The sequence below is a fragment of the Thalassophryne amazonica genome, chromosome 1 (genome assembly GCF_902500255.1).
Source record: "Thalassophryne amazonica chromosome 1, fThaAma1.1, whole genome shotgun sequence".
NCBI lineage: Eukaryota > Metazoa > Chordata > Actinopteri > Batrachoidiformes > Batrachoididae > Thalassophryne > Thalassophryne amazonica.
The window spans coordinates 152,583,174-152,717,010 of NC_047103.1; the positions used below are offsets into that span (position 1 = coordinate 152,583,174).

General features: G+C 41.5%; 1 protein-coding gene and 1 pseudogene across 1 annotated transcript; both read right to left on the reverse strand.

Moving 5' to 3' along the window:
• Window positions 1-8,600, reverse strand: part of LOC117516908 — a 13,367-nt pseudogene extending 4,767 nt beyond the window's left edge.
• A 24,621-nt stretch (window positions 8,601-33,221) lies between these two features.
• Window positions 33,222-121,497, reverse strand: LOC117515755 (collagen alpha-1(XXVIII) chain-like). The gene is given in 37 exon segments (XM_034176465.1): window positions 33,222-33,808; window positions 41,919-42,113; window positions 43,729-43,969; window positions 45,701-45,813; window positions 45,816-45,980; window positions 49,497-50,054; window positions 50,200-50,236; window positions 50,327-50,362; window positions 54,867-54,947; window positions 55,035-55,103; window positions 56,754-56,822; window positions 58,431-58,499; window positions 60,049-60,117; window positions 61,441-61,509; window positions 61,970-62,028; window positions 62,031-62,046; window positions 66,227-66,295; window positions 66,433-66,504; window positions 66,610-66,678; window positions 66,765-66,836; window positions 66,935-67,003; window positions 75,993-76,061; window positions 77,549-77,617; window positions 79,716-79,784; window positions 97,775-97,843; window positions 100,394-100,462; window positions 100,553-100,621; window positions 101,715-101,768; window positions 107,405-107,449; window positions 107,695-107,739; window positions 108,155-108,181; window positions 114,486-114,530; window positions 114,644-114,697; window positions 115,478-115,540; window positions 115,624-115,644; window positions 120,022-120,596; window positions 121,318-121,497. Coding segments are annotated over 37 exon segments (3,699 nt in total). The 5' UTR covers window positions 121,469-121,497; the 3' UTR covers window positions 33,222-33,800.
• Window positions 121,498-133,837: the final 12,340 nt, after the last annotated feature.

A 133,837-nucleotide genomic window follows, 5' to 3' on the forward strand; every position in this document is an offset into this window, starting at 1 on the left:
CAATATGCATCACCAAATTCCAGAATCATTGAGCAAGCTGCATGTGAAAACAGTCAAACAAGAAGGGCACTGATCAGCGTGCATGCTGTCATATGGCCAATTATCCGTCCATCCATCTATTTTCTAGATCTGCTTACTCCAGTTAAGGGTCATGGAGGAGTTAAAGGGTCATGTTAAAAATACTTTATTAAGTATCCTGCCTTTATTTTAATCCTTCAACATATTTCAGTTCAATATATTTTATTTATAAAGCACCAAATCACGGCTGCACGGTGGATTAGTGGTTAGCACTGTTGCCTCACAGTGAGAAGGTCATAGGTTTGATTCCCGCCTGGGGCTTTTCTGTGTGGAGTTTGCGTGTTCTCCCTGTGTTTGCGTCAGGTTTCTCCGGGTGCTCCGGCTTCCTCCCACATCCAAAAACATGCAGGGTAGGTGGATGGTGTGTGTGTGTGTGTATATATGCGGGTGTGCATGTGTTTGTTTGTCTATATGTGGCCCTGCGACAGACCTGGCGTCCTGTCCAGCGCTCTATGACTGCTGGGATAGGCTCCAGCCCCCGCAACCCTTAATTGGGGTAAGTGGTTGAAGATGAGCATGTGTTTGTGTGTGTGTGAGCACCAAATCACAACAATGTACCCCATTTCTAGGAGAGCCTGCGTCTAAGCATAACTTGTGCCAAAAGATACAATCATCAAGATATGATTTAACCTCAGTAGACCAACCTAGTCCACATGGTCTACCATCTTTAACTCTAGGCAGTACTCTGTCAGAACTACAACAACACTGTATGAGGTCGTGACATCAAAAGTCTATCTGATTTCTGTGGTTCTCGCTTACACAACTGGCATCATTGCAGTGCATAACATCATATATACTCATTCTGTCTAAATACTGGTCCTGACACATCTGGTCAGCTATTATAATCATAATTTGTACCCTTGTACCAATCTACATCCCTTTTGTGAATGCTGTTACCATCAGATAGATTTACTCTCTCTAAGATTATCATTACTGGACTGTGATAAGATGGATTAAGAGGATCATAACAAGCATTTTGCTCCCTAAATTAACCCATGCTGGATTTACTAACAGTAAAATTATCTATACACGTGACACAATCTTTAACTAGATTTATACGTGTAACTTATCTCACAGCCTGGTAAATCATGGGCATAAGTACGATCAGTACGGTCACACCACTCTTTATAATACACATCATGTGTATTATATTTGAATACATCAAAATTCATCTCACCACCAACAATAATGTGCTTACTATGACATCCATGTACAAACAACTCTACAGAATCCAGTACATCAAGAAATTCTTCCCTATAACACAAGATTACCTGATGAAATTTCTAGTGCACATGATCTACTTGTAGCAGGATTTCAACAAATTGCTGATAGATTTGTGCCACAGGATAGCTATTAGGGCTGTTCATGTTATATAGTGAAAAAACAAAAGTTCTGAGAGACTTCGGGCCACATGTTTTTGTTCCACTTGGGGTTTTATAGGTGCAGACCAAATTTGAGCTCAATCAGATAAGATTTAGAGGTCCCCCAGAGTGACACATTTTCATCTCCCTCCATTGGCAAGGCAACGTCACCCTAATGGGAGAATCCAATCAAATCAAATCAACTTTATTTATAAAGCACTTTAAAAATCAGCTGCAGCTGAAACAAAGTGCTGTACACAAGGGGACATATAAAAGGTAACAAACCACAAAGTACAAATAAAAAACAAGCCCCCCCCCCCCCCCCCCCCCAATAAAAATTAAACTAAAACAAGTAAAAACAGTTAAAACAGCCAAAACAGATCGAGAATCTCATTCTGGGTTAAAAGCCAGTACATAAAAGTGGGTTTTAAGATTATTTTTTAAAACAGAAAGTGAAGAGGCCTGCCTGATGTGGAGCGGTAACTCGTTCCACATCTTTGGAGCCACAACAGAAAAAGCTCGGTCCCCTCTGAGCATACGCTTGCACCTCGGCACCTCCAGGAGGAGCTGATCAGCTGACCGGAGGTGGCGAGCAGGGGCGTAACAATGAAGCAGCTCAGAGAGGTAGGGCGGGGCAAGGCCATTTAAAGATTTAAAAACAAATAAAAGAATCTTAAAATGAATTCTAAAATGCACAGGCAGCCAGTAGACGGAGGCCAGGATAGGTGTAATGTGCTCCCTCTTACGTGCACCAGTTAGCAGACGGGCGGCAGCATTCTGAACTAGCTGGAGACAGCAAGGGAGGACCGGCTAATTCCATAATAAAGTGCAATACAGTAATCCAGCCGGGAGGTAATAAAAGCATGGACTGCTGTTTCAAAGTGCTGATGTGCAAGAAAAGGCTTAACCTTAGCAAGCTGCCTTAAGTGAAAGAAACTCGATCTGACTACTGCACTGATTTGGTGGTCCAGTTTAAGATCGTTGTCCATCTTAAAACCCAAGTTTGTGACAGTAGATTTCGAAAAGGCTGACAAAGGCCCCAGATCAACAGGTGAGGAAGAAGAGGAGCTGCTAGGGCCAAAAACAATCACCTCTGTTTTCTTTTCATTAAAATTAAGAAAATTCAATGCCATCCAGGCTTTAACATCCTCAAGACAGGACAAAAGGGGCTGAAGAGAAGAGGCATCATTTTTCTTTAGGGGGACATATAGCTGGCTGTCATCAGCATAGCAGTGGAAGCTGATGCCATGCTTTCTGAGAATGGACCCCAGGGGAAGCAAATACAGGGAGAAGAGTAGGGGTCCAAGAATTGAACCCTGTGGGACCCCATATAAAAGTGGAGCGGAGGAGGACTCACAAACCCAGAGGCCAATGCACATAGTCCTACCAGTTAAGTAGGACCTGAACCAGTCCAGGACACTACCACCGATGCCCATAAGCTGCTGCAAACGATTTATTAGTATGTTGTGGTCAATTGTTTCAAAAGCAGCAGTCAGGTCAAGCAGGACAAGAATGACATGGTTACCATTATCATTTGCCATTAAAATGTCATTATAAACCTTTAAAAGGGCAGTTTCTGTGCTATGCAACATTTTAAAATCAGACTGAAAAACCTCTGAAATGTTATGTTCATGTTCAAAGTTGTGCATAGACAATTTTCTCCAGGATCTTGGAGACAAATGGCAACTTGGAGATAGGCCTAAAGTTTGATAGTTCAGTGTTGTCGAGGTCAGGCTTCTTCAACAAAGGACGAGCAACGAACGACTGCGTTTTTAAAACTAACAGGGACAACACCGGAGGATAGGCTGCTGTTTATAATGGTCAGAGCAGACTGCCCTAAGGTATGAAAACGTTCTTTAAAAAAGCGGGGGGACCACATCACAAGGGGAACCCAATGGTTTCAAATGAGCCACCACATCCTCTAACTGTGACAGAGTCGCAGGTTCAAATCTGTTAAAAAACGCAGGGCAGGGAGCAAAGGCAGAGGGGTCAAAGGTGGGTGGAGAAATGAGAGCTCTTGCAGAAGCAACCTTGTCAATAAAAAAAAAAAGTAGAAAACTGTTACATAAGTCAGTGGATGTTTCCAGACATACAGGCCGTGGTACATTCAGGACAGAGTCAATTGTTCTGAACAATACACGGGGGTTCTTGTAATTTTCCGTTACAATGTGTGACAAATACTCTCTTTTGGACTCTTTGACAGTGTTTTGATAGTGGCCCCAACGGTTCTTTAAAATTAGAAATGAAACCCACAGGTTGTCCTTCTTCCACCTGCGTTCAGCTCTGCGACATTCCCGTGTGGCAGCACGGGGTCTCTCATTAAGCCAGGGTTCAGATCTAGACTTAGACCGCCCTGGATTTTAGAGGAGCCACAGAGTCATTATAGAAAGGCAGGAGGAGTTAAACCGACAGCACAGCTCCTCCGTATCAGCCGCGGGTGAAACGGGAGCCCAGAAGCAGCAGAGAAGACAGCAGAAAAACGTTTGGCAGTGAGGGGGTTAAAAGCCCGACAGAGTCTGACAGCATGGCAGCATTTCTCAGGTACACAAGAGAGTTCAACCACTAAAAAAGACTGGTGCATGATCAGAAAAAACAAAGTCACGATTCTAAGTTTGACACAAGCAGACCATGGGAAAAAAAAAACAAGTCTAATGTATGTCCATGTTGGGTGTGTGGGGCCAGACACTCACTGCTTCAAATTAAAAGAACCCACTAAGTTTAAAAAAATCCTCCACCGTGGGCTTTGTCAGGGCAGCAGACATGGATATTAAAATCGCAACAAGAAGAAGACGATCATAGTTGGGCAACAGTCCTGCAAGGAAGTTTGAAAACTCATTATAAATCCTTGTTGTATTGTGGAGGCCGGTAGATGACGGCGCAGAGCACCGGGTCTTTGCGACCAACCTCAAAAAACAGTCCAGTTCAAAACTGGAGAAGGAAGCAGGACACTATTTGCAGGTAAAAGAACTTTTAAAACAGTCAACGTTCCTCCACCCGGCCCAGTGTCCGTGGAGAGTTAAAAAGGAGCAATCGGCCGGTAAAAGTTCCACGACAGGGCTGTACTCACCGGCTTTCATCCATGTCTCCATAACGCAAAGGAAATCCAGATCAGTGTATGGAATAAGTCCCTGAGAATAAAACTTTTGTTTGCCAATGATCTGGCATTCACAAGGTAATTCTGGTAGGAACTGGAGCTTGTAGCCCAGCAGATCGCTGAACACAGAGCGGCGTCTCAGGTACGGCGATGGCATCAGAGAGACTCTGATGCCATTATTTTTCTTTACAGGTACATGTGATGGCTTATAATCGCAAAAAGTGGTCGTTGATTGGTCACCAGGAGGAGAACATTACTGGAATTACTGAATTATTACTTACTTGTTGGGGGAGAATTCTTGCTTTGTGGGGACCCCATAAACAATGTCGATTACAATAAAAATTTGGCACAGATCTTTTATTTAATTAGTGGAACAAGAACTAACATGTGGGCCCAAAAGATTTTGTAACATTTGACATTTGAACAGGCCTAATAGCTAAGCCACCTTAGGTCAACCAACTAAAATTTCACCATCATGATCAGCTGCAATACTGCTATCCAGATGATCAGGGCTCCTCCCCTTAAGAACATTCAGTCTGGAATCAATTAACCAAGATTCCTGTATAAACATAACATCAGGTCTCTAATGAAGTCTATCTTTTCGAGGGCCACCAGCCACTGTTATATGATAAGACTTTTAGTTAAAATCCATTATTAAAATACAGTTAAACTCTATTGCCAGAACATCAGTCTATTATTGATTTCTAAGTCTGATTCTTCCTGGCAGAGAACCATCACTTACGAAAATACCAGCAGGCCAGAACTCTGGTGACGTCACAAGCCTTCAAATGTTCCGATCCCAGTGGTCACCACATAGCACTTGTGTCACACCCATCCAATGTCTTGTCCTCCACATGGATGGTTGTGAAATTGTGACGTTACCTTCACCTACAGTCTGCACATAGTTCGTAATATCATCTAGTCTGACTGTTGACATTAATGAGCTCCACGTAAATGTGGTAGATCCTGCTTGAAGAGCCTCACTCCGACTCATACCCAGATCTTAGGTGCACTAGTCCACTTAACACCACAGGGACACCCACTGTTGGAGCCTTCTTGGGATGCATCCCAGCTGGTTTGAGAGCAGAATCATCAATTGGGACCCTGAAGAAGCCTAGCATACAAAGTTCCTTGCTTCTCATCACCACCCATAAAAGGATTAGCTATCACTGCCACATTGCTGCCCATCACCCCACCAATCTGCTGCCCATCCAAATAAAAGGGTTGAGTTGTTCTCTAAAAAACTGTTGAGGTCTAAGGTCCTAAAAACATTCAGGACTCGCATGCCATTCCAACTCATTATAGAAACTTGGTGGAATTTATTACCACCCTTGAAAAACGTCAGCTACCGTGGCTCCCCAGGACAACGCGCTAGTATATCTATAATGTCCATGAATGATTTGCAGACAGTGTCAGGAGTCTTGTTTACATGAAATCTAATAATAATAACACATTATTCTAGTTTCATAATGCTTGAAACATGACTTGAAACTTTCAAAATGATAACTGAGCCAATTTCTTAAATTATTCTATTTAGAAATTATGCCATAACACAAAATGAGACAATTACATCTTAAAACTGATTCTGTTTTTAAAAGTCTTAAATGATTAATGAACCACTTGCTTCAGAAAATTATTGTCTTTGATGAAATATAGTTGCTTCAGAAATGATTCCATTTTAAATGCTCACGATGCTAAATGAAGCAATTGCTTCATAAACTGATTATATTTGGAAATTGTCAAATGCTAAATGAGCCAATAGCTTCAGAAAATGGTTGTCTTTCACAAAACATGAAACTACTAAATTAATACTTATTCAGTTTTGATATGCTCAAAACACTAAATGAATCAATTACTTCATAAACTGATCCATTTTGAAAATCTCAAAATGATAAATGAATTAATTGCTTCAGAAAAAGGATTTCCATGAAACTTTAAAAACAACCTATATAATTGCTTCAAGAAAAATTTCATATGGAAAACAAATTAAGTCATTCATATGATTTTTTATTTTTAAAGGCTTGAAACACAAAATTAAGTGATTTCTTCATAAAGTGATTCTGTTTTAAAAGTCTCATATTGAAAAGTGAACCAATTGCTTCAGAAAATAATTCTCTTTTTTATGAACATTCAAAAACTGTTAAATGAAGAAAACTGTTCTGTTCTGAATGCTTAAAACTAAATGAAACAATTACACTGTACATACCTTTTTATAATCACTTGAACCTATTTTTTTTTTAATATTGTGAACTGGACAATACAGTGAATTAGCATCTGTCACTTTTTTCCATTATAAATAATTTTACATTATGTAAAATTCCGTAAAAGTTCTCCAAACTGGACGCATGTCAGAGGAGAATTGTTTGAATTTCCATTAATTTCCATTGACTGGTTGAGTAACCTGTCCTGCTCCCCACCCCCCTCTCCTCTACCATCTCTTCCACCAGTCCACCAATGAGTATACAAGGTTCAGAGGAATGATTTGCTGTTCAAACAATCAACAAATATTAAATATTATTTCTTCAGAAAATGATTATTTTAAAAGTTTCAAAATATTAAATCAAGCAATGCATCAGAAAATGATTTACTGTGTTGAAACATTTGAAAACTGATTCCTGAAGTGATTCCTTCAGGAAGATTCTCCACATTGAAACACACAAAATGCTACATTTCCCTCAAATATCAGTTTAACACGTGAAAGACTCATGCTTAAAAAAAAAAAGAACTATTGTTTGAGAAAGCTTGAAACATTGATGGCAACATCGAACAGACAGTTGGACTCCCTTAAATTGAATTCCTGGTACGGACCAATCATTTCCATGAGTTTTGTGACAGCCATCTCGTGAGCTTACCAAATAGACGTAGCACTGCAGGGGCATCTCCTTGTTCTCCTCATCCACAAACAGTCCTCCAATGACGTAGAGCTGGTTTTTCTGTGATGCCAAGCTGACATGGTTTCGTGGCAGCTGCTCCGACATGGCCGCCAGGAAGCACTCGTTCTCGTTTGACATCATATGCCACTGCCGCCGTGTCGTTGATCATCAGGATGAAGTCTCGAGTGTACATGCCATGCCTGCGGTTATCGTTCAGGAAGCCGGGGAAGGGGCTGTTCTCCTCCTCGCAGTCTTCATTCTCTGCCCCCCTCCTGCTTCTTGGGTTTCTCGGGTAGTTTCCCCTTGAAAGCATTCTTGATGACCTGCATCTTTTTCTGGAGCTCTGGGTTGGCCTTGATGATGTCATCGGTCTCCACTTTATCATGGAAGTACTTTTCTGGCAGCAGGCGGAAGCGTACGCAGTCGAATGCATCTCCCAGCACTTTGATGCGCTTCTCCTTGTCATGAGGACCCAGGCCATGACCCCTTCGAACACCAGCTCCTCTTTCTCCACATTCAGAGAGTCTCCACCAATGATGGCAAACAGTTCATGGGGTGCAAGCTTGAGGAACTCATCATCCTTGTAGAGGAGCTCAAAGCGATCGGCGATGTAATTGCGCGCAGCCACAGCGAGCCTAGGACAGCCGAGCACCAGGCCCATCCTGAAATGGCCATACAGTTGCTCAGGGAAATTTTCTTTTTGCAGGTAGTTGACACAGACGGTGAAGACAGAAGGGATCTGAAACCGATTAGCTACAGCAATTATATCCTGTATGTTGTCATCAGTGAGGTCAATCTCAGCCGAGTACAAATATTGGATGACCATGTCCAGGATGGAAGGGTTAACATCCTCCAAGACGACCTCCTTGGTGTTCTCTGCCTCCTTCCCATCTTCTGTGAAGAAGATCTCCCTGAAGTAAGGGCTGCAGGCAGCCATGATCAGCCGATGGCAAGGGAAGCTGCGGTCGCCTACCTTGAGGGTGCAGTCGACAAACTTATTCTCGTTCAGAAGTTCTTTCAGCCCGTCCTGGAGCAGGGTGCTCTGAAACAGGCGCAGCTCCTCCTTGATGGTGCTGGTGTCCATGGCGAATCAGGAGGGAAAACTGTCAAGAAGGGAATGCGTGGAAAAAGGAAGGAGAAAGTGGCCGCAGGTCCTGTTGGCGCTCGGTCCTGGCTGGAAAGGGCAAAGCGGAGAAAAGGTTCCCCTTCTGAAGACCCTGCAATTTAATCCCATCCCTCTCTAAATATAGCCCCCCCCGGCTACTTCATCAACACCGGAATCTGACTGAGTCCAGTCAAAGCACAAGCCTCGGCTCAAGCAGCTGCCGTCACAGACTGAAAGAAGCAACTGGCTGGAGATATGCCACCATGATTCAGCTCCAAAAGTGTCATGTGGCTGCCTGACAGACAATGCTGTCAAAGCTCTCTCGACCTCAGCTCAAGCCGAAGGTAATACTGGAGCTATTCAGATGGTTATATTCAGCTCATCCCTGTTTGTTAGCAGAGACACTCAAAGACTGTTTTTTTTTTAATCAAATTGAGAAAAAAAGCTGGATTGAGCATTAAAACCCCAAATCAGAAAAAAATAGAATGTTGTGATAAGTCCTACATTTACTTTGACTTCTATTTCATTGCAGAAGGTTTGAACCCAGGATATTTCATGTTTTTGTTCTGGTCAAATTCATTTTATTTGTTAATATGTTCATATTATATTTTGTTAACATTTCAGGCCTGCAGCATATCTAATAAATAAATAAATAAATAAATATACACAAGAGCAATCCAGATCTGGATCACCGGATCCGGATCACCTCCAAAATTCCGTGGGGTCTTCCATGCCCTGTACTCTCAAAAAGGAACTGTCTCAATGAGAAAAACTGATGTAACAATTTGCATCAATTTTAAAAGTTATTTCAACTTTCAACTGAATTAATGCTGTAAGACTTTTCTAGTTAAAATGAAATAACTTTAGTTAAAATGAAATAAATCTGTGCAAATTGCTACGTCACGTTTTCTCATTGAGACAGCTGTTCATTTTTTAGAGTATAATATGTATATGTCATGGACATGAACAAGTGAAGATCTTCAGCATCTCACCATGTCATTTAGGTCAGACTTTTTTGAGTAAATGCTTCAGGGGAGCATTAGCATGGCTAAAACCTTTCAGCTAATGGGCTGGTGGTGGGGCTCTAATTACAGCTCTCTTAACCCCCTGCCACTTTAAGCACTTTTTTAAATGTAGATGTAAATTAATATTCAAAATTTTCAGCTAGTTGGCAGTAGGGCTGTACAATATGGCCAAATTATCATATCTCAATATTGTCATAATATGATATTATGATGTGTGAAATGACTATGATTTCACACAAAGTGCAGCAACAGTGAAAATTAATCATTCTTAAACAAAACAGTAATAATACCACACCCATTTTGCACTCCTAAGGTTAGGATACAGTGCCCTCGAAAAGTATTGGAACACTTGGTATTTCACACATTTTAATTTGTCTATGCCAATTCAAATACAAGAAATGCATAAAATATAAAGAATATTTGAAATGGCATAAACAAATTAAAATGTGTGAAATGCCAAGTGTTCCAATATTTTTGTGTACAATTGAGAAACTCTCCATGGCATGTGTATTTTTAAGTGAAATGCATCATCCTGGTGTCACTCAGAGAGCAAAATTAAGAGGTTATTTAAGTCCTTCATACAGCAAAGTTAAGAGGTTATTTAATAAACAATCAATCAATCAATCAATTTTTATTTATATAGCGCCAAATCCAACAAACAGTTGCCCCAAGGCGCTTTATATTGTAAGGCAAGGCCATACATTAATTACGTTAAAAACCCCAATGGTCAAAACGACCCCAAGCACTTGGCGACAGTAGGAAGGAAAAACTCCCTTTTAACAGGAAGAAACCTCCAGCAGAACCAGGCTCAGGGAGGGGCAGTCTTCTGCTGGGACTGGTTGGGGCTGACGGAGAGAACCAGGAAAAAGACATGCTGTGGAGGGGAGCAGAGATCGATCACTAATGATTAAATGCAGAGTGGTGCATACAGAGCAAAAGAGAAAGAAGCACTCAGTGCATCATGGGAACCCCCCAGCAGTCTAAGTCTATAGCAGCATAACTAAGGGATGGTTCAGGGTCACCTGATCCAGCCCTAACTATAAGCTTTAGCAAAAAGGAAAGTTTTAAGCCTAATCTTAAAAGTAGAGAGGTGTCTGTGTTATGTGTCGACGCGGGTTGAGGAGCGGACCTGGTCTGACGGAACCCACGTGCTAAAATAACCAGAAAGTGGTTCCAATAACAAAACAATTTATTTTTCCACCCTCTGGTGCATAACAACGTGTATGAACAAAAGATGCGTCAGTCTGGTGGAGTGAAGGCTGGCACGCTCTCCAGCGCCTAAAAGGATCGAAGCCCGGCGCTTCTGGACTCACTTTTACCGCCAAACACCCCCCAGGTGGACATGACAAACCGACTCTCTGCGAAGGATAGAAAAGGTGAGGTAAGTCAGCAGCTACAACCAATATCCTTCAAAAGGCACACACTATCAGCAACACATTCAGGTTTGTATTTAAGCTTTATGTAAATGAGCAGCTTCTCACAACAGGTGGAGGATCACCAGTCCGCATGCCACGGCAGTGAGAAGCGAGCTGCACAATTCTCATCACAATTCAAATATACTGCGTAACAAAATACCAAGTTACTATCAACAATTAGTCAAACAATTAATCACCTCTGATGTGTGCTGACAGCATGTGTCCCTCACCCTTCTTCTTTCACAGGCACGATGTGTCAAACCCAGGCGCGGTCCTCAGCGTCTCACAAACGATCATCACAAGGTCGAGTTCCCGGCAATTCTGCTTGAATCACACATGGCTTAAATGCAGAACGCCATCTCATTATCTGCTTCAGCTGAAAGTCTTTAAGGTTGCACGTGAGCACCATCCACAGGTGCTGCACATAACGTTGATGAGGGTGAAGGACTCTTCTGCCAGCACCTTCTCCACAGACAATAAATCAGTTTGCATACCACCTGGAGAGCAAAGAAAAGAAAAGAACACCAAATGTCCAGCCACACTCCCCCAACACACAACAGTACCCCCCCTTTAACGGGAAGCCTCCCGGCGACCGAACAGACCAGGTCCGAGAAACAGCACCTCCCTCCGGGGGTCCTCGTCAGGAAGCAGACAGCATAACGCTCCCAAGGTCCACCACAGACAGCAGGACAGGGCACCGCAGCTGGAAGGCGGCTGGCATCAACAAAAACCCCAAAACAGTCCCTAGTACAATCCAACATACAAGAAAAAACATAAAACCCACCCAAAACCTCCCCAGGGGACCGTCCCATCCAACCCCGGGAAGAAAAGAAAAACTCCCAAACGCAAAAACCCAACACAGCCCCACAACACAATACAAACATAAATGCATAAAAGAAAAATAACAAACAACCCCCCCAGAACGACTTGCAGAGCCCAACACCCCCCAGAAGGCCTTTACCGCCGGTTCCAGGAGGAATAGCCAGAACCGGAATCCCACAAAGGTCCCCAGGTGCACATGGAGCAAACGGCGCCCCCCAGAGGACCGTACCATCAAACCCCAGGAGGCACCCTCCCCACAACCCCGGAACCCCAGACCCGGCCACACTTGGCTAGTCGGCCCCACAAGCCAATTCCCCCCCAGAGGACCGTCCCATCAATCCTGGAGGTGGAACCCGGAAGGAAACAAAATAAAATTAAATCCAACCCCTGGAGGACTACCTTAAACAACCCCGGGGGCAAATAAAACAACCGTTAAACCCTGTTACCTTCCCCGGCACCCCGAAAGACCCCAGGTCCCTCCCAGAGCCCCTCGGCGGCTCAATTTTGGTGAACGGCACAAAACATCAAGCCGGGGAAGGGAACAGGAAAAACTAACCCGGCCCCAACCCCAAGGCGCAGCGGAAAACCGGAAATACGTCCGGTGCCCCAACTCGACCATACCCCAGCCTCTCGGGAGGGGTGGAACTACCGAAATGGCGAACGGCAACAGATCGGCCCACCCCTCCGACTGAGGTATGTTCCCGCTGCACCACACCCCGGCAACACCAATGACGAACAGTACAAAGGCCCAACGAGGCTGGAGTGGAACCGGGCCCTAACCAAAACAAAAAAAACGCCCCTAACAACCCCCCCTAGGTGCAGAGGTCTTCTGAGAACGCTCAGCGTGACCAACCTGCACCATCCCACAACCCACAAGACGAACGGTCTTGGGGCGAGTGAGGTTGGGGTTAGGGAAGTAGGGAAATAAAAAACAACAAAACAAAACGACCCCAGACCCAAACAGAAAATACCTAAATACACATAAAAAAACAACGATCAAGTGAGTCCAGACGGGCTTCTAACCGCCTATCGGTCACACCACCAGACACGCCTCTAACTCCCCAAACGAATTATAACCCCTATTCAAAGAAACAAAACATTAGCCCATACAAGTTTTTTTTTTTGTGTGTGTGTGTATTATTTCGCCTGTCCCAGAACACCTGGAGATACGTCACCAGAGAACATTGCATCAAAAACGAAGCACAGGCTTCAACGTCTCCCGCATAAGGCTCCGGATGACAAATAATCGGTTCGGACGCCGAATCTCTGGGTGACGGAGTTATCTGCACCGGTATCGATGGTGCCGCAACTGAAGCAGCAGGAAGCGGAACGGCTTGCGCTGCAAGCTCCGTAACACGGGCGTCTGCCTGTCTAATTTGGCCTGCGAGACGCTGCAATTGCTCCCATATTTCCTCCAAGTGTTTTTGAACTCTTTCGGCGAATGGAACCGCCTCTACCGCTGGGTCCATTATGGAATGGCCGGGAACTACTGTTATGTGTCGACGCGGGTTTGAGGAGCGGACCTGCGTCTGACGGAACCCAGCGCTAAAATAACCAGAAAGCGGTTCCAATAACAAAACAATTTATTTTTCCACCCTCTGGTGCATAACAACGTGTATGAACAAAAGATGCATCAGTCTGGTGGAGTGAAGGCTGGCACGCTCTCCAGCGCCTAAAAGGATCGAAGCCCAGCGCTTCTGGACTCACTTTTACCACCAACACCCCCCAGGTGGACACGACAAACCGACTCTCTGCGAAGGATAGAAAAGGGAGGTAAGTCAGCAGCTACAACCAATATCCTTCAAAAGGCACACACTATCAGCAACACATTCAGGTTTGTATTTAAGCTTTATGTAAATGAGCAGCTTCTCACAACAGGTGGAGGATCACCAGTCCGCACGCCACGGCAGTGAGAAGCGAGCTGCACAATTCTCATCACAATGTTGTGTGGGCCGCTGAAGAGGAGGTACTGCTGGCCCACCACCACCAGAGGGCACCCTGCCTGGAGTGCGGGCTCCAGGCACCAGAGGGCGCTGCCACCTCACAGGAGCAGCCGGGGTGACAGCTGTCACCTACGACAGCTGTTACCAATCATCTGATCCGCAGCGGTATATCTGCAAGACGTCATCTCCACTTCTTTGCCGAGATATCGCTCTACCGAGGAGGTAACGTATCCAGCCAATCATATTGTCTTTTGACCATAAATACTTTTTTGCCTTCACGCAGAGAGTGAGTAGAACAGCAGGAGACTGTATTGGACCCCTTTTGGATAAGTACTCACATTCCTGCACTAACAGTGTTTTCTTGACGAGAGGTGGAGGTGGTTTTTCCACCATACGTGTTGCTGGGTGCAGGCGCACCCACATCTGACTGTTTCTGTTCCTCACCAGCAGTACCAGATCCGACAAGCGGAGGCAGTGGCCACCTGGGAGTTCGGGACTTGGCGGCTCCAGTATTCCCGGGGTTCGGTGGCGGAGGAAATCGTGTGGTTCCGGTTCTGCTTGGGACAGACGTCTCCTATCTTCGAGCCTGCCCACATGACACCTTTGTGATTCGACTTTATTGTCTATTGTTGTAATCGGTTGTGTTTGTTGTGCTTATTTCACAACAGTAAAAGTGCTATTTGACTTCCTCCATTGTCCGTTCATTTGCGCCCCCTGTTGTGGGTCCGTGTACCTACACTTTCCCAACACACAATTCAAATATACTGTGTAACAAAATACCAAGTTACTATCAACAATTAGTCAAACAATTAATCACCTCTGATGTGTGCTGACAGCATGTGTCCCTCACCCTTCTTCCTTCACAGGCACGATGTGTCAAACCCAGGCGCGGTCCTCAGCGTCTCACAAACGATCATCACAAGGTCGAGTTCCCGGCAATTCTGCTTGAATCACACATGGCTTAAATGCAGAAGGCCATCTCATTATCTGCTTCAGCTGAAAGTCTTTAAGGTTGCACGTGAGCACCATCCACAGGTGCTGCACATAACGTTGATGAGGGTGAAGGACTCTTCTGCCAGCACCTTCTCCACAGACAATAAATCAGTTTGCATACCACCTGGAGAGCAAAGAAAAGAAAAGAACCAGCCTCACCCCCCCCCCCCCCCCCCCCAACACACAACAGTCTGTCTCCCTGATCTGAATTGGGAGCTGGTTCCACAGGCTCTGCCTCCCATTCTACTCTTACAAACACTAGGAACTACAAGTAAGCCTGCAGTCTGAGAGCGAAGTGCTCTATTGGGGTGATATGGTATTATGAGGTCCCTAAGATAAGATGGGACCTGATTATTCAAAACCTTATAAGTAAGAAGAAGAATTTTAAATTCTATTCTAGAATTAACAGGAAGCCAATGAAGAGAGGCCAATATGGGTGAGATATGCTCGCTCCTTCTAGTCCCAGTTAGTACTCTAGCCCCAGCATTTTGAATTAACTGAAGGCTTTTCAGGGAACTTTTAGGACAACCTGATAATAATGAATTACAATAGTCCAGCCTAGAGGAAACAAATGCATGAATTAGCTTTTCAGCATCACTCTGAGACAAGACCTTTCTAATTTTAGAGATATTGCGTAAATGCAAAAAAGCAGTCCTACATATTTGTTTAATATGCGCTTTGAATGACATATCCTGATCAAAATGACTCCAAGATTTCTCACAGTATTACTAGAGGTCAGGGTAATGCCATCCAGAGTAAGGATAGGGTTAGACACCATGTTTCTAAGATTTGTGGGGCCAAGTACAATAGCTTTAGTTTTATCTGAGTTTAAAAGCAGGAAATTAGAGGTCATCCATGTCTTTATGTCTGTAAGACAATCCTGCAGTTTAGCTAATTGGTGTGTGTCCTCTGGCTTCATGGATAGATAAAGCTGGGTATCATCTGCGTAACAATGAAAATTTAAGCAATGCCGTCTAATAATACTGCCTAAGGGAAGCATGTATAAAGTGAATAAAACTGGTCCTAGCACAGAACCTTGTGGAACTCCATAATTAACCTTAGTCTGTGAAGAAGATTCCCCATTTACATGAACAAATTGTAATCTATTAGATAAATATGATTCAAACCACCAGTGCCTTTAATACCTATGGCATGCTCTAATCTCTGTAATAAAATTTTATGGTCAGCAGTATCAAAAGCAGCACTGAGGTCTAACAGAACAAGCACAGAGATGAGTCCACTGTCTGAGGCCATAAGAAGATCATTTGTAACCTTCACTAATGCTGTTCTGTACTATGATGAATTCTAAAACCTGACTGAAACTCTTCAAATAGACCATTCCTCTGCAGATGATCAGTTAGCTGTTTTACAACTACCCTTTCAAGAATTTTTGAGAGAAAAGGAAGGTTGGAGATTGGCCTATAATTAGCTAAGATAGCTGGGTCAAGTGATGGCTTTTTAAGTAATGGTTTAATTACTGCCACCTTAAAAGCCTGTGGTACATAGCCAACTAATAAAGATAGATTGATCATATTTAAGATCGAAGCATTAAATAATGGTAGGGCTTCCTTGAGCAGCCTGGTAGGAATGGGGTCTAATAGACATGTTGATGGTTTGGATGAAGTAACTAATGAAAATAACTCAGACAGAACAATCTGAGAGAAAGAGTCTAACCAAATACCGGCATCACTGAAAGCAGCCAAAGATAACGATACATCTTTGGGATGGTTATGAGTAATTTTTTCTCTAATAGTTAAAATTGTATTAGCAAAGAAAGTCATTAAGTCATTACTAGTTAAAGTTAAAGGAATACTCAGCTCAATAGAGCTCTGACTTTTTGTCAGCCTGGCTACAGTGCTGAAAAGAAACCTGGGGTTGTTCTTATTTTCTTCAATTAGTGATGAGTAGTAAGATGTCCTAGCTTTACAGAGGGCTTTTTTATAGAGCAACAGACTATTTTTCCAGGCTAAGTGAAGATCTTCTAAATTAGTGAGACGCCATTTCCTCTCCAACTTATGGGTTATCTGCTTTAAGCTGCAAGTTTGTGAGTTATACCACGGAGTCAGGCACTTCTGATTTAAAGCTCTCTTTTTCAGAGGAGCTACAGCATCCAAAGTTGTCTTCAATGAGGATGTAAAACTATTCACGAGATACTCTATCTCACTTACAGAGTTTAGGTAGCTACTCTGCACTGTGTTGGTATATGGTATTAGAGAACATAAAGAAGGAATCATATCCTTAAACCTAGTTACAGCGCTTTCTGAAAGACTTCTAGTGTAATGAAACTTATTCCCCACTGCTGGGTAGTCCATCAGAGTAAATGTAAATGTTATTAAGAAATGATCAGACAGAAGGGAGTTTTCAGGGAATACTGTTAAGTCTTCAATTCCATACCATAAGTCAGAACAAGATCTAAGATATGATTAAAGTGGTGGGTGGACTCATTTACATTTTGAGCAAAGCCAATTGAGTCTAATAATAGATTAAATGCAGTGTTGAGGCTGTCATTCTCAGCATCTGTGTGGATGTTAAAATCGCCCACTATAATTATCTTATCTGAGCTAAGCACTAAGTCAGACAAAAGGTCTGAAAATTCACAGAGAAACTCACAGTAACGACCAGGAGGACGATAGATAACAACAAATAAAACTGGTTTTTGGGACTTCCAATTTGGATGGACAAGACAAAGAGTCAAGCTTTCAAATGAATTAAAGCTCTGTCTGGGTTTTTGATTAATTAATAAGCTGGAATGGAAGATTGCTGCTAATCCTCCGCCTCGGCCCGTGCTACGAGCGTTCTGGCTGTTAGTATGACTCGGGGGTGTTGACTCATTTAAACTAACATATTCATCCTGCTGTAACCAGGTTTCTGTAAGGCAGAATAAATCAATATGTTGATCAATTATTATATCATTTACTAACAGGGACTTAGAGAGAGACCTAATGTTTAATAGACCACATTTAACTATTTTAGTCTGTGGTGCAGTTGAAGGTGCTATATTATTTTTTCTTTTTGAATTTTTATGCTTAAATAGATTTTTGCTGGTTATTGGTGGTCTGGGAGCAGGCACCGTCTCTACGGGGATGGGGTAATGAGGGGATGGCAGGGTGAGAGAAGCTGCAGAGAGGTGTGTAAGACTACAACTCTGCTTCCTGGTTCCAACCCTGGATAGTCACGGTTTGGAGGATTTAAGAAAATTGGCCAGATTTCTAGAAATGAGAGCTGCTCCATCCAAAGTGGGATGGATGCCGTCTCTCCTAGCAAGACCAGGTTTTCCCCAGAAGCTTTGTCAATTATCTCTGAAGCCCACCTCATTTTTTGGACACCACTCAGACAGCCAGCAATTCAAGGAGAACATGCGGCTAAACATGTCACTCCTGGTCCGATTGGGGAGGGGCCCAGAGAAAACTACAGAGTCCGACATTGTTTTTGCAAAGTTACACACCGATTCAATGTTAATTTTAGTGACCTCGGATTGGCGTAACCGGGTGTCATTACTGCCGACGTGAATTACAATCTTACCAAATTTACGCTTAGCCTTAGCCAGCAGTTTCAAATTTCCTTCAATGTCGCCTGCTCTGGCCCCCGGAAGACAATTGACTCTGGTTGCTGGTGTCGCTAACTTCACATTTCTCAAAACACAGTCGCCAATAACCAGAGTTTGATCCTCGGTGGGTGTGTCGTCGAGTGGGGAAAAACGGTTAGAAATGTGAACGGGTTGGCGGTGTACACGGGGCTTCTGTTTAGGGCTACGCTTCCTCCTCACAGTCACCCAGTCGGCCTGCTTTCCCGGCTGCTCGGGATCTGCCAGAGGGAAACTAACGGCGGCTAAGCTACCTTGGTCCGCACCGACTACAGGGGCCTGGCTAGCTGTAGAATTTTCCACGGTGCGGAGCCGAGTCTCCAATTCGCCCAGCCTGGCCTCCAAAGCTATGAATAAGCTACACTTATTACAAGTACCATTACTGCTAAAGGAGGCGGAGGAATAACTAAACATTTCACACCCAGAGCAGAAAAGTGCGGGAGAGACAGGAGAAGCCGCCATGCTAAACCGTCTAAGAGCTAGTAGCTGCGCTAAGCTAGCGGATTCCTAAAAACACACAAAGTGAATAATGTGTTAATAATTTAGAGGTGATTCAGCAGAGGGAGTGCTTTAGTTAAGGCACGTGAAGATTACACTGTGAAGCAAATCGTTATCTAGGTAACTAGATCAATCTAACTGCGCAGATTTAACAGATACAGCAAAACACCGCTGTGCTCCGGAACAGGAAGTGATACAGCTGCCTGCTCGTGTAAAAATGACTGGTCACACATGCATATACAGTATAAGGCAACTCGAATTAATGGAGAAATGCTGCTTTTTACAACCTGGACCTCATTTCTGGCCAGTAGTCCATGGTTCAAATGACGTGTTCAGTTCAAATCTGAGGCAAACATTTTTCGGCTTCTAATAAGGTGGATTACAACTTTTGTGGTACACAGCATCATCTACTGATGTGACTTACTGATTTTCAAAATGCAGCTGTTTTCAACCAGATGTGCGGTGCCGTGACATGTCAATCATCTGTGTCCAATCAGATTTCAGGGGAGTCAAGCGCAACCCTGGCCTCCGCTCTAGCTCCACCCATGCCAGGAAGTGTTCAACATTTACCATGTCCTGTTTCACTGTGGACTCAAAATTTGACACTTCCTGTTTCCATGGGACCTTGTCTGTCAATCCAGGAAGTTTTTGACATTTGACAATTCCTGTTTCACTGTGGACTCAAAATTTGGCACTACCTGTTTGGGACTCCCTGTACCATGAGTGAGCTTTGCACTGCTGCGTGGCACTTGCTCGTAATATCTATCTGTGGTGCAAATTTGGTGAGAATCCTTGAAGTAGTTTTGACATAATCCTTCAAAGCCTATATAAAGTGAAATCTTGATCCAGAATCCAGATCCGGATAACCTCCAAAATTCAGTGGAGTCTTCCATACCCTAATAAATAAACGCCAATGATTTTATTACATCCTTGGCGGACGTAACAAATGATCACAAGTCAAATATTTTGGCCCAGGAATATTTTGAATGACAGTTCTTTGCAGCTGGGTAAAGATATACCCATTGTTACTATGAAACACTAATATAAAGTCATATATGTCTCTTCTGTTGGTCGCATGACCTTTAATTTTGGCTGCCATTGAAATGTCAAACTCACTCCACTGAATCTTGGAGGTGAGCCAGATCCGTGCCCTAATATCTACAGTGGTATGTAAAAGTTTGGGCACCCCTGATGATTTCCATGATTTTCCTTTATAAATCTTTGGTTGTCTGGATCACAAATTTCAGTTAAATATATCATATAGCAGACGAACACACTGATTTTGAGAAGTGAAATTAAGTTCCTAGTATTTACAGAAAGTGTGCAATAATTATTTAAACGAAATTAGGCAGGTGCATAAATTTGGTTACCCTTGTCATTTTATTGATTTGAATAAAATTAGCACTAATTATTGGAACACAAAATTGGTTTGGTAAGCTTGCTGACCCTTGACCTCGCACAGGTGAATCCAATCATGAGAAAACGTATTTAAGGTGGCCATTTGCAAATGTTTCTCCTCTTTGCAGCTCTTCTAATGAGTGGCAACATGGGAACCTCTAAATAACTCTCAAATGACCTGAAAACAAAGACTGTTCAACATCATGGTTTAGGGGAAGGATAGAAAAAGCTATCTCAGAGATTTCAGCTGTCAGTTTCCACTGTGAGGAACACAGTGAGGAAATGGAAGACCACAGGCACAGCACTAGTTAAGACCTGAAGTGGCAGGCCAAGAAAAATCTCAGATAAGCTGAAGCGAAGGATGGTGAGAACAGTCATAGTCAACCCACAGACCTGCTCCAAAGACTACAACGTGATCTTGCTGCAGATAGTGTCTCTGTGCATTGTTCAACTATACAGTGCACTTTGCACAAGGAGATACTGTAATGCAGAGGACGCCGTTTCTGCATACACACCACAAACAGAGTCGCTTGAGGTATGCTAAAGCACATTTGGACAAGCCAGCTTCATTTTGGAATAGGGTGCTGTGGACTGATGAAACTAAAATTGAGTTATTTGGACATAACAAGGGGTGGTATGCATGGCTCAAAAAGAACACAGCATTCCAAGAAAAACACTTTTACCTACAGTAAAATTTGGAGGTGGTTCCATCATGCTGTGGGGCTGTGTGGCCAGTGCAGGTACTGGGAATCTTGTTAAAGTTGAGGGTCACATGGATTACAGTCAATATCAGCAGATTGTTGATAACACTGTTCAAGAAACAGGGACAAAGTTGAAGTTGTGCCAGGGCTGGATCTTTCAACAAGACAATAACCCTAAACACTGCTCAAAATCTGCTAAGGCATTCATGCAGAGGAACAAGTACAATGTTCTGGAATGGCCATCTCAGTCCCCAGACCTGAATATTATTGAAAATCTGTGGTGTGATTTTAAGCAGGCTGTCCATGCTCGGAAACCAACAAACCTGACTGACCTGGAAATGTTTTATAAAGAAGAATGGTCCAAAATACCTTCAACCAGAATCCAGACTCTCATTGGAAGCTATAGGAAGTGTTTACAGGGTGTTATTTCTGCAAAAGGACGATCTACTAAATATCGATGTATTTTTTTTTCTTTTGGGGTGCCCAAATTTATGCACCTGCCTAATTTTGTTTAAAGAATTATTGCACACTTTCTGTAAATCCTATAAACTTTATTTCACTTCTCAAATATTGCTGTGTTTGTCTGCTATATGATTTTTTAACTGCTGAGCCAAACAACCAATGATTTATAAAAGAAAATCATGGAAATCATAAGGGCTGCCTAAACTTTTACATACCACTTTATCTTTGGTGCAAATTTGATAAGAATCCGTGAAGTAGTTTTGACGTTATCCTTCAAAGCCTATATAAAGTGAAATCTTGATCCAGAATCTGGATCTGGATCACCTCCAAATTTTTTGGAGTTTTCCATGGCCTAATATTTATCTGTGGTGAAAACTTTGTCAAAATCTGTGCAGTAGTTTTGACGTAATCCTGCTAACAGACAGACAAATAAATAAATGCCAATGATGTTGTTACGTCCTTGGCAGACATAATAAATAAATAAAAGTTGAGATATGACAGACTGGCATCCTGTCCAGGGCTGAAGATGAGTAAGTGTGAGTGAGTGAAGTTGAGATGTTAAACCATTTACTGCTTTGCTATTCTTTCCCAATACACTTAATGGACATTTTAGCATTGAAGTGTTCGAGCAGTGAAGTGTGTCAGGTGTTATCTTGTTACATTCATCCTGAAAGTACATCTTATGGTGTGCAACAGCATGGGTTTCTCATCATTTTCATTGAATATTAATTCATCTGACTACAATGCATGTTTCCACTGTGTGATGACCCGACCTAGATGCCTTTGAGCCCACAGCAATTGACTATGTTTCTGGGCAAGGTGAACATAAGGCTTCTTTTTTGCACATCAAGGTTTTAGGCACTTGTAAATATAATTCCATGTTATAGTGCTTGACAAAGGTTTCCCAAAGTAATCCTTTGCGTATGTGATTATGTCAACTATTGATGAATAGTGGTTCTTGATGCAATGCCATTTGAGGGATCAGAGATCATGGTGTTCACCTTAATCCTGCTCAGCTCACCCTTTATGCACTGAAATTCTTCCAGAGTCCTGAAATCATTAAATGATATTACGCACTTTATAGGGAGAAATACACAAATCCCTGACAACCATTATTTGAGGAACATTGTTTGTAAATATTCCAATAATTTTCCCATGCATTTGTTGGCAAATTAGAGATTCTCTGCAAATGTTCAATGCCTCAGCTTTCTATGGACAATGTTTTGCACCAAATCATGATTACTGTAGCAGGATGGAGGTCCTGGGTCCTGATTGAAAAGATGTTCCAGCTAGCTTGGTTAACTGGGAGTTCCCCTTTGGCTGACCTGGTAGAGGAATGGTCTTTAGTGCAAGCCGTCCCGGTTTGATCCCACCGCTGTCCCGGCCACAAAGGTCTTACGGTCAGAATTGGCATTGTCGGCAGGATGTGGGTAGTCACATCCATCCATCCATCCATCCATTTTCTTCCACTTTATCCAGAGTCAGGTCACGGGGGCAGCAGCTCAAGCAAAGCCGTCCAGACCTCCCGATCCACACACACCTCCCCCAGCTCCTCCGGGGGAACCCCAAGGTGTTCCCAAGCCAGCCGAGAGATGTAATCCTTCCAGCGTGTCCTGGGTCTTCCCCGGGGCCTCCTCCCAATGGGACATGCCCGGAACACCTCTCCAGTGAGGCGTCCAGGGGGCATCCAGAAAAGATGCCCAAGCCACCTCAACTGACTCCTTTCGACGTGGAGGAGCAGCGGCTCGACTCCGAGCTCCTCCCGAGTGACCGAGCTCCTCACCCTATCTCTAAAGGAGCGCCCAGCCACCCTGCGGAGGAAACTCATTTCGGCCGCTTGTACCCGCGATCTCGTTCTTTCGGTCATGAGCCAAATCTCATGACCATAGGTGAGGATCGGAACGTAGATCGATTGGTAAATCGAGAGCTTTGCCCCCCTACTCAGCTGTCTCTTCACCACGACGGTCCGATACAGCGACCGCATTACTGCAGACGCTGCACCGATCCGTCTATCAAGCTCACGCTCCATCCGTCCCTCACTCGTGAACAAGACCCCGAGATACTTAAACTCCTCCACTTGAGGCAAGGACACTCCACCGACCTGAAGAGGGCAAAGCACCTTTTTCCAGTCGAGAACCATGGCCTCGGATTTGGAGGTGCTGATCTTCATCCCGGACGCCTCACACTCGGCTGCAAACCGCCCCAGTGCATGCTGAAGGTCCTGATTTGACGAAGCCAACAGAACCACATCGTCCGCAAACAGCAGAGATGAGATTCTGTGGTTCCCAAACCAGACCCCCTCTACACCCTGGCTGCGCCTAGAAATTCTGTCCATAAAAATAATGAACAGAACCGGTGACAAAGGGCAGCCCTGGGGGAGGCCAACGTGCACTGGAAACAGGTTTTACTTACTACCGGCAATGTGAACCAAGCTCCTGCTGCGGTCGTACAGGGACCGGATAGCCCTTAGCAAAGGACCCCGGACCCCGTACTCCCCACAGGGTGCCCCGAGGTACACGGTCGATGTGTCCGTGTCCCTGGGTAGTCACAGAACATGCTTAAATGCACCTGTGACTTTGGGACGAAGTCAAAAATGGTGTAGCAGGATGAAGGTCCTGGGTCCTGATTGAAAAGATGTTCCAGCTAGCTTGACTAACAGGGAATTTCCCTTTGGCTGACCTGGTAGAGGAATGGTCTTTAGAGCAAGCCGTCCGGGGTTCGATCCCACCACCGTCCCAGCCACAAAGGTCCTACGGTCACGTTAAAATCACCTATTGATGTCATTTGTTTGAAATAACATTATTTATTTATTATTATATATTTATTGTTCATTAGTAGCCCTAAACTGCCCCATCCCAACTTTTTTGGGATGGGGCAATGACATTTTGTTATCAAACCCTTATGGCAAGGAAATGTAATTGAGGCTTTATGTTTTATAGTTTAAACATGAACTTTATTATATATAATGTCCAATATAATCAACTCTGATTGGCAGCTGCTGTGTTGCATTGCTCTGCATTTGCATAAAACAGTTTTCTTGTCTATTTTGGCCATGCCCAGCTCGCGACATCATGAGTGCCTCTTGTCACTGTAAAATATCTTATCTGCTTGAAAATGAATGGCAGCTGGTTGCATTCCCTCTGTCTCTTGTAACGAATATGACCAAGGGATGATGGGGTTCCAGCCATGCTTGACAGCAATGTAATCAACTACTGGTATGCCCTCTGCTAAACAGGCTATGTAATAACACCACTTCCAACACAGAAAGTGTTTTTCTGCATTGTTTATTCAGTAAAAGTATTCACATTGGCAAAAATAATCCCAGTATTATCTGCAAAGTGATATATTGGTCAGACTCCACTTTATACTGTATGCAGTGAAATAGAAGTAAGAATGTAAGAGTAACTGCAGGGGTTTTTTGAGGGGGGGGGGGTGTAAATGTTGACCTTTACCCCAATTACCTTGACCCCGATGGTTGACCTTTGGTAAATTTGATGTAGCCTGGGCAATTTCAGAACTCACTCTTATATGTATATACCATGTTTGGTAGACATCAGAGTGGAGGCAAAAAAAAAAAATTGACATTTGACCCTGTTGACCTTGGCCTGACCAAAAGTGAAACCTTTATTGGCAATTCTGTGGTCAACTGTTGTGTGGGGCGCTGAAGAGGAGGTACTGCTGGCCCACCACCACCAGATGGCGCCCTGCTTGGAGTGCGGGCTCCAAGCACGAGAGGGCGTCGGAGCCACTGGAGGTGACAGCTGTCACCTATCAACACCAGCTGTCACCCATCACCACCACTACAAAGACCGGACTGCAACTCCACCTCCTCGCCGAGAAATCTTCTACCATACAGGTAATATTCTCTGCTGTACTTAACACTGACTAATAGTCTGAACTTCTTTGCAGCCGTTTTCCTGTGGGTGTTGCCTTATCTGTGGGATTGGCGTTTGGTGTGATCAGCGACGGCTTCGCTTCACACCCCAACCAGATAAGTGGTTAGACAGGAGCTGCACGAGTGTGTGATTGGAGGTGGAGGTTCTCCCTCCTTACTGAACACAGACTGTGGGATTACTGAGTGTGCGAACTCACACTCATCCAGAACTGTTTCTGTTTTTTGCCAGCAGTACTGGGTCTGACTGCTGAAGACAGTGGCCACCTGGGGCGCAGGGCTTGGTGGCTCCGGTGTTCTTCAGGTCCGTTGGTGGTGGGGGCTGTGTGGGATCCGGCTCTTCTCGCACTGGACATCTCCTATCTTCGAGCCTGCCACACGTCACCTTTTGTCGGATTGATATAACGCATATTTGTATCTGTCTGTATTACGTTGTGCATCTTCACAACATTAAATTGTTACTTTTTGGCTATTCCATTGTCCCTTCATTAACGCCCCCTGTTGTGGGTCCGTGTCACGACACTTCTCCAACAGTCAACCTTCATCCACATGCCAACTTTGGTGGAAATCAGCCAAAGGATGTGGGAGCAGTAGGGGAACAAGCAGGCAAGATTTCTCCAACTTAATTTAAACTAAATTATTCATTTTTCAAAGATCAGACATGCAACTTTTGCTGCATCGAAGTGAGTGGAACAACTTATCGTATCTGGCAGCAACTGCAGCATGGCTTCATTAAACAAGACTGGATGGTTTATGCTAAAAATGGACCAGAAAATAGCAGCAGCTGCACAAACAGGTGAAAGACACACGCAAGACGAGCAGTCGTGTCCACTGGTCAGAGTGTAATTCTGCTGTGTGAGTGGGACTGTGGGACTACACCACTCTGCACAGGAACACTTAAGAAAATAAATAACATCACATTGCATGACGATAAACCGTGCCACGCCTGCACGGTTTGGCACCAATCGGCTGTTAAACGAGGCTGTTTCTGATGTAGCTGATCAGATCTTATGGGGCTCAGGTCTGAGAAAATGTAAGGACTGGGCAGAGTTAGGTAACATCTCTCCGTGGGCAGCACTAAAGATAGACTACGCCACTCATGCAGGAGTATCAAACGTGTAATGTAAGTAGAAGGGGAGTGCAGGTTTGTGCGTAAGAAGGCTTCCTAAAGTCACAGCACACCCGTCACGGTGAATCTGCCAAACGGGCTGCAGCAGCATGACGTTATACGGTTTGTGCAAGTTCAGTTTGAAGATTTATTAAAGATGTTCAACATTTGACATTCAAGTTATTCAACAGCTAAAATGACATGGGCAGTGAAAGGAACAGTTAGCCAGTAGGGGGCAGTGTGTGCAAGCCAGACCTGAACACTGACGTCTGCAATGTAAACACAAAACATATTTTCATAGAGGCAATCACAGAATATGAAGAAAAACAAATGCACAACATTGTTTGCTGGTGTTACACAGCAGCTGACATTTAATGAAATTGAGCACACACTTTTCAAAAGAAAGGGTGTGCACACTGATTTTAAAAAACCTGAAAGGAACAATAAGCGATGTTTAAGTTCTCTGATTAAAGACTGTAATCATAACGAGTTACAGATTATGTCAGTCTAAAAGGTGGGTGCTGTAGCTCAGTCAAGGGTTGAGGTAAGGACAATTTTTAAAAGGTCAAGTATACATTTTTTCCTGCAAGACACCACATACTTTAGGTTTTGTGCTCAAATTTACATGACAGAACCATTCTGAACAATGGTGATAATAACTGACATGTTCCAAAGTGAGTGCTTCACCTTATTGCCACAGATTTTAATCCTGGTGCTTCACTGTGGCATTCTAGTTCTTTGCTCCTGTTGACTATGTTTTGTCTCAACCTCAATGTTGGTGTTGTGTACTTTTACAGTAAGCTAAAACTTTGATGTTAAAGCTGGTTGCTGAAAATGGTTGATCAACTAGCCTCAAAACCAATTAGCCCCCTGGTTGCCAATCTGGGCTCCTTGACCACTCAAGAGATCTCCAAAACTCACAGCGTAGGTTAGTATGCTCAGAGGTTGTCAAAAAGATAAGTGCATATCTTACATAAAGTCATAGTGACTCACTTAGTGGATAATCAGTGTTACTGAAAAAGATCACTGTTTCTTTTGATGAATGAGAGAAAAGGTAGAAATGCTATCATTCAAACATTTATGTATTATATGCTATGTACAGTGGGGAAAATAAGTATTTGACCCCCTGTCAGTTTTGCAGGTTTTCCCACCTAAAAGAATGAAGAGGTCTGTAATTTTTATCATAGGCACACGTCAACTGTGAGAGACAGAATCTAAAAACAAAAACCAGAAAATCACATTGTATGATTTTTAAATAATTAATTTGCATTTTTGTTAAAAAAAAAAGCAAATTTTTTTACTTTTTTTAGGTAAAAAAAAAAAAAAAAAAAAAAATCACACAAATAACCAAAAATTGTAGTGTGTGTGTTTGTGTGCATGCACATGTATGCATTTGTACAGGCATTTACATGGGCATTTGCAGGGTCTGGGACGTCCATGGCCTTTCTGAGATACACAAAGGGGAGTTTCCAAGGAAAAAGGATGGGAACCACTGCGTCATCATAAACTATCCCCGTCATAAACTAGTCCCTCTGCCAACTAGCCAAACTGGCAATTAGTCCCATCACAAACTAGCCCCATTATCAACTAGACCCATCACAAACTGGCACCATTGTAAACTAGCCCCAACACCAACTAGCCTCATCATTGTTAACTAGCCAAATCACAAACTAGTCCCGCTGTCAACTAGCACCATCATCAACCTCCCCTATCACAAACTAGCCCCATCATAAACTAGTCTTATTGTCAACTAGCCCCATCACCAACTTGTCCCATCTTAGACTGGCCCCATCTTAAACTACTCTAATCATAAACTAATCCCATCACCAACTAAAGTTCCTGTAATGGCCACTTGGGGATAGCTCCAAAAGCAAGTCAATCCCCATAGAAGCCCATGTTATGTCCAACTTTACAGCATTAATAAATGAAGAGTTCAGGCGCAAAACCCGTAAACGCCACTCCCACGGAAAATGAACTAACCATTGCCAAATGAAAGCTTACCGAAGCTCTTATCCGATAACAAAATCAGTTCTGCTACAACACCCCATAAATCCTGTGGTAAATGCAAGTAAAGATGTGGTTTGTATGCAGAACCTCATAAGTGCCATCCCAGTTTGTGTGCAAAACCACATAGTGAACAGTGCACCACTCACTAGCGTGATTCTCTGTCACGTGACGCAAAGATTGCGGCGCAAACGAGAGCTTCTCTGATGCTGCGTTTACACATAACGACGGCACATCAAGAATGCCACCAAGTATACATTCTTGGCTGCTGATCATGAATGTGATGATTTGAGGCAGAGGCGTCAGGTGTCCTCAGGAACTGCTGCAACCAGTTACCACGCGTTATGTTTAATGTAATGTGTTGGTGGAGCATTATCAGGAACCATTACGCACAGTCAAGAATAATGTTCCATGCATTGTTAAGTTCTGTCATGTTGTGAATGAGGCAAATTGTCTCCACACACACCCGTATTCATCCGTCAGTTGCTGAACAATTCAGATTGCTCCAGTTTGCTCCTCCACACCAGAAGAACTTTGTGACTGCATGCTTAGTTGGGCTCTGTCTCTCCAATTGCATTGGAGTGATGCAGAGAGGAGCAGGAGATGGAGAGAGCCAGATGTGTGGCTCCACGCGATTCTCGTCTCGCTTGTTTTCCCAAACATCAGGCGCAGCAGCAGGTGGAACACTTGCAGTAGCGCCCTGAGGAGCATTGTAATGAAACTTTTAGCTGACGTGGCATCTCTGTCCTTCTTCAGCATACTGCAGCAATGAAACTGAATGCGGTGTAGCAGGGTTTAATTGTGCGCACGTCAGAGAAGAACGCTGTCACGCTCTATTATGGATCCTCACTAATCAAGACGGATCAGCACGCTCAGTTGTGACCTCCAAGACATGAGGCGAAATGAGGGTGGTGCGTGACATTCGTGGAAGATTTTTTTGACAGCCAAAAACATGTCCACAAAAATCACAAAAATCACGCACAAACACGCACTATTAAGAAACCTATTCAGATGTGTTAAGTCACATTAAGAATGTCAGGAATGTGCCAGGAATGACGCAAATATGACATTGATAATGCGTACTGCCTATGAGTAAACACAGCATTAGTGTACATTAAAGTGATGTACCTCCTGAGTTTTGCAAACAAACTGAAGGTGGAAGTTCAGTTTGTTTTGCAGCAAACTAGGTTTTGCAGCCAAATCTATTAAAGGTTGCTAATGAACACATTTCTGAATAAAGGTTGATTTTTGAGATTCTGCTATTTTGTTCAGTGCGCCATTACCATATCATAACAAGAAAGAATGATTCATGGAGATGTACAACTTCCATCAGGTAAATATCATTATTTAAAACAAGAGTGGTCTGGTGGAGATACAGGGTTTTGCGCCTGAACTCTTCAAATATGTTTATGGTCTAGTTAAAAAAAAGGATTTTGATCCATATAGATAGTCTCCATGCTGATGACAGCTTTATGACAGTTGACTTTTCATATAATTCCTCAGATAAAATCTTTACATTATGCATTATTAAGGGTGTAGTTCAGGGCCATATATAGGAATGTGAAAGGGGGGGTTCAAATCCTTGAGTTGGGGGTCCAGTGGGCTGCAGGGCCCGCAGTGGGGTCGACGGGCAATGCCCTCGTGGGGGGTTCAGGTGGGCGAAGGATTTCGAGGGGTAAAAAGCTACATAAATTTCATTTGAAACCCAAAATGTATCATTTTAGGAAATACATTTTTATATACAAATAGTCCTTGCTTGGGATTGGATCAGTTGCTATAAGAACCACCCAGGAAGAACCAAGATAACATTAATGCAAACTTTATACCTGCCTGTCGGTTGCGAATGACGCAACCGACAGGCGTGAAAAAATTCACGCATGTGCACGAAGGTTCAAGCTTGGCTGATGCAAGCGCACATGATTCAAATCCATATAGTTTTTGCAAAAAATTAAAAGGTTGGATAGTTTTCTAACAGACCTTGTATTTAGTGGTATTAATATTCACGTTTACATTATGAATATGTATGTATATGTACGTTATGTATTAAAATAGCTGTATTTAATTTGGCGACCGTGTTTAACTCATGAAGTTCGCATAATAAATCCCACGCGAATATTTGCACCTTTACAGTATTTGCAACAGGAAGGAGAAGCTCCCTTTTATTTCTCAGCTTATACATACAAACATTTTTACAAACCAGACAAGTGTAATTGTGTGTCTACATGGGTATTTACAAGCCTATTAATCTGTTTGATATCAGAGGAGGACAGGGACCAGGGAGCAAAAATTCTCAACCCCCATGGGAAAAGTTTATCTAGCAGTTTCCCCTTTCATCACTTAAGGGATTACTCTGGCAGAGGAAATTGAAACTTGAGGGTGTGTGATAATAGCTGTGTAACAGTTAGTGCTTGTTGCTTATTATCAATGAAAAGAAAATACAGAACGTTGATACCCAGATCAGAAAAAAATCAGCAGAAAAAAATCAGCAGAATTCTTGGGGGGTTCGGTTGAACCCCCTGAACCCCCTCTATATACGGGCATGTGGTTGATTTGAGTGACAGCCATCCAGGCAGCCTGTTGCTAAAAAAGCTGTGAGCTCTTTTCTTAGCATTTTAATTCAAATATGAAAACATATGGCTTGATGTGCAGTTATTTATGCAAAAGAGCGTCTAAGAAGTCTTTGGTGCTGTGTTTTTGGTGAGTGAAACTTTAGCATTATTTAACTTGTATCTTAGTAATTTTAACTTTTTATGTTGAATTGTTCTGTGTGAGGTGCCTTGAGATGGCTTTTGTTGTGATTTGGCGCTTTATTAAAAAAAATAAATTGCAGGTATTGATAGCTAACACCCGCTACACTGATAGTACCACAGTTATTGAGGCTATATGCCAGTTATTGTTTTTAATACCCACCCCTAAGGAACCCATTATGAAAACATACCATCCAATCTCTGAAAGTATAATATACAACCTCAGTAACCTAGCTTGTTAGCCTTACCCAGATTTGCAACACTGAGAGAGGTGGGCATGTTCAGGTTCATTCATCCAGCTCAGGTCATGCCGTTTTACTCATGCTCCACGTCTACCCATTTACAGGTTGACCGGGAGTTAAGTGGGTACAGGGACTGCCAAGACAGTGACGTTGAGAGTTGCCACATTTGAATTTTAAACCGGGGGCCTAAAATAGCTGTTTTGGTCATAAATTTGACTTATAGAGGTGTATAGTTTCTACAGTATGTGCACAGACTTTGTGGATGTTTAACGTGAAATTTCAGCTATTTAGCTCTAGAAGGGAAATGTACGTAAATAATACTGCAGAATATGACCCCTTTAAGGTTGTAGGGTTAAAGTAGGTTTGCCATGAATTTGTTATATATAGCACCCAAACTTTGACGTTTTTGCACATTGAGTCCTAACCACAGACCACTGCCGGAGGTCTGGTTCACTTTGAAAACTGTTATTACTTCACATTTGAGTTTTCCAGATGATGATCCCCAAAACATTTTTTTTCATTTTGATAATTCACCATTTGCACATGGAGTTAATTTACACACTGCTTGTTTCTTTGGCCCTTCCTTGTACATGTTGAAACAAACCTGACGGCACTTCTATGTCTTTTAAGTCTGGAATCAAGTGCACGTATTTTAAAAAAAGAACATTTTATTGATATGGGTGTCAGCGCTATATATATATATACTCAACAAAAATATAAACGCAACACTTTTGGTTTTGCTCCCATTTTGTATGAGATGAACTCAAAGACCTAAAACTTTTTCCACATACACAATATCACCATTTCCCTCAAATACTGTGCACAAACCAGTCTAAATCTGTGATAGTGAGCACTTCTCCTTTGCTGAGATAATCCATCCCACCTCACAGGTGTGCCATACCAAGATGCTGATTAGACACCATGATTACTGCACAGGTGTGCCTTAGACTGCCCACAATAAAAGGCCACTCTGAAAGGTGCAGTTTTGTTTTATTGGGGGGGATACCAGTCAGTATCTGGTGTGACCACCATTTGCCTCATGCAGTGCAACACATCTCCTTCGCATCATCCGTGAAGAGAACACCTCTCCAACGTGCCAAACGGCAGCAAATGTGAGCATTTGCCCACTCAAATCGGTTACGACGACGAACTGCAGTCGGGTCGAGACCCCGATGAGGACGACGAGCATGCAGATGAGCTTCCCTGAGACAGTTTCTGACAGTTTGTGCAGAAATTCTTTGGTTATGCAAACCGATTGTTTCAGCAGCTGTGCGAGTGGCTGGTCTCAGACGATCTTGGAGGTGAACATGCTGGATGTGGAGGTCCTGGGCTGGTGTGGTTACACGTGGTCTGCGGTTGTGAGGCTGGTTGGATGTACTGCCAAATTCTCTGAAACGCCTTTGGAGACGGCTTATGGTAGAGAAATGAACATTCAATACACGAGCAACAGTTCTGGTTGACATTCCTGCTGTCAGCATGCCAATTGCACGCTCCTTCAAAGCTTGCGACATCTGTGGCATTGTGCTGTGTGATAAAACTGCACCTTTCAGAGTGGCCTTTTATTGTGGGCAGTCTAAGGCACACCTGTGCACTAATCATGGTGTCTAATCAGCATCTTGATATGGCACACCTGTGAGGTGGGATGGATTATCTCAGCAAAGGAGAAGTGCTCACTATCACAGATTTAGAGTGGTTTGTGAACAATATTTGAGAGAAATGGTGATATTGTATATGTGGAAAAAGTTTTAGGTCTTTGAGTTCATCTCATACAAAATGGGAGCAAAACCAAAAGTGTTGCGTTTATATTTTTGTTTATATATATATATATATATATATATATATATATATATATATATATATATATATATATATATATGAACACCGGCATTGTTTCCCAGTGATAATACAGCTTCCTGTGGCTCTGAATAAAAGAAATGAGAGGTTACGCTCCACATTGCGTCTGACAAAGATGACAAACCACAGCTATTAATGGTCCTGTTGAGCAAACAGTTCATTTTTCACAATATTTGAATACACAATATGTTTCCACGCTGATCGCCAAGTCTCTCGCCAAATCCTCCGGCGAGTCAAAACATGCCGCGTGTGCTTGTCTCTATTCCTGAGTAGGAGTGATGGAACATCTCCCTTATTAGCTGCTGATGTATGTATGAGTGAAAAACAACACAAAGGAGATACAGTGCACATCAGAACGATGCCATAACTAGATGAGTACAATAAGAGGTGAAAGACGGGGCAGTGTGTCGACGTGCGTGCACCACACACAAACATAACAGCCTCTTTCTAAATTCTGAAACATCAGTGTACATGTATGTGCCATAGAATGATGTGGAAATTTATCACAGGCTGTAAAAAAATAAAAAATTAAACAAACAAACAAAAAACCCAGCTGCCCCTCCTTAAAATATCTACAGCAGATGTGCCCCACATGCCTGGACTCAGCCTCCTGGAAAAAAAAAAACAAAAAACAAAAAAAACAGTCAGTGCTGGGAAACATTCAGAAACCATTACATTGAAATGTATGGAAGCATATTACTGCCACAACAGCACAAAAACAATTGCTTAAGATCACGTTATAATGTGAAGCTTATCATGTTTTCACTTGAAACTTTACAAGGTATATTGATTTTTTCCATGTCATTACAAAATGCAGGCTGATCACGCTGTAACACGATACGCTCTGACTGTCATGTTACAACATGAAACGTTTCACGTTGTTACTATAGGCACCCCAATTTGATACTTTGGGCTGGCATTGTTGCATCAGTGGACCTCCAGTTATAAATGGAAACTTTTGATGTAATGCAATACTGATTATCCCATTAAAATGTTATAAGTAGGGGTGTGCTGATGTGATATTATGCATCAGTATCAGTCTGGCATTAGCCAGTATTTCTGGATCATCGTACAGCTAGTTATAGCATAAAACATTTCACACAATACTGATTATCACATTAAAACATGAAAAGTTCACATTATAGATAGGGGTGCAGTTATCTGATATTTAGGATGTGTTGGTCCGAAAGACACACCCCAACTATAACATGAAACATTTCACATTATTATTATAGGATCAGAACTGGTCTAATTGTGGGCCAAAATGACTGGATTGGCGATTGGCAACTCTAGTTAAAATGTGAAATTTTTGACATGATAATGCAATACTGATTATAACATGATAATCAGCATTGCATTATGTGCATGATGTGAAAAGTTTCAATTAGTTATAACTGTGGGTGTGCTGATCTGATCTATTGGATCATTATCCATCTGGCATTGACCAACATTACTGTATTCCTGTACACCTAGTTATAGCATAAAAATTTTCATGTTATAACACAACACTGATTGCCACATTAAAACATGAAAAGTTATAACTCGAGGTCCACTGATCTGATATTTAGGATGGTGTCAGTCTGATACTGGGAACGACATACCTCTAGCTATGATGTGTAAAGTTTCACGTCATAATTAGTGGATCAGAAATGGTCCCATAGTGGCCGAAATGACTGGATTGGCACCCCCTAGTTATAATGTGATTTTTTTTTTTTGACATAATAATGCAATGCTGATTATTATGTTATGATGTGAAAAGTTTCACATTGTAAGTAAGGGTGCGCTGAGTCAGTATTTTGGCTTGGTATAGGTCTGAAATTGACAGAGTTACTGAATCACTGCATCCTTAGTAATAATGTGAAAGCTGTCATGTTACATAATGTGATACTCATTATACTATTAAAATGTGAAAAGTTTCACATTTGGGGGTGGAGTTAGCCTATTTTTAGGGGTGCTATTTTTTTTAAACAGCCTATTTCAAGTTTCTGTGTAGGCTCTCAGTTGTCCAGGTGGTTTCCATAGTAGAGAAGCTTGAATCTTCGACTGGACTGGGTTGCTTGACGCGAGGACATTTCGCTTCAAATCGCAGAAGCTTCCTCAGCTAAAATTCTTGCTCTGGTGGTCTGACTTCTGTCTTGACTCTTGTAGAGAAGAATGATCCAAAGTCACAAAAGCTGGAGTTTTAAACCTAACCAGACCCCTCCTACCAAGAGGCAGACTGCTAAGGCTAGTGACTAAACAACAGCTCTAATTAGAACCAATTGTGCTCTAGTTAGCACCCTCCTAATGACAGGGTCAGCTGTGGCTCCCTTGATGACTCTGCTGATGATGTGAATGACTCATTACCATGAACAAAAGACTGAAACTGCTTTGACCTGAGTACCACATTGTAAACAGGGGATAAAGCGTGTCTCAGACCCCCTCCCTGGTTAAGGCTGGGTTTCAAACGTTTCACAAAGAATGCTTCCTTGACCCATCTATCAAACCATTTCTTCACTCTGGCTAATATTTTAACTTCCTTGTCCTCAAACATGTGATTAGTGTCTTTAAGGTGGAGATGAACAGCAGACTGAGGTCCACGTGCGCCCTCTCTGCGGTGCTGGTATAGCCTTTTGTGTAAAGGTTGCTTCGTCTCACCTATGTAGTGTTTGTTACAGTTTTCCTGACATCTGATAGAATACACTACATTGCTCTGTTTGTAACTAGGGATCATGTCCTTAGGGTGAACTAATTTCTGTCTGTAATTTCTGTGTTCACCAGTTTAAAGTAAACTGGGATTTTGTGCTGTCTGAAGATCCTCTGTAGTTTTTCCCCTACTCCTGCTAAATAAGGGAGAGACACTCCTCTTCTTCCTGTTTCTGTCTCCTGTCTATCTGGTCTCTTTGTTCTCTGGGACTTCTGCACTTTGTCCAGGGACCATCGTGGGTACCCACATACTGTGAGGGCTTTCCATACAAGTTGTTGTTCTTTAGCCCTTCCCTCTGCAGTTGTGGGCACCTGTAGGGCTCTGTGTTGAAGCATCCTGATCACAACAAGCTTGTGTTCAAGGGGGTGGTTTGAGCCAAAGAGCAGATATTGGTCAGTGTGAGTTGATTTTCTGTAAACCCCTTACAGAGCACATCAACTCGGTGGACTCCAGTATCAAGTTCACATGTGAGGATGCCAGAAACAACCATTTAGCCTTCTTGGACTGTGATGTTATGATTGGAGAGAACAGGCAGCTCCAGACAGGGGTTTACAGAAAACCTCGTATTTCTTATCCTGAACCATGGTATACTTATCCTGAACCATGGTATACTGCACATAAATGGAATTTACAAAATGAAAAAAAAAAATGAAAAAATGAAAAAAAAAAAAAATTAAATTTAAATTTTTTTTTAAATTTTTTAAAAAAATTAAGTTTTTGTTTTTTTGTTTCAACACAATATAACAGCTGAGCCTGAAATGAATTTAAATCGTTAAACTGCCGAGGTTTGTTTTGAAAAAAATTGTATTTTGTTAATGATCAAAAAAACATTAAATAAAGTTTTGTCAAATTCTTTTATAGCCTCATCAATATACAGTACAAAAATTACCATAAAAGAACAAAATTGAACCTTTTACAAAAAGGTACATAAAGTACCTTATACAAGCAGGGGTGGTGACCAAGTGGTTAATGCGCTTGGTTTGAGTGCAGAAGGTTCCGGGTTCAAATCCCACCCCTGCCACATTTCTCCATGTAATGTGGAGTTGCGTCAGGAAGGGCATCCGGCGTAAAAACCTGTGCTTTGCTGTGGCGACCCCGAGTGCAAAACAAGGGAGCAGCCGAAGGGACTTACTTACTTACATAAAGTACCTTATACAAAAAAGGTACATAATGTGTGAAAGTGGGGTACAGAATTGCCACTAACTAGGTACACAATTGTTCCTGTAAGGTACAATACACAAGGGTCCATAAATGTACCTCATATCAGGGGTACAAATTTGTCCTGGTGAGGGTCCTGCCCCAGTGACGAGCGGTTGTACCCCTAAGAGGACAAATCCGTACCTTCAGTGCATCTGTGTTCTCCATCCAGCCTTATAGTGGAGTGCTGCTGTTGCTGTGCTAAACCAGGTCCTCCTGCACAGGGCACTAGACCTCACTGATCATAACAACTGCAACTACTGTATTTTTATGACTTACAATGTGGATGTGCGCACTGCCAAAAAAAAAAATGAGACATCAATCAGTTTGTAGAATAAATAAATGAAATAAATAAATAGCCAAAACTAAAACACAATCTAAGTAATACCTACAACTGTCTAAATGTAATTGAAAAGTGATACCAGGGTGAGTGTTCTGTACTAAGTACTATGACATAATAATCTGGTAAGATGAAATAAAAAAATCTTCAATAACAATAGGCTCATAAGACTAATATTAAAAACAAGGATAATATACTGTACTCAGCCTCTGAATATTTCAGACCTGCTCCTAAGTTGCAATTACCATTTGCCCTCACCACATTAGGAGATTAAATTATTTGTTATATAAACTGCACCAGAAAGCAGGAGTTTTATGTATGGGCCGTTATCCATTGCTAATACGAGGTCTGTCCGTAAAGTATAGGTCCTTTTTGTTTTTTTCAAAAACTATATGGATTTCATTCATATGTTTTTACGTCAGACATGCTTGAACCCTCGTGCGCATGCGTGAGTTTTTCCACGCCTGTCGGTGACGTCATTCGCCTGTGAGCACTCCTTGTGGGAGGAGTCGTCCAGCCCCTCGTCGGAATTCCTTTGTCTGAGAAGTTGCTGAGAGACTGGCGCTTTGTTTGATCAAAATTTTTTCTAAACCTGTGAGACACATCGAAGTGGACATGGTTCGAAAAATTAAGCTGGTCTTCAGTGAAAATTTTAACAGCTGATGAGAGATTTTGAGGTGATACTGTCGCTTTAAGGACTTTTCACGGCAGCGTCATCAGCCTGTTTCAAGCTTAAAACCTCCACATTTCAGGCTCTGTTGATCCAGGACGTCGTGAGAGAACAGAGAAGTTTCAGAAGAAGTCGGTTTCAGCATTTTATCCGGATATTCCACTGTTAAAGGAGATTTTTTTAATGAAAGACGTGCGGGCGGATTGCAGCGTCGGCTCACAGCCGCCGCGACGCTCCGCCACAGGAAAAACACCTCTGTTGGAAGTCTTGAGGACAAGTTGGAACATCTCCAGCTGATAAACAATTTCTCATATACTCACTCCACTGAAAGCCATCAAAAGCCGCCTGGATTTTACAAATGGTTATCAACACGGAGGTGTTTTTCCTGTGCCACCGCGCCGCGTCGGCTGCGTCCTGACGCGCGGACCCGTCCGCACGTCTTTCATTAAAAAAAATCTCCTTTAACAGTGGAATATCCGGATAAAATGCTGAAACCGACTTCTTCTGAAACTTCTCTGTTCTCTCACGACGTCCTGGATCAATAGAGCCTGAAATGTGTTATGTGTCGGACGCAGCTCGGAGAACCGACCAGCGTTTGAAGGACCCAGTATGAAATAAGCAGAGCACGGTACAAAGGCTAACTGAATTTAATACATAACAGTGATCATAATAATAATAAAAGGTGCGGTCTGGCGTGGTGCGCTCCCAGCAGCGCTAATGGTCCGGAGCCAGAAGCTGTTTCGGACCCAAGGACCCCGCCGACACCCCCCAGGTGGCCGCAACAACCGAGTCTGTGAAAGAAGGAACCATTATGTGAGTCCACACTCTACACACAGAACACTTAAAGGTGTACAAACAGCAAACACTTCCTGGCTTGATTACTGATCAGCTTCCAACCTGCAGGCATGGAACATCCCGTTCACAAATCACCACAGCAGTGGAAGCTGATACATGACTAACATACAGCTCAATACAATAAGGTGTGAGGGACACCACATTTACTGACTGTATAACAGTTAGTCACAAAATCCAACGTACCTCAGGAAGTGTGCTGACGAGCGTGAGACCTCACCCTCTCCTCTTTCACAGACCGTGCATCAAACCTGGACATTCTCAGCGTCCGCTGCTGATAAGATGGCTCCCAAGACGACGATCTCACCCGTCTGGTCACAAGGTCGAGTCTCTGGCAAATGCACACTGTGCACTTCAGTCTTAAATGCCAACATACTCCAATCCCTCCAGATGCACCTCAGCTGTGAGTCCTGACGAGTCGCAGGTGATCAGGGTGAAGTCCTAACAGCCTCAGCAACACAGCCACTCAGTCCCAAATGCATGCCACCTGGGAGGAAACACAAAAGGCAAACAAACCGGCAGCCAGGCCCCCCCAGCCATACAACAAAATGTGGAGGTTTTAAGCTTGAAACAGGCTGATGACGGCGCCTGAGAGCGCTGCACGACGTCTCGCACCGTGAAAAGTCCTTAAAGCGACAGAATCACCTCAAAATCTCTCATCAGCTGTTAAAATTTTCACTGAAAACCAACTTAATTTTTCGAACCATGTCCACTTCGATGTGTCTCACAGGTTTAGAAAAAATTTTGATCAAACAAAGTGCCAGTCTCTCAGCAACTTCTCAGACAAAGGAATTCCGACGAGGGGCTGGACGACTCCTCCCACAAGGAGTCCTCACAGGCGAATGACGTCACCGACAGGCGTGGAAAAACTCACGCATGCGCATGAGGGTGCAAGCGTGTCTGACGTAAAAACATATGAATGAAATCCATATAGTTTTTGAAAAAAATAAAAAGGACCTATACTTTACGGACAGCCCTCGTATGCATTTTTTAAATCATTTTGACAATGAATGCAGCTTTTACAAGCAATGTTTTCACTGTGAAATCATGGGAAATTGTATTTCTGGACATCTAGATTTTAAAAATTTTAAAAATGTGCTAAGCACCCCTAAAACTGGAAGTCTAAAATCATCTCCGTTCACGTTGTAACGCGGGATGCACTTATCTCATTTTTTGGCCAATATCAGACCAATATTTATCAAAATTACTTGACTGGATATTAAAAAAAATGTGATCAGAGTCTTCTGTTGCACATCTGAGTCATGTTGTGGACTGTTTATGACTATGTCTGTCCTGGTTTGAGTTGATGATTTTTTAGATGGCTAAGTTATTAAAGTACATGGAGACAAATGTGTTTATTAGAAGATTAGTTGATAGGGGAAATGTACTGTATTGGTATCGGTATCCACAGATGACGAAGGTTCCAGTACTGACATTGAAAAAGACATGAAAAGGTGATATCATGCCTGCATTAGATTTAATGTGATGCTAGGCAAATAGTTTAGTTTAGTTTAGTTTATTATATTTTTACTAGTGTGGCAGCAATATGCATCCAGCTGAGGAAATAAAAAGAAGTGACACTTGACTTGATTGGTGTCCCACTCCATTTTTAAGCAACATAGATTAAAGATTTTTTTTAAAAAAGGTGTTGTTCACACACTAGTGTCTTAATATGCATATATCATCATGTCTATGTCAACACAAGGTAGACAAACACTCTGGATATGAACGTGCTAATCATTCTTGAGTTATGGTTGGTGAAATAATTAATGAAAATTAGCACTCTAATTAGCATGTTTTTATATGTTGCACTTTCTGTGTTAACAAAAATATACAGACATCAATATACAAACATTTCCCTGTTAATTTACACTCAACTACTGGCAGCTAGAGTGGTAAAAACATAGTTTTATGAGATTTCATCTGCAGTTGTGTCAACCTGATTCTGTCAAATCTCAGAGGCTAAGCAGAGTAGTTTCTGGTTAGCATGTGGATGGGAGACCTCTTGGGAAGACCAGAGGCTGTCTGTTTCTTCCAGTAAAGCTGGAGCTGTGTCAGGAAGGGCATCCGGTGTAAAACCTGTGCCAAATCCTTTTTCCATTTTGCTTGAGGTCATCATCGGATGTTTGGTTTGTTATCCACATGTTGATTTGGCTTTTCTAAGGCAGCTCCAGCTGCATGAGATCAATGGGGTGTGGCCCTCTGTGTATCACTGGAGTTCCGTTACAAAAGCCATTTTGTCTTTTTTTTCTTCACGCAACATGTAAAATTACCTGAAGATGTGCAGTACGATTTTTCTAAGCAAAACTGTCGCTCTATGCTTTTTAAAGCATATTATAAATCCAGGTACTCACAAAGGAGGCACTCAGCTCATGCTAACCATGCTAAGCCCATTTACATTGTGTTATGTGGCAGTAGTGAGCTTTCATACTAACATTTGCCTCTTAGGATCATGTAATGTGATGCTAGCGTGTTTTCAAACTAATATTAGGCCATTAGCATCATGGTACGTGAGGCTAGCAAGTTTCCATGCTAATGTTAGCCCATTTGTAGCGCATTATGTGATGCTAATGCTAGCACATTAGCATCATGTTATATAAAGGAAAGATTATGATTCAACAGATTATAGCCTAAACGATTCCCTATGATCATAATAAAGTATATTTTATTCAGAAACTCACATTTCCTAAATACTTTCACTAAAGAAACCTATTGTTATTTGGGAGATGTTATATACTTCATTAATTAAATGTAATAAATTTACTAATATATATATATATATATATATATATATATATATATATATATATAGTATTTTTATTTTGGAAAATTTCAGATAGATTAGAGTGTATTATCCACAGGGATTGCATTAGTTTAAAGATCATATTAGTCCATCTTTTTAATTGTTTTGTTGTACATCTGTACAAGTAAATAAGCTAAAAGAGATAAAATGTAGCTGAAATGACCCTTAGTACCTGTGGCTCGAGATAACACACACGTCCTCTTGCACTCTTCTTCGGTGTCAAAGCGATTCCTGTTTCCATTGCAGCCTCCATACCAGAACTGTGCGCACGCATTGGCCTGTTTGTCATAATACCAGCGAATGTTGTAGTCACGACATGTGCCCTGGTCTAGAACCAAGGCACAGCGTGGGTCCAAAGGTACAATTTCTGCAAGAACACAGAGAACCAGTTAAATGGGGGATGTATCCGGTCACTTCATTCCACTGTAGATCACTTCCAAGCTACCTGCTATGAAATTATTCACACAGAATTAAAAAAATATAATGTAATGCTAAAATACCCTCGGCTGAATGACCTTCTTTATAATTTGAAGTTATTCAATTAATTATTAAGATCCTATTGTCTTACATACAATTTGTACATGTTCAATAAAGCCCCTCTCACTCAGTCAATCATAAACAATATTTACTTTTTACAGCGTCTGCAGGGGGGCATACTTGTGTGCATACATGAGCTTTTGACAAGCGCGTAAGTTAACTTGCACACTGACCTCTGTGAAATGTAAATCACTCCAGAGGTGTTATCAGGTTACAAAAACAGCATTTTCAGTTTTAGAAATGTTTACTTCTTGCTGGCTTTTACATAATGACAAAGAAGTTATATTTACACAAAAAAATTAAACAGAGTTTTGCAGCTAGCAAGACCAGGCTGTGATGTCACCACGCTAACATCTGCGAAATGTCTTGCAAATCACCTCAGAGGTGTTATTAGGTTCCAAAAACAGAGTTTTCAGTTTTAGAAGTGTTTATTTTTGGTCGCTTTTACATAATATATGAGAAACATGTTATATAAACACATAAAGTGGTTTTAGAGAGCTCTACCGCTGATGTCACAGTGCCCTGCTCTACTCTGATTGGCTGTTACTCCCGCCACTCAAAAAAAAAAAAAACGTAACAGAATGTGACTTTTTAACCTCTTAAAATAGGTCAAGGTTAGCCATCTTTGAACTTGTCCAGACAGATGGATGCACAGACTTTGCAATACCCGATGGCCATATTTGATGGCCTCGGGTAAAAATCACTGGCTGCACTGCTCCTTGTTAAGCTGTCCTCATCTCTGACCCTGTCAATCACAGACCTCTTATAACCTCTGATCCACCTTGCTGCAGGCACAATCCATTTTGTGACTAGAAGATTTTACGATATTTAATGCAGCGGTAGCACAGGAAGTTATAATCATTCGTGTGTGTGACTTTTTATGATATAACTCAGAATGTGTGAACACATTTTCAACAAATTTTGGTGGGAATTATCTTTGAGTGAAAGTCTCCAGATGATAAACTTTTAGAGTAGATCGGTCAAAGGCCAAGGTCAAGGTCATCAAAAATATATGTATTTCTGTAACCAACAGAGCTAGAGAGACCATGCATAGCTTATATAAAAGAGAAATCGTGTGAAATTGAATGGCATTCATGTTATAAATATTATACAGCACAGTATTAAATGCAACACCCCTTCAATGCTTTTCATTTACATTTTTGATCGTTTTCAATATTTGGATAGAAATTGGAGTGAGGACAATTTGTAGATATCAATAACGTTATTGAAAAGGTAAAAAAAATTAATGACATTTATTATTATTTTAATATCATTAAAGTAGCTAATTAATTCACATTATTTTCACAAAATTTGGAAGCAGATATGGATAAAGGTGAAATATTACTAAATTCAGAAATAATTTCAAAAAACATTTTAGGTAATTCTTTCAGTGTGTGCTTTAATGAGTACATTGAAGTGATAGAACCAGACATAATGGATTCTACCTTTGGGAAGAGCCGGTCTTGGGGCCGGAACTTTATGTACTGAAACAACCGATGATGATGATGATGATGATGTGGTTCTGTTTGTAGATGATGAAGATGAAGAGGAGCCCCGTGTGCTGGAGGAGGAGCCTTCTCTGGGAGGAGACACTGGTTTGATTGGCAAGACGTTGACTACAAACGTGTCGCCACGCCCACTTTCTTGGTCTGTTGACACCGTTTGCACGGTCTGACCTCCTCCTCCCTGATTTTGAATCTGGAAGTAAAGCACCAAACAGTACGTGTTTCACATCTGTAGACTTGTTCATGTTATTTTCTCCTTAGTGTTTCAGCGTGTCTTCACAAAATATCTCAAGAACCAGTGGATGGATTTCAAACAGTTTTTAGTGAATGGTTGTTTTTCCATTTTAAGATGACCTAATTAACTCTTTACGGTTGGGTCAAAGGTAAAGGTCATGGTGCAAGGTCAAAATTTTGGCTCACGACACACGACCCACAGCTCCCATTAGACATTATAGATGTTAGCTTTCAAACCATACCACTGGATTTTACCTGGAGTGACCTTGAAGGTCAAATTAAACGTCATTCAGACTTTGCTTATAGGGGCTCAGAGGTACCAGGTACACTCATAATTGCTATTAGACATTAATAAGATGGCAAATATGGTATTTCAAAACATATCAACAGATTTGACCTTGAGTGACCTTGTAGATGAAAATGAAGATAAACAGAAGGGTAATTTTTTTTTAATCTTGTAACTCTTGACCCTGGTATGGAATATGCATCATTACATTTTGTCATCCATATGGACAAAGGGGTGGAGCCAAACAATTTAAAAAGAAATTTTAGCATTTATGGTGTAGAACAATTTGCTAAGGAAGAGAATTTCACAGTTTGGTGGGCTCAGGATCTCATCGCTGCTTTTTGTAGATGATGTGGTCCTGTTGGCGTCATTGGCCTGTGACCTCCAATACTCAGTGGATCGGTTCACAGCAGAGTGTGAAGCGGCTAGGATGAGGATCAGCACCTCTAAATCTGAGGCCATGGTTCTCAGCAGGAAACCGATGGATTGTCTACTCCAGGTAGGTAATGCAGTCTTGCCCCAAGTGAAGGAGTTCAAGTACTTTGGGGTCTTGTTCACGGGTGAGGGGATAACAGAGCGTGAGATTGGCCGGAGAATTGGCGCAGCAGGGGCAGTATTGCATTTGCTCTACTGTACTCTTGATCTACTGTTCAATCTTCATTCCTACTCTCACCTATGGTCATGAGAGTTGGGTCATGACCGAAAGAACAAGATTGCAGGTACAAGTGGCCGAAATGGGCTTCCTCAGGAGGGTGGCTGGTGTCTCCCTTAGAGATAAGGTGAGAAACTCGGTAATCCGTGGGGAGCTCGGAGTAGAACTGCTGCTCCTTCGCTTTGAAAGGAGCCAGCTGAGGTGGTTCAGGCATCTGGTAAGGATGCTCCCTGGGCACCTCCCTAGGGAAGTGTTCCAGGCACGTCCATCTGGGAGGAACCACATGTGAAGACCCAGGACTAGGTCGAGAGATTATATCTCCACATCAGTCTGGGAACACCTCGGGATCACCCAGTCAGAGGTGGTGAATGTGGCCCGGGAAAGGGAAGTCTGGGGTCTCCTGCTGGAGCTGTTGCCCCCATGACCCCACCCTGGATAAGCAGTTGAAGATGAGTGAGTGAGTGAGAATTTCACAATACTTGCTGTAAAGGTTTGGAACTGGAAGGTATGACACTCTGGGACAGAAGTGAACAAATGTCTCCAACTATTAAACTTTTTGGGCGTCATCTGAAGGTGGGCTGTTTGTGCCTTGGCTGAGGTTTGCACTCTGAGTGCTATTTTAGTTATTCATATACACACTTTTCCCGTACTTATTCCACTTGTTCCATTTGACTATAATCAACTACAACAGCTGAACAATTGGCCCTCTGTGTCAGAGGTGTTGCAAACAGTTTCCATACGTGTTCGGTGATCAATAATTGGCCGCCATGCTGAGTCGTCTCTGCTCTGCCTCTGTGGCTGTGGCTGTGAGACCTGTCGCCGACACTGATACCGGTCTGACGTCCGTTCAGGTTTCCTGCTCATTGGTATGTCGGTAGCCATAACCACCACCATAGTTTCCATTGATGGCATTCCTGTTGCCGTTGTTGCTGTAGGTGTTGTAGCCGTTAGTCACTCGGTTGTAAATCAGAGCACCATTCTCATCCTCACAGAACTGGCTGACCAGCTTGGATTCCAGAGCTGTGACAAATGCACACAGAAAAGGTCAGAGCCAAAGGCTGGGTTAGTCTGACGACCAAACACCTGCTGTGAGATCATTTTAAAGAAGCACAAACATGTTAAGACAGGTTTTCAGAGATATGAGGTGTGACACAGCTTACGTTTTCATGTACACGTTTTGGTATTTTATTTGAAAATTGCAGATTTGATATTGCTGCTAAATTTTCATTTTTCATTTTCCAAAGCACGTTCTAAGTTGTAAGACTGCTCTCGTGCCTCCGTCCTTGGATTAAAGTTTCCTCTAAGCAAATGCATTCTTGTAACGTTTTAAAACAACTATCTTTAAAAAAAACAAAATTCATTAAAAGCAAACCCACTGCTCTGTCGAGATGAGGTGCGTCGTCGAGATGAGGTTCCTCGCGTAACTGCATATGTGTGCACGGAAAAAAATACTTGACGAAGTTCGCTTATTTTGATGGGCCAGTAAATGTACAACCCCTGGCAAAAATTATGGAATCACCGGCCTCGGAGGATGTTCATTCAGTTGTGTAATTTTGTAGAAAAAAGCAGAACACAGACATGACACAAAACTAAAGTCATTTCAAATGGAAACTTTCTGGCTTTAAGAAACACTATAAGAAATCAAGAAAAAAAATTGTGGCAGTCAGTAACGGTTACTTTTTTAGACCAAGCAGAGGGAAAAAAATATAGACTCACTCAATTCTGAGGAATAAATTATGGAATCACCCTGTAAATTTTCATCCCCCAAACTAACACCTGCATCAGATCAGATCTGCTCATTAGTCTGCATCTAAAAAGGAGTGTTCACACCTTGGAGAGCTGTTGCACCAAGTGGACTGACATGAATCATGTCTCCAACACGAGAGATGTCAATTGAAACAAAGGAGAGGATTATCAAACTCTTAAAAGAGGGTAAATCATCATGCAATGTTGCAAAAGATGTTGGTTGTTCACAGTCAGCTGTGTCTAAACTCTGGACCAAATACAAACAACATGGGAAGGTTGTTAAAGGCAAACATACTGGTAGACCAAGGAAGACATCAAAGCGTCAAGACAGAAAACTTAAAGCAATATGTCTCAAAAATCGAAAATGCACAACAAAACAAATGAGGAACAAATGGGAGGAAACTGGAGTCAACGTCTGTGACTGAACTGTAAGAAACCGCCTAAAGGAAATGGGATTTACAGACAGAAAAGCTAAACGAAAGCCATCATTAACACCTAAACAGAAAAAACAAGGTTACAATGGGCTAAGGAAAAGCAATCGGCTGAATGGATGAAAGTCATTTTCAGTGATGAATCTCAAATCTGCATTGGGCAAGGTGATGATGCTGGAACTTTTGTTTGGTGCCATTCCAATGAGATTTATAAAGATGACTGCCTGAAGAGAACATGTAAATTTCCACAGTCATTGATGATATGGGGCTGCATGTCAGGTAAAGGCACTGGGGAGATGGCTGTCATTACATCATCAATAAATGCACAAGTTTACGTTGATATTTTGGACACTTTTCTTATCCCATCAATTGAAAGGATGTTTGGGGATGGTGAAATCATTTTTCAAGATGATAATGCATCTTGCCATAGAGCAAAAACTATGAAAACATTCCTTGCAAAAAGACACATAGGGTTAATGTCATGGCCTGCAAATAGTCCGGATCTTAATCCAATTGAAAATCTTTGGTGGAAGTTGAAGAAAATGGTCCATGACAAGGCTCCAACCTGCAAAGCTGATCTGGCAACAGCAATCAGAGAAAGTTGGAGCCAGATTGATGAAGAGTACTATTTGTCACTCATTAAGTCCATGCCTCAGAGACTGCAAGCTGTTATAAAAGCCAGAGGTGATGCAACAAAATACTAGTGATGTGTTGGAGCGTTCTTTTGTTTTTCATGATTCCATCATTTTTTCCTCAGAATTGAGTGATTCCATATTTTTTTCCCTCTGCTTGGTCTAAAAAAGTAACCGTTACTGACTGCCACAATTTTTTTTCCTGATTTCTTATAGTGTTTCTTAAAGCCAGAAAGTTGCCATTTGAAATGACTTTAGTTTTGTGTCATGTCTGTGATCTGCTTTTTTTCTACAAAATTAAACAACTGAATGAACATCCTCCGAGGCCGGTGATTCCATAATTTTTTGCCAGGGGTTGTATAAAATGTTCATCCAAACATAGTAATGTATAAAATCTACTCACTATAAAACGATAAGTATTTTTAACCTGGAGTTAGCTTATTTCGACAGGAAAAATATACATATACATACATTTATGCTCCTAACGTAAAATACAGAAAATGTTTTACTTACTAGGCTATAAATACACTGAATACAATTATAAACAAAAACTTTGACAGAAAAAAACTAAACAAAAAAATGCGCATGCGCAGTTGCACGTCAAGCAAGTTACATCATCTCCACATGTGGAGTTGCGTGAGGCACCTCATCTCGACGGGTGACATCTTCAAGTCCGGGGTAGAGCGATGTGTGCATACGCACACATGCACAGTAGCACGACACACCTCATCTCGATGTTCACCTCATCTCGACGGGACACCCTCCACCCAAAGAAATCATACTAGAATTTCAGAAACGTATGTATGTGTATTTATTTTGGTTTATCTGTCTCTTTGCTCCCCTACTCATTGTAGGTCCTGGGCCACATTCCACCAAACTTGGTATATGGATGAAGGTGAACCCCGGAATTGCCCTTAAAGAGTTTGTTTTGGCAATGGTCAAGGTATTTTGGTCAAAGGTCAGAATGGGGACTTTTCACTATAATGTCCAGCAAACACCCTACATATGTTATGAAATTGCCCAATTGCAGTTGAAATCACCAAATGTCAATTATTGGGTTCACGTTATTTGAGGTCAGAGTTCACATTTAGAGTTTTCAGGGATATGCAGCAAACAAGGCACCCATATGCAGGTTGGGGTGATGGCTAAGTGGTTAGTGAGCTTGTTTTCGGAGCAGAAGGTTCTCAGTTCAAGACCACCCCTGCCCATTCTTCATGAAATGCGGAGTTGCATCAGGAAGGGCATCTGGCATAAAGCTTGTACCAAATCTACATGCAGGTCCATCTGATCTGGGATCTGCTGTGGTGACTCTGAGTGGAAACAAAGGGAGAAGCTGAATGGACTAACGTAAGGCACACAATTGGAATTGGGTACCAGCAAGGTTAAATTTTGCCAAAGGTCAATTGCTGGGGTCATGCCTGCCTGTCTGTCTGTTAGCCATCTCCTGCCACATGTCAAATTGCAGGAGCCTTCATGCCCATGTGTACTACCCAAAGTCTGTCATGGCTGAATGCCATGATAATGTGAGATACGTATGCACTTGGACTTTGTGCAGTGGCTTTAATACTCTAAATATAATTATATATTTTACATATGTGTATGTTTAAATACTTAGGGTACTATCTTTATTTTCTAAAGTGCATAACACAAGTGCATTTGAGGTATGTCTGGTTCTACTTTGCTATTTCCATGTTGTAACATATGCTAGGATTGCTTGTTATTCTCACCGGGCAGCGTGTTGAAGTCATCAATGAGGAGCATGTGCTCGCTGTCTGGGTCAGAGGCGATTAGATTCAACTCTCGCAGGAAGTCAGCCTGCGTTGGGTCCGACGTATTGGCAATCCCCAGAGCAAACATCTCAATATTGGCAGCGTGAGCCTCTCGCACCGCTATGTCCAGCTTGACCGGCTCTCGTTTATCAGTCTGCCCATCCGTAATCACAATAGCCACTTTGCTGACTCCTAATCGGGAGCTATAGAAGGCTTCATGTGTGGCCTTTCGGATAGCTGTGCCGGTGTAGGTCCCTTCTCCCATGTAGGGCATGTTCCTGACGGCCTGCTTGATGTCCTCTTTGGTTACGAAACGGGCCAAGTTAAACATCAACTTCACCTCCAGGCTGTACAGTACCAGGCCGATCCTTGTGGAGTTCCGGCCCACTGTGACACGGTCCACCAATGCTGTTACAAAGTCCTTAATTATCTCAAAGTTCTCTGGACCCACACTCTCTGAGCTGTCAATGACAAACACCAGCTCCATAGGCCTCTCCTTACATTTTATTCCACATCCTGGAATGGGTCACATGGACATGTAAGATTATGCCCAAAATGTCAACTCATCAGAATTCAAGCTACAGATTTAGCCTTTAGCCTTCACTTACAGAATAATATAATATTGAAAAGTAACAGCATATATAACGACAAGACACTTTACCACAGATTTCTTTGATCATTCGAATGACATCCTCCCTCTGAAATGAGCAGAGCATGAACAAGTCAATGAAAACAACAATCTAATCTAAACACCTGATGTGAAAATGAATATAAAAGAGAGGACTTACAGTGAGCCCAGATTCACCTTTGACACCAGGTCGACCCTATAATAAAATTGAAATGCATATTTTATTTATTTATATTTTTTATTTGTGTATTTATTGTAAATTAGAAGGATTTCTGACACATGAAAATACACGCAACAAAAACAGAAGTGATAATATGATGACAATGGATTTTCTTCATATATGGTGCATCCAGAAAGTATTCACAGCACTTATTCTACATTTTGTTATGTTAGAGCCTTAATCCAAAATGGCGTAAATTAATGTTTTCTCTCAAAATTCTACTCACAAGAACATATAATAGCAACATGAAAATATATACTTCTTTAATTTTTGCAAATTTATTAAAAATAAAAACCTAAGAACTCACATGTACATAAGTATTTACAGCCTTTGCTCAGAACTTTGTTGATGCAGCTTTGGCAGCAATTACAGCCTGAAGTCTTATATGATGCCAACAAGCTTGGTGCACCTATCTTTGGGCAGTTTTGTCCATTCCTCTTTGCAGCACCTCTCAAGCTCCATCAGGTTGTATGGGGAGCACCAGTACACAGCCATTTTCAGATCTCTTCAGAGCTGTTCAATTGGCTTCAGATCTGGGCTCTGACTGGGCCACTCAAGGACATTCACAGAGTTGTCCTGAAGTCACTCCTTTGATATCTTGGCTGTGTGCTCAGGGTCATTGTCCTGCTGAAAGTTGCCCCAGTCTTAGGTCCAGAGCGCTCTGGAGCAGGTTTTCATCCAGGATGTCTCTGTACATTGCTGCATTAATCTTTCCCCCATCCTGACTAGTCTCCCAGTTCCTGCTGCTAAAAAACATCCACACAGCATGATGCTACCACCACCATGCTTCACTGTAGGGATGGAGCCTGGTTTCCTCCAAACATGATGCCTGGCATTCAAGCCAAAGTGTTCAGTCTGTCTCAAAAGACTTGTATTGAGAATTTTGTTTCTCATTGTCTGAGAGTCCTTCAGGTGCCTTTTGGCAACCTCCATGTGGGCTGACATGTGCCTTTTAGTAAGGAGTGGCTTCTGTTTGGCCACTCTACCATATAGGCCTGATTGGTGGATTGCTGCAGAGATGGTTGTCCTTCTGAAAGATTCTCCTCTCTCCACAGAGGAATACTGGAGCTCAGACAGTCAGTTTAAACAGATGGCCAGCTCTAGGACATGCCCTGGTTGATCAAAACTTCTTCCATTTAAGGATGATGGAGGCCACTGCGCTCATTGGCACCTTCAAGCACTAGAAATGTTTCTGTAACCTTCCCCAGATTTGTGCCTTGAAACAAGCCTGTTTCAGAGGTCTACAGACAATTCCTTTGACTTCATGCTCAGTTTGTGCTCTGACAAGCACTGTCAACTGTGGGAGCTTACATGTAGACAGGTGTGTGCCTTTTCAAATCATGTCAATCAACTGAATTTTTCCACAACTGGACTCCAGTTAAGCTGTAGAAACATCTCAAGGATGATCAGTGGAAACAGGAGGCACCTGAGCTCAAGTTTGAGCTTCATGGCAAAGCCTGTGAATACTTATTTACATGTGATTTCTTAGGTTTTTTTTTTAGTCTTATTAAATTAGTTAAAATCTAAAAAAAAAAAAATAAAATACTTTTTTCACATTGTCATTATGGGGTATTGTGTGTAAAACGTGTGAGGAAAAACAATGAATTTCATCCATTTTGGACTATGGCTGTAACGTAAGAAAACTGATGCACTGTAAGATATTTGCTGAATTTCACTGAGCTTTCTAATTGCACAACCTGCAAATCTTTCAAAATCTGATGTGAATTCAACTTTTCTGGAAATAGTTTTGGTTTTAGACTCATATGGGTTAAAACCATGACATGCTGAGGAAACTCAGTTTTCCGGGATGTCACTCTGGGACAGATGGCACTGCTACACAACATATGCTAGTGTTAGCTTCATGGGGCCAAAGAAATATGGTGACTTTCAATTACGACAGAATGTGTCTGAAAAAAAAGGACCACATACAATGTACAATGGTAGCAGGAACACAGTGATGGAAAGACTGTATCTAATAAAGAGCACCAGAGGTCCAATTAGGAAGAAATCCAGAGAAAGTCTTGACAAACTTCATGTAAATGTTTTGCTGGATATCTGCTAGATAGGTAAGCCACCACTCACACAGGTCTGTCTCATAGACCCAAATTGTATAATTTACCAGCAATAAAATTAGCTTTGATATTGCGATATACCATAGAAATAATGGTACTTCACAATTATTACATTTCAAACACAAAGTACATTTTTTTCAACTTTGTGAAAAATTGAAAGGGACTACAACACTCATGCAGTAATGACCCAAAACAACAAAATTCACCCAAATTATTCTGAGAGCCAAGTTTATATTTGCACCAATTAAACATTTTTCCTCATAAATGACCAACAAGTATTGTTTTGACCTTGAACCCCAACAAAATGCCACTTCACTGCATTTAAGAAAAGTATCATTGAGCCTCTGGAGATGTAAAGGAAAATAGGAATACTTTGACTCCAGAATTGACACTAGAGGGAATATATTTAAGGCAAAAATTGAGTACAAGAATAAAGTAGAAAATACATTTTTCAGTGGCAATATAAAACAAGCCTGGGAAGGTCTAAATACACTGATGGGCAAATCCACTAAGAAATGTGATGCTCTTACAACCATTAATCAATGTTTTGTTAAACAGTTTCTTCTGTAGATTTGATAAAGTGGATGATAAACAGGAATGTGATGAGATCTGTAAAAATCTTCCAGCAGGAGCTCCCACAGCCATCACTGAGGATGACGTGGCTAAAAGTCTTTCTAAACTGAAGCCAAAGAAGGCCACTGGCCCAGATGGCCTGAAAGCCCGTCTACTCAAAGACTGTGCTCCTCAATTAAAAGGAGTCTTTTCCAGATTGTTTAATTCCCTTCTTGTCACAGGAGTGCCCAAATCTTGGAAATTCTCCATAATAAGGCCTATACCAAAAAAGCCAGGGGCAAGCAAACCTGAAGATTTTTGGCCCATTGCCATAACGTCCATATTATGTAAAACTAGGGAGAGAGTTTTAGTTGACGTCCTGACCACCACAGTGGTCAGTGAACTAGACCCTCTGCAGTTTGCCTATAAGAGGGACAGAGGTACTGATGATGCTGGATTGATCTTGCTGGACATGATCTCAAAGCAGCTTTCACTTGCTAAAGCATATGCTCGGGTTCTGTTTGTAGACTTCAGTGCAGCTTTTAATTCTATGAAATTACATATTCTTCTGAAAAGGCTGGCTGATTTAAATGTTGAAAAGGGCATGATGCCCTGGATCAGAGACTTTCTGTCTTGTCGCCCTCAAAGAGTTTGTGCTAACAACATTCTGTCAGGAGAGCTCATCATAAGCACTGGCTGCCCACAGGGTAGCGTTCTTTCACCTCTGCTCTTCTCTCTTTTACAAACGAATTTGCAGTTAATGACACAAACTTTAAACTGATTAAATACGCGGATGACATGGCCCTAGTCAGCCTGCTACAGAAGTGTGACTCCTCTGGCGAAGCCTCCTATCTCGCTCACATTAAGGCTCTTGAAGCTTGGTGTCTCGACAGCCAGCTGGAAATCAATGTGTCTAAGACAAAGGAGCTTGTTTTTCACACAAAGCAAGAACTGACCGTGCAGCCAGTTTCACTCGATGGCCAGCTTGTTGAAATGGTTGAAACTTTTAAATATCTTGGTACAGTTCTTGATAGTCACTTGAGCTTCTTTGAAAACACTGATTTTATCTTTAAGAAATGTTCACAGCGACTCAGTCTTCTCAGAAGATTGAGTTGTCTTGGTGTTAATCCGCAGATTTTAGAGCTTGTGTATTCTGCACATATTGAGAGTATTTTAACATTTCATCTTTGTGTTTGGTTTGGTCACTTGAGTTGTAAATGTAAGGACAAACTAAATAGAATTGTAAAAATGGCGGGGAAAATTGTGGGAAAACCCCAGAAGCCTCTGGCCCACATTTACACTGACAGGATGAGGAGGAAAGCTGAGAGAGTCCGGGCAGACAGCTCTCATCCTCTGCCCTGTCAGTTTGAGCTCTTGAAGTCTGGGAGGCACTACAGAGCTCCTCTGGCCAAAGGTTCTTTTAAAAAATCTTTTATACCAAATGCCGTCACCATAATGAACTCAAAAAAGTGACCACTCCACAAATTAAACCTGAACTGCTTTACTTCTGTTTTATTTGATTTTATTAGATCTTACTGTACGTTTTATTTATCTTACTAGGTCTTATTCTATTTCTTCTTTTACTTCCATGTATTTTATGTATCTTATTTTTGTTTTATTCGTGTGTTTGTATGAATGTTTTATGACTGTTTTTTCGTCTTTTTTGTGCTGGTGAGCCAAAGACAATTTTCCGCATCGGTGGACAATAAAGAATTATTCTATTCTATTCTATTCTATTCTATTCTATTCTATTCTATTCTATACAACCACTCAAAAATTTTATTTGGGGTTGGCTTTCCACATAGGTGGTGTGTCCATGATTGGAACATTTGAAAATTGAAACATTGCAGACTCACAGATTCTCCTGGGACTCCAGGGTCACCCACATCTCCCTTAAATCCTTTCATTCCCCTCTCTCCTGCTGCACCACGGTCACCCTGTCACACACAGCCAAAAGTCAATGATTGGATCACACGAGTGAATCTAACATGCACAGCAGTTTGTAAAAGTTCCAGATGACTCACTTTAGCCCCAGGGAAGCCCTCTCCAGGTTGGCCACGTGGCCCTGGCACACCCTGGGACCCCTGCTCGCCCTGAAGCAAACAGATCAACACAGTTTGACACAGAAAAAACTAACTGATAGAGATGGGACACCAATACAGTGTGTGCCACACAGTTACATGTGCCTCCAGTGAAATTATTATGCTCAAAATCTTACAAATAACCTCATCTCTCAGTTGTTTTTATGTTTCAGAAATCGTTCTGGACGCAAATAAGAAAGCTCGTACAGGAGAACAGAGCCACTTACACACGCTACCTTAGGGTTCGGTCACACCAGGAAAAAAAATCTGGTTGGAGACCGCAACACCACTCAAATGAGCATGAACATGTGCAATCATCTTGATATTGCATTGCAACCACAAATCCCTGTAGTGGAGCTGTCAAAGATGGAGAACAGTTCTGTAGCTACCTGCAGTCAGGCTCACATTCACATGGTGATATAATGGCCATAAGACGGAGTCTGACAGCAAGTCACCTGCTATGTGTGTGCAAGTGAATGTATCACAGTTGTCAGTTACATGTAAAAAGTATGAATGAATACAGGGGATGGCCTTCACAAATAGTGGAACAGTGCAAATCTGTTGCCATCTGTTGTTTCTGTGGTGCAAGCTGCCTCTGTGTGGCTGCATGCAATGTGGCAAAAACAACAGGATCACTGACTGAATTTAATTTAATAGTATTACTACTACATGGATAATACAATCTTCATTTCATTCAGAAGCATTTGGATTAAAACCCGCTCTGGTTCCTCACTTCAATGATGAATGTGACTCATGATCCATGTGCAAAGCTGCAAATTAGTTCCTCTTCTGCATCCATGAAAAGCTCATCATACATGCTGCATTAATGCAGAAAAATAAATTGAGATTTTATTGCAACATATATGCTGCCTTCAAGCATAGGTAACATGACCAGGAATCAAAGCAAAATCAACATATTGATAGCCCAACTCCTTATCCCAAAGGCTGATGTGAGTTTAAATAATCCTTCAAAAATGTAATCGGGACAAATGCTATATATAAAAACCATCTAGATTATAATCTAGATGGTTTTACCAGCAGGAATCAGCCAGAATGTTTGTTCTTGTTGGGTTAAAAGAATGCAACACCTAATTGTTAGCAGACACAAATATAGAGGACAGTTCATTACCATCAGTGCAGGACAAGGGGTACTATCTATCAACCCATTTCCTACAGTGGAAGTTGTAGGACATATTTTAGGGTCCAACACCTTTGTTTGCATTTCCACCAAAGGATCCACCCCTGAAAGGTGGTTTTTGAGTGCGATGTAAGTCCTTGCTCTGGGGTAGGGACTTCTGAGCAGCCCTGAAAGACTGTTGAATGAAGCTTGACACTGATTGGCTGTTAACTCACACGGGAGATATGTCTTCAGCAAGAAGCATCAAGCAAGACTACTGAAATAAGAGCAAGAGCAAAAGAACTGAAACTTGTGGAATTATGTCACTGCATACATAACTGTATGAACCCGGTGTCTTCAACACAACAAAAACATAATGGCTAAGAAGGCCATTACCCAGCTGTTCTTGTGAACATTTGCAACATTTGGGAGGTAGGTTGGGTTCCCACAGTGGAAATGGACTTTTTTATTGCATGGAAACAGATGCCTCAATTGCTATACTGTTTCCTACAGAATGTGGGTGACAACAACAACTTATGCCATACCTTCGGTCCTTGTACACCTTGTCCTGGAGGCCCAGTTGGCCCTGGTGGTCCAGGTCGTCCTGTGTTACCCTGAAGCAAAGGAGGTACAGAATTTTTTTGAAATTGACCTTACCCAGGAACAATCAGTCTAACCACTGTGACACAACATGACACTTGCTTCCAAAAGATTACAGACCTGTTATTGTATTCTAGAGTTGGATAAATTCATACCCAACACTAGAATTAAGGCCCATTCACACTATGATGTGAAGGGGATAGCGCTGGCTGACATCAAATTCACAAAAATCACTGTGAAATGGCAGTGAAGGTGCACTCCAGGGGTCCAATGTTCCTGTCTGCAATGCAGTTTGATGTAGCCCAGCAGGGGGTGCCATTGTACTGGTGGGGTTCAACCTTTGGGGACGGTCCACTGACTCACACAGGACTTAGTTTAACTTTTACCATTGGAAAGCTGGGGCATTTGTAGTGCACTCCTCAGAGTACGAGCTTAGTTTGGCGGAGTTGATCATTGACTCAAAGTATGAGACATCATGTGATGTAGCCTATCTACGCTAGACGTAACTCTACGGTTGCGCTACTTGTACTGGTGCATCACCGAGACAGGTTCTCCAAATTCCTTCACATTTCTTCATTTTTCTGCATATTTCTTCATGCCCATGTGATCTAGAGGAGTTGGTGCATCCAGTCAAGCCTCTGACGTAGGCTAGTGGAGCCCGCCAGGGAGAATGGAGCAATAACGCCGTGCAAACAGAGGTGATGTAGCAGCAGTGGAGTTCAGCTGTTGCCGGCGTTTTACCATGAAGATCAAATATTTTTAGCATGTTGAAATTATTTTGGTATCATGATGAACTCAGTGTTGCCCGACTGACACCGACTAAGCTCCTGAGGAATCTGGTGGACCTCAGCTCTGGTCAGTGGTTAGCAACATTTCACTCTCCATCAGCAAACAGCAGATTAATCATCAGAGTGTGAATGGGCCATAAAGAATTAAAAGAAAATATGCTAAATATCCGGATCAGAGTGGGGAACCGTGTCTTTTAGGATATATGAATAATAACATTTGCTTTATTTCAAACAGTACAAGACCATGGACTGGAGGATTCTCTGACAGTGTGCACTTAATTTGTTTACTGTTGAGCACTTGTAGACTTGAACAGACTGGCTGAACTCACTTATGCTCTCAGCCGCTCCTTGTGCATCATCAAAGCTGGTGATAATAAGTGTGGCAGCTCTCAGAGCTTTGCAAACCCTGGTCAGAAACATGCAGGGAGCCTGGACGTGACATCTGAGGACATATGGATGTTGGGTGTTGTTTTGGATCAGACGCATATGTCTGTGGAGATTCATTCTTTGGTCTGATGTTTCAGAGTGCTGTAGGGAAAACCATGATCAACATCCTGACCAGAATATCAGGCTACGATGATGGCCGGGTTCACACTCTGAATAAAGCACTCTGCAAAACCACGACTCTCTGTCTGGAGCTACAATTAATTCTTCAGAGAACGACTCAATTGTGGCCATCTGGTTGTGTGTCAAATAAAATTACTGAAGCCTCCCTGGATAAATAAACGGATTTGTTTGTGCAGAACCAGAGCACAAAACCTATTACACTGATGAAAACAGGCTACAACATTAAAACTAAGAACATAATTTAAAAAAGTGGAAGATATAAAGTACCGGAGGTCCTTGGAGGGCCTTCACCTGAGGTCCTGGTAAACCGGGCAATCCTCGGAAACCAACGTCTCCCTGAATATAAGGAAACAACGGTCAGGAAATATGACCATTTCCACGCAGTGTGAAAAAATCAATCACTGAGTAAAATCTGTTTTTCATTAATTAGTTTCTTTAAAGAACAACCGCTGGGAACCTTCAATGATTTCCAATGGAGATTAAACCTAACTGAAAATGATCTGAATATTATGTACATGCCCACAGAATCATCAATCGGTTGTTTTCAAACTATGACAAAGAACAATTGATTTCCATTAGCAATTCTAAAATCTTTCAAAAAGACTTGTTCTGAAGAAAAAAATGACCTCATGTTCATTTCATTTAAAATGGTTCATACTGTATGCCATCGTTTTTATTAAAGTAAGTTTCTTCGGCTTCTCCCTTTTTTTTCTACCCACTCAGGATCACTGCAGAAGATCAGATACGGATCTGCATGTTGATTTGGAACAGGTTTTACACAGGATGCCCTTCCTGGTGCAATTCCACATTACAAAAGGAAACAGGCACAAGGGGTCTTGAACCAGGAACCTTCTGCAAGCACACTAACCACTTGGTTACTGCACCGCCCTAGTATTTAAATTTTATGTGTACCCTTTTTGGATGTGTTTTGTCGGCTCAGCGGGACACCCCACTACAGCACACCCCAACACATGTCCTCTTCCAACAGCCACGGCCATAGTAATTTGCAATGTTGAGAAATGTTGACAGGAGGAATAACAGGAAGACAGAGGACGGGAATGAGAAGAACAGTAGTAGACAGTAAATCAGTATTGATCAGTATGTCTGGTATTTGTATTGTGTATTTATATTTATATAGGGATCAATAAAGTTCTAGCTAATCTAATCTAAAAAAGATATGTCACCATCCCCAGTCACACGTTTTATCCATTCTTTAATTACAGTTTTACTTTGTCAAACTGTACTGTTATGTGTCATGTGTACTCTGGAACAATGTTCAAAACACAAGTTTCAAAGGTTTCAAAATTTTTCAAAGCAGCACTTCGAGTTACCCTAAACTAATATTCGGTATTGAAGAAAAGTTTTGGCTCTATCGCCAGCGCATGTTTTATCTATTCTTTAATTACAGTTTTACTTCTGTGATGTATTATATGTCATATTTGACAGCATAGTGGGCGTCATGTTTCTCCCATGTTTGCTTGCTTAACTACGCTCATTAACTCATGCTCACAAAGGGCAGAGCAGGTATAACTGTGGGATATTACATAGGTGAGACAAAGTTGCTTTTGATATTGATCTGGTGCATCAAAGTTCACCACAAACTAATCACTCCAACCTCATTATCTGTTCCTCTTAATTTGGTGAGTTACAAGATGATAGCGTTTACTGTTTTTGATTTACCGTGTATAAAACCTTTCTGGGATGATCACTCACTCACCCACTCATCCACATTTTTTGCTGTATAAGCAAAGATCAAATCTTGGTTCTTGGTAAGTTGTGTCTTACATTAACTTGCTGAAAAATTGTATAATATAACCACTTTGAAGAAAAATATATTATCACCTTTTAGATTCAGTGATTTGGTCTGACAGACTGAAGTTCTCACCTTTGGTCCAGGGATGCCCACTCCTTCCAGGCCGGGTTCTCCCGGAAGCCCAGGCAGACCAGGAGGGCCCTAAACACAGGGGGAGATGAAGGTAGAATACTGTCAGAGATGGAGCAATGATTAAATTTCTGCTTCTCAGACAACATACAACCCCAGCCATAAGTTGTTTCTGTGCTTTTTGCCCCTGTGTCTGATTCATTTGGACAAATTCCTTCACCTTGACCTTTGTCCAAAGGTCAAGGTGAAGGAATTTGATTTGCTTCCAGATATGGACTAAATGTGGGTCACACTTTGTGGGACTCCAGAATTGCCCTGGTAGGGTCAGCTAGAGGTCAATCATTTGGGTGAAGGCCAGTGTCATCAGGGTTAAAGGTCAGCTTGTTGTAGCCTTTCTGTCTTCACCTAGTGTAGATAAAATTTTAAGCTTGCTCTGTGATCTTGACATTTGCTCAATTTTATCCCAATTTGAAACACTATTCTTGGGAAACAAGCAACCATTCCACCATGTTTAATCCATGTTGGTTGACCTTCAGTTTGACCTTTCAATGGCAGCCAAGATCAAAGGCCATGTGACCAACAGAAGAGACATATATGACTTTAATCTCATAGCAACCATGTGTATGTCTTTAGCCAGTTGCGAAGAACTGTCATTCAAGCTATTCCTGACTGATAAGCTTTAGGCCAAAACCTTTGACTTTATTACATTTTATTACATCCCCCAAGGACATAATAAAATCATTCCCGTTTATTTATTTATTTGTCTGTCTGTTAGCAGTATTATATCAAAACTACTGCACGGATTTTGACAAAAGTTTCACCACAGATATTAGGTCATGAAAGACTCCATTAAATTGTGGAGGTGATCCAGATCCGGATTCTGGATCAAGATTTCTCTTTATATAGGCTTTGAAGGATTACGTCAAAATTACTTCATGGATTCTCACCAAATTTGGACCATAGATAGATATTAGGGCATGGAAGACTCCACTGAATTTTAGAGGTGATCCAGATCTGGACTGGCAGATGTCAGAAATCTCTGTTTGCTCTTGTTTCAAAATCAAATCACTTTGTCTTTGGCTGACCCTCAGCTGTTCCACCAAGCTTGGTCCAGATCCTATTAAAACTGTTTGTTACTTTGTTCACACACACACACACACACACACACACACACACACACCACACACACTACGACACTGGTCCTTTGGGTGAACACAAGCAACTATTGTAGTGCTCCAAAAATGTCTCCCCAAAGGGCAGTGAGCTGGAACTGATGAGTGAGCAGATGATAGACAATTGGATGCAAGATCAGGAATAATGTGGAGATACATGGTGTGCATGTATAGATTTACGGATAGACATGTGGGCATGTCAGCATCTAAATCAGTTCCTTACCATCAGGCCTGGATAACCCTCTCCTTTGGGACCAAATGGACCTGTAGGGCCTGGACCTCCACGGTCTCCCTGCCAAGCAGAAAGACGAATCAATAACTCATTCATGCCAAACATACAAAGAGATGTAAATTAAAAAAGAAAGGTAGGAAATGGACACATGGCTTTTTGTGTGCTTCTTTCTGTGCGATTGAGACAGTGTAAAACATCAAGATGTAGGAATGTAAAACTAGAAAAGACAGTATAATAGATAAATTAGCTGAACTTTTAATGTAGAGCAGCAGCAGAATACAAACTGAAAACTGCAGCAGGTTGGTGAACATGTTCTATGTTCTTGTCAGATGGTTGCAAAAGAGCCGCATAATGAAAAAATGTGTTTGTGAGATCTGCTTACAATTAAGCTGATAACAGATTTTCTGAATGTAATAACATGTTCAGCTGTGATAATGTACTTGGACTTCATGTGGGTTATAAGTTATGCTCCACACTGTCATCCAAGACATGATTTTGATCTTGGATGTCTGGGTTACACTGAGTTTCACCTTGGACCAGGAAGTCCATAACCTGTCTCCCCAATCGGACCGGGTGGACACTCGGGCCAGGATCCCCCTGTGGCAGACGTCAGGTCTTTTTTAAAACAGAGTTGAAAAAGCTACTTGTCAGATGTTTCAATAGACCGTTGTTACTTCTGAGTGCGCATGCATAGCGGTGCGTAAATGTCTCAGGACAAAGCGTGACACTCCCAACTTTGTTGTCGGTATGGGTGGGAAACGTATTAATGCATATTCATCCCAAACATGTCCAAGGAGCGGCTCTCCCTACAGGCTAAGGAGGACCTGGTCCCTCTACAGAGTGGATTCTAGAACGGGTCGGACTGGACCAGTCACTTCTGCACAACACTCAGCCGCTTAAAAATCCCTTTTTTTGTTTTGTCGGTGGATCGTTAATGAGATTTATTTTTGTCACGAACAGAAAGCTGTGAACACTGATTGTGAATAAATGAGCACTGTGATGCTAATCAGCTTTTTCAGCTTTAAAATGTGTGATTTTTTCCCCCTCCTTTTGTCGGTGGCACGACAAAGCAACAGCAGGACAGAAAAACGCACTCAGAGCGCCGTACTGCACCGTATTGCACCGTATCTGCACCATACTGCACCGTACTGCACCGAGAGAATTTGTAAAACATGCTGCATTATTCACAAACAGTTTCCACAATAAGGAATTAAAGTATTTCCAAAACAAGGACATCTTATTTGGACACCAGTGTGTCTGTGATGAAGGATCCAGATGAAAGGAGGCAATAACAGGCCAGATTAAAAGACTTTATTTACTCTGTGTGCACAGGTCTGCTTCACATGAGTGAAACGTCCATTTCTGTTCATTAGAAAGATTGAAACTACAGGATTTAATGGCTTTATTCCTGTTTATGGGTATTTGTTTTGGATGGAAATGACAGGTTTTGACAGAAACATTAAAATGTCTCTCGGGTTCGAGTTGGGTTGGACAGGAATATGAACAATACGAACCAAACTTTAATGCCCTCCAGATCCAAGACCGACAGGCCTCTAATATGGATACTTTGGTTTACGATAAATTCATAGGTTCTCTGAGAGCTGCAGGAGACAGACGAGGGCAAGCTATGTGACCCCGAGATCTCCGGGCACAGGGCCAAAGTCAGAGAGGTCAGGTACACCTTTTAGTACGCTTGAATGTTTTTGATGAATGAATGGGAGATTGTGTTTTTATAACGTTCTGCAATCGACCTGAGAACACTGAAAATTTTGCTGATTTTCCAGTTTTCCTCCCAAACACAGCTATCATTTGATAAACCACAGAGCCCTATTTAAGTATTACAGAATAGAGCCTTTATTGTCATTGCACATATATTTAAAATGAAATTTGTCCTCTGCATTTAATCCATCCTCATTACAGTTAAACACAATCCAACCACTAGGAGCAGTGGGCAGCCACAGTCCGGCGCCCAGGGACCAGCTCCAGATGTAGAGACGCTGCCTTGGTCAGTCGCAGAGAAACGAGCAAACCCAAACCTGATTGTGGAGGAAACCGGAGTGCCCAGAGGAAACCCATGCAGACATGGGGAGAACATGCAGACTCCACACAGAAAGATTTGTGTGTAGTACGTTTCACTCAAGACATTAAAATATAGTTTCACACAAGCTGTTTTTATTGTTGTAATATTGAACTAGAGCACCGCACTCCAATTCCACAAAATTTTATCTTGGAAAAAAATTTCAAGGTAAAACTCCTGTTAGAAGTGGCTTTTCATGAGCTAAATTAGTTGTGATCAAATGTCAGAAGTGTGTATTTAGTTCATGCACTTAAATCAAAGTTTTTTTCTGGTGTTGTCAGGTTTTTTTCCCCCAACTTTTTCAGTTTATGAATTCTTTTTCAGATAATTTTCACAGAACATTGGTTATCTGCTCTGCACAATTTGTCACTGATTTTTGGCACTTGGTTTCCGACTGATAACTGGAAGACAAACAGCATACATTTGGAACCTCCATCCAGTTTGGTGGTGTCGTAAATTGACAACAGAGAAATGAGAGTGACTGAGGCACTTTTGATTAATGCAAAATGTCCACAAAATGGGACTTTTCATAATTAAATTCAAATGTCCACAAAATCCACACATGCCGATCCAGATCTGGATCATTTCAATTTATGAGACTGATTGAGGCATATTTTGATTAAGATTGGATGTAAATATACATTAAATGGGGCTTTCAATGGAGACAAAATGTATGTATGTCTGTCTCGTTAGTGTTTGTGTTCTCACGCCTTTATGTTTCGTTTAGTGACATGACTTTTGGTTTGCATTGCCTCCTGTGTTAGTGTGTGTGGGTGTATGCTGTCCTCATGTCCCAGCTGTGTGTAGGCGTGTCTCCCTCAGCTATCGTGGGTGTGTGGGTGTGTGCTGGCTCTGTGCCTCTGTTTTGTGTGGGTGTTGCTCCCTTGTCTATCATGTGTGTGTATCCCCACTCAGTGTCTTGTGTGTGTGTGTGTGTGTGTGCATATTATATTTCTAGCTCAGTCTCACGTTTTGTTTTCATCCTCCCGTCACGAAATGATTCAAATTTCGTGACGGGGTTTTTTTTTTTTAAACTCACTCACTACTAACCCTACTCCTTCCCCTAACCCTAACTATAATCACCTCAACCCCCCGCTGCACTTTTAATTACGTGCACCCATCATGGAATGAATTAGAATAAAATCGTGCTCCCATGATGAAAATTTTGCACTTTTCGTGACAATATGACAAGCCAATAGATTAATGTATACGAGGGCTGTCAATAAAGTAACGGTCCTTTTTATTTTTTTCAAAAACTATATGGATTTCATTCATATGTTTTTACGTCAGATATGCTTGAACCCTCGTGCGCATGTGTGAGTTTTTCCACGCCTGTCGGTGACGTCATTCGCCTGTGAGCACTCCTTGTGGGAGGAGTCGTCCAGCCCCTCGTCAGAATTTTCACTGAAAACCAGCTTAATTTTTCGAACCGTGTCCACTTCGATGTGTCTCACAGGTTTAGAAAAATTTTTGATCAAACAAAGCGCCAGTCTCTCAGCAACTTCTCAGACAAAGGAATTCCGACGAGGGGCTGGACGACTCCTCCCACAAGGAGTGCTCACAGGCGAATGACGTCACCGACAGGCGTGGAAAAACTCACGCATGCGCACGAGGGTTCAAGCATGTCTGACGTAAAAACATATGAATGAAATCCATATAGTTTTTGAAAAAAATAAAAAGGACCGTTACTTTATTGACAGCCCTCGTATTTCGTGCTGCTGAATCATGACATGCTGTGAGACTGGGTTGTATATTTCCCTGTCTGTGTTCTGTCCATTATGTTCCGTCACTGGTCAGATTTGTTCTTTGCCATTTTGTGTGCACTAATTATTTTGTATTCCTCGTTGCCTTGTTCCTGTAGTTCGTGATCATGTTTTAGTTCTAAATATCTTTTGTGTTCAGATCATCTTCTGATTTCGTTCTTAGTTATTATGTTTGTTTCTACCCTGTTGCTTATTGTTCACTCCCATGTTTCATGTTTGTTTTTGTATTATCATTTCTCCTCTTCTGCGGTTATGTTTGGTTATTGTGATTAGTTATTTTCCACTCAACCTGTGATGTCTGTTATGTTATTTTCCTAGCAGTTGTCTTCTTAGTTTTTGTCACCTTATGTTCTGTCCATTTCCTCATGCATTTTTGTTTCCCGTTCTCATTTTGACGCACCTGTTATAATTTGTTATTTTTGCATTTAAGCACTCCCCCTTTTCCTGCTCATTGCCAGTTCCTTCCTTCTCTCCTGATTCCTCTGTGAGTATGTTTGTGGATTCTGATGTTAATATATCCTACCTGTTGATTCATCATTTTGTTCTTTGGTGGCTGATCATTTTTGCTTTTGCCCAACCAGTTAGTTTCCCTTATTAATGACTCAATGGAGTCAAGTTTGTTGGTGGAGGTTATGATGACAAAAACGTGTGCACAGTGTGTACAGGATTACAGCTGACAGTGGTCATGTTCTCTATTAATTATTGTCTTATTGTTCAGATTGTCACATCTGGAACACGTTAATGGGACTTTGTCCAACTTTCTTTGGGCAAGTTACAGACATTTGTCTCAGTGGTATCCATAGATTAAGTCAGGTCCTTGTATTTACACACATATGCCAAACAATGTAACAACGGTCTATTGCTTTGGTCTGTTTTTAAAGCAACACTATAACAGGCTTCAGCAGTTTTGTAATATTGCTAAAATGAGAGGAGTTACCTTGGGACCGATGATGCCACGCCCTGGTAAACCAGGTAACCCCAACCTGCCTGGTATCCCGGGTTCACCCTGAAGTTTAATTACAGTAATTACAAGAAAAGTTCTTATAACAATTAAATCTTGCTCATTCACCAACTTCTACAAAGAAAATGTGGTCTTAGAGTTTCAAAAATATTAAAACTAGTAATTTCTAAGCAGCTAATTACCTTCGGTCCTGAGGGCCCAGTGATACCAGGTGGACCAGTTAAGCCTCTTATACCCCTTTGACCTTGGTCACCCTGATGCGGTGCATTGGGAAAAGAGTTAATCTGCTGGCTCTGGAATTTTGTGAGATGTACCCAAGTGGGGAATCAAAGTTTTTAACAGCATGAGTTCTTGTTTACCTTCTCACCCTGCGTTCCAATTCCAGGTGCTCCCTCTGTCCCTCTAAGACCTATCGGTCCTGGTTCTCCCTAAAAAAAGTTCAGAATTAATGACGCACTTCACTTTTGAGTATCTTCAGCAGCTTCATATTGAGGCAGTAACTATGTCAACCTACTTTCTGTCCAGGAGCTCCATCCTCCCCTGGCAACCCTGGTAAACCTGACATCCCTGGTGCTCCCGGTTCACCCTGAGGACAGATTCTTGATTACATTTTAAGGTTTTAACTGAAAGCTTTCAGCACTTAAAAAAAATATATCATAGTTTGAATACAAGGTATTGTCCCACCTTCGCTCCAGGTTCTCCAGCCCCTCTTTCTCCTGGGGCACCAGTCTCACCGGGCAACCCGTGGTCACCCTGTGTGAGACGTTATCAACTTTCAGTTAATACTTACAGTACAAGAGTACTTGAGCAGTAACCCCAAAGGGATATTTAAGTGTCCTTATCCTTTACAGTTTAAAAAAAGTAGAATAAATCTGGTGAAAGTAATTGGATGATATCATTATAATATATATGTCGCAGACATGAAGGAGCAAAGCTCTTCAGTATCTCAAGTTGCCATTTAGATCCTTCAGACTGTTTTTCAGTAAATGCTTCTGGAAAGCATTAGCATGGCTAAAAAACTTCATGCAATTTACACATTAAATAGTCACTGACTGCCCTCATGTGCTGTCAAAGTGCACACTGCCTCTCACTTTAGCATTCCTGGATTCAATGTTGACTCAACATTTAGCATTTCCTGTTTCAGTGTCGACTGTGCACTGAATTCCCGTGAGATCTCTTCGATTCAAGCGAGATCTCCTCTTTCTCCTTGTTTTAAATTTTCTTTTCTTTTTTAATTGAGACAAACAAAAGTTCCACAAAAACCTTACAGAAGATAAACATACCAGCGCAAAAACAACTTAATGAAAAACAGGTGAAGATCCTCTGCTGTAGCTCCAGGAAGTGTTCAACATTTGACATTTCCTGTTTCACTGTGGACTGAAAATTTGGCACTTTCTGTTCGCTCGTATGATGTCTATATTTGCATGAAGCAGAATGTATAATATACAGTATAAGTTGTTATGTGTCGGACGCAGCCCGGAGAACCGACCAGCATTTGAAGGACCCAGTATGAAATAAGCAGAGCACGGTACAAAGGATAACTAAATTTAATTACATAACAGTGATGTGGAAAAACATAACAAATGAGTGCGCGGACTGGCGAGGTGGTGAAACGGTGCGCTCCCAGCTGCACAAACGGTTCGGAGCCAGAAACTGTTCGGACCCAAGGACCCCGCCGACACCCCCCAGGTGGCCGCGACAAACTGAGTCTGTGAAAGAAGAAATCATCATGTGAGTCCACACTCCACACACAGAGAGACCGCTCAAAGGTGTACATAAACAGCAAACACTTCCTGGCTTAATCACTAATCAGCTTCCCATCCTGCAGGCATGGAACACCCAGTTCACAAACTCCAACTGCAGTGGAAGCTGATTAAACGACTAACATAACAGCTCAATATAATAAGGTGTGAGGGACACCACATTTACTGACTGTACAAATGTTAGTCACAAAACCTAACGTACCTCAGGAAGTGTGCTGACGAGTGTGAGACCTCACCCCCTCCTCTTTCACAGACCATGCATCAAACCTGGACGTTCTCTGCATCCACTGATGATGAGATGGCTCTCGAGACGATGATCTCACCCGTCTGGTCACAAGGTTGAGTCTCTGGCAAATACACACTGTGTACTCCAGACTTAAATGCCACCATGCTCCAATCCGTGTAGATGCACCACAGCTGTGAGTCCTGATGAGCTGCACTTGATCAGCCTCAGGTGATCAGGGTGAGGTCCTGGTAACTCTGCCACAAAGCCACTCAGTCCTAAACGCAAGCCACCTGGAAGGAAAAACAAAAGACAGGACAGAAGACAGAAACAAAAGGCAGCCAGGCCCCCCCAGCCATACAACAGCACCCCACCCTCACGGGAAGCCTCCCGGCAACCACACAAACCTGGCCCGGGAGAAACACCCCCCTCCAGGGACCATGGCTGGAAACCGTATCTGCATTCATCTTCCAACAGAATCTTCATCTAACAGAACGGTTGATGTCTTCTCCTCTGGCTGCATCTTTGCCTTTGTTTCTGTCAGTCAATTAGCACAGGTGTGGCCAGGAGTTCTTGAACCTGTGCGGTCAGCCTTTGTCCAACCATGTTTACAGTCTGATTAGTCATAAACAAAAAAGACAAACACAAACAACCAAACCACCCCCCCCTCCCCAGAGGACCGTCCCATCAAACCCCGGGAAGAGGAGAAAAGAAAAACAACCCAAACTTAAGCTTGCAAAAAAAACGCTAACACCCCCCCCCCCCCCCCCCCCCCCCCCCCCCCCCCCCCCCCCACGACGACATGTAGGGACCAACACCCCCCAGAGGACATCCCGCCAGCTCCAGGAGTAATAACCACAGCCGAGGTCCCTCTGGGATCCAACGTCACCCACGGGGACTCCCAGCGCCTCCCAGAGGACCGTTCCATCAACCCCAGGAGACGCCTCCCCTCCCCAATTTGGTAAGATTGTAATTCACGTCGGCAGTAATGACACCCGGTTACGCCAAACGGAGGTCACTAAAATTAACATTAAATCGGTGTGTAACTTTACAAAAACAATGTCGGACTCTGTAGTTTTCTCTGGGCCCCTCCCCAATCGGACCGGGAGTGACATGTTTAGCCGCATGTTCTCCTTGAATTGCTGGCTGTCTGAGTGGTGTCCAAAAAATGAGGTGGGCTTCATAGATAATTGGCAAAGCTTCTGGGGAAAACCTGGTCTTGTTAGGAGAGACGGCATCCATCCCACTTTGGATGGAGCAGCTCTCATTTCTAGAAATCTGGCCAATTTTCTTAAATCCTCCAAACCGTGACTATCCAGGGTTGGGACCAGGAAGCAGAGTTGTAGTCTTACACACCTCTCTGCAGCTTCTCTCCCCCTGCCATCCCCTCATTACCCCATCCCTGTAGAGACGGTGCCTGCTCCCAGACTACCAATAACCAGCAAAAATCTATTTAAGCATAAAAATTCAAAAAGAAAAATAATATAGCACCTTCAACTGCACCACAGACTAAAACAGTTAAATGTGGTCTATTAAACATTAGGTCTCTCTCTTCTAAGTCCCTGTTGGTAAATGATATAATAATTGATCAACATATTGATTTATTCTGCCGTACAGAAACCTGGTTACAGCAGGATGAATATGTTAGTTTAAATGAGTCAACACCCCCGAGTCACACTAACTGTCAGAATGCTCGTAGCAAGGGCCGGGGCAGAGGATTAGCAGCAATCTTCCATTCCAGCTTATTAATTAATCAAAAACCCAGACAGAGCTTTAATTCATTTGAAAGCTTGACTCTTAGTCTTGTCCATCCAAATTGGAAGTCCCAAAAACCAGTTTTATTTGTTATTATCTATCGTCCACCTGGTCGTTACTGTGAGTTTCTCTGTGAATTTTCAGACCTTTTGTCTGACTTAGTGCTTAGCTCAGATAAGATAATTATAGTGGGCGATTTTAACATCCACACAGATGCTGAGAATGACAGCCTCAACACTGCATTTAATCTATTATTAGACTCTATTGGCTTTGCTCAAAAAGTAAATGAGTCCACCCACCACTTTAATCATATCTTAGATCTTGTTCTGACTTATGGTATGGAAATAGAAGACTTAACAGTATTCCCTGAAAACTCCCTTCTGTCTGATCATTTCTTAATAACATTTACATTTACTCTGATGGACTACCCAGCAGTGGGGAATAAGTTTCATTACACTAGAAGTCTTTCAGAAAGCGCTGTAACTAGGTTTAAGGATATGATTCCTTCTTTATGTTCTCTAATGCCATATACCAACACAGTGCAGAGTAGCTAGCTAAACTCTGTAAGTGAGATAGAGTATCTCGTCAATAGTTTTACATCCTCATTGAAGACAACTTTGGATGCTGTAGCTCCTCTGAAAAAGAGAGCTTTAAATCAGAAGTACCTGACTCCGTGGTATAACTCACAAACTCGTAGCTTAAAGCAGATAACCCGTAAGTTGGAGAGGAAATGGCGTCTCACTAATTTAGAAGATCTTCACTTAGCCTGGAAAAAGAGTCTGTTGCTCTATAAAAAAGCCCTCCGTAAAGCTAGGACATCTTTCTACTCATCACTAATTGAAGAAAATAAGAACAACCCCAGGTTTCTTTTCAGCACTGTAGCCAGGCTGACAAAGAGTCAGAGCTCTATTGAGCTGAGTATTCCATTAACTTTAACTAGTAATGACTTCATGACTTTCTTTGCTAACAAAATTTTAACTATTAGAGAAAAAATTACTCATAACCATCCCAAAGACGTATCGTTATCTTTGGCTGCTTTCAGTGATGCCGGTATTTGGTTAGACTCTTTCTCTCCGATTGTTCTGAGTTATTTTCATTAGTTACTTCATCCAAACCATCAACATGTTTATTAGACCCCATTCCTACCAGGCTGCTCAAGGAAGCCCTACCATTATTTAATGCTTCGATCTTAAATATGATCAATCTATCTTTGTTAGTTGGCTATGTACCACAGGCTTTTAAGGTGGCAGTAATTAAACCATTACTTAAAAGCCATCACTTGACCCAGCTATCTTAGCTAATTACAGGCCAATCTCCAACCTTCCTTTTCTCTCATAAATTCTTGAAAGGGTAGTTGTAAAACAGCTAACTGATCATCTGCAGAGGAATGGTCTATTTGAAGAGTTTCAGTCAGGTTTTAGAATTCATCATAGTACAGAAACAGCATTAGTGAAGGTTACAAATGATCTTCTTATGGCCTCAGACAGTGCACTCATCTCTGTGCTTGTTCTGTTAGACCTCAGTGCTGCTTTTGATACTGTTGACCATAAAATTTTATTACAGAGATTAGAGCATGCCATAGGTATTAAAGGCACTGCGCTGTGGTGGTTTGAATCATATTTGTCTAATAGATTACAATTTGTTCATGTAAATGGGGAATCTTCTTCACAGACTAAAGTTACTTATGGAGTTCCACAAGGTTCTGTGCTAGGACCAATTTTATTCACTTTATACATGCTTCCCTTAGGTAGTATTATTAGACGGTATTGCTTAAATTTTCATTGTTACGCAGATGATACCCAGCTTTATCTATCCATGAAGCCAGAGGACACACACCAATTAGCTAAACTGCAGGATTGTCTTACAGACATAAAGACATGGATGACCTCTAATTTCCTGCTTTTAAACTCAGATAAAACTGAAGTTATTGTACCTGGCCCCACAAATCTTAGAAACATGGTGTCTAACCAGATCCTTACTCTGGATGGCATTACCCTGACCTCTAGTAATACTGTGAGAAATATTGGAGTCATTTTTGATCAGGATATGTCATTCAAAGCGCATATTAAACAAATATGTAGGACTGCTTTTTTGCATTTACGCAATATCTCTAAAATCAGAAAGGTCTTGTCTCAGAGTGATGCTGAAAAACTAATTCATGCATTTATTTCCTCTAGGCTGGACTATTGTAATTCATTATTATCAGGTTGTCCTAAAAGTTCCCTAAAAAGCCTTCAGTTAATTCAAAATGCTGCAGCTAGAGTACTGACGGGGACTAGAAGGAGAGAGCATATCTCACCCATATTGGCCTCTCTTCATTGGCTTCATGTTAATTCTAGAATAGAATTTAAAATTCTTCTTCTTACTTATAAGGTTTTGAATAATCAGGTCCCATCTTATCTTAGGGACCTCGTAGTACCATATCACCCCAATAGAGCGCTTCGCTCTCAGACTGCAGGCTTACTTGTAGTTCCTAGGGTTTGTAAGAGTAGAATGGGAGGCAGAGCCTTCAGCTTTCAGGCTCCTCTCCTGTGGAACCAGCTCCCAATTCAGATCAGGGAGACAGACACCCTCTCTACTTTTAAGATTAGGCTTAAAACTTTCCTTTTTGCGTGACCCCTGAACCATCCCTTAGTTATGCTGCTATAGACGTAGACTGCTGGGGGGTTCCCATGATGCACTGTTTCTTTCTCTTTTTGCTCTGTATGCACCACTCTGCATTTAATCATTAGTGATCGATCTCTGCTCCCCTCCACAGCATGTCTTTTTCCTGGTTCTCTCCCTCAGCCCCAACCAGTCCCAGCAGAAAACTGCCCCTCCCTGAGCCTGGTTCTGCTGGAGGTTTCTTCCTGTTAAAAGGGAGTTTTTCCTTCCCACTGTAGCCAAGTGCTTGCTCACAGGGGGTCGTTTTGACCGTTGGGGTTTTACATAATTATTGTATGGCCTTGCCTTACAATATAAAGCACCTTGGGGCAACTGTTTGTTGTGATTTGGCGCTATATAAAAAAATTGATTGATTGATTGATTGATTGATGACCAACGGACCCAGCCCCGGCCGTCCACGGCTAGATGGACCCACAGCCCTTTCCCCCCCAGAGGACACCACAGTCACACCCTGAGGGTGGAAACTGGGGGGGAAAAACAAAAGGAAAGAAAAAAAAACATACAAACAAAACAACCCCAACCCCACCCCCTCGGCGCAGTGGAAACTGGAAGCATGTCCAGTGTCACCAACCATGACTATACCCCAGAAGCCAACCGGGAGGAGTGGAACAGCGGCTAAGGCAGACGGCACAAAATGGCGCCACCCCTCTGACTTCCAAACCAGCCACCAGCTGCGGGTATATCCCACTGCCCCAAACCTCAGCCACGCCGATGGCAGACGGCTCAAAGGCGCGCTGAAGCCGGAGGTGGAACAGGAAATCAACAAAAAAAAACAAAAAAAACAACACCCCAAACCCCCCGGGTGCAGAGGTTACCTGGGAAACGCCCAGCATAACCAAACTGCACCACTCCAGCAACGCCGACACGTACGGCTCACACGGCTGGAGCCAGAGGAGAAGAGAGGGCAAAACAAAAAACAAAAAAAAAGAAAAAAGAAAAAACAACCCAATTACCCCCCCATCATCCCCCAGGGGACCGTCCCATCAAACCCTGGGAGGTGAAACCAAAAAAAATAAAAAGAAAGACTAACAGACTAACATACAGTCATCTGGGTCCTTTTTATGCTCCAGATAGACTGCAGGGTCACGACCCCAGAACACTAAATAGTGTTAAAAAATCCCACACAAAAAACAACTCAAAAAACACCCACAAAAAATGAACCAACACAAAACTAATAAGTGATTTATACCGTCAAGCTCAAACAAATGGAACACACCTGTTCCAACTTAAGAGCTTAACGGTAATGTGACTCAGTCACCAACAGAGGGAGCCAGAGTGCTGAAAATAAAAAAAACCCTTTGGTAACAGAGAAAATAATTCATGCTGCTTTTCCTGTGAGCAGCTGTGTGTAACACACAACCAAAAATGTGCTTCAACTAAATTACGCCGGAGCTGTCACAACAGACGCAGTAGCTATCTTTACCCGGGGAAACGGGGCTACAACTGTAACAACAGGAAGCACAGTGACCCGTGCCACAGAGCTCCACCGTGCGCGTTCACCCATTACAGACACACTCTTGCAGCTCCCGTTTAAACCTCTTATCCGGTCGAAGTGTGACGTGAAGCCGTCGCCAGTCACACTCCACCATGACCCTCGGATAAGGCACACACAGGAACACGGCTGCAAGAGAGCTCAAATCAGTATTCGATAATGGGTTCTCAAACACGCACCATCCGGGCGGAGAGCACCCGCAACTGATCCGGATAACTTCTGAACGTCTGCTGCTGCCTTCCCGGCGCGTTACCGTCTCTGCTACCGCTGGGTCCGTGATGTTTGGCCAGAGACTACTGTTATGTGTCGGACGCAGCCCGGAGAACCGACCAGCATTTGAAGGACCCAGTATAAAATAAGCAGAGCACGGTACAAAGGATAACAAAATTTAATTACATAACAGTGATGTGAAAAATACAACAAATGAGTGCGCGGTCTGGCGTGGTGGAATTGCGGTGTGCTCCCAGCAGCACTAACGGTCCGGAGCCAGAAACTGTTCAGACTCAAGGACCCCGCCGACACCCCCCAGGTGGCCGCGACAAACCGAGTCTGTGAAAGAAGAAATCATCATGTGAGTCCACACTCCACACACAGAGAGACCGCTCAAAGGTGTACATAAACAGCAAACACTTCCTGGCTTAATCACTAATCAGCTTCCCATCCTGCAGGCATGGAACACCCAGTTCACAAACTCCAACTGCAGTGGAAGCTGATTAAACGACTAACATAACAGCTCAATATAATAAGGTGTGAGGGACACCACATTTACTGACTGTACAAATGTTAGTCACAAAACCTAACGTACCTCAGGAAGTGTGCTGACGAGCGTGAGACCTCACCCCCTCCTCTTTCACAGACCATGCATCAAACCTGGACGTTCTCTGCATCCACTGATGATGAGATGGCTCTCGAGACGACGATCTCACCCGTCTGGTCACAAGGTCGAGTCTCTGGCAAATACACACTGTGTACTCCAGACTTAAATGCCACCATGCTCCAATCCGTGTAGATGCACCATAGCTGTGAGTCCTGATGAGCTGCACTTGATCAGCCTCAGGTGATCAGGGTGAGGTCCTGGTAACTCAGCCACAAAGCCACTCAGTCCTAAACGCAAGCCACCTGGAAGGAAAAACAAAAGACAGGACAGAAGACAGAAACAAAAGGCAGCCAGGCCCCCCCAGCCATACAACAATAAGTCGCAGGAATGTTACCAGTGTTCTACAGACCCCCATGCAGCAGATACTACAAAATCACACAAATATCTTACATACAAGATCATACTAGATACAAGATCTTAGACCAACTATCAAGTCTTTAGTCCTGGTCATCAGTATTCTGTTATTTTGAAACTTCTGGCTTGAAGGACATGTGGTGGTTTCATCGTGTTCAGCATATGACTGCACCAATCAACCTAGTCTAAAGAAGGATATTTTGCGATGATATTTTGTTTTCCAGATTTCCCTCAGATCTTAAAAGACCAGTTATATGATGAGCAGGAATATATTAGGAGTCACCTTCAACAATTAGGATATTTATTGGACATGTCCCTAGCGGTAAGCTGTTTAATAGCGTAATCTCCAAAAATGATCATAAATTCAACCCTTTATACAACCACTGCAAATCTGGCATGTTTGTAATTTCAGAGCAGCTAATGTCTTAACTTTTATGGTGTGCCAATGGACGAAGAGGTTAGGACACAACCCCTTAGAGCACTGTGGGTTTGATTACCAAAAGGTGTTTACTGCAGGTTATTTTCACTCAGTTTCAAAACACAATTCCACTCAGCGTTAAAGAAAAACCACAAAAATTTAAAAGTACTTTAAGTAAGAATATGACATGAGATACCTTGGGTCCAGGCAAACCTTCCCCTGGTGGTCCTCTGCTTCCTGGTGGCCCCCTTGGTCCCTCCACACCCTACAAAGATAATTCATAATCCATTTTACTGTGTAAAAATATTGTATACATAAATGTATATAATGACACATCATAACATTATTAAAAGTTACAATAAAAGTTAACAATTCTAAAACCTGGTGGCATTTACACTATAATACAAATCATAGTTTGCTTTAAAAGCATTGATACTGGTGAGAGAACCACTTTAGGTGGTAAAAAGTTCCAAGGCGTAATAGCTCGATTGCTAAAGAAATTTTTCTCACATTCAGCCTCGATCTATTTACTTCCAGGCTCATTTCATGGCCTCTAAGGCCAACATACCTCCTCATTTCAAAGAACACATTAAAGTTAACATTTTCAAAGCAGTGCAAAATGTTATACATTTCGATCAAGTCTCCTCAAGTTCTTCTATCTTCAAGTGTAGTAAGACCCAATTCCAAGAGCCTCTCCTTATAAGGCAGATTTTTAAATTCTGGTACCAACTTAGTGGCCCTTCTTTGTACTTTTTCCAAAGTATTTTTGTCTTTCTGAAGATATGGTGACCACGCCTGCACACAATATTCGAGATGAGGACAAACGAACATTTTATACAAAAGAAGAAAGGAGTCTCCATCAATGAATGAAAAGCCCCTTTTTATCATCCCAAGAACTCTGTTGGCTTTTGCCGCCAAATGAGCAATGTGGCGGGAGAAGGACAGGTCCTTAGAAATCAGTACACCTAGATCTCTTTCCTCTAAGACAGTTTCTAATTGTTTTTCATTCATGAAATAATTATAACGTGGGTTTTTTCTACCGATGTGGAGAACTTTGCATTTTCCTTCATTAAAACCGAGCAGCCACTGTCCAGACCAGGCCATGAGGCCTGTCTATGTAAAAGGATACATTTTTATAAAAAACAACAACAACAAAAACAAACAAACAAGGGCAGCACTGACCCTTATCTGCATTGCTGAGCCCAACGTTGAACTTGTTCTAAGTGAAGTGACCTTATGTACCATGTTTCATCTTGACCTATCAAATCTTTCTCAAGGTATAGCGTACACAAGGTTTCAGACTTTGCCTCATGTTGGTCACAATTAGAACTGAAACATATGCAACACTGAACTTGTCTGAGATCTTAGTGAGGTGACGTTTCACCTTGATGCACAAAGTCTGTCAAGATATTGTGTACACAAGGTTTCAGAGACTCTGCCTCCTAGAAGCCACAATTATAATTTAAATGTGCCTAAACATTGTACTTGTCTGTGGACTAAGTGAGGTGACTCTGTGTACCAACACTGGCTTTAATACATAAAGTTTTTGTACAGATATCATGTACACATCGATAACATGCACACTCTAAGTCAAGCAGTTCCTAGGACGGCTCTGCGTTTGGCAATGTCAGTACAAAGACAATCATTTAAAACTGATTTTGAAGCAAATAGAGTATACTTATAAAAAACATGGAATTTAGTAATTTCATGAGTTCCAGCAATAGCGGATGATGACAGTTGGCAGGTACTTACCTTCTCACCCTGTATTCCTATGCCAGGGAGGCCAACGGGCCCAGGAAGCCCTGGAGGGCCAAAATCCCCCTGTAGGATCACATGAGAAAACATGATTACAGCATGTAAATGTAAATAAGATAACAGCAAATTTGTGTTTGGAGAACACCCAAGTGCAAATATTTTGCTAAGATCGTCTTGTACATTCCCTTTGTTCAGCAATAAGTACACAGACCTTTTTAAGCAGCTCAACGCAAACCTAATAGCATGTGCTTTGTCTTTTCATGCATCACATAAAATATTTTGTGATCCACAGAAATCACTTAAGGCAATACGCCTGAAAACATAGTGAGCCTTAATTTGAGTGCTTTGTCATTACTGTGAGAGAACATTGCAATCTACTGTGATGACCTTTGCCATAAGGCCACAGTAAAACTGTCAGCGCCATCTGACAACCTGCCAAATCCGCATACAAAGACAAAACTAGATCAAAAGTACTCAGAGAGCACACTGAACCCAAACCCACATTTCAAACTACCAAGCATGTAGAGAAAATATGATAGAGCTCTGTAACTCATTTCAATTACAGTGCATATTTTCTGATACTATATTAGCAGGTCTAGAGCAAGTGGCTTAGTGGGAAAAGGAGTCGGGCTGCCAATATGTAGCCCTGCGCTCAGTTCCTGGTAACATTACCTGTCTGTGACCTTGGACAAGTAAATCATTTGCAGTGTCCCAGTCTACCCAGCTATAAATGGGTATCATCCTTGGCTGGGGACATACCCAGTGTTAGACTGGCATTCCATCCAGGTGCAGTTTCAGTCTGTATTTTCTTCAAGCTATGGAATCCAGGCATAAACTCTGGCATCAATGGGCCTCTGAGCCTGTATAGGTCTTCTTCTCTATATTAGCAGGTTCAGAGCAGGAGTTGGGCTTCCAATATGTAGATCTGGGTTTGATTCCTGGTCATTCTACCTGTCTGTGACCTTGGAGAAGAAAATCATTTGTAGTGTCCCATTTGACTCAGGTGTAAATGGGTATCAGATTGTGGGGACCTTTCTTACTTCAGACTGGCTTGTTTTCCAAGTGCAGTTGTAGACTTTCATCATCCGCTTCATGCTAGGAAACTGAGGATAAGCACTAGCACCTGTAGAACTTACCTCTTCCTCTCCTATATATTAACATGGGGATTGAAATTTGACCTTGACCTATGATCATTGACCAGTTGTGGCCAAAAATCACAGGCCCAATGTACCTGTCAATTTTGACCAAAATCTGATTAGGTGTCGTTCAGGGGTTCATAGTGAAGTCACCCCACTGTGAACTCGCCCCAAGTGAATTCACCCCAATCCAGGTGAAGTCCCCCAGATCCAGGTGAAGTCACCCCACTCTAGCAACACAATATTTCAATTCGGATATGTTCATGTAATAAATTATTTATACACACCATCATCATAATACATTGTTCTTGCTCAAGTTTTGTTAGCAAGATGTGTTTTAAGGTAGAGTCATGTAATTGTAGGTTAAAAAAGCCCATTGATGGGAGAAGCAGGGAGCACCCAGTTCTATACATCACACTGGCAGGTTCCTAAATTTAACCTAGTCATTCTTAATTATTTAACAAAAAAATAAGTATGGATAGCTAGAGTGTGGTGACATCACTGAAAAAGTGGGGTGACTTCACCTGGACTGGGGTGACTTCACCTGCGGTGAGTTCACAATGTGGTGACTCGCTACCCGTTCAGGTATCTTGCCTACAGTCACAGCTAAAAGGAGCACATAAGACCGAACGTCTCCAGCGGCATCACTAAAAACACTGAATTCAATCCAAAAATGTAAATATTATAAGTATTCCACTAATATTTCTTGACCGTCTGTTTTAAACCAAACCCAAAGTAGCATTTGTCTTACATTTGCCTTTCATACCTCCGTCCATGCTTATGTCCCACAATAGCTGGTAGTTCCCCAAAGACCTCAGCAATACCTACAATTTAGATTCTTCAACATGCCACTGCTGGGTTCAGTTAATTTTTTAACCTTTCCCACATTTATCAGCTCAAAGACTAAATCCTTGAAGGCACCGACTTTTCCAGCTCTTGTTCTTCACAATAGGACTCTGGTTTTATCTTCATGCCTGCGTGAAGGCTTATCAGCCGGTTGTCTAATTTACAGCTAGTCTGTACTCTACCTTGTCCCCTTTGATTCCAGCTCCTGGCTGTCCTCTGGGCCCCCGTGGCCCAACCAAGCCTTGTTGTCCCTGTGAAAAGAGATAAGTTATAGGATTCTGTCTCTTTTAATACGAGCTGATGTGAGGTTATATGCAGGACACAGGGGACATTGACAGAATTATATTTTCAGCTTCTTTGATGAATGCCTTCTTGGTAATTACAAATAAATGAGAAATCTTTGCTCCTCATCCATACTCTACCTAATATTAGTTTTTGCAGCACAGACAGACCACTAAATTCAGATGTGGGTTTTATGATTGAAATTGAGGTGATAAAAAGTCCATTTGAATTCTTGTTTGACAACTTCTGCATGAGATATTTTGGGTAAAGCTTTGTTGGCACAAACAGCAATCAGACAGAGCTTGATTTGCCAAAGTTGGTTTGGCACCAAACGTAAACTTACTCAAAATCCGTGCACAGCGACTCTGTCTGATGATGTGCACAGTGGTCCTCAGAGCTGAGATAACCAATGACTGCTCTCATCATTAACATCTATGCACAGCTTGAGGAGATGTTCACAAAAACATGAATTATGCATTGGCCTGCGTTATTAATCTGTTGCCATGAAATCCTTATTGTGTGCCCACACGTTCAAATGCATGAAAAGAAGAGGATCAAAGCATAACTGATGTGTGGTAACAGCAGTATGTTATATTTGAAGCTGATTCCATTCCAAAATGAAAGTAAAAAGGTCATTAAAACATATCTGCATTCACATGATGGCAAAGTTCCTCAGGAGGTGCAAACCCAGTGAACACATCATGTTTCATATTTAGGGAATAACCCTGCTGTGTCTGATGATTTGTGGACGTTCATGCTGTTATACAGTCGCAAATTGAGCTTTACCGGTGAGGTTTAAATGGCTATTTGCAACCATATAACAGCATGACTGTCTGCAAATCATCAGACACAAGGGGGTTATCCCCATTTTAATTCAATTTCATTGTTTGCACAGTTTATTTTTCTGTTGGAAATTCGGTCGACGAGGCTTACCGTGCGCTGAGGCAGCGTTGCTCCAAAAGTGGTCAGGGCACAGAGTAATCCATCAAATGTGAAAATCCATCAAATGTGAAACGGTAATTCTGTATCAGAATCCACATCAGTACTTTCATATGGTATCTTAAATTCACCTATTTCGGTGGTGGCGGCGGTACGCGTCTTTCTCACGCTCTCAGCTAACAGCTAGCAGCGCGCGCAGCCAGTGTTCTGTCGCATTGTGCATCTCATCGCATAAATCGACAGTTCCGCATCCCGACAATATTGCGCATGCGTGCACATGCGCAGTTGCGCAGAGGACAGGGATGACATTCGACAGACATGACATCTCATCAGAACACCAGTCAGGGCGCGGAGTAATACATCTAAATGTGAAACGATCGAATATTTTGCCACCGTTACGCCAATATTATACAGTCTGAAATCTCACATGCTTAACCAATCAGATTTGCGGAAAAAATGTAATTGGATTAGAATCATAATTATATCTTTAATAGTAAGTCCCTTTGGCTGCTCCCTTGTTTTTTGCACTCGGGGTCGCCACAGCAAATCCAAGGTGGATCTGCATGTTGAATTGGCACAAGTTTTATGCCGGATGCCCTTCCTGACGCAACTCCACATTACATGGAGAAATGTAGCAGGGGTGGGATTTGATCCTGGAACCTTCTGAACTGAAACCAAGCGCATTAACCACTTGGCCACCACCCCTGCTTGTATAAGGTACTTTATGTACCTTTTTGTAAAAGGTTCAATTTTGTTCTTTTATGGTAATTTTTGTACTGTATATTGATGAGGCTATAAAAGAATTTGACAAATCTTTATAATTATATCTTTAATGCAAAATAATAATCACTTGGCACACAAAAATTTCCTAGTTCCAATCCTTAAATAAATCATGGCCATGCAATTAGGATCTTATTCTGGAATATTGCTAAGATGGGGTCACAATAAGGCTCTTGTTCTGATGCATTAATAAGTTGGTGCCATGTAATGAAAATTGGGAATGTTCCCTATAATGACTGATCTGGCATCAGTACACCACTGATTCGCCAGCTGCCATCCATTTACTGAGACTCTGCTTTCACCTTTTGGTTGTTGTTGCACCACCAGTCTTACTGACCACCGTATAGGTACCACTCTACATCTATATGGTTGCTTAGCTGCAATGTTTCTGTCTTTGCATGTGTGACAGTTCTTTGTTGTGCTTTCATTTTGTTATTGGTATTATGGTCATAGCACATGGTCACCCCACTGAGTCTGGTCTGCTTGAGATTTCTTCCTGTCATCAAAAACCCCTGAGGGTTTTTTTCCCCCTCACCACTATTGCCAGTGTGCTTGCTCAGGTCATGAGTACAGTTAGACCGTACTTGTGTGTCACGCCTTAGGGCAACTTGGGGCAATGCTGTGATTTGGGTAAATAAATTGAACTGAATGTAATAACATGTTCTTCTGGCGCATTAATAAGTTGTAGCCACACATTAAGGATCTTGTTCTCTTGCATTAATAAGTCATGGCCAAGCAATAAGAATCTCTTTCTGACACATGAATAACACTTAGCTTGATAAGGATCTTGTTATGATGCATTAATAATTCATGGTCATGCAACATGGATCTTGTAATGAAGCATTGATAAGTTGAGGCCATACAATAAGGATACTGCTCTAATGCATGAATACCAACAAGATCAATGCAATAAGAATCTTTGTTATTATGCATCAATAAGTCATGGCCAAGCCAAAACAAACAAAAAAAAATCTTGTTCTGACATATTAATTAGCCACAGATGCACTAAGAGGCCATGGGATAAAGATCATGCTGTGATGGATTAATATGTCTTTGGCCATACAATAAGGATCTTGTTCTTGTGCAGTAAAACATTATAGCCATGCAATAAGCATCTTATTCTGGTGCACTAATAATGTGTGGTCCTGTTGTACTGATTCATTCATGTTGTGTTCATGTATTACAAATCTTTTTATGGTGTAGTCATAAGTGGTGGCCATGCAATAATAATCTTGTGCTGATGTATTCAGGAAAATACAATCCACATGTCAACGAATGTTAAGATGTAAATTAACTAAGTTAAAGTGTACTGTGACATATAATAAAGCATCATTTTTGACATTTTCTGGCATGTATGTATATCTGGTGATATACATACCCATGAATAAAACAAAAGGGGAAATCCTGTGAATAACATCTACCAAACAGTACAATGCAATCCAGATTTAACAGTTTATAAATCTGGGCAGAAAATAATGTTTCCATCCTCCATCAGTGGAGAATCTCCCTGCATCTGTTAGACCTTACTTCTTTTTCTAAGCAGCGTGTAATGTAAATCCATATGTACCTTAAATCTTACACAGCCAGATCAGTGAAACTTTTATTTCATGTTCACAGCGTGCATATGAGTGTTTTCAATCAGCTTGACTTGGTTGAAATATTGCGCGTGTGGGTTTGTGTTCACGACTTCCTCTATGTAATGGATGGACGCTTGGTGCAGGTGGGCGGGGCATCACTCCTGAGGCATGTACATATTATTTTCATTATATCTTAAAAAAGGCTCATTTTAAGCATTACTGAGCTTTTTTGTGTGTGAAAAAAAACAGCGAATCAAGTATTGTGTTTTCTGTAAATGGATTCATATGCTGTGGTCATGTAATAAGGATCGCCTTCTGATGCTATAATAATTCATTGCAATTCATAAGGATCTTGTCCTGATTGTATTAATAAATCATGGCCATTCTAATACCCTAATAAGTTGTGGTCAAACAATAAAATTCTTGTTAGAATTTCTTTAGTAAGTTATTGCATTAATTAGCTGTGGCCATGCAAGAAGGATCCTGTTCCGATACATTAATAATTCATGGTCTGGCAATAAGGATCTTGTCCTGATTGTATTAATAAATCATGGCCATTCTAATACCCTAATAAGTTGTGGTCAAACAATAAAATTCTTGTTAGAATTTCTTTAGTAAGTTATTGCATTAATTAGCTGTGGCCATGCAAGAAGGATCCTGTTCTGATAATTCATGGTCTGGTAATAAGGATCTTGTCCTGATTGTATCAATAAATCATGGCCATTCTAATACCCTAATAAGTTGTGGTCAAACAATAAAATTCTTGTTAGAATTTCTTTAGTAAGTTATTGCATTAATTAGCTGTGGCCATGCAAGAAGGATCCTGTTCCGATACATTAATAATTCATGGTCTGGCAATAAGGATCTTGTCCTGATTGTATTAATAAATCATGGCCATTCTAATACCCTAATAAGTTGTGGTCAAACAATAAAATTCTTGTTAGAATTTCTTTAGTAAGTTATTGCATTAATTAGCTGTGGCCATGCAAGAAGGATCCTGTTCCGATAATTGATGGTCTGGCAATAAGGATCTTGTCCTGATTGTATTAATAAATCATGGCCATTCTAATACCCTAAGAAGTTGTGGTCAAACAATAAAATTCTTGTTAGAATTTCTTTAGTAAGTTATTGCATTAATTAGCTGTGGCCATGCAAGAAGGATCCTGTTCTGATGCATTAATAAGTCAGCCCTCGCAATAAAGATCTTGTGCTGATGCATTTAATAAGTCATGGCCAAGGAAAAATAATCTTGTTCTGACATATTAATAAAGCTTGGTCATGTAATAAGAATGTTGTTATGATGCATTCATGGTCTTGCAATAAGGATCTTGTTCTGATGCATTATACCATGGTCAGTGAGAATTCCATGTCTAACTGGTGTGCATTATTTTCATGTATATGCACACGTAGTTCGGCGAGTTAAGTCACTGTAATATCACTCTGCTCTGGTCATCACCATAGCAACGCAGAGATCAGATCAGCTGTGTTTTGACAGGTCAATGACAGAAACACGATAAAACATGGATTTCCAAGTGAATTTTAATATTTCTGGTCAAAATATAACATTTGAGGAATGGAAAGAGGAGGAGAGCAAACGAGAAGAACAGCAAAAGCAACGGCATAAAGATTTAACATCGGACAAACTGGACAAGATTGAAGACGGGAAAGAAGAAGAGAACGATTGCCAAGGATGAAAATATCTTGAGATTGGCATAAAATAGTCCCAAATACTTATGCATTTTATCAAGTTCTGTTAACTTAAATAAATATTTGTGTGTTAGCTCACTGTGTGAGACCATGGTATAAGGGGATTAAACAACGAGAAGCCGCGCATTATATGGTTTGAATGCACATTGCTTCGCGTCGTGGTGTTTTAGACTCTGTGTCGTGCATTCAAACCGTATAATGCACGGCTTCTTGTTGTTTAAACCTTACTTAATAATTCATGGTCTTGCAATAAAGATCTTGTTCTGATGCATTAATAATTCATGATCTTGCAATAAGGATCTTGTTCAGATGCATTAATAACTCATGATCTTGCAATAAGGATCTTGTTCTGATGCATTAATAATTCATGATCTTTCCATAAGGATCTTGTTCTGATGCATTAATAATTCCTGATCTTGCAATAAGGATCTTGTTCGGATGCATTAATAACTCATGATCTTGCAATAAGGATCTTGTTCTGATGCATTAATAATTCATGATCTTGTAATAAGGATCTTGTTCGGATGCATTAATAACTCATGATCTTGCAATAAGGATCTTGTTCTGATGCATTAATAATTCATGGTCTTGCCATAAGGATCTTGTTCAGCTGCATTAATAACTCATGATCTTGCAATAAGGATCTTGTTCTGATGTATTAATAATTCATGATCTTGCAATAGGGATCTTGTTCGGATGCATTAATAACTCATGATCTTGCATTAAGGATCTTGTTCTGATGCATTAATAATTCATGATCTTGCAATAAGGATCTTATTCGGATGCATTAATAACTCATGATCTTGCAATAAGGATCTTGTTCTGATGCTTTAATAATTCATGGTCTTGCCATAAGGATCTTGTTCAACTGCATTAATAACTCATGATCTTGCAATAAGGATCTTATTCGGATGCATTAATAACTCATGATCTTGCAATAAGGATCTTGTTCTGATGCATTAATAATTCATGATCTTGCAATAAGGATCTTGTTCAGATGCATTAATAACTCATGATCTTGCAATAAGGATCTTGTTCTGATGCATTAATAATTCATGGTCTTGCCATAAGGATCTTGTTCAGCTGCATTAATAACTCATGATCTTGCATTAAGGATCTTGTTCTGATGCATTAATAATTCATGATCTTGCAATAAGGATCTTATTCGGATGCATTAATAACTCATGATCTTGCAATAAGGATCTTGTTCTGATGCTTTAATAATTCATGGTCTTGCCATAAGGATCTTGTTCAACTGCATTAATAACTCATGATCTTGCAATAAGGATCTTATTCGGATGCATTAATAACTCATGATCTTGCAATAAGGATCTTGTTCTGATGCATTAATAATTCATGATCTTGCAATAAGGATCTTGTTCAGATGCATTAATAACTCATGATCTTGCAATAAGGATCTTGTTCTGATGCATTAATAATTAATGGTCTTGCAATAAAGATCTTGTTCTGATGCATTACTAATTCATGATCTTGCAATAATGATCTGTTCAGATGCATTAATAACTCATGATCTTGCAATAAGGATCTTGTTCTGATGCATTAATAATTCATGGTCTTGCCATAAGGATCTTGTTCGGCTGCATTAATAATTCATGATCTTGCAATTAAGGATCTTGTTCTGATGCATTAATAATTCATGATCTTGCAATAAGGATCTTCTTCTGATGCATTAATAATTCATGGTCTTGCAATAAGGATCTTGTTCTGATGCATTAATAACTCATGATCTTGCAATAAGGATCTTGTTCGGATGCATTAATAACAAATGATCTTGCAATAAGGATCTTGTTCGGATGCATTATTAATTCATGATCTTGCAATAAGGATCTTGTTCTGATGGATTAATAATTCATGATCTTGCAATAAGGATCTTGTTCTGATGCATTAATAATTCATGGTCTTGCCATAAGGATCGTGTTCGGATGCATTAATAACCCATGATCTTGCAATAAGTATCTTGTTCTGATGCATTAATAATTCATGATCTTGGTATAATGATCTTGTTCTGATGCATTAATAATTCGTGGTCTTGCAATAAGGATCTTGTTCTGATGCATTAATAATTCATGATCTTGCAATAAGGATCTTCTTCTGATGCATTAATAATTCATGGTCTTGCAATAAGGATCTTGTTCTGATGCATTAATAACTCATGATCTTGCAATAAGGATCTTGTTCGGATGCATTAATAACAAATGATCTTGCAATAAGGATCTTGTTCGGATGCATTATTAATTCATGATCTTGCAATAAGGATCTTGTTCTGATGGATTAATAATTCATGATCTTGCAATAAGGATCTTGTTCTGATGCATTAATAATTCATGGTCTTGCCATAAGGATCGTGTTCGGATGCATTAATAACCCATGATCTTGCAATAAGTATCTTGTTCTGATGCATTAATAATTCATGATCTTGGTATAATGATCTTGTTCTGATGCATTAATAATTCGTGGTCTTGCAATAAGGATCTTGTTCTGATGCATTAATAATTCATGATCTTGCAATAAGGATCTTGTTCGGATGCATTAATAACTCATGATCTTGCAATAAGGATCTTGTTCTGATGCATTAATAATTCATGATCTTGCAATAAGGATCTTGTTCTGATGCATTAATAATTCATGGTCTTGCAATAAAGATCTTGTTCTGATGCATTAATAATTCATGATCTTGCAATAATGATCTTGTTCAGATGCATTAATAACTCATGATCTTGCAATAAGGATCTTGTTCTGATGATGCATTAATAATTCATGGTCTTGCCATAAGGATCTTGTTCTGATGCATTAATAATTCATGGTCTTGCCATAAGGATCGTGTTCTGATGCATTAATAACCCATGATCTTGCAATAAGTATCTTGTTCTGATGCATTAATAATTCATGATCTTGGTATAATGATCTTGTTCTGATGCATTAATAATTCGTGGTCTTGCAATAAGGATCTTGTTCTGATGCATTAATAATTCATGATCTTGCAATAAGGATCTTGTTCTGATGCATTAATAATTCATGATCTTGCAATAAGGATCTTGTTCGGAAGGATTAATCATTCATAGTCTTGCAATAAGGATCTTGTTCCGATGCATTAATAATTCATGATCTTGCAATAAGGATCTTGTTCTGATGCATTAATAATTCATGGTCTTGCCATAAGGATCGTGTTCTGATGCATTAATAATTCATGATCTTGCAATAAGGATCTTGTTCTGATGCATTAATAATTCATGATCTTTCCATAAGGATCTTGTTCTGATGCATTAATAATTCATGATCTTGCAATAAGGATCTTGTTCTGATGCATTAATAATTCATGATCTTGCAATAAGGATCTTGTTCGGATGCATTAATAACTCATGATCTTGCAATAAGGATCTTGTTCTGATGCATTAATAATTCATGATCTTGCAGTAAGGATCTTGTTCTGATGCATTAATAATTCATGGTCTTGCAATAAAGATCTTGTTCTGATGCATTAATAATTCATGATCTTGCAATAATGATCTTGTTCAGATGCATTAATAACTCATGATCTTGCAATAAGGATCTTGTTCTGATGATGCATTAATAATTCATGGTCTTGCCATAAGGATCTTGTTCGGCTGCATTAATAAGTCATGATCTTGCAATAAGGATCTTGTTCTGATGCATTAATAATTCATGATCTTGCAATAAGGATCTTGTTCTGATGCATTAATAATTCATGGTCTTGAAATAAGGATATTGTTCTGATGCATTAATAACCCATGATCTTGCAATAAGGATCTTGTTCTGATGCATTAATGATTCATGGTCTTGCAATAAGGATCTTGTTCTGATGCATTAATAATTCATGATATTGCAATAAGGATCTTGTTCTGATGCATTAATAATTCATGGTCTTGCCATAAGGATCTTGTTCGGCTGCATTAAGAACTCATGATCTTGCAATAAGGATCTTGTTCTGATGCATTAATAATTCATGATCTTGCAATAGGATCTTGTTCTGATGCATTAATAACTCATGATCTTGCAATAAGGATCTTATTCAGATGCATTAATAACTCATGATCTTGCAATAAGGATCTTGTTCTGATGCATTAATAATTCATGATCTTGCAATAAGGATCTTGTTCGGATGCATTATTAACTCATGATCTTGCAATAAGGATCTTGTTCTGATGCATTAATAATTCATGATCTTGCAATAAGGATCTTGTTCTGATGCATTAATAATTCATGGTCTTGAAATAAGGATATTGTTCTGATGCATTAATAATTCATGATCTTGCAATAAGGATCTTGTTTGGATGTATTAATAATTCATGATATTTCAATAAGGATCTTGTTCTGATGCATTAATAATTCATGGTCTTGCAATAAGGATCTTGTTCTGATGCATTAATAATTCATGATCTTGCAATAAGGATCTTCAGATGCATTAATAATTCATGATCTTGCAATAAGGATCTTGTTAGGATGCATTATTAACTCATGATCTTGCAATAAGGATCTTGTTCTGATGCATTAATAATTCATGATCTTGCAATAAGGATCTTGTTCTGATGCATTAATAATTCATGGTCTTGAAATAAGGATATTGTTCTGATGCATTAATAATTCATGATCTTGCAATAAGGATCTTGTTTGGATGTATTAATAATTCATGATATTTCAATAAGGATCTTGTTCTGATGCATTAATAATTCATGGTCTTGCCATAAGGATCTTGTTCGGCTGCATTAATAACCCATGATCTTGCAATAAGGATCTTGTTCTGATGCATTAATAATTCATGATCTTTGCATAAGGATCTTGTTCTGATGCATTAATAATTAATGGTCTTGCAATAAGGATCTTGTTCTGATGCATTAATAATTCATGGTCTTGCAATAAGGATCTTGTTCTGATGCATTAATAATTCATGATCTTGCAATAAGGATCTTGTTCTGATGCATTAATAATTCATGGTCTTGCCATAAGGATCTTGTTCGGCTGCATTAAGAACTCATGATCTTGCAATAAGGATCTTGTTCTGATGCATTAATAATTCATGATCTTGCAATAAGGATCTTGTTCTGATGCATTAATAACTCATGATCTTGCAATACGGATCTTATTCGGATGCATTAATAACTCATGATCTTGCAATAAGGATCTTGTTCTGATGCATTAATAATTCATGATCTTGCAATAAGGATCTTGTTCGGATGCATTATTAACTCATGATCTTGCAATAAGGATCTTGTTCTGATGCATTAATAATTCATGATCTTGCAATAAGGATCTTGTTCTGATGCATTAATAATTCATGGTCTTGAAATAAGGATATTGTTCTGATGCATTAATAATTCATGATCTTGCAATAAGGATCTTGTTTGGATGTATTAATAATTCATGATATTTCAATAAGGATCTTGTTCTGATGCATTAATAATTCATGGTCTTGCAATAAGGATCTTGTTCTGATGCATTAATAATTCATGATCTTGCAATAAGGATCTTCAGATGCATTAATAACTCATGATCTTTCAATAAGGATCTTGTTCTGATGCATTAATAATTCATGGTCTTGCCATAAGGATCTTGTTCGGCTGCATTAATAACTCATGATCTTGCAATAAGGATCTTGTTCTGATGCATTAATAATTCGTGATCTTGCAATAATGATCTTGTTCTGATGCATTAATAATTCGTGATCTTGCAATAAGGATCTTGTTCTGATGCATTAATAATTCGTGATCTTGCAATAATGATCTTGTTCTGATGCATTAATAATTCATGGTCTTGCAATAAGGATCTTGTTCTGATGCATTATTACCCCATGATCTTGCAATAAGGATCCTGTTCTGATGCATTAATAATTCATGATCTTGCCATAAGGATCTTGTTCTGATGCATTAATAATTCATGATCTTGCAATAAGGATCTTGTTCTGCATTAATAAGTCGTAAATACCAGTGAATACATTTTTCAAACATGTCTGGGGGAAATATTCAAATATTAAAAAGACTGAACAGGAATACAGCAATGAGTTTGTGCAGTTATTCAAGTTGACAGTAAATACAAAAAAGAGCGCACTGTATTGACGCATACTCCTCTTGAGAAATTCCAATAGATGTACAGCTGCAAATGAATTTGCATGACAATGAGGCATAAAAAAAACCCCAGATCTATTATCAGAACTCTACCATCTCTTATTTTGGCACAGAATCCAAGGTGATAATGATGTGGAGAAAGGATAACATCATTGCTCAGCTCTTGTGGATTTGGAACATGTCAGGGCTCATTGTGTGAAGAACACAACTTTTAAATGAGAATACCACCTGGGAGTTTGTCGTCAAATGTGATGAGGATAAAATAAGCACCTTGGTCGCCTTCTCCGAGGAAAGGCAACATATGCTTAATCGAATGAAGGTTCAGGAAAATGGAAACAGGATTTTAGTTAAATTGTAGTTACTGCAGCAGGTAGCTCTATGAGATACAGAGTTGGACCACCAATTTGTAGACCTGTCTTTGATTTCTGGTCAAGCTACCTATCTGTGTCCTGAGACAAGACATCTGCATTGTTTCAGTCCATTCATGTACTGAATTCCTGTCCTGTCCATGGGGAGCTGTAGACTTATTTGCTGCACATTACCGACTTCAAGGTTAAACATCCGCACCAATGGGCCTCAGAGACTGTCCAGGACTTCTTATAGTTACAGGGCTTCATGATGTACAGCCACTCTGCATGTTGAACCACAGCTAAGAAGTGAATACTTTGTTTTTCCTTGAATACTACACAGCTTAGTAGTCATTGTGGTTCTGTAATGACAGAAACAACAAAGTGTTTCAGCCAACAATTAGAAAGAAATCTTTCTGTTTTACTCAGGTTTTTGCCATCAACAAACATTAACTTTTAAATTAAAGTGACTTGAATTGTTGATTTCTAGACTTATTTGTAGTATAATTGTGCTTTTGAGGCATATTTATTTTAAAAGGTCGTAAGTTGAGAGAGACAGAAAGAGCAAGAAGAAGTGTCTGCTTTCGCTACAGTGACAGAAAATCCTTTCTGCGTGGTTATGTGCACTTGCCACTGTTATCTGAGTTTTAGAACGTATCTGATGTTAACTCAGCCACACGGGATGTGCAGCCAGTACACAATGAGTGTCAGTCCCAAGCCCGGATAACTGAGTGTTGTGCCAGGAAGTGAATCCAGTGTAAAACAAGCCAAAAACAAAGATGCAGAGTATAAATTGTATTGCCATACCGGATTGGTTGAGGCCCAGGTTAACAATGATTACCGTTGCCAACAGGGTGCCGGTGGAAACTGGGCTACTGGTAGGTGAAGAAAAGAGGAGGAGAATGTGTCCAGAGATAGAGAGAGAAGAGGAAAACTAGAAGGGTGGAAGTGAGAGTCAGGACATTGAATGCTGGCAAAGGGACTGGTAAAGGGACACAGCTGGTTGACATCATGGAGAGAAGAAAGGTAGACATATTGTGTGTGCAAGAGACCAAGTGGAAGGGAAGTAAAAACAGGAGCATAGGCGGTGGGTTCAAGTTGCTGTATCATGGTGTAGATAGGAAGAGAAATGGTGTTGGTGTTAATTTTAAAGGAAGATTATGTTAAGAGTGTGTTGGAGGTTAAGCGAGTGTCTGACAGTGTGATGAGTGTGAAGTTGGAAAGGGGTAATGATGAATATCATCAGTGCATATGCCCCACAGGTAGGTTGTGAGATAAAGGAGAAAGAAGATTTCTGGAGTGGGTTAGATGAGGTGATGGAGAGTGTGCCCAAGCATGAAAGAGTGGTGATTGGAGCGGATACACCACAAAGACAAGATATTTAATGTTCAAACTGGTAAACTTTACTGTTTTTGTGCAAATATTTGCTCATTTTGAAATGGATGCCTGCAACACATTTCAAAAAAGCTGGGACAGTGATATTTTTACCACTGTTACATCACCTTTCCTTCTGACAACACTCTATAAGCATTTGGGAACTGAGGACACTAATTCTTGAAGCTTTGTAGGTGCAATTCTTTCCTATTCTTGCTCAATGTATGACTTACGTTGTTCAGCAGTCCGCTGTCTCCATTGTTGTATTTTGCGCTTTATAATGTGCCACACAATTTCAGTGGGCGACAGGTCTGGACTGCAGGCAGGCCAGTCTAGTACCCACACTCGTTTACTACGAAGCCACACTGTTGTAACACATGCAGAATGTGGCTTGGCATTGTCTTGCTGAAATAAGCAGGGACGTCCCTGACAAAGACGTTGCTTGGATGGCAGCATGTTTTGCTCCAAAACCTGGATGTACCTTTCAGCACTGATGGTGCCATCACAGATGTGTAAACTGCCCATGCCATGGGCACTAACACACCCCCATACCATCACAGATGCTGGCTTTTAAACTTTGCGCTGGTAACAATCTGGATGGTCTTTTTCCTCTTTTGTCCAGAGGACACGACGTCCATGATTTCCAAAAACAATGTGAAATGTGGACTCATCAGACCACAGCACAGTTTTCCACTTTGCGCTTGTCCAATTCAAATGAGCTCGGGCCTAGAGAAGACGGCGGTGTTTCTGGATGTTGTTGATGTATGGCTTTCACTTTGCATGGTAGAGTTTTAACTTGCACTTGTAGATGTAGCGACGAACTGTGTTAACTGACAATGGTTTTCTGAAGTGTTCCTGAGCCCACGCAGTAAGATCCTTTATAGAATGATGTTGGTTTTTAATGCAGTGCCGCCTGAGGGATCAAAGGTCACGGGCATTCAATCTTGGTTTTCAGCCTTGCCGCTTACGTGTAGAAAGTTCTGTGAATCTTCTGATTGTATTATGGACTGTAGATGATGGAATTCATAAATTCCTTGCAATTGAATGTTGAGAAACATTGTTCTTAAACTGTTGGACTATTTTTTTAAGCAGTTGTTCACAAAGTGGTGATCCTCGCCCCATCTTTGCTTGTGAATGGCTGAGCCTTTTGGGGATGCTCCTTTTATACCCAATCATGACACTCAACTGTTTCCAATTAACCTGTTCACCTGTGGAATGTTCCAAAGAGGGGTTCTTTGAGCATTCATCAACTTTCTCAGTCTTTTATTACAACCCCAATTCCAGTGAAGTTGGGACGTTGTGTAAAATGTAAATAAAAACAGAATATAATGATTTACAAATCCTCTTCAACCTATATTCAATTGAATACACTACAAAGACGATATTTAATGTTCAAACTGATAAACTTTATTGTTTTTGTGCAAATATTTGCTTATTTTGAAATGGATGCCTGCAACACGATTGAAAAAAGCTGGGACAGTGGTATGTTTACTCCTGTGTTACATCACCTTTCCTCCTAACAACACTCAATAAGCATTTGGGAACTGAGGACACAAACTGTTGAAGCTTTGTAGGTGGAATTCTTTCCCATTCTTTCTTAATGTTTAACTTCAGTTGTTCAACAGTCCAGAGTCTCCGTTGTCGTATTTTGTGCTTCATAATGCTCCACACATTTTCAATGGGTGACAGGTCTGGACTGCAGGCAGGCCAGTCTAGTACCCGCACTGTTTTACTACGAAGCCACACTGTTGTAACATGTGCAGAATGTGGCTTGGCATTGTCTTGCTGAAATAAGCAGAGACGTCCCTGAAAAAGATGTTGCTTGGATGGCAGCATGTATTGCTCCAAAACCTGGATGTACCTTTCAGCATTGATGGTGCCATCACAGATGTGTAAGTTGCCCATGCCATGGGCACTAACACACCCCCATACCATCACAGATGCTGGCTTTTGAACTTTGCACTGGTAACAATCTGGATGGTCTTTTTCCTCTTTTGTCCAGAGGACACGACGTCCATGATTTCCAAAAACAATGTGAAATGTGGACTCATCAGACCACAGCACAGATTTCCACTTTGCGCTTGTCCAATTCAAATGAGCTCGGGCCTAGAGAAGACGGCGGTGTTTATGGATGTTGTTGATGTATGGCTTTCACTTTGCATGGTAGAGTTTTAACTTGCACTTGTAGATGTAGCGATGAACTGTGTTAACTGACAAACAATGGTTTTCTGAAGTGTTCCTGAGCCCACGCGGTAAGATCCTTTATACAATGATGTTGGTTTTTAATGCAGTGCCGCCTGAGGGATCAAAGGTCACGGGCATTCAATGTTGGTTTTCAGCCTTGCCGCTTACGTGTAGAAAGTTCTGTGAATCTTCTGATTGTATTATGGACTGTAGATGATGGAATTCATACATTCCTTGCAATTGAACGTTGAGAAACATTGTTCTTAAACTGTTGGACTATTTTTTTAAGCAGTTGTTCACAAAGTGGTGATTCTCGCCCCATCTTTGCTTGTGAAAGGCTGAGCCTTTTGGAGATGCTCCTTTTACACCCAATCATGACACTCAACTGTTTCCAATTAACCTGTTCACCTGTGGAATGTTCCAAAGAGGGGTTCTTTGAGCATTCATCAACTTTCTCAGTCTTTTATTACAACCCCAATTCCAGTGAAGTTGGGACGTTGTGTAAAATGTAAATAAAAACAGAATACAATGATTTACAAATCCTCTTCAACCTATATTCAATTGAATACACCACAAAGACAAGATATTTAATGTTCAAACTGATAAACTTTATTGTTTTTGTACAAATATTTGCTTATTTTGAAATGGATGCCTGCAACACGTTTCAAAAAAGCTGGGACAGTGGTATGTTTACTCCTGTGTTACATCACCTTTCCTCCTAACAACACTCAATAAGCATTTGGGAACTGAGGACACAAACTGTTGAAGCTTTGTAGGTGGAATTCTTTCCCATTCTTTCTTGATGTTTAACTTCAGTTGTTCAACAGTCCAGAGTCTCTGTTGTCGTATTTTGTGCTTCATAATGCTCCACACATTTTCAATGGGTGACAGGTCTGGACTGCAGGCAGGCCAGTCTAGTACCCGCACTGTTTTACTACGAAGCCACACTGTTGTAACATGTGCAGAATGTGGCTTGGCATTGTCTTGCTGAAATAAGCAGGGACGTCCCTGAAAAAGATGTTGCTTGGATGGCAGCATGTTTTGCTCCAAAACCTGGATGTACGTTTCAGCATTGATGGTGCATCACAGATGTGTAAACTGCCCATGCCATGGGCACTAACACACCCCCATACCATCACAGATGCTGGCTTTTGAACTTTGCGCTGGTAACAATCTGGATGGTGTTTTTCCTCTTTTGTCCAGAGGACACGACATCCATGATTTCCAAAAACAATGTGAAATGTGGACTCATCAGACCACAGCACAGTTTTCCACTTTGCGCTTGTCCAATTCAAATGAGCTCGGGCCTAGAGAAGACGGCGGTGTTTCTGGATGTTGTTGATGTATGGCTTTCGCTTTGCATGGTAGAGTTTTAACTTGCACTTGTAGATGCAGCAACGAACTGTGTTAACTGACAATGGTTTTCTGAAGTGTTCCTGAGCCCACGCGGTAAGATCCTTTATACAATGATGTTGGTTTTTAATGCAGTGCCGCCTGAGGGATCAAAGGTCACGGGCATTCAATGTTGGTTTTCAGCCTTGCCGCTTACGTGTAGAAAGTTCTGTGAATCTTCTGATTGTATTATGGACTGTAGATGATGGAATTCCTAAATTCCATGCAATTGAACATTGAGAAACATTGTTCTTAAACTGTTGGACTATTTTTTCATGCAGTTGTTCACAAAGTGGTGATCCTCACTCCGTCTTTGCTTGTGAATGACTGAGCCTTTTGGGGATGCTTCTTTTATACACAATCACAACACTCACCTGTTTCCAATTAACCTGTTCACCTGTGGAATGTTCCAAACAGGTGTTCTTTGAGTATTCATCAACTTTCCCAGTCTTTTATTACCACTGTCCCAGCTTTTTTGAAACGTGTTGCAGGCATCCATTTCAAAATGAGCAAATATTTGCACAAAAACTATAAAGCTCATCAGTTTGAACATTAAATATTTTGTCTTTGTGCTGTATTCAGTTGAATATAGGTTGAAGAGGATTTGCAAATTATTGTATTCTGTTTTTATTTACATTTCACATAACGTCCCAACTTCATTGGAATTAGGGTTGTAATAGTCTAAGCTCCTTTGGGAACTCTGAGATGGGGGTGCATGTTTGGGGCTTCATTAATCCTGCCCAAGTCAAGCAGGTCTTGTCAGCATTCCACCTCTTTGCACATTAATGGGCTGGTTGGATGTTAGGCAGCGTTAAAGACTGCCAGGATGGTGACATCCAGACCTGCCAATTTGAGCTTCAAAGCAGCTGTTCTGAAAACATATGGATGATGTCACAGAGGGTTTTCCAGCATATACACAGCCTTTGCTATTCTTCCAAATCGACTGGTATCTTTTCCAAGCAAGACTCAACATAACAATCCAACAAACAGATGGAGGTGAAAGCAAAATGTCCTTGTTGCAGGAAAGAAATCAGAAGGGCTGGAGTGAGGAACGTCGTGCATGTGTGTACCTGTGCGCTACGTGTGTGAGAAAACGCAGACACAGCAGCAGACTTATTCTTTCCTGACTGAATGACTCACTCCGTCGTGCTTTTGGTATCCTGGCTATTTTCCATTTTATCTCTGCATCTTCCGCTGTGCGCTGGCATGTTCTCCCGTCAGCTGCTGAACACGATCAATGAACCAGATAATGCGATGAGGTCACACAGGCGGTTGCTTTGTTGGTTTATTAAATGTGGCTTTTGTTATCGTCATTAACCAAAACACACTGTTGGTTTCCTGCTGTTGAATCTCGGAATCTGGAGACCAGATGGATTTGTGCAGGTATGAGGAGGACAGGAGAACGATGCATGAAATGAGGCAATGAGGCTTCAAAGCCATCATCTGGTTTTGGTGCATGATACCCCCCCCCCCCCCCCCCCCCCAAAAAAAAAAAATTTATATATATATATATATATATATATATATATATATATATATACATACAATCCTAACTCACCTTTGGTCCAGGGAGTCCTTCTCCTATGGGGCCCCTCTCTCCTTGGATGCCCTGTGGCCCTTGAGGTCCCTTAGGAGAATACAAAATTCTAAATTACACTGGAGGAACAAATGAAACATTTTTATGTTATTCCTAGATTTTGGATAACATGCAAAATATACTAGTAAGTGAATACAGAATGAGGCACATGGTTTAATTAATCTATTCTGGTCTGTAAACACAACTCAAAAACAATAAATGCTATTATCTCATGATTCACCAAACTGAAAAAACATATAATGAGGCCAAACACACTAACATCTGATGAAATTTGATGCATCAAATCAGTTTAATTACAAACTTTGTTTTGCCTATGATATGTTACTTGCTGACTGGCCTGTGAACGTTTAAGTGATGATGGATTGGGAGCAGGTGTGGCTGTCATTAAGAGGGAAATTCTGTTTCTGTACAGGAACGGCTAATTCAGAGACATAAACCATTATTTTTTTGTATTGTTTAAAAGTGGTCACATTCTAAAACTCAACTACTGTAACACAGTTGCAACTCTACACAAACCCACAGCAAGGATTTTATGCGACTGTAACAGAAACAGACACTTCTTCTTTGCTTCTCTGTTGCTCTCAACTTATGTGTTTTTTTTTATATAAGGTTCCTTATCCCTGACAGTTACCATGTTTGTCCATTTCTTACATTTCCAAAGCATACTTCTGGTGGCCACCACTGCTTATTTAATTAAAAAGAGAAAAGTGTAGCAAGTAGAATTGATAATGTAGATTGAAATTATAATATATTATGTTATTATGAGGAAATATTAGGTATTGAGGGAGCTTTTCTTAATTAAAAAGTTTTAGTGAGACGAAACACATCTCATCTTTGACACACTACTGTATGTTGTTTCCCCATATGTATATGTTTTTCTTCTCCATGAAATTTTTATTTCACTCATTTCTGTAATTGTGGTCAAGGGTGGTTAAATTTGTTTAGACGGAGTAGCTTAGTCAAACAATGATGCAGTTACAGTTCAAATGTTGTATCCATCTCCATATTTCTTCACTTATTTTCACATTGTACTGTCAGTACTGACATTAAATGCCTTACAAAAATCTAATTTTACTTGGCGATAAACTACATGACAGAAATAGCGATGTTTTAACTTGTGCTTTAGTGTAACTTCAAATTTTACATTAAATCCAAATTCTGAGGCAGCTATTTTCAAAAATTTCAACACCTGCAGGAGAAATTGCGACATTTTGGTGTCAAACTCTAAACAGGGTTGAAACAAAAAACATACACTCTTGTGATTGCTTTATTCTCTCAGTATCTACTGCTATAAGCAACAGAATTGTTGTGTCCCACAGCTCTTGAAATGGAACAGTATCTCCACTTGGTGGACATTTAATGCTGGTGTCACAGACTGAACGATCTGCCCCTAAAATTGGTCAGCACTGCCTCCACTGCGCATGCGTGATTTCGGAGCTCTGAGACAGAGTCTCTTCACCCAAAGCGATCAAATGGATTAATGGGATTATTAACCATCAGATGAGAATGTAAAACCATTTAAATCATTCTAAAGTCAGTTTTAAGCAGAAATGAGGCTGTTTTAAGCAGAAACGAGGCGATACTTGGTGACGCTAGAAATGACCGACATGCAGTGAACGCATCAGCTTGCACCTCGTGTAGCTGTGGCGATCTGATCGCTTCCTCCGTCTTTTTGATGAAATAATACTGAATTTATGTGTAAATGATTGTTGCACAAAAGCTTCAGATATCTGTCACTGAGATAGATGATGACTGGAGTGTAGTTTGAAGCAGAAACAAGGGGATAATCCGCGAACCACGCATGTACAATGAAGGCAGGGTGGACTGAGTTTTAGGGGGGACCGTTTGGTCTGCGACACTGGTACAATAGAATTACTCCAAAAGCCCTTGTATATATTTGTTAGTAAGTCATCTTAAAAATGCCAAATCCAATTTTAGTCATATTTAGCAGGTACATTGGTCCTATGGGCAGCCGATCTGCTCTGTGTAAGCCTGATCCCCCCCAGATCTCAGAAGCTAAGCAGTGCGGGACCTGGTTAGTACTTGGATGAGAGACCTCTTTGGAACACCAGCAGCTGTGTGTGTTTCTCCAGGTAACACTGGAGTTGCGTCAGGAAGGGCATCCAGCGTAAAACCTGTGCCAAATATCAATGCGGATCTGGTTGGATCCGCTGTGGCGACCCCAAACACAAAAACGGGAACAGCCGAATGGACAACCAAACCAACCATTGGTCCTATGGATGCCAAGAAGTGATTTAATTTTAGTTGGGCTTGGTCATAGATCAAGGGTCAGAGATCGAGGTCAAATTTCTAGTCCAATGCAAATATATAGGAAAATACATAGGTAATATTATGGAAATGAGTTCATATATTTTATTGTTGGTGAACTTGACTGTTAAAAAGCTCATGTAACCTCCATGTCTGGTATCTGTAGTAAATGCAGGTGTGGCATCACTGAGTATTTTTAAGCTCTTTACTTTTAAGATTGCAAACATGAATATTTTGGGCTTTGGTGCAGTTTTAGATCATTCTTCAATGCTGCTACAGCACGTACAGTTGGTGTGATGAGTCCTTACTCACCGGTGGTCCTGCCTCGCCAATCCCCGGAGGACCCGGAGGCCCCAGTTGCCCCATGAATCCAACATCACCCTGTGGACAATCGAGCACGACAACAAGGTCAGACATACGTCGAGGCTTTCCTGATGTTATTTTCCAACACAGTAGTGTGGCAAAGTTCACCTTGGGTCCTGGCAAGCCAATCCCTGTTTCCCCTTGTATTCCAGGTGGCCCGGGAAGTCCCCGTTCCCCCTATAAAAGACAAACAAGGACAGACATGTAAAAACAACACACATCTGACTTTGCTGGTCTAATTTATGGGTCCTGGGATGACACAGCTCATAAGGCGACAGTTTAAAAGTTCCACACTTCTTTCCTTCTTTGAACACCCAAACGGTGTCTCTTTTCCTTCCCCTAACACCTCTGGTTCTAAAAGAGCTTTCAAACGTACTGTACTTGCAATCAACACTTATGTTGTAAAGAATGGTATTTTTCACATGGAAGCTGTAAATCACAGCCTGAGTGCGCGGCGGTGGCGGTGGGTGGGTGGGGTGGCGAGTCACAGCAGAAACATAAAGAAGGCGTGAAATATTAGCAGCTGCATACCGTCACAGCTTTTTCCTCCCTTTCTTTCCGCTGCTCTTTCAGGCAAGTTGGAACAATACTTAAAGCCAGACATTAGTCTGCTATTCAGGTGATATAGGATGACAGGCAGACATTCTTCCAAAATAATTAAGCAGGGAACACTTGGAGAGGAGTGCGGCCTCACGGCGCTATTGGCAGCTACAGAATTGGGGTGGGGGGACTTTAAAAAGCAGGAACACACAAACTAGCTGACAAGGTAATAACAGACGTGGTGTTTCAGAACCGCTTCAAATACTCCGACCATGACGGCTCATAATCATGTATGTGAGGAACGTCTGTCCAAAGGTCTGGTCACCAGAGTCGTCTCATGAGAAAGTCTCTTTGTGGCTGTAACATATGAGTGGAAGAGAATTCTGTGAACGTTTAAAGCACATTTTGTTTCTCACCTCTGCCTGATCTTGAGTAACATTCTATTTGTGCAGATGAAAGAGCTGACGGGGACACGCTTTCACAAAGCTGCAAAATAATTCAAAGCAGGCCCAAAACGTTGCAGCCCATATGCTTCAGCCATGCTATCTTTGAGATATGCATCTGGATTTGAGAATGAGAGTCACATTTGATCTATGTGTTTGTTCTGAGAAAAGGGCATGACTCTCTTTGGCACAAAGTGACTTCAGAACCTTATCAGACTCTCTTTTTGTGTGTGTGTTCTTAAAATATGCCAACAGTGACAAATGTAGCAAGATTTGGGAATACTTACTTTTTTGCCCATTGGACCTTCAGGGCCGATATCACCGTGTGGACCAGCCATACCCTGCATGTGGGCAAAATGGTAATGTTACACCAGTTTTTAATTGTATATATATTGGAATCAAATGTCATGGTTGTGACTTTGCCGTGTCTACTTTAAAGAACAGGTGGAATAGAGAGATATAATTTCATCCTCCTACCGTGCATCCAGAAAATATTCACAGCACTTTTTCCACATTTTGTTATGTTACAGCCTTATCACAAAATGGATGAAATTAATTTTTTTTTCCCTCAAAATTCTACTCACAACACCCCACAATAACATGAAAAAGTTTTTTTAAATTTTGCATATTTATTAAAAAACAAAACTAAGAAATCACATGTACACAAGTATTCACGCACTTTGCTCAATACATTGTTGATGCCCCTTTGGCAGAAATTACAGCCTCAGGTCTTCTTGAATATGATAACACAAGCTTGGTGCACCTATCTTTGGCCAGTTTTGTCCATTCCTCTTTGCAGCACCTCTCAAGCTCCATCAGGCTGGATGGGGAGCATCGGTGCACAGCCATTTTCAAATCTCTCCAGAGATGTTCAATCAGATTCAGGTTTAGACTCTGGCTGGACCACTCAAGGACATTCACAGAGTTGTCCTGAAGTCACTCCTTTGATATCTTGACTGTGTGCTTAGGGTCATTGTCCTGCTGAAAGATGAACCGTCGCCCCAGTCTGAGGTCAAGAGCGCTCTGGAACAGGTTTTCATCCAGGATGTCTCTGTTCATTGCTGCATTCATCTTTCCCTCAATCCTGACTAGTCTCCCAGTTCCTGCTGCTGAAAAACATCCCCACAGCATGATGCTGCCACCACCATGCTTCACTGTAGGGATGTGCCGGGTTTAATCCAAACATGATGCCTGGGATTCACACCTAAGAGTTCAATATTTTTCATCAGACCAAAGAATTTTGTTTCTCTTGGTTTGAGAGTCCTTCAGGTACCTTTTGGCCAACTCCAGGTAGGCTTCTGTGTGCCTCGTACTGAGGAGTGGCTTCTGTCTGGCCACTCTACCATACAGGCTTGTTTGGTGGATTGCTGTAGAGATGGTTGTCTGTTTGGAAGGTTCTCCTCTCTCCACAGAGGAATGATGGATCTCTGACAGAGTGACCATCGGGACATTGGTCACTTCCCTGACTAAGGCCCATCTCTCCCGACCACTCAGTATAGATGGGCAGTCAGAAGAGTCCTGGTGGATCCAAACTTCTTCCATTTATGTATGATGGAGGTCACTGTGCTCATTGGGACCTTCAAAGCAGCTGAAATTTTTTGAATGATTTGTACTTTAAGACAATCCTGTTTCAGGGGTCTACAAACAATTCTTTGACTTCATGCTTGGTTTGTGCTCTGACATGCACTGTCAGACAGGTGTGTGCCTTTACAAATCATGTCCGATCAAGTTCATTTACCCCAGGTGGACTCCAGCTAAGCTGTAGAAACATCTCAAGGATGATCAGTGGAAACAGGATGCACCTGAGTTCAGTTTTGAGTTTCATGGCAAAGGCTGTGAATACTTATGTACAAATGATTTCATTTTTTTAAGAAATTTGCAAAAATCTTTAAAAAGTTTTTTACATTGTCATTATGGGGTATTGTGTGTAGATGTTTCACGGAAAAAAATAATTTACTCCATTTTGCAATAAGTGCTGTAACATAAAAAAAATGTGGAAAAAGTGAATTGCTGTGAATACGTTCACAGTGTATTACATCATTTCAAGTCTAGGAGCAGGTGCAAGTGCCTTAGGTCATGACATATACCACACACCAGAAATGTCTTTGGCCTTTAGTGACAACCACTTGGGGAACTGGTGATCCATCCCCATGTCTAGATAACATCACCTTCACCTTCTCCAGCCACTGGGGATATCAACACTTTGGCACCTGCATACTGGATCATGCCCAGAGAAGCATACCACATGGCCAACATGTCATAGTCGATGCTGACAGTCATTCCAGTGGTACCCACAGATCCCCTGAAGAGTCTTACCTTAAGTCACTGGTTATTGTCAAGTTTCACAACTATGCATTAAGACATGAAGCACCAGAACTCTAAATACTTGGAACTTCATTCTCCCGCAAAGGTGTTGGCATCGCCAAACAGCTCTGTCGAGTGACATCATGACTCTACAAGCTTTTCCCTGCTGTCTACCAATCTCAAAGGCTGAAGACTCAGAGACATGAATGTCACTACTGAGACAAGTGAATGTCTCTACAAGTTCAAGACTCATACAGATACACATCTGATGGTTGAGTCCAAAAAATCAGTGGAAGGCTGGATCTTACTCACAAACCAACACAGTCAAATTCCTCAGTGAGATTCTGCTGCCATCAGAGTATCCACTGATACAGCAAAGATCACAGCATCATCCACCAAGTCAAGGCCAGTAAACCTTTATTCGCTAGCCAGGACCCAGGAGAACAGCATCTCCACCCACTCGGAAACATTTACCTCTGGAGTGGCCAACCAGTAGATCACGATCGACAGCTAAGTTCCAGTCGATCGCATGACACTGGTGCTGTAAAGGACAGTGCTGCTATAACAGATTGATGCAGAAGGTGGCAGCACTGCACCAATAAGGAACTCGACTGCCGTTAAACATGATAAAAGAAGAGGGCTCTTCTTCTTCTATGGTGCAGGGTGCAGAGGAGAAAAAAATTAAAATGAGAAAAAAAGTTTTTGAAGCAACATAATATCTTAAAGAGCTGAAATAAGTTCCACTGTGCACAAAAACAGTATGTACACATTTCAAAAGTCAGTATTTTTATTTATTTTTTGTGCATTTGTTGTGTTTGTGAACACAAATAGTGAGCTGTTAGCTCAGTTAACCTGTGACTATTAATTCTGTGATTTACTGCTTTTGTTAAAGATGATGACTGTGTGAGATTTTATTTTATTTTATTGTATTTGTGTGTTCATTTTGTGTAATGTTTACAAAAGTGACACAGGTGAGTCGTTTCTGTAACAGTTTATAAATATAATACAGAGATAAACTGTGACTATTAATACTGTGATTTCCTGCTTTTGTTAAAGATGACAGTGTTTGTGGTTTTATTTTATTTTATTGATTTTTTCGTTATTCCATGTGCAGCTGCAGGACTGCTGCACAGATGTTAGGTGGCTCAGCAGAGGTAAATTTCTGGAACGGTTTAATGAATTGTTGCCCAAAATTTAAAAAAAATTCTGAAACATTTAAACCATGCTGAATATGAACAGCTTTTGGAGGTGATGGTCTAGTGGTTAAGGTGTTGGGCTTGAGACCAGAAGATCCTTGGTTCAAACCCCAGTCTGACTGAAAAATCATGAAGGGCCCTTGGGCAAGGTCTTTAATCCCCTATTGCTCCCGATGTGTATTGAGCACCTTGTATGGCAGCACCCTGACATCGGGGTAAATGTGAGGCATTATTTGTAAAGCACTTTGAGCGTCTGATGCAGATGGAAAAGTACTATATAAATGCAGACCATTTACCATTTGGATTTAGCCTTTCTTATTTATTTCACTGTGTTGTTACAGGCCAGTCCTAAGCCTGCTTGTGCTTATTCTTTGCACATTTACTTCAATAATGCATTATTATTGTTAAAACGTTATCTTTGTGCCAGGAAATTATGTTATTATATTGGTGCACAATAAATCGCCGCTACGCTATGGCGTTCGATAAGGCTTGGTACAGTAGTGTTTAGAATAATAGTAGTGCTATGTGACTAAAAAGATTAATCCAGGTTTTGAGTATATTTCTTATTGTTACATGGGAAACAAGGTACCAGTAGATTCAGTAGATTCTCACAAATCCAGCAAGACCAAGCATTCATGATATGCACACTCTTAAGGCTATGAAATTGGGCTATTAATAAAAAAAATAGAAAAGAGGGTGTTCACAATAATAGTAGTATCTGCTGTTGATGATACAAACTCAAAACTATTATGTTCAAACTGCTTTTTTAGCAATCCTGTAAATCACTAAACTAGTATTTAGTTGTATAACCACAGCTTTTCATGATTTCTTCACATCTGTGAGGCATTAATTTTGTTGGTTTGGAACCAAGATTTTGCTCGTTTACTAGTGTGCTTGGGGTCATTGTCTTGTTGAAACATCCATTTCAAGAGCATGTCCTCTTCAGCATAAGGCAACATGAGCTCTTCAAGTATTTTGACATATCCAAACTGATCCATGATACTTGGTATGCGATATATAGGCCCAACACCATAGTAGGAGAAACATGCCCATATCATGATGCTTGCACCACCATGCTTCACTGTCTTTACTGTGAACTGTGGCTTGAATTCAGAGTTTGGGGGTCGTCTCACAAACTGTCTGCAGCCCTTGGACCCAAAAAGAACAATTTTACTCTCATCAGTGCACAAAATATTCCTCCATTTCTCTTTAGGCCAGTTGATGTGTTCTTTGGCAAATTGTAACCTCTTCTGCACATGTCTTTTATTTAACGGAGGGACTTTGTGGGGGATTCTTGCAAATAAATTAGCTTCACACAGGCGTCTTCTAACTGTCACAGCACTTACAGGTAACTCCAGACTGTCTTTGATCATCCTGGAGCTGATCAATGGGTCAGCCTTTGCCATTCTGGTTATTCTTCTATCCATTTTGATGGTTGTTTTCCATTTTCTTCCACACATCTCTGTTTTTTTTTGTGTCCATTTTAAAGCATTGGAGATCATTGTAGATGAACAGCCTATAATTTTTTGCACCTGCGTATAAGTTTTCCCCTCTCCAATCAACTTTTTAATCAAACTACGCTGTTCTTCTGAACAATGTCTTGAACATCCCATTTTCCTCAGGCTATCAAAGAGAAAAGCATGTTCAACAGGTGCTGGCTTCATCCTTAAATAGGGGACACCTGATTCACACTTGTTTGTTCCGCAAAATTGACGAACTCACTGACTGAATGCCACACTACTATTATTGTGAACACCCCCTTTTCTACTTTTTTTTACTAATAGCCCAATTTCAAAGCCTTAAGAGTGTGCATATCATGAATGCTTGGTCTTGTTGGATTTGTGAGAATCTACTGAATCTACTGGTACCTTGTTTCCCATGTAACAATAAGAAATATACTCAAAACCTGGATTAATCTTTTTAGTCACATAGTACTACTATTATTCTGAACACTACTGTAGATCTCGATACACTGTCAACTTTAAAAGTAGATCTCGGTTCACCCCTGGTTTACCTTCACATTCCTGCAATGTTCCCGTATCTTAGCTGTTTTACAGTCTTTAAGATTGCACCAATATTTGGTGGTTTGTAGTTGACTGGAAATTTTTAACTGGTACTGCATATAAATGCGTGTGTAGATAGATAGATAGATAGATAGATAGATAGATAGACAGACAGACAGACAGACAGACAGACAGACAGACAGACAGACAGACAGACAGACAGACAGACAGACAGACAGACAGACAGACAGACAGACAGACAGACAGACAGACAGACAGATAGATAGATAGATAGATAGATAGATAGATAGATAGATAGATAGATAGATAGATAGATAGATAGATAGATAGATAGATAGATAGATAGATAGATAGATAGATAGATAGATAGATAGATAGATAGATAGATAGATAGATAGATAGATAGATAGATAGATAGATAGATAGATAGATAGATAAAACCGCCAGCTATACCTGAGGTCCACGGTCTCCCCTTGGCCCAGCCCCGCCTTCAGGGCCCTTGAAAAAATAATTAAAATGCAAATGAGGAACATGTAGGTATTAACGTATGGAGTTGACACAATTGTATCAACTTATAAAGATCAGTGATTCCTATTTTACTAGAAAAGTGCATGAGTTCAGGCTGGGTTTATTGCACTGCATCACTAAGTGAAAACTGAAACACTGACAATAAAACTGCAACAGAAAATTGAACCTGAATTTGGGTTTGTTTTGGGTTATCGCGACTTTTAAGCTCAACATACTCTGTCTCCCTTAACACCAGGAGTGCCACACTCTCCTCTCTCTCCCTGTAAGAAAAGCAGAAAAAGGCAGTTTAGTGAGGTCTTAAATGTGGTATAATTTCTCACTTCTATTGAAATATCATGCATTTCCTATAAAAAGGGAGGAATTTCCAAGTCCAGTCTTTGGAGCGATGAAAGGCTTTAGTATTCCACCCCGGAACTCTTTTGACCTGCAACAACTACTGACGTGGGATTTTTATTGTGGCACTCATACAGGGTTGATATTCAACGTCATGATCTAACAATAGCTGTATACAAACTTGACGTTAAATTCAACAGAAGAAAAAGAAGAAATCGCTTCAATAAAACACAACACAATAATGAACTGATCGAGAGAAAACAGCCTTTCACAGTGTTTTCTTCTATAGGATTCAAACCTGTGGGGACATTGAGAGACTTTCAAGCAGAATCCATACAGTACCTTCTCTCCTTTGTATCCGGGCTTTCCCTGTGTGTACAAAACAACACATTGTTAGGTCAGGAGCCCAAACACCATCACACACACACCATCAAACAAAGCACATCTTTCTATGTACAGCAATAAATCAATAAAAATGGATTTTACTTGACACTATACTTGGAAACCACAGGAGACTTCCCTGTCTTCAGCCAAGCCCTCAAACTCTTGCAGGGGATACAGAGGTGTTCCCCAGACAGCTGGGAAACATAATCTCTCCAGCGTGTCCTGGATCCTTCCCAGGGCCTCCTCTCAGTTAGATGTGCCTGAAGGACCGGTATTTGAAAGACGGGGTCCTGCTGAGGAAATTCTACTGCAGTGAGGGGAAAGTATTTTACCCACAGGTTTTGGTGCCTCGCACATTCCGTAACTCTGTGATGGAACAATTACACGAGGGTGCGGTTGGTGGCCACTTCAGAGCGGAAAAGACTCTGGCACGCCTCAAAGCTTGGTATTACTGGTACAACATGAGAGATGATGTGACTCTGTGGTGCTGCACTGCACCAGTTGTGCTGCAAAAGCATGCCCTAAGAAAACACCCCAGGCAGCCATGGGCACAGTACGAGTAGGTGCTCCCATGGAGAGAATCACTGTTGATTTGATGGGCCCTTAAATGAGACAGAGAGACACAACCGTTTCGTCCTGGTTGCGCAGGACTAGTTCAGTAAATGGGTTGAAGTTTATCCAGTCCCCAACAAGCAGGCATCAACAGTGGCCAAGAAGATAGTTTCTGAATGGGTGTGCGGGTATGGCACTCCACAGTCTCTACACAGCGATCAGGGCACCAACTTTGAGTCAGCTGTTTTCCAGGGGATGTGTGAACTTGCAATTGCTGTTTCTTCCCCAGTCTGATGGGCAGGTAGAGCGTTTTAATGCCACTATACAGAAAATACTTGCCACCAAGTCAGAGAGATGTCACTGGGACTGGGATGTTAGGATCCCATATGCAGTCATGGCCTATCGTGGGACCAAACACAGCTCCACAGGTCTAACCCCGAACATGATGCTTATTGGGCGGGAGATCATGGAACCTGCTGATCTAGTTGCAGGCCCTCCGCTACATCAGTACTGCCCCCAATTTGTCCTGCAGCTCAGAGAATGGTTGGAGCTCACCCACCAGTTGGCAAGAGAAGGCCTGGGGAAAGCTGCTGAGAGTGCAAAGCGGCAGTACGACAAAAAGATCTGTCAACAACAGTATGAAGTTGACGCTGCAGTATGGCACCTGATCAAAGACACCAAGAGAATGAAGAACAAAGTGTGGAAGTTCCTGCCTGCCTACGAGGGCCCCTACTTTGTTGTGGCCCTGCTGGATGACTTAGTCTACCGTATTCAGAAGAGTCCAAAGTCCAACGGCAAAGTTGTCCATCACGACAAGCTAAAGCCTTACCACTCCAGGACTCCACTGGACAACAGCTGGGTCTTCCACGTCCTGGGCGCGCTGGCCCCAGTCGAGGTGCCACCCCCCTCACTTGATACAGACATGTCAGATGCAGACATCAGTCCCTTCAACCTCTGGGATGCTCCAGCTGAGCCGGAGGATTTTGCGGTGGATGCTGTCAGTGGTTCCAGTTCTTTGCCAACAGCTTCACCAAACAACAGCTGGCCTCATGACCACTCTATTCAGCCTCACGTGGACCAGGCTGACGACCCACCTGCTGCCGAGGGCCCTATCGGTGGTTCCCTTCTGAATTCTGTTCCTTCTTCAAGACCTCAGAGGGTATGTAGAGCACCAGACTGGTTGGGCGACTGAGTGAGTCACTAAAAAAAAAGTCCCTAAAATGTTCTAAAATGATGTTGTGAATCTTTGGGGAGTTCAAATGTTTATGAAGGTTTAACCTGAAGTATTTATAAGCTAAATTCTTATTTTGTTTATTATTTTTGTTTTTCTTAGTGCTGAAGCTAAATTTTGAGTAACATAGACACTGAGGAGCTGTATGTTGCTGTTCTCACCTCTTGTGCATAAGTAACTGCTTAATGGAGAGGAGAAAGAATTTGATTTGGGCTTTTCCCATTTGAGATGGGGATGCTGGTTAATTATTTCTTTTTTGGGGGGGTCTTAAATGCATAAAATAACCCCACCATGATGTTGAAATTATCTGTTGCTTGCCATATTATCCTCTTTGTACTGTATGTGTGCACTTGTTGAGCTATCGACACTTTGTCACACAGTTGTAAGAGTGAAGGATGTGCAGCTTGCTGTTATGTAACATTTTGTGGACATTCTCCATTCACCACAAGTTGACTTGAGGCTCATCCATTCAAGGACTGCCAGCAGAACGGATTGCAGCGTCGGCTCGTAGCCGCAGCGCGCCCGCCACAGGAAAAACACCTCTGTTGGAAGCCTTAAGGACAAGTTGGAACATGCCCAGCTGTTAAACAATTTCTCAGATACTCACTCCACTGAAAGCCATCAAAAGCCGCCTGGATTTTACAAATGGTTATCAACATGGAGGTGTTTTTCCTGTGCCGCCGCACCGCGCCGGCTGCGTCCCGATGCGCGGACCGTCCACACGTCTTTCATTAAAAAAATCTCCTTTAACAGTGGAATATCCAGATAAAATGCTGAAACCGACTTCTTCTGAAACTTCTGTTCTCTCATGACGTCCTGGATCAATAGAGCCTGAAATGTGGAGGTTTTCAGCTTGAAACAGGCTGACGATGGCGCCTGGGACCGCTGCACGACGTCCCGCTCCGTGGGAAGTCCTTAAAGCGACAGTATCACCTCAAAATCTCTCATCAGCCGTTCAAATTTTCACCGAAAACCAGCTTAATTTTTCGAACCGTTTCCACTTCGATGTGCCTCACAGGTTTAGAAAAAATTTTGATCAAACAAAGCGCCAGTCTCTCAGCAACTTCTCAGACAAAGGAATTCCGACGAGGGGCTGGACGACTCCTCCCACAAGGAGTGCTCACAGGCGAATGACGTCACCGACAGGCGTTGAAAAACTCACGCATGCGCACGAGGGTTCAAGCATGTTTGACGTAAAAACATATGAATGAAATCCATATTGTTTTTGAAAAAAATAAAAAGGACCTATACTTTATTGACAGCCCTTGTATAATGTTCTGTATTTCTTTTTCAGTATCATAAGTGTGCTGGAGTGATGTTAAGGGCCTACTCATCATCCAGAGTGGGGGGTAGTGTTACAGACTTAGCCTGTCACTTTAAGAGGTAGGCCTTGTGGGTAATGTATGCATAAAGCTGTGTTGCATTATGGGAAATGAAGTGCTCTTAAGCACCTCCTCCATTGTGCAGTGTGTGTGTGTGTGTGTGTGTGTGTGTGTGTGTGTGTGTGTGTGTGTGTGGTTGTTTTTTTTTTTATCTGAGTGTTATGAGTGGGACCGGAGGTGCAGGTTCTTTTTTCGGTGTTGGCAATGCAAGTGCATGTCCAGCCTGCAGCAGTCAGTTTTGAGAGAAGTTACAGGTAAGTTACAGCTAGTTATCAGCCCAGATCACACTGGAGGGACTATGTCTCTCAGCTGGCTTGGGAATGCCTTGGGGTTCCCCCGGAGGAGCTGGGGGAGGTGTGTGTGGATCGGGAGGTCTGGGCGGCTTTGCTTGAGCTGCTGCCCCTGCGACCTGACGTAGGATAAGCGGAAGAAAATGGATGGATGGATCAGCCTGAAGCTGTGGAGTGTCTGTGTTGCTGAAGTTTGGAAATAAAGTCCAAGTTCAAGTAAGAAGCTACGTTGTGCATGTGAGTCTGTCGGCCTCCACACATCAGAGTTACCTGGACAGATAAGGCAGTTACCAGCTGCAACGAGCCACGGATTCAGCATATAAACCAGAGGTTTCTCTACCACGGTTCAGAACCAGAGTCTGGAAGAAGGTAACACCAGTTTAGATGATCTCAATGCTCAAACTGAGGTTTTTGATGACAAAGTAAGTCCTACGCATGTCCTTAGATGTAAGTCTGATATAGGCCCTGAAGCTCACTGGGGGCTAAGTCAAGTCTGGGAGTGTGTGCTGGTGTAACGCTACACCACATCCGTGACACCATGCAAATGCCTTGAGTCCTGGATGACAAACACTTAGGTAGACAACTAGTCAATCCCCATATCTCTAAATTAACCATCTATCTGCCACAGCCAGGTGAAATGTGGAGTTCCTCCAACCTTCTGCAGCCACTCAGGCACTTGCGTGCCAGATCATGCATAGAGAAACATGCTGCATGACCAAAGTATCGAAGCTGATGTTTCCTCAGAATGCAACTGATATTCTTCATCTTAGACTCTCTAAATTAGTGCTTGTATTTCCAGTGGAGCCCAAGGATTCAACGAAAGACATTCTCTAAAGACATCTTGTCCTCATCTTGGATCACTGGTTAACATCCAAGTCTCATAACTATACAATAAGACAAGACACACTGGGACCCTAAAGACATGGAATTTCATTCTCCTGCAAAGACAGCAACATCACTAAACACCTCTGTCCAGTGACCTCATGGCTCCATAAGCTCACGATCTCAAAACCTGAGGACCCAGAGACATGAATGTCACTGCAGAGATAAGTGAATGTCTTCCTAAGTTCAACATTTTCACCACATACAGATACACATCTGATGGCTGAGTCATCAAGTCATTAAAAGCCTGAATTTTAGTCTTGACAATTGCAAACCCCGACACACTGATTCCTCACTCAACTTCTCAAGTGCTGCAGTCAGTGTATCCGTTGATTCTGAAAAGATCACAGCATCATCCGTGAAGTGAAGGTCAGTAAACCTTTATTCACCAACAAAAGCACACAAGTCACTGGTTTGCACAACCATACTCAACATCCAGTCCATGCAAGCACTGAATAGTGCAGGAGTGAGAACACATCCCTGAGGAACACCAGTTTTCACTGGGGAAAAAGTCAGAGTTTCTGCCTCTGTTCTATACAGCACTCACATTAATGTCACTCTCTGTGAGCTTTGAGGGAGCAAAAATTACTTCTTAAATAAAAGGAATATGGGCCCATTCACACTATGACGTGATGTGGCTTGACACTGCCCGATGCAGCAGATTCTCAAAATCTTTGTGAAATGCCAGAGAAGGCTTGCTAAAGGGGTCCAAAATTCCTGTCTTCAATGCAGGTCAACGTAGTTCAGCGGAGTTTGACGTTGTACTGTCAAAGCTCAACATTTAGGGACGTCCAGTAACTTACTATAGGATGTAGTTCAACCTTTGCCATCGAGGGCAGGTGCATTGGTAGCACATTTTGCTGAGCAGTAGTGTAACATGGCGGAGCTGATCTTTGACTCTACATTTGTGACATCAGGTGATATTGCTTATATAAATTTGACGTAACTCTACGATTACATCACTTGCTACTGGTGCATCGATGAGACAGGCTCTACATATTCCTTCACATTTCATATTTATCCATGTTTCTTTCTGCCCAAGAGATCCAGAGGAGGTGGTCAACTGCTCAAGCCTCCCATGTTAGCCACTGGAGGCCGGCGAAGGGGAACAGAGCAGTAACAGTGTACTAGTCGAGGTGACGTGGTGGTAGAGGAGCTCAATTCTTGTTGGCGGTTTCGTATGAATGTCGACAATATCAAGCATGTTGAAAATTTCATCAACGGTGCCTGACTGATGTCGAATTAGCGCCTGTGGAGTCTGGTGGACTGATGTCAGCAAATAGACAGACACCACAGGGTATGACAGGACCTCATCTCCAGACTAAAGGTGTCTTGACACTTGCACAAACTTGATCCCCGCACTGCCGTGCAATTTGTTGTGCCAGTGCGACCTACTTTGCCTCTCTGGATGCCGCACTTTGTCCCGCTTGATGACACGCTATACAAAATAATAATTTTGTAGTCGATGCGGCGATGATGCAGAATTTGGCTGATGAAACCATTCTTTCATCGCTCCCAGAATCACAGAAAATCATCTACAGCTGCAGGTTGTCTCATGTGCATCATGCAGTGGAGAACGCATTTGGAATCTTGTCTCCAAGGTAATTATTTATAATATATTGCAATAAATTGGTAAAACAGTTGCATTTCATTCCTTCTTATGAGTTAGATAATGTATCTGTAAAGTTATGTTTATTATAGATGTAACAACTCATCATAATCATTTAGATGTCCTGCACGCAATGACACGGATTGACACGCAGTGGTTTCGAATAGGTTGAGCAACGTTCATGATTAGTTCACAAAATGAATGCGTGCCAGAAGTTTTGAAGATTTCAAAATTTTATTTGCGCACAGTTCACGTGCAACTTGCAACAGTTTGGAATCAAATTTGTGCAAGTGTCAAGGCACCTTAAGGGTTTCAAACAGCTGATTTATCTCCCTGCACTCACCTCTGATCCTTCTCGACCAGGAAGTCCACTGAGTCCATTCTCACCCTGAAAGAACAAACCAAACAAACAAAAAGCAAAATTTTAGTTTCATTTGGCAAGACAAATCTCCTAGTTTGAACACATTTAAACCAAAACACGGGTAATGAACGGCTCAGCACCTTCTGTCCTTTCTGTCCGGGGCTTCCATCCTCTCCAGGTCGACCTTTCTTACCCTGCAGTCAAAGAAGCAACATATTTGGACTGTTAGTACGTCTACACAGGTGAGGCACAGGGGGTCTGCTGCACACACTGTGAGGCTCCTCTGCATCTTTTCATGCAGGCTCATATGCTGTGGTCACAGTTGCAGGCTGTTCTGATTGTTTCATTCATCTTTTTTTTTTCCTGTTTTTGGCTGGACTCTGGTTCTGTCAGTGTGCATCCACTGTCCGTGATGTGAAACAGCTTTTCTTCCGAGCACGAGGATTGAAAGGGTAATTATTCTCTTCCCCATCCTATGAAACAAGATCAAAGCAAAACCACGCTTCTAATTTTCATGGAACCCGTCTGAGTAATAAAAGGAGGTTTCACATCTCGGCACAGCTTTGGTGTGCAAACTGTGTTGCTTGCAACTTCATATCTGCAAAGCCTGTGAATTGAGAAATCCACCAAGTTTTTCAAAAGCCACGATTCTCCTGATTTCTCATGTAAATATGTGTTCAGGCATGTTCACACTCATGTGGAAGAGGAATGTGAGACATTTGGTGTACTGTCACTTCTGCAGGGAATCACAACTTCTCAAAACTCCAAGATTTACTAACTATCCCCAAAAACCTGCAATTATAGAGCCTGTTAGCATTAACAATGCCTTTGTAGACTCTGTTGCACATAACAAAACTTCAAAGGTAGTTGTGCACTGGGGCAGAAGAAGAAAAATAGATGTGGTTTCCAAAGACAGATGTGATCTTAAAGCATGCACCAGAGGCGGGCAAATACCAGCTACATGGGATACTCACAGGAGGGCCGCTGGGACCTCGCTCACCCTTCTCACATGCACAGATGCTCTGGGCCAAAGGACACTTCAAACACAATAGAACAGTCAGATGGTTCATTTGCATACACAAATCAAGATGTGCATAAATATTGCATCTCCAGTGCTCACCCCTTCATCTGCCAACTCAGTCTGTAGAAAAAGACACACAAGAATGTCAAGATTCTGTTTAAGCCATCACAAAGCACATCATAAAGGAAATATGGTGATATATGTGAAAAATTCTAAATACCAAATAATTTACAATACCAAGTGCAAACATTACATTACAGTGCAAATATGTGACTTTGAGGAAAACATTATTTTGGATTTTTCTGCATTCAAGATCAGTTTGAATTTCTCCAGACGACACTGCACTACATCAAAAGTGGACTGCAAAAATTCATATGCCTGTCACTGAGTTTGAACAACAATAGATTACAGTGTCATCAGCATAAAGATGATAGAAGGCATTTGATAGGTTTGCACACAGATCAGTAGTATAAATTATGAGCAAAATGGTTCCTAAATCTGAGCCCTGAGGAACACCTTTCTTGACCACAAGGAAGGTGGAATTAACACCAGCCATCTGAATGCACTGTGCCCTACTTGCTAAATAGTCTGCAAACGAAGAGACAGCGTGGAGACACCATGTGTGGAGACACCATGTTTGTAAATAACTTCTAACAAGAGGCCGTGATCCACAGTATCAAATGCCTTCAAAAGATCCAGAAACAGTGCAAGAGATCTACATCATATGGTAAATTCTGTGAATAATTCATCAAAATTAAAAATGATACACCAACTCAGTGTCACGACCTTGAGCTTCATTAATAATATAATTTACATACACACACAGTTAAAGGAGATTTACAAAAACAAGGTTTCTGTTTTTAGAAGACAGAGCAGCAAAATTTACCTTGAACCTGATAAAAATTGAAAGATAGAAGCATGAACTTGAGCTTCAACAGCATTCTAGTTAATGCAGATATGCTTAAAATAGAGAATTTAATTAATTAAGCTTGATTTTAAAAAGAACATAAACATGGATAACACTTGACCAACAACAAAGAGTGAGTCAAATAAAATGAGCTACAATTGCATTCTAGTTTAAAAATGCTTAAATCTGGAATTTGAAAAGTGAAGTTTCATTTAAACATACACATTAATATCACTGTGTGATATTGGGCCTAACAAAAAGTCAGTCAAAACAGGAGAAAGAACTTGAGCTCCAAACTGTACTAGTTCATCCACAGATGCTTAACTATGAAGTATTCCCAAAGATTAATTTATTTTTTAAAAAGCATTAATATAATTCAAGTAGGTCAAAAACAGGAGAGCAACCTTGAGATTCAGTTGTATTCTTGTAAATCTAAAAATGCTTAAATATGAGGGATTTAGAAAGTGAAGTTTATAAAAAAAGAAGCTTTAGCGTGATCATCTGTAATGTCTGTTTCAGCAAATGCAGGTCAAAACAGGAGTAAGACCTTGATGTTCAGAAGGATCCCAGTCTGTGTGATCCCAGGTGTTTATACAAAAAGGATTTGAAAAGTAAAGCTTAATTAAAAAAATTAATAAAAAAAAATGCATGAACCTCATTTCCTGTGACACCTGACCAATAGCAGAAAGTAGGTCAAAAACAGATGTATGACCTTGCGGTTCAATGACATTGCACTTTCCCAAAAATGCATAAGCATGTGCAATTTGATAAGTAAAATTTGATTATAAAAACAGCATCAATGTCATTTCCTGTGAAATCTGAGCTACAACAAGTAGGTCAAAAATCAGACTATGACCATGAGCTAATATCCTAGCCAGAACTGTTTTGAAAGTGAAGCTTAATTTCCTGTGACATTTTCCACAGTAAAGAGAAGTAAAACCTTGAGCTTCATTAACCTTGTAGTGTATCCAAAGATGCTGAAATATAAAATTAAAAAAATAATTTTTTTCCACAAATGGTATGTCTGTGATGTGTTGGATAGACAGAAAGAGATAAAGAAGAAAGTCCAGGCAGACATCTCGGGTATAATGAAAGCCCTCAGGGCCCTTTTGACCCAAGCGGTACAAATGAAGTGAATAACGCGATAAGGACTGTTCCAGGTTACAGATACCGCAGTTGGAGCTTTCACCATCCTAGAGTTCCTCACATTTTCACTCACATCTTTCCAAAGCTCCAGTTTTCCCCCCCACGGGTTTCTTTTGTCCTAACATGAAAGCTGACCACAGAAGGCAGCATGGCTGAAATTCCACCAAGGCTAAACCCAAACCACATGCAATGATTAGTAAAAGAGCCCCTCTTAATCTCAGGGGACGTTTCTGCATGACTAGGGAAGGGTGTCTGAAGTCAGCGTAGACGGTCCATCCTCAATAAAACGACCAATGCAGTGAAACACTGAGACGAAGGCACACCAGAGGTAAAAGATGGCTCCTTAGCTGGGACAGGGGCACGTGCTTATGACATACAGATGCTGCCCGTAACCGGGCAGTAAGATGAAAGTCTGGTTGGAAGCTGACTGCTGCTGGGCTGTCGAATACAAGCTGTCAAGTTAAATGTGATCAATGCTCAGCTAATCCAGTCCGCACTCCTGTGTCAGATGTGTAGATACCCTTCATCATATCTGGATGTGAAGCACCTGTGTCAACAGTAAGCCAGAGCTTGAAGTGGTTCTCAGATGATGCAGCATATATGAGCGATCCTGGTGGACTTCTTCACTGCACCTGATTTTCCCACAAAGAGATTTAATGCAAAACATATGTTGAAGCCGAAAAAGCAGGCTGTTTCTCCAAGACATTGCAGAGCAGCACATGCTCTAATAATCTTTGTGGAAACTCACCAACAGTCAGCGGAAGGAACGCCAGTCACTGATGTCATAATAACTAAAAATAGAAATACGTTTCCTAGTTGATGCTACGGAGTCAAGGTCTTTGAAGATGGTGATACCTTTGCAGAAGAATGAATGTTCCGGTCTAGGCTACATCTAAATAGTCATACTAGCTTATGTAGTGGGCATAAAGCCGCATGTCACGGTTAGTAGGGTATCCAAATACTCAGCAGGTATTTAGTAGTAGCTGAAAAGTACGTAGATGATCTACTTCCTCCGTAGTGTGCAAACAAGCTACACTACAATGTCCCATGATACAGCTGAAGCTTGGTTACTGGACAACAAGAACCTCCTGGGAAAATTCTAAGAAGATAGTGAACATACATGAAAACAGTTGCAGTGTCTAGGCTTGGCATCGTTTAGATATACTTTTATTAAGTATCAGGACTAATTTAATCAGTCTGCTGTAGCAAAATAAACTTTTTTTGTGCATACGTTTGTATGGAGGTACTGCATCTGAATTGTGTCCCTACTACTCTCTTGCTTACTTATAGTATATACTACAGTAATGGTTGGAAATAGTAGTAGGTTCCAAACCAACCTTGGTGCATACAGAGTATTCATATGCAGGGTTACTGTATGGTCGTGAGACTTGGACACTACCCAGTGATCTAGGGAGACAGCTGAATGTCTTTGGTACAAGGTCTCTTTGGAGAGCTCTTGGGCACTACTGGAATGACTTTGTGTCACACTAGCCTTTGCTAACAGTGACTTGGGTGAGGTGTGTTACTCATGTACGAAGTGATTTTCAGCCACAACTTTGGTCATGTGGTGCGTTTCTCTGACCATGATCCAGTACGCAGGTGCCTCAGTGTTGAGGTCCCCAATAACTGAAAAAGGCCAAGGGGACGCTCACATTTTACCTGGCCACAGCAGATATTTGCTTCTTTCAAGAAGTGGGGAAGGACTGGTTGTTTGTCTGACTATAAAGGACCTGGGACGGTGCACGCTCAGAGACCTGACCTGAGTCGCTGACTCCACAAACAATTCATTTTATTTATATAGCACCAAATCACAACAAAGCTGCCCTAATGCGCGTCACATGGGTAAGGGCTAAACTTACATTGTCTAAGAACAAGTTGACAATTTCACATTTTTAGTGTTATTTCAGAATGAATATTACATTTTTATTAATTTTCCAGTTATGCATTAAGCAATGAAAACAGATCTGTTGAAGCAAGTAGGTGTTATTTGGGTACAATAACCTAATAAACCAATACACTGTGTTAAAGAGAGCACAGAGGAAGTAGTTTTGCGTTGTACATTAATTTGCTGTAAGTGTATTTGCTGCTTTTTGCCTATTAAAACCTGATAATCAGTTAACATTAGGGCTTACAGTGAAGTGTTGCTTTTCTCAGCATGGGGCAAATACTGCACCCCACATTATACCCTCCAGATTGATATCTATCAAATCATGAATTTAAAAAAAAATTCAAATGTAAAAGGGCTCAGTCCTGCAGGTTAATTTTTAATTTAGGTCAAAAAATCCAGAAAAAAAAAAAAACTAAATTGTCAATTCATGAAACTGTTTGCTGGCATGATGGAGATGAAGACTAGAAGAAGTTGTGCTGAATGAATCTCCCAACCATTTTCACCATCTAAAACTCTGCATGTAATCTGATCTCTATATCAGTTTGTTTTTACTCACTATCTCCTTGATAACTTTGTCCACGATGCCTGGATCCTGCAGATTGTGAAGGTAGCGTGAGGCTGGAGCACTGGCAATTAGTCGCAACTGGGCTATGTTGGCAGGTTCATTGGCTTCAGGTGTGATGCCTATAGTGAAAAAACGGACACCCTGGTTCTTTGCATCAGCTACAGCTGAAAATAGGTCCGGGTTTCTGGGGTGAGAGATGCCATCGTAGAGCAGAATGGCCACCTTGACGCTATTGGAAGTGGACTCTTCCAGGTAGATGCGCGTCAGATTGGTGATGGCGTAGGTGGTGTAGGTACCGTGGCCAATATACACAATGGGAGCTATTCGGGCCTTGAAGTCTCGGGGGCCCTTCCACTGCTTGAAGGTCTGCTCTATGATGACATGACTGCTGTACTGGAGGACAGCGGCACGTGAGCGGAGACCCCGGCCAGTCTGCAATCGGAGGTCCTGTAGCCGGTCCATCACATCTGAAGCAAAGCGCTTCTCCTGGTCATGGTTGTCCTTGGCGCTTTCTGAGCTGTCAATCAGAAAGGCTAACTCCAAACTGCAGTTTTCATCAATGACTGCTGAAAAGGAAGAAGAATGGCCTGTTTACTAAACATAAAATAGCAGGTAATAGCACAAAGATAAATAAGCAACTATTTCTGATCTCGTTCTTCACAGTTTGCAAATAAATCTAAACTGATCACATTGAAATGATGAGCAAGTTACTTTACAATGCTACTAAAAGTCAAGTTTTACTATATGTGCAGCACCTTCAAAAAGGCTAAAAGTAATTTATGGACCATTTTAGTGCCTATCAGCCTTTTGGGAAGACTGAGAGAATGTTCATACGTAAATGTCAAAGTTCAAGAAGAACAAAAGCATCTCAACTTGCTGCACCAACCTCCAGCAGTGAACAGAGGGCACAGATCCCATACAGACTGAGTGTAAATCACATTAATCTTCACGGAAATATGCCACAGAAAGAATGTGCCCGGGGAAGCGAATTCTGAGTGGATAAAACATTTGCGCAACAGCGCAAAGAACGGTCACCCAGGAGATGGATGGTTTTGGAAAAAAAACACGTTTCGATAAGATCAAGTGGATTGCACCCTCTGGCGACGTCCTTGCTAAGTATCACATTATGTTTATGGGTTTTTCCAGTCAAGAAAGGAAAAAAAAAACACCTGTGCAAAGATGATACTTGAGGTAGATCAGTGGAATCGCACCAACAAACTGACTGTATAGTGCCTCATAGTGGAAGCTGTAAAACTACTGCATATTATCCATCTACTTTACACTTACATTGGCCATTTTGAGGTACAGAATTGGGCAAATAGAGTTTACTCTGCTTCTTGTGGATCACCACCTCATCTTCATAGTCCTCTTCATAGTCCTGTGCCTGAAGAGCCTGGAGCCCAAACAGCAGCAGGAGCCAAGGCAGCGAGGGGGACATCTCCACAACTTCCCTGACAAAAAGGACTGGGAGGGGGACAAAGGGGTGAGGCTAAGAAGGTCAATCCTCACAATTGAACACCTTTAAAAAAAAGTTGCACATGCTCTGAACAAGCTTTAACAAGCACGATTGAGTCAGCCATCAAGCATGCATACCTCTCAGAGCTGCTGAACTCCGTCCTTAGTATGCTTGCTTCTGTTGAGCTTCAGCAACAGCAAATTCATTCAGAAGATGGCATCAAATAAGAAAGCGAGAGGTTGTTCATTCACAACACACAGTAGGTGTCCATGTCGTGAGCATCAACTTGTGTCCTCTTCGATCTCAAGGTGATGAGTCCGGAGGCTGAGTTGGTACCATGTAGGGACACCAGCGGTGTGTTGCCCAAACTTTAGACTCTGTCTGACATGAATTTGCTCAAACTCATTCTGAGGAGCGGTAAATGAAGGAAGGACCAGCCCTCCTTTAAACTCTCACTCCCAGGGAGAGGCACAGTGAGGGAGGGGTGATGAGGGAGGCAGATTCTCCGCAAATCCCTTGTCAAGGTGTTAGTGCAAAAGTGGAATGTGAAAGCACTTAATCCCAGAGCAACGAGTGCTTTTTTGTTTGTTTTTGAAGAGCAGTGTCTCTTTTATTTAACCCTGTCATTATGTTTATTATATAATAGCAATGTGTCTTTTTTCACCTGATTGAAATCATGCAAAAGTGTATCATACTTCATTTCATTTTCACTTCATTTCATTACATTTATATTTATATAGCACCAAATCACAACAACGCTGCCTCAAGGTACTTCACACAAGTAAGGTCAAACCAACCCCTAGAGCAAGCACACAGGTGACAGTGGTAAGGAAGAACTCCCTCTGATGATTTGAGGAAGAAACCTCAAGCAGACCGGACTCAAAGGGGTGACCCACTGCTGGGCCACGCTACCAACACACTTGACAATACAAATATACAGGAAAAATTGGAATAGTCTTAACCCTGATCTCAAAAGTTGCCAGTTTTTCTGATTGCAAATGCTGTTTAGAAAAGCACAGAGATTTGAACCCAACCTCTTTACCAGATATCCCCCCTCCCCCCAAACTATGTTTGTCACAGATTTATTCAGAATCATTCTTTGCACTTGAAGTGTTGCATAGTGAAGAAGCCTCAGCTACAGTATTTTGGCCATGCATTTTTGGTTCATTTTTCTGTTCATGATCCAACATGCAGCTGCCTTGGTATTGAAGACCCTAGCAGCTAGAGAAGGCAAAGGGGATGTACACATCTCACATGGCTGCAGCAGATAGATGGTTACTTTCTAGAGGTGGGGATGGTGTACCTGGGTTTTCGTTATCCAGCACTCAGGGCAGTTCTGTTGTGTGGTGGATGTGCCAACGTGGGGCACCATCACATGCTCATAGACTTGAGTTGAATGGATGAAATAGCCATGTCATATTTTGTTCTTTTTTCCTCAAAATACAAATTGTATTGTTGGTATTTCATCATCATAGATGATTAGTTGTATTACTGTATTTCTCGGGAGTGGGACATTGTATAAACCTATGTATTCCTCCGCCTGCACATTCTTAATCGAAAGGCACCGACGGTTCAATGCATGCCCATAATAATGCACTGTCAAAGTATGGTCATCATTTCAGCATGTACGAAGAGTGGTAGTGGTGAGAACAATAAGCCAGCCATTGATAATCTGGCTCTATTGGTTGTAGCACAGGTTTGGGAGCATAAGCCGGTGCGATACAGTGCCACATCCATTACACTCCAGAACTGCCTTGGCCTGGATGGGAACCACCCAGGCAGACAACTAGACCATGCTCACCTCTTGAAAGTAGTCATCTGTCTACCACAGCCAGGTGAAATGTGGGTGTGAGCTCAGTCTTCTCTAGCCACTGGGGTCCTTGTGGGTGCTGGATCATGCACAAAGAAACACACCACATAGCTTATGTTCCCTCATAATGCCAGTGATACTCCTCATCTGAGTCTCCTTAAGTAACCATTGGTTTGCCGCCAAGTCCTTCCAGCAGTTGGATGTGGAGATATCCTGTTAAATGTGCTTTTGCACAGTTCTGATGTCATTTCACGATGTCATGATTGGGAAGTGTTAGTCAAGTGCTTAAAGCGGTGGGACTGTGAGCAGAGGAGCCTCGGTTGAGATCCCCATCAGACTGAAAAATAACAAAGGTCCTTAAACCCCAAGTCGCTCCCAAGGTGTATTAAGCTCTTTGCATGGCAGCACTCAGATACTGGAGTGTGTGAATGGGCGAATATGAGGCATCACTGATCATAAAAGTGTTATATAAATGCAACTCATTTGTCATTGTGGTGTTATCATAACATCACAAATACCATTTGATTTTAAATGATTTACTGACTGATAGGAGTTTAACATCATCTCTCTGGCCTTGTTGATTGCAGAAATATCCTGAAAATGTATTTTTTAGGAGCTATATTTTTGACAGACGTTAATCATCTGGAAACACACTATACTCCAACGTTTGCTCACCCATATAAGGTACTGTGTACACAGAAAGACACACAAGTGATTACAATACCCTGCTGCACCCTGCTGTAGGCTAAATAATAATTTTTATTATTGTTGCTTGCTGAATTGTGCAAATAAATCAAAACCCTTCAAATATACGTATATGCTGAGACTGGGATTCCTTTGGACTCTAGGAGTTGCGCAATTCTCATCTCTCCTTGATCTACTCACAATATATTACCTAAATTGGGCGTGTTCAGTTATAATTCAAGGTTGGTGCCTCTGGCCAGAGAATAAAGTACGAGCCAATCAGGCTGTCATTAAAATAATGTAGTGCGTGGGGTCACACAAAACATAATTGAGAACTGGTGCCTTACGGCAAACCTGTTTGCAACAACATGCCATGATTACCTTGTAAAAACACTTGGAGTATCTTTTTCCTATACTTTCTTGTGGCAGGATTTAACAGTGTCTACAAATGCAGTCTGTCCAACTGTGACACATAAAAGCACAACGAAAGTTTCAGTCAGTCAAGCAAACACCAACGGACACTGTGAAAGAAAGTCTTTGTCTTTTTTGCTCTATCTCCAGACGTTCCATCTACAAATGCATAGTTTGAATCATCAGTACACGTTATGCAATTGTCTCTCCCATTCTTGTGAAAAGTGCTTTTAAATTTCTCTCTGATTGTTCTGTCTGAGTTATTTTCATTAGTTACTTCCTCCAAACCATCAACATGTCTATTAGACCCCATTCCTACCAGGCTGCTCAAGGAAGCCCTACCATTAATTAATGCTTCGATCTTAAATATGGTCAATCTATCTTTATTAGTTGGCTATGTACCACAGGCTTTTAAGGTGGCAGTAATTAAACCATTACTTAAAAAGCCATCACTTGACCCAGCTATCTTAGCTAATTATAGGCCAATCTCCAACCTTCCTTTTCTCTCAAAAATTCTTGAAAGGGTAGTTGTAAAACAGCTAACTGATCATCTGCAGAGGAATGGTCTACTTGAAGAGTTTCAGTCAGGTTTTAGAATTCATCATAGTACAGAAACAGCATTAGTGAAGGTTACAAATGATCTTCTTATGGCCTCAGACAGTGGACTCATCTCTGTGCTTGTTCTGTTAGACCTCAGTGCTGCTTTTGATACTGTTGACCATAAAATTTTATTACAGAGATTAGAGCATGCCATAGGTATTAAAGGCACTGCGCTGCGGTGGTTTGAATCATATTTATCTAATAGATTACACTTTGTTCATGTAAATGGGAAGTCTTCTTCACAGACTAAGGTTAATTATGGAGTTCCACAAGGTTCTGTGCTAGGACCAATTTTATTCACTTTATACATGCTTCCCTTAGGCAGTATTATTCGACAGCATTGCTTAAATTTTCATTGTTACGCAGATGATACCCAGCTTTATCTATGCATGAAGCCAGAGGACACACACCAATTAGCTAAACTGCAGGATTGTCTTACAGACATAAAGACATGGATGACCTCTAATTTCCTGCTTTTAAACTCAGATAAAACTGAAGTTATTGTACTTGGCCCCACAAATCTTAGAAACATGGTGTCTAACCAGATCCTTACTCTGGATGGCATTACCCTGACCTCTAGTAATACTGTGAGAAATCTTGGAGTCATTTTTGATCAGGATATGTCATTCAAAGTGCATATTAAACAAATATGTAGGACTGCTTTTTTGCATTTGTGCAATATCTCTAAAATTAGAAAGGTCTTGTCTCAGAGTGATGCTGAAAAACTAATTCATGCATTTATTTCCTCTAGGCTGGACTATTGTAATTCATTATTATCAGGTTGTCCTAAAAGTTCCCTGAAAAGCCTTCAGTTAATTCAAAATGCTGCAGCTAGAGTGCTGACAGGGACTAGAAGGAGAGAGTATATCTCACCCATACTGGCTTCTCTTCATTGGCTTCCTGTTAATTCTAGAACAGAATTTAAAATTCTTCTTCTTACTTATAAGGTTTTGAATAATCAGGTCCCATCTTATCTTAGGGACCTCATAGTACCATATCACCCCAATAGAGCGCGTTGCTCTCAAACTGCAGGCTTACTTGTAGTTCCTAGGGTTTGTAAGAGTAGAATGAGAGGCAGAGCCTTCAGCTTTCAGGCTCCTCTCCTGTGGAACCAGCTCCCAATTCAGATCAGGGAGACAGACACCCTCTCTACTTTTAAGATTAAGCTTAAAACTTTCCTTTTTGCTAAAGCTTATAGTTAGGGCTGGATCAGGTGACCCTGAACCATCCCTTAGTTATGCTGCTATAGACTTAGACTGCTGGGGGGTTCCCATGATGCACTGAGTGTTTCTTTCCCTTTTTGCTCTGTATGCACCACTCTGCATTTAATCATTAGTGATTGATCTCTGCTCCCCTCCACAGCATGTCTTTTCCTGGTTCTCCCCCCTCAGCCCCAACCAGTCCCAGCAGGAGACTGCCCCTCCCTGAGCCTGGTTCTGCTGGAGGTTTCTTCCTGTTAAAAGGGAGTTTTTCCTTCCCACTGTCGCCAAGTGCTTGCTCACAGGGGGTTGTTTTGACCGTTGGGGTTTTTCCGTAATTATTGTATGGCTTTGCCTTACAATATAAAGCGCCTTGGGGCAACTGTCCGTTGTGATTTGGCGCTATATAAATAAAATTGATTTGATTTAAATATACCATGTCCAATTGTAGCATAAAGCTCTCCAAAGACAGATCTTCAGAATCGGTTTTACTAAAGCCTCGTCCTTGTTCTTTTCAGGAGAAAAAGAAAAGCCTCAAAACACTTTCATCTCATTACAAGTCCAATGTGAACCCGGTTCAAAGGAGTTCAAAGTCTCACGAGACCATCTACAACCATAAAACTGCAACTTGAATCACATAACTCTGCAACACCAATGACGGTGTGCACTTTTATGGCCTTCTGTAACCCTGAGAGCAAGGAATGGTGAGCTTTCACTCAAGAATGCTTCTCTGAAGAACTGACCTCATCAAACCTGGTTCATCTCCCATTCCCAGGAGTGCAAGTCAAACAAAGAAAGAATTTATGGAAACGATCTTTGTTGCTGTAATTTTCTGTCTGGTTGGACCTGTTTTTAGTTGTGCAACATTAAGTGTGAGTAAAATGTTTTGAGGTTATTTTCAACATGGCACCCTTGGTAGTCCCTGTATTTATGCCAGTGGTTTGCAGTTCCAGGATCCCTGCAGGTGTCATTCTGCTATTCAAAAACTCCTTAATGGCTCATATGATGTCAATATTAACTTGAGCCCACTTTTCAGTCAATTGTGTCCTCATGTTTGTGTAACAGATTAAAGTCACATAATGTTAAATCAGGGTGTTAAATGAGGACAAACCAATTTGATTCCAAAGCATTTCAAGATAAATGTCTTGTCTCTCTGCAGCACGGTGGCTTAGTGGTTAGCACTGTTGCCTCACGGCGAGAAGGTCATGGGTTCAATTCCCGCCTGTGGCCTTTCTGTGTGGAGTTTGCATGTTCTCCCCGTGTTTACGTGGGTTTCCTCCAGGTGCTCTGGTTTCCTCCCACATCCAAAGACATGCGGGTTAGGTGGATTGGAATCTTTAAATTGTCTGTAGGTGTGCGAGTGGGTGTGAATGTGTTTGTTTGTCTGTTTGTGGCCCTGCGACAGACTGGCGTGTCCTGTCCTGGATGTACCCCGCCTCGCGCTCTATGACTGCTGGGATAGGCTCCAGCCCCCCGCGACCCTTGATTGGACTAAGCAGTTGAAGATGAGTGAGTGAGTGAGTGTCTTGTCTCTCTGTTTCAGCAAATCAGCATGAGACTTTGAGTTTATGATTTGACCCAGACTAGGTGTCTCGGTGAGATGGTGTTGGCTACCAGTATGTAGGTTCCATTCCTGATTACACTACCTGTCTGCATCCTTAGACAAGATGCTTCATCTGTATTGTCCCAGACCACTCAGCTGTAAATGGCTACCAGCCTTAGCTGGGAGAGCAACCTGCATTAGACTGGCATCCCGTCCAAGGAAAGTAGTAGACATCTGCTTCAGACTACAGAATCCATGAATAAGCACCGGTACCAATGGTTTTCCGATGAAACATTCTTGGGTATATTTTAAACAGTTAAGAATAGAAGGTTCCATCGCATGGATTGTTTCTTCAGTTTGTCTCAATGCAGTGGACCCACCACATGTCGACACTGGGTTAGAAAACTTTTTATAAAATCAGCTGAATCTACAAGTTCTCTTTTCACAAGTTCAACCCAATGTGTTTCTTGGAAGTCAACATTGGATCTTGATTCACGAAGTGAAAACCTTTGCCATTCTTTCCTTAGAATGTTCTCCAATTATCTCATGAGAGGTGCCAGCACCAGCCATATAGTGTGTAGGCCAACCATGTACAGCAGGGGTGGCCAAGTTCGGTCCTCGAGAGCCACCTTCCTGATAGTTGTCTCCCTGCTCCAACACATCTGAATCCAATGAAAGGCTCATTAAAAGTCTGCTAACGAGTCTTTCAGGAAGGTGGCTCTCGAGGACCGAACTTGGCCACCCCTGATCTACAGCATATCCATTATTAGAATGTAATGCACACAATGTTTCCTTTGGTGGAATCAGTTAAGGCTGTCAAGACATCTGCTCCTCTTGTTGGCTTCCTCTCTTCTTGAATTATGTTGCTTAGTATTGACATCAGTGGGCACATGATTGAACACAATACACATACTGTAACTGTTCCTTTTCTGGAATCTTTACCAGTGCCATGATTTTTGTTGGTCTGTGCGACAACTGTTTTCTGCTGCCTCATAATAACAACGCACCGACACTGCACTTGACCACTGCCTCCTTTTAATAACCAACACACCCATGACCCATTATTGATACTTACACACCGTGGGTCTTAGGTGGGAAAACGACAACTGTGTTGGAAACGAGCAATGACATTTGCACCCTGCTGCTACCAAATACCTTTCCCTGTACATCCCTTATTCTGAAGTGTCAAGCTGACATGCTCACTGTTTTTTTTTTTTTTTTTTTTTGGTTTGCCACAATCAAAATTTGCAATAAATTTGCTCAAAGCACTGAAACTGCTTAAACCCTGGTGGTATCACTTTGTCAGTGTTTGCAGGGTTGTGTTTCTGCATTTCAATTTTGATGGCATAGTTTCCCTGGAAAAGATATGCAGCATAAAACTTGGAAAATAAAAGTGTGTCTTACTTTGATGTTGTTGCTGAAACTCCTACCTACTTAGTGCTTTGATATTCTCCAGGTGTATTTCCTGTGACATTTTCCATAACCACTGTTTTCAAAGGATAATGCTCGTTCCTTAAACAGCTACACAGCTGACATCAGTGGCTGCTGACGCTAAATAAGTGAGCGGCAAAGCACATCCACAGGCGCGCTTGTAATTTTACACTTTACTCCAAGCAACAAAACGGATACCTGTGTCCCGACAACTTTCATAGCTGTGTGATCTAAAGGAAGCAGACAGTCCAGAGTAAACTGCACACAATTCTTTTTGTGTAACTGTCAGCGGTTTCAGGTTTAGCGTTTCACAACTACTTACACAGTGTCTAATAATCTGTCAGTCATACAAGGTGCAGAAATTATTGCTTTTTAATTATCATCTTAAAATCCTGACATATTTTGTGTCCTATGTATTGTAACCTGTTTTTCATACAAGAAAATAGATTAAACCTATAGCAGCCTAAACCTATAGGCCATGTGACTGATGCAAAAGTCCTCTGACTTGTCTAAAGAAAACAGGCTGTAAATGTGTTAATTTATATTAAAAATACTACTTAGATTTATTCCCTATAATAGACTAGTATGCTGCCTAGGGTGTACCTGACCGTCACACTATGGCTTTTGCAGATTCTTCTTTCTGAAAGTGTTAAATCTGGGGGATGGGAAGGTGGGGGGGGGGGGGGGGGGGGGGGGGGGTTCTGTGCCCACAGACAAACAATACTGCAGGTCACCAGTGCATGTGTGGTGAATGAGTTTATTTTAAAAAAATGAAAATGCATTCAGAAGAGATTATACATTATATATATATCATATCATAATTGAACTTACAAGCAGATGCATTTTAAAAAGAAGATGCCCTGTATAGGCCCCGAGGCCTGTTGCCAGTGCCTATGTTGTGAAAGTGTAGGAACACAGACCCACAACAGGGGGCGTAAAAGAACGGGCAATGGATAAGCCAAACAGTAACAATTTAATGTTGTAAATTGTGCACAACGGAATACAGACAACAACCAGTTTGGAACTACAGTCAATTACGTTGGGTGACGTGTGGGCAGGCTTGAGGATAGGAGACGCCCGTCCAGAACCGAGCCGGATCCCACACGGCCCTCACCGCCAACGGATCTGAAGAACACCGGAGCCACCAAGTCCTGGGTCCAGCTGTCAGACCTGGTACTGCTGGCAGAGAACAGAAACAGTACAGGTGAGTGTGAGTACGCACACTCAGTAATCCCACAGTCTGTGTTCTTTTGGGAGGGAGCACCTCCACCTCCAGTCACACACTCGTGCAGCTCCTGCCTAACCACTTATCCAGTTGGGGTGTGAAGCGAAGCCGTCGCTGATCACACCAAACGCCAATCCCACAGATAAGGCAACACCCACAGGAAAACGGCTGCAAAGAAGTTCAGAGTATTAGTCAGTGTTTTCAGTTTAGCAGAGAAAATTACCTCCAAGGTAGCTGATTTCTCGGCAAGGAGGTGGAGTTGCAGTCCGGCCTTTATGGTGATGGTGATGAGTTGAATGAGTGACAGCTGGTGCTGATGATGAGTGACAGCTGTCACTCCCAGTGGCTCCGGCGCCCTCTCGTGCTTGAAGCCCGCACTCCAAGCAGTGCGCCATCTGGTGGTGGTGGGCCAGCAGTACCTCCTCTTCAGCGGCCCACACAACAGATCCCCCCCTCAACGGGCGCCTCCTGGCCCCCGACCAGGTTTGTCCGGGTGCTGCCGGTAGAAGTCGGCCAGGAGGGCCGGGTCCAGGATGAAGTGTTGTGTGAAGTCACACCCAGTAATCTCCTCGTACTTAGTTCCTCCGGGAGGGAGAACCTCCACACCCAGAAACAGTTTCACCCGTGCAGCTCCTGTCAGTCTCTTCCCTGGATGGAGTGAGAGGCGAAGAACGTTGCACTCCCACTATCCGCCAATCCAGCTTCAGACTCCAGGAATACGGCTGCACACAGAACAAGGTTTAGTTATAATAATCACCGCAGAGAAGGTTACCTTGCTTGGTAGCTGATTTCTCGGTGGGGAGGTGGAGTTGCAGTCCGGCCTTTATGGTGGTGGTGATGTGGATGAGTGACAGCTGGTGCTGATGACGAGTGACAGCTGTCACTCCCGTTTGCTATGACGCCCTCTCATGCTTGAAGCCCGCACTTCAAGCAGGGCGCCATCTGGTGGTGGTGGGCCAGCAGTACCTCCTCTTCAGCGGCCCACACAACGTGTGTGTGTGTGTGTGTGTGTGTGTGTGTGTGTGTGTGTGTGTGTGTGTGTGTGTGTGTGTGTGTGTGTGTATGATGATGATGATAATAATAATAATAATAATAATAATAATAATAATAAGCGGTTGAAGATACGAGGTCTGTTAGAAAAGTATCGTACCTTTTTAGTTTTTTCAAAAACTATATGGATTTGATTCATATGTTTTTACGTCAGCCAAGCTTGAACCTTCGTGCGCATGCGTGAGTTTTTCCACGCCTGTCGGTTGCGTCACTCGCCTGTGAGCACGCCTTGTGGGAGGAGTGGTCCCGCCCCCTCGTCGGATTTTCATTGTCAGGAAATGGCGGAATGATTTGGGCTTTTTTTCCATTGTGGGGCTCCTTAAAGCTGTAGTAACAGTCCTTATTCTCTGTGAAGCCCGTAAAATTTTCACCGAAAGCCAGATAAATTTTTCGAATGGTTTCCAGCTGCCTGTCTCTAACAGTTTCTGAAAACATTCTAATGGAAAAAAAGCCCAAATCATTCCGCCATTTCCTCGCAATGAAACAACGACGAGAGGGGTGGACCAGTGCTCACTCAAAGCCTGCCCACAGGCGAATGACGCAACCGACAGGCGTGGAAAAACTCACGCATGCGCACGAAGGTTCAAGCTTGGCTGACGTAAAAACATATGAATGAAATCCATATAGTTTTTGAAAAAAATAAAAAGGTACGATACTTTTCTCACAGACCTCGTATGTGTGTGTGTGTGTGTGTGTGTATGATGATGATGATGATGATAATAATAATAATAATAAATGTTTCCACATCAACATAAAGGCTATAAAAGATGTGTGGATGTTCAGATCTGTGTGTGTGTGTGTGTGTGTGTGTGTGTGTGTGTGTGTGTGTGTGTGTGTGTGTGTGTGTGTGTGTGTGTATGATGATGACGATGATGAAAATAACAAGCAGTTGAAGATGTGAATGAATGAATGAATGAATGAATGAATGAATGAAAACTGTTTATTTCGAACATTTGATACAACAACAATTACAAGATAGATCAGTAAAGACAACAACAAAAAAGTTCCTACTGTGTACCCAACATGTCCGAAAAGGGGTAGGGTGAAGCATCAGCTTATTTATCCCTACCCCTTCTTCCCCACAACCAGTAATACCCTTTGCCACATATACACATAGATTCCTACACACCTAAACCGATATCAATATATATATATATACATATACATACACATACACATATATATATATACATACACACATCAACATACAAACACATATACATACACATATATACACATATACATATATACACATATATATACACAAACATAAATATACACCTACACATACCTACTTACATACAAAATACTATATATTTACAAGCCGAAGCAAAAAACAAAAACACCCTAACCCTCATTAACCTTCCTCCTCCCTATACCCAGAAAAAAACATATTTTTGTACCGCTGTTTGAACTGGTTCATGCTTGGACATTGCTTGAGCCCCACTCCCAATCTGTTCCACATCCTCACCCCACAGACAGAAATACAGAAACCTTTTAATGTTGTTCGTGCCCACTGATGCTTTAAATTAAATTTCCCCCTCAGACTGCAATCCCCTGATCTGTTAAAAAACATATTTTTAATATTTGCTGGAAGTAAATTGTTTATTGCTTTATACACAATTTGTACTGTTTGAAAATGAACCAAGTCTGTGAATTTTAAGAATTTGGATTGTAAAAATAGTGGATTTGTATGATCTCTATAGCCAGTATTATGAATAATTCTTATAGCTCTTTTCTGCATTACTGATAGTGATTGTGTTGTACCTTTATAAGTATTACCCCATACCTCTGCACAGTACTGTAAATATGGTAAAACCAGTGAGCAGTAAAGAATGCGGAGTGAGTTGTGGTCCAGAATATGTTTCGCTTTGTTTAGAACTGAAATGCTTCTTGACAGTTTACTTTGTATATGTTTTATATGAGTCTTCCAGTTTATCTTATCATCTATTATCACCCCTAGAAACTTATTTTCATGTACCCTTTCAATATCTACCCGACTTGTAACTGAACCTGTATGTCTGTATTACAATAGCCAAATAACATGTATTTTGTTTTACTTAAGTTTAATGATAATTTGTTTCTGTCAAACCATATTTTCAATTTTCCCATTTCTATACTGATCCTCCTCAGTAACTCCTGCAAATCCCCCCCTGAACAAAAAATGCTTGTGTCATCTGCAAATAATACTAATTTTAATATTTTGGAAACATTGACGATATCATTTATATAAATTAGAAACAGTTTTGGACCCAATACTGACCCCTGTGGGACGCCACAAGCATTGTCCAAGCATGATGATGTATATTCCCCCAACTTCACAAACTGTTTTCTGTTACTTAAGTAGCTTCTCACCCAGTGCAACACCAACCCCCTAATCCCATACTGTTCAAGTTTA